A 144,179-nucleotide genomic window follows, 5' to 3' on the forward strand; every position below is an offset into this window, starting at 1 on the left:
CTTTCTGTTTTGTCTTTTATCCCATCACGTGAATTTAAAGGACTGACTCTTCAGTAGGAGAATTTGCAATGCTCACCTTTTCACTGGAATTCCCTAGCTTATATCCATCCCCAAGTCCAAGTTAATTCAGCCTTGTCAAGGTGTGAGAAAAGGAAAAGCATTCCATCCACGTGAAACCACACAATTATAACTTGGGCAGAAAACACATTTATTGGTCAAAACTTTACAAACCGAGAGCTTTTAAAAAGCACACAGCCACACACCCAATAATGAAAATATAAAAATTCACCATCCCCTATAAAGAGTTTAACAAGTAATAAACTGTTATGCCCTAGTTTTGAATGATATAAAGGAGGAAGCCTCATAGATAAATTTCTCTGATTTTTACTTAGATATTTAAATTATTTCTTAAAAACACCATGATGAAAGGTCACTGTGAAGAAATTTCAGTAGCAATCTGTGTTTTATAAATGACAAGAAAGTGAGACAATCGTTTGAACTCACTGCATGTCTTGGAGGAACACAATCAAATGAGGATGGTACAGGAAAAGGAAAATCATCACATAAATCTGCATCTCCAACTAGATGTCATCACAATGACAGAAAAAAGGCCAGGGAGAGACCACAGAGATAGAGCCAGAAGGAACCTCGGAGATCATTCACTCCTAACTCTATTTACATAGGAAGCCACTGAGCCCACTTCACACAGCCAATTAGTGGAAGGCCAGAGGCTAAAGGATGATTTGAACATAGAAGCCTGGAGAGCAGAAAAGAATGGGATAGTTACTTTCTCTGGTTGTCTCAACATGACTGCATCCCCATAAAAGAGGGATTGAAATCCAACCAACAAGACGTTAAGCTCCAAGTTGGTTTGGAAATGGAATAGGAGAGAATCACGCCAATTCTCAAAGCCTTTGAGAATACAAGGAAGGTTGGATTTATCTTTATTCTCAAGAGAGTCTAAGATAATTCATAACCAGAATCTAAGAGCTATTAAAAAAAAAATCAGCTGTGACAAGCCAGCTGGAGGAGGCTGAAGCCAAAATGGACTGGGGCCTGGAGCGGACTGCGAGGTGATAGAAGCTCTGCTTGCACCCCTGTCTGAGGAGTGGGATTGCTTTGGCTGCAGTAACAATCACAACACAGCTGAGAGGGAAGAAGTGTGCAGGCTCTGTCACCCGCCCTGGGCCTGAGGCAGCTTGCCCCATCCTGCTGCTCCAATACATCAGGTTCCAGTGGCTAAGCCTGTTGCTGGAAACTTGGGCTTTGCCCAGGACGCATCACCAAAATAGCTCTTGCAAAAAGGAAAAGTCAACAGTGTGGTGTACTGATCTCAAGAAAGAAAAATATTCTTAATACCAATAAGACAGAGCTTGCTGCAGAGTTGTTAAATTCCTTGCCTTAAGTGTATTTTTAATCGTACTCTACTTCTTTGATGCTTTTGCTTTATAGGAGGATTCCTGGGTTTATTAATCAACAGTCACAGAATAGCAGTACCTCCTGTTCAATCTAGAACATGGAGTCAGTTCCAATGCGTATTAAACCTCACTGGGGTTCAACTGCTTCATCTGCAGAAAGAATAACTGACAGACTATGAAGTCCCTTCTAGCTCTAAAACTGGGCTTCCAGGGCACCATCCATCCAACTTCCTGGTCAATGCCTCAAGCATTCACGGAGAGATGGCAGAAGTCTGCTCTCTTTGGGCCAGGATCAAAACACACGCAAGGCACAGTTTCTGCCACCGAGGAACTCATCACCCCATGGGTTATCTATGGATTGAGATAAAACTTCTTCTTCTCATATAAGATATCAAGGCCCTAAGCTGATGGTGCTTGGGAAGGATTAATTAAAATAACTAAAATATTGGGTTGGCCAAAAAGTTCATTCGGTTTTTCGTAACATTGAAATCTGGAACAAACTTTTTGGTCAACCCAATACAAGGCATTAGAGAAATCCCTTTGTTTTAAATATAAAGAACTGCTTCTGTGTTTACCATCCCAGAGAAACAGGAGCAACTATTTGGTTATTTCGACACTGCCTTGCTTTTCTCCTTTAAAAAGATATACAAATTCTACTAGAAGGAACTCTCCCAGCCCCACAAATAGACATTTTATCACCTAGCTTAGAAAAATATATATATATATGAGAACTAGCAAACTTGGGCTCTTGGAAAAAACCAACCAACCGACAGATCCCATCAACATTTTCTCCTGTTTCAGAGGAAGAGAAGACAAAAATAATGCACCACAAACATGTTTTCACATTTATCACAAATTTGGCAATCTGCACCAGTGAGGTAGTTTGGAAGTGACGCAAAGTTACAGAAGTAAGGGCAATGAATCTAGATTCCACCTCCTGTGCTTCCCTTGACAGAAATGTACCTTCTACTGGAAGTAGGGATTTTACTTTTAACCCTACACAAATAATAAAGGCTCACTCATCACCCCTGATTTATACAGACTTTGACTGTTTTCACAGTCATGGTGAAGGGTTTGCATAAATCACACAGCATCCCTTGCCCTGGTTCCCCTTGAGACAGAGAAAAACTGGCTGGCTTTCCTAAGCACCAAAGCTGCAAACTTCAATGTGAACGTCATAGACCTAGCTGGGTAGGGACCATTTCAATACTTCTCGTTGCAAGACAAAGGAAATGACTCAGCCTGCACCTGGTGTGCAAAGGAAACAGGAGAAAGAGATGTCCAAATCAAATAGCATAAATGCACATTTTCTTAAGGCAATATGCCCAGTTTCTCTTCCGGTGTTCTGGGGTTACTTTTGTTGTTGTTGTTGTTCTTGTTCTTGTTATTTTGTTTTGCTGTTTAAATTTTACATATAATTATATATTAGATGAGAAGCTTTAAAGTTGAGGAGATCTCCATCCAACCATACTAGTGAATACAATATATGGCTCACGTTTGTGTTGTAGTAAAAATTCCTATCAAAATATTCATTTGTGGGCTTCCCTGGTGGCGCAGTGGTTAAGAATCCGCCTGCCAATGCAGGGGACACGGGTTCGAGCACTGGCCCGGGAAGATCCCACATGCCGCGGAGCAACTAAGCCCGGGAGCCACAACTACTGAGCCCACATGCCTAGAGCCTGTGCTCCGCAACACGAGAAGCCACTGCAGTGAGAAGCCCGCGCACCGCAACGAAGAGTAGCCCCCGCTCACCGCAACTAGAGAACGCCCATGCAGCAACAAGGACCCAACACAGCCAAAAATAAATAAATAAATTAATTAATTAAAAAAAATATATATATATTCATTTGCAGTCTGTAGGACTGTATGGAACTTACAACTATGCTTTGAGTTTATGAAAGGACTTCTGGCTTTGCTGGATTAAGACCTCTGGAGATCAACTCCCTAATACGTACCTAAAAATAAGATTTTATGTATGCCAAAATTAAAGTTGCTGATGTCTAGATTTTTTAAATGGCATAATTCTAAATAAATTCATCAGAGCAGAACTTTTCCCATTTTTCAGGGCCTCTGCTTTCCACGCATGGGCTTTAACTGCTTCCTAGACAATCCAGTGGAGGTTGGTGGTCATCTTGGCTGCCTCACTACTGAGTGTGATATTAAAATTCACACCTTGTGAGATCACAAAAGACTGTGTCATGAGATTTTCATACACTTCTCCAAAGGAATGAAGTTCATGGATTTTATAATACTTTTTTTTTTTTTGCGGTACACGGGCCTCTCACTGTCGTGGCCTCTCCCGTTGCGGAGCACAGGCTCCGGACGCGCAGGCTCAGCGGCCATGGCTCACGGGCCCAGCCACTCCGCAGCATGTGGGATCTTCCCAGACCGGGGCACGAACCCGTGTCCCCTGCATCGGCAGGCGGACTCTCAATCACTGTGCCACCAGGGAAGCCCGGATTTTATAATACTTAAAGGCCTTTAGTTGTTGTGGTTACTTGGGACTCACAGCTCTGCTCAGAAAGACTTACCCCTGACCAGCTAGGGCATAGTTTTATGTAAATGGTGCTCCTTTTACATTTGTTTGGTATTGAGTAATACCAAAAAAGGATTTATCGTCAAATTACCCACATCTATTAAAATAGGATGTGTCCTGGGAATTCCCTGGAGGTCCAGTGGTTAGGACTTGGCGTTTTCACTGCCAGAGGCCAGGTTCAACCCCCTGGTCGGGGAGCTCCCGCAAGCCACAAGGAGAGGCCAGAAAAAAAAGAGAGAGAGAGAGAATAAAATAGGATGTGCCCTATTCCCTGCTTTGACAAAAAAACTGATCTAATTTTAAGGCCTTGGGTCAGTGGCCTCCTGGACTGCTCAACCATATGAAGCCAAAGGGATGCTGGCCTAAAAGTCTTCTATAGAACAATTGAGAAGGTTCCCTTTTTCGTGTGTGAAATGCTTTTCTACTCACGGCATTACCCAGCATGATTGTGTTTTGCTGTTGCTACACCCAATCCAGGCTCTAGCCCAGGGACCGATGTTTTAAAAATTAGGGATTTTAACACGTATTAACAGTAAGTTAGAACAACTCAATAAAGTTGTCCCCAAATACTGAGAGTGGAGGAGGTATAGAAAGACATGTGGCAGTGAAGATCACTTGGAAACTAGATATTCTTCTTACTTATTGGATAATTACTTAATGCTTAGTGACTAATTCTCAGAAACCCTCCTCAACTTGCTCTTTACAAACCAGCCTGCGATATTGTCAATTACCGGCACGGGACAATCACACATAAATTACCTCCTTCGGAAAGTACCTCTTTTCTTAGAATAGGTTTCATACTATGGTACAGCTTTAAAATATTCTTCACCTATGGCAAGGTTTGTGTGTTCACCTAGAAATACGCCCATTCAACAAGTACTTATTTCATGCCTACTATGTATCATGAGCTGACCCAGGCGCTAAGGAGACATCCATGAACAGGAAGGACAAGGATCCCGCCCTCTCGGACCTGACATTCTGGTTTAGGGAGAATGATATAACCCGAGTCAATGGTGAACTGGTCACATCTCACCAGAGAGGGCGCTGTCTCTCAGAGCTCATCTTACTCGAAGAGGCCATATTGGAAGACAATTAAAACCCCTCCTTTTACTGTGAAAACCTTTTGGAATTTCAATGTCTTAAAACTCGTCCAAAGCATGTCTTCCAAAAGACCTCCTTACCTGTAGCAAATGCACATATTTCTAAGCAAATGGCAACAATGAATATTTCTAAGCATAACTAGAAAAGAGAAGACATGCTGTCATCCACATGGGTTTCCATATGGTAGATTCATCCTGTTTCCAAAATGGCATTAAAATTCTGCAATATTGTATAAAAATGTGTTGGTTGATATGACCTAAAGGATCAAATTAGCTAAGTTTTAAAAGTAACATTATTCACTAATAAATGGTCTGTTCAAGCAGAAAAAAAAAAAATGATGTCCTCCAGTTCCACATGGCAAATTATTTTACACACTGTCTTGTAAATGTTCCAGCTGTGCTGAACAACAGCTGTCATATTCAGTGAAAACGCCACATTAAGTTATTGTAATATTTAGTAAAGGGGTCTAATTCTTTTTTTTGAAGCTGTCATTTTTTTTAAGCACATGAATAATTTTGGGGGCTTTTTTGGCTGCATTGGGTCTTCATTGCTGCGCACAGGCTTTCTCTAGTTGTGGCAAGCAGGGGCTACTCTTTCCTGTGGTGCATGGGCTTCTCATTGCAGTGGCTTCTCTTGTTGCGGAGCATGGGCTCTAGGCGCACAGGCTTTAGTAGTTGTGGCTCGCAGGCTCAGTAGCTGTGGCTCGTGGGCTCTAGAGCACAGGCTCAGTAGTTGTGGCGCACGGGTTTAGTTGCTCTGAGGCATGAGGGATCTTCCTGGACCAGGGCTGGAACTCAAGTACCCTGCATTGGCAGGTGGATCCCTAACCACTGCGCCACCAGGGAAGTCCCGCACGTGAATAATTCTAAACCTTTTCTTAACTTGTAAAATAATTTTTACCTTCCTAAATGAGGAAGACGATTAAAAGGCTGATAATCATCTTCAACCTTACCCTATAGTCACCCACTGGGTTTTTAGTTACCATAGATAAACATCAACATCTGTCACCATACATAATACTTCTCAGTTGCAAATATGATTACTTTATCAAAGAAAAAATTTAATTTATTTAAAATATTTGTTCTTTCAATGGGATAGTCTCTCGCCCTCTTGCATGCCTTCTAAGAGGACAGTTATCTAAAAATGAGAGTTTCATTTTCTGGAATACCATACTTCCCTTTGTGCTCCTCAAATAATTTCCTTAGCTCCTCCATATAGGTCTGATGCAACTCCTCAATCTGCTCTGGGGTTGGGTGCAGGGTCTGATGAACAGGGATTGGGCGGCCAACTGCAAAAACAGAGAATACATCATACGTAAGAAATCAAAACCACTCCACCACAAACTACCACCTCTAATGGACAGCCCTAGAAAGATCTCCTGCTCCTCTTCCTCCTCCTCCTCCCCACCACCACCATCTCCATCACCCACCAACAACACCACAATAATCCACAGCCAAGGAAACTTTAAAAAATATAGTTGTGGGTGAGCCAGAGTCCCCGAAGAGGCTGCTCCTTTAACCCTGTCCTGTCTGAGCGAAGAACAGACGCCCTCCGGCGACCTACACGCAGAGGCGGGGCCAAATCCAAAGCTGAGACCCAGGAGCTGTGAGAACAAAGAAGAGAAAAGGAAACCTCTCCCAGCAGCCTCAGAAGCAGCGGATTAAAGCTCCACAATCAACTTGATGTACCCTGCATCTGTGGAATACATGAATAGACAACAAATCATCCCAAATTGAGGAGCCAGGAGTCAGGGCTGTGCCTCTGAGGTGGGAGAGCCAACTTCAGGACACTGGTCCACAAGAGACCTCCCAGCTCCACATAATATCAAACGGCGAAAATCTTCCAGAGATCTCCATCTCAACACCAGCACCCAGCTTCACTCAACGACCAGCAAGCTACAGTGCTGGACACCCTATGCCAAACAACTAGCAAGACAGGAACACAACGCCACCCATTAGCAGAGAGGGGGCCTAAAATCATAAAAAGTCCGCACACACCCCAAAACACACCACCAGACGTGGACCTGCCCACCAGAAAGACAAGATCCAGCCTCATCCACCAGAACACAGGCACTAGTCCCCTCCACCAGGAAGCCTACACAACCCACTAAACCAACCTTAGCCACTGGGGACAGACACCAAAAACAACGGGAACTACGAACCTGCAGCCTGAAAAAAGGAGACCCCAAACACAGTAACATAAGCAAAATGAGAAGACAGAAAAACACACAGCAGGAGAAGGAGCAAGATAAAAACCCACCAGGCCTAACAAATGAAGAGGTAATAGGCAGTCTACCTGAAAAAGAATTCAGAATAATCATGGTAAAGATGATCCAAGATTCTATTTCCAAGATCCAAAATCTTGGAAATAGAATAGAGAAAATGCAAGAAACAGTTAACAAGGACCTAGAAGAACTAAAGATGAGTCAAGCATTGATTAAAAACACAATAAATGAAATGAAAAATACTCTAGATGGGATCAATAGCAGAATAACTGAGGCAGAAGAATGGATAAGTGAGGTGGAAGATAAAATAGTGGAAATAACTGCTGCAGAGCAAAATAAAGAAAAAAGAATGAAAAGAACAGAGGACAGTCTCAGAGACCTCTGGGACAACATTAAACGCACCAACATTCGAATTATAGGGGTTCCAGAAGAAGAAGAGAAAAAGAAAGGGACTGAGAAAATATTTGAAGAGATTATAGTTGAAAACTTCCCTAATATGGGAAAGGAAATAGTTAATCAAGTCCAGGAGGCACAGAGAGTCCCATACAGAATAAATCCAAGGAGAAATACGCCAAGACACATATTAATCAAACTGTCAAAAATTAAACACAAAGAAATCATATTAAAAGCAGCAAGGGAAAAACAACAAATAACACACAAGGGAATCCCCATCAGGTTAACAGCTGATCTCTCAGCAGAAACTCTACAAGCCAGAAGGGAGTGGCAGGAATTAATATAATTTAAATTAAAGTGATGAAGGAGAAAAACCTGCAACCAAGATTACTGTACCCAGCAAGGATCTCATTCAGATTTGATGGAGAAATTAAAACGTTTACAGACGAGCAAAAGCTGAGAGAGTTCAGCAGCACCAAACCAGCTTTACAACAAATGCTAAAGGAACTTCTCTAGGCAAGAAACACAACAGAAGGAAAAGACCTACAATAACGAACCCAAAACAATGAAGAAAATGGGAATAGGAACATACATATCGATAATTACCTTAAATGTAAATGGACTAAACGCTCCCACCGCAAGATCTCCCAATCAGAATCTGTCAGGCATGCCAGTTCCCATCCCTTTTTCATTTTACTGGCTGCCTGCCGTGGTCACACCATCTCTTTTGGTAGCAAATAAAGAGCTTTCCTTCTCAGCAGACGCTGGATTGTCAGGACGCTTGTGGTTTTGACTTTGAGTCAAATGAACTACTGTGCTGGCTGCAGCTGGGAGATAAGAGGACATCGCTGTGTGTGCACGTCAGCAGCTCGCTCCTCTGTTACAGCTGACAGCCAGACCACAGTGCTCTATTATCACTGCCTGGGAAATCTTAACTCATGAGGCAACAGCCCTCTATTCTGGCTCTGTTTAATGTCATCCTAAAAAAAATGAAAAGAAGATATATCTTCACTGCTAAGTATCTGTACTAGAAAACATACATAATCACAAGGATTCCACTGTTTGTAATGGTGGAAAACAAAACCAACCAAAAGTCTTAATAGAAAAAAACATTAAACAAACCACAGACCATTCATTCAGTGGAATCCTAGGCAGCAATTTTTTTAAAAACTAAATAATATTTTTGTAACTGTGTATGGTGACTTATTGTGGTGATCACTTTATAATATATACAAATATCAAATCAACACTTGAAGCTGGTATATGCAATTATATCTCAATTTAAAAAATGAAATATGGGGCCTCCCTGGTGGCGCAGTGGTTGAGAGTCCGCCTGCCGATGCAGGGGATACGGGTTCGTGCCCCGGTCTGGGAGGATCCCATATGCCGTGGAGCGGCTGTGCCCGTGAGCCATGGCCGCTGGGCCTGCGCATCCGGAGCCTGTGCTCCGCAACGGGGGAGGCCACAACAGTGAGAGGCCCGCATACCACAAAAAAAAAAAAAAATGAAATATGTATGTATGTACACACAGAGAGATGTTGAAAATGTTGTAGGTGGGGAAAAGTTGTAAAATAACATAGCATGATCCTATTTATTAAAAATTTCTATATCTAGGTGCATTATAAGCTTTTAGTGCACTGAGCAAATCTACAAGGTACACTGATAGCCCTTACCTGGAGGGATGAAGGTAAAGATGGGGGAATTTACATTTTATCTGTATTGTATGAATTTTCTACAATGAGAAGGCATTGGTGTTATCTGTATAATTAAAAATGAACTAATTAATTTTTTAAAACCTAGCAATTTCTACATGTATTTTAAGAAATTTATGTAATAAATAACTTTTATCTCACTTGTGTCAGATTTTGAGAGACTAGATATACGTGGCTCCACCTCCTGCTGTCCTCAGTCCTCTCTGCTACTCATTGCGCCCTCTGCTGGCCTGATGCTGCTACCTATGCCAAGAGTTGAAAATGTACAGGATGTTCAGTGAACGGCAAACTGCTTACTACATTTGATTAGCTTGGGCGTGAGGTCAAATGGGGCTGTAGGTAACAGAACGGCACTCGCAGGGCTTCCTTTGCCCACCCGGAGTCTCCCCATGCTACATCCAAGGTTCGATCCATGTTAGTAACAAAAGGTGATTAGTTAAGAAGATACCAGAGAAAGAAGGAAGTGATAAATATCAGTAGAAGGAAGTGTGACAATAGTATGGGAGGTAAGGGAGCACAGAGAAGGGAATGTATATACACAAACACACACACATATATTATAATATGTTATATATTAAGAAGATATCTATCTATATCTATCTATATTTATATACAATGTTACACATAATCTATATATCCTATGTATAGATATATAATCTCCTTATCACAACATTAGTATTCTCAAATTGCTAAGTTTTTAACCATATATAGCCTCAAGAAGCTCCTATACAGTTTTCCTTGAAAGCTTGGATGTCAAACATACATAGTAGACATCAATCCTTTGTAATTTAACATAACTATCTCGCTGTCAGTGTGGTTGACTTTTTTTTTTTTTTTTGCCACAGCTTGCAGGATCTCAGTTCCCTGACCAGGGATTGAACCCAGGCCAAGGCAGTGAAAGCACTGAGTTCTAACCACAGAATGGCCAGGGAACTCCCATGTCAGTTGTGGTTGAAATACAGACTAGGAGAGGCTGAAACGATGGGGTGGAATTGGGGGCTGGTGTTGCACAAGAAGCACCAGGCTAGACCAGATCCAGCGCTAGCTCACCAGCAGGTACACCGAGCTAGTAAGTAACTTCTTCTCTGGCCTTAATTTTCACATGTACGCAATAAAAGAGTAGGCGACCTTGAAGCTTCCATCCAGCTGTGATCTTTGTTGTTGTTTGAGGAAAGAAACTGAGAAATTTACGTGCTCATTGAGAAATCTACCTGCAAATCTACTAGCAAATTTGTGGTGTTATAGAAATAGCTTCTGTTTTCTTAGTGACATTATCCCAAGAAGAGAGGTTAAGTGCAGCTATTCTGGGTGGGAGGGGGGATTTATAAAGAGATACAGTGGTCTAAGAAGATGAAGAGTGTAGTTCCCAGCTTACTTCAATTAGGGCTTGTGAATTCTGAATTATTGAGTCTTATTTCCTGAGATATCCTACAGCTAATTCCAATCCTGTTCTTTTCCTATTAATGGTTTTATTCTATTTCAGATAGTTCTTCCAGAGAGCTCAAACACGCTCATATAAATTGAATTTGTCATCATTAGATTTTTCCCTTTAAACTGTGAGACAAACACCGTCATACTTGTCTTTCTCTTATTTACCCACAGAGAAACTGAGATGCTGAAAGTTTCTAAACTATATATACACATACACAAAAACAAACAAACAAAAACCAAAGGAAATGAAGATTTAAACCCAGCACTTCTGCCCCTCATTACTAAACTAACCCAAAATTGGATTAGAGAGTAAGAACCTTTCTCAATTATTTTTTAGGGATACATACAGAGGTAACAAAACAAAAACTTGCAAATCTGAGAAGGGTCCCCAGAGCCCTAGAAGACCAGAGTTCCCTCTCTCCACAAAAAGGAGATTTTTACTATCAAGGAGAAGAAAGCTGTTTTCCAGTAAGACTGGGTTAGTTGCAGACTGCTGCCTGACTCCCTTTTTATAACACAAAGGAAAAACCAGATGCATCAGGCTGCTCTGGAGGTAGAACTCCTTGCCCTGGAAAAATCAGCTAACATCTACTTGTGGCAGAGTCAGGAACCTTAGCTCTTGTTTATGTTTCGGTGCTTTTTATAGCTGGCATGCTCCTTTGTTCCCTTTTCAATTCCATCCAACAATTCAGGATTAGTTATGTCTTTATTGCCTTACACAGCAGTCTTGCTCTAATTTCTGTGATGCTGTGTTGTATTTACCTAGATGAAGAATAAGCAGCTTCACGAGCTATTGTATTTGCAGCTGGAGAAGAGCTTGGAGATGGGAGTTATTTTCTTCTCATTGAGGCAAAGAGTAGATATTTCACAATTTCTCTGTAATTGTGAAAATTTTACAGAGTTTTCTGTCTCTAATGGTCTCGCATAGGAATTACTCTTTCTTTAGATGCTACATAGCCATACACAAGAGAGAGACCAGGCAGAGAGCTGGGCAGAGTGGGGTTTGGGAAGAGTCGAAACCTGGGTTCAAGTAAACCTCTGGCTTATGATGGAGCCTCAGAAGACGCCCAATGTTAAGTATGTGTGTATATAAGTATGTATATGTATGCACACACACACACACACACACACTCGTGAACATTTACTGAGCACTTAATACATTGTACTGGGCACCATACTAATTCCTTTATTATTACCTCCTTTAATCCCTACTTTACAATTTAAATTAGGTTCCCTTTCCTTCCTTTCTATTTCAGAAAATCCATTAGCCTGCTTTTTTTCCCATTAGGATAGAATAATGACTTGAAACAAAATGGACTACTTTTGTCCTCCAGTGGTTCCAAACCAGTTTTATTTAAATAAGGTACATTCCCTTCCCTAACTTTTTTTATCAAAAAAAGAAAAAAAATTCAAACCTATAGAAAAAATAATACAATAAGCACTTGCATGCTCTTCCTCTAGACTCACCAGTTTTAAACATTTTGTGCACACACACACAGTATGTATATGGATATACACATGTATTATTATTTTTATTTTTGTAGAACCATTTGAGAGTAAGTTGTAGACATCATTGATTCGATCATGCTATCAGCCTTAAAACTGCTCATGCTATAAAGACGAAGAAAAGTTGAAAACCTATTCCAGCTTAAAGTAGGCTAAAGAAAGTGAAAATTAAATGTAGCGTATGATCCTGCTATGGGAAAAAAAACTGCCCCCCACCCAAACCCATAGCTAAAAAGAATGTTATTGTGGCAACTGATGAAATTTGAGTATGGCATGTACACTAGTTAATAGTATTTAATCGACGTTCAATTTCCTGAATTGCACTGACATTATAAAAGAGAATAATCTTGTTCTTAAGAGATAGACATAAAAGTAATTAGGAACAAATGGTCATGTTGTTTGCACTTAAACAGTTCAGCAATAATAACAGTAAAAGGTGTATTTATGATACCATTAGAGAGAGAGAAAAACCATAGCAAAAATGTTAACTGGTGAGTCTAGGAGAAAGGCACACAGGAGTTCGGTTTACTACTCATGAGACTTTTCTGAACATTTGAATTTTTTCAACATGACATTTTAAAACTTAAATCCAACACATACTAGGACACATGAAATTTCCTCTTTTAAATAGCAAGTTTCCCTTGTATTTTACTTTCTTACCCAAACAACTTTCTGTCATACCACCTGTACCGGCTCTACGACTTGAACCTAATAGTAACATCTTAAAAAATTTTAATATGTACTTGTTCTATTTCTGAAAACTTAAGAATTATAATCAGACAGGCCTAAGTAAAGACAATTTGTGAATCAACAAATTGGTCTTTAGTTATGCAACATTCTTGCGAGGAACTGCGACCCTTTACACACTGTTCTTAAAGTCTAAACTCATTTCCTTTTTCTCTCCCAGTTGTCATGATGGATGTGACATTGAAATCAGTTTCTCTCCATTATTATGTAATAAAATATAATCTATGTGAACGCTTTATTGTTCTTGGATAAACTGATAATAACCTGGATAAAATATATAAATGACATGCTATTTGTGACACATAAAGAAAATATATGGTAGCTTCTTTATAAATTATGTCCATTATGACCCTCAGGAAAGAGGAAAAAAGGTCTTGATGGAGGATGCAGAGAAACCTGATGGTTTAGCAAAGTCTGGTGTAAGAAATAAGCAGAGACTGATGATGGCACCTTAGAATTAGCCAGAGCACATTTTTAAAGGGATTTTAACTAATAGGACATTAACAGACAAAACCATTACAGTCCTAGTGAATCTTAGTGAATCTTGCTCACACTGCAATGAATGCTCTGGGGACTTCCCTGGTGGCGCAGTGGTTAAGAATCCGCCTGCCAATGCAGGGGACACGGGTTCGAGCCCTGGTCCAGGAAAATCCCACATGCCGCGGAGCAACTAAGCCCGTGCACCACAACTACTGAAGCCCGCGCTCTAGAGCCCATGCTCTGCAACAAGAGAAGCCACCGCAATGAGAACACTGCAATGAAGAGGGGCCCCCACTCACCTAAACTAAAGAAAGCCCAGGCACAGCAACAAAGACCCAACGCAGCCAAAAATAAATAAATAAAATAAATATATCTATTTTTAAAAAATGAATGCTCTGGTTGAAGTTGCTGATGAAGTGGGGTCTGAGAGATATGGGGGAAAACTATTTACAGGATGGAGAATCAGAGCATCTCTGGACACCTGGGAGTGAGAGGATTATAGATGCAGTAATGATTTAGGGTGAATTCAACTAATATCTAATGAGTTCTTGTGATACAAGGTAGAGTTAACTCTTTTTTTTTTTTTTTTTTTTTTTTTTTTTTGCGGTACGCGGGCCTCTCACTGTTGTGGCCTCTCCCGTTGCGGAGCACAGGCTCCGGACAGGCAGGCCCAGCGGCCATGGCTCACGGGCCCAGCTGCTCCATGGCATGTGGGATCCTCCCAGACCGGGGCATGAACCCGTGTCCCCTGCATCAGCAGGCGGACCCCCAACCACTGCGCCACCAGGGAAACCCCAACAAACTCTTAATTAAGTAGAGGGGGGAGCAGAAGGACCCCAAAATAACTTGCCACTCTGGACGCTGCCTGAATTCTGCTTGGGGTGTGTCAGGGAGTCAGCAGAGAAACAGCTCTGGGTTTGAAGCGCACTGATTTAAAGCAGAAATGAGCATAGTAACTTAGATCATGGTTTCAAAATCATGTTGTGTTTTATTCTCTGGCGCACGTGAATGATACATAGATTTGCTTTTGTTTATGGAACTGTAAATAACTTATCCCTAACTTGTGTTTCTCCAAGTAAATAAAAGTCTTTAAATACACATGGTCTGAGGGTCTGGTTCACACAAACCAGGCTGCTCTTAGCCGTCTGACTCCCACCTGACCACCATAAGAGCATGCAGCTGAGTCTTTATGAAACATGCATATTCTTAGCTTGGTTTTTAAAAGGCTTCACATAATAGCAGGATTCTGAGGATGCTAGAGACTAGAATTGGTGTTTCTGATGTAATTGTTCGGGGGTAAGGGGAAGGATGCACTGAAGCAATTTTCTTTTGTTCTGAGTCTTTAAAGAGATGCATGCTTGACAGGCATTAAGTAAAAAACAGAGCTATGGGGCTTCCCTGGTGGCGCAGTGGTTGAGAGTCCGCCTGCCAATGCAGGGGACGCGGGTTCGTGCCCCGGCCCGGGAAGATCCCACATGCCGCGGAGCGGTTAGGCCCGTGAGCCATGGCCACTGAGCCTGCGCATCCGGAGCCTGTGCTCTGCAACGGGAGAGGCTGCAACAGTGAGAGGCCTGCGTACCGCAAAAAAAACACAAAAAAAACAGCTATAAACACGGAAGGACCTAGAGAGGTGAGCCAGACAGAGACAGACAAATACCATACGGTATTGCTTATATGTGGAATCTAAAAAAAAAAAAAAGATACAAATGAACTTATTTACAAAAAAGAAATAGACCCACAGACTTATGGCTACCAAATGGCAAAGGACGGGGGGAGGGATAAATTAGGAGTTTGGGGTTAATGTGTTCCTCATCCTCCTCCCCCATTTTAATCCCCCCACACGTGCCATTTTTAAAGATAAAATCAGTCTATATTAGAATACATGTATCTAGTTGGGGAAAAAATGCTTTTGCCGTATGAGCTGATGCCTATGTGAACTGAACATGATGAAGACATCTATTACACAGAAATGTTCACATATTAATAGACTCTGATGTAACGTGTTCAAAGAACTGCTATGTTGTAATCTGCTAGTACAGAGAAATAGAGTCATCATAGAGTATTAGAAATTCTATTTCTAAAATTGAATTCTATTTGTAGTTCAATAGCAATATTTTTAAAATAATTGATTCCCATTCAAATGGAAATCATAGTCATTTCATAAATAAAAGACAGACTGTAAACGAAGCTCAAATAACACCTATAGGATTATTATTTTAGGAAGTTCTTACTCAAAGTTATTTCAGTAACAATAAACATAGCTCAAAGTAAGGTAATCCTTTTTACTCAGTTTAACAGGCCTCGAGTCTTTGATGTACATACCAACAGTGTGGATGGGTTTCCTATAGGGCATTAGGCCAAAATTGTATTGAAAAATTCCTCTGGCGTGGAACAGTGGCAAAGCAAATCCCATGATCTTCTGTAGTTTCTCCTGCACAGTTCGAAGCCATGAGCCTTCAGGGTTGCTAACTTGTTTAAATAGTTCATTTTCACCAAAAGAAAACACTGGCACCAAATAAGCACTGCAAATAACAAGGAGGAAGAATAAGCATTTTCAATGAAAAGGATTTAAATATTTCATTTAGCCCAGCTGACTTTTACAACAGATTCCAAATAATTCTTTAATGTTCCCAAGCCTCCCTACAGTGCCAAGTTCATGTTCCGTACGTTGAAACTGACTTATACTTGAGGTCCTTTGGGGAGGTACCTCAGCAGTCTTAGTGGTTTGTGGAATTTTATTCTATAGAAATTCAAGGTTCCAGGAAGCTTCTTTGTCATCTGTGGTTTTGGCCATGGTTCATTTGTTCATTTGGCTGGGAATTTATACTGTGCATATAAAATTTTGTGGTTTTTTGTTTTCCTCTTATAGACAAGTTGAATTGCTGGATGCCATGACATTGAGTTACCTTAGTGGGAAGGCTGTATTTCATTCTCCATAAACATTTACATCTGCTTTCATTGGGAAGCCGATTAGGAGCTCCGTCTTTAAGGGCCAGAAAAATTACTTTACTTCTTTGTGTTCATTTAATAATGTGTCCACTTCCCTGACCCAGTTGCCTGAAATGAAAAGCCACTTACCCATGGGTCAAAGCAATTTTCACAAATCCCTTCCGCTGGCGGATGAACAGAGTGAACTTTCCAGGATGGGCATCCAGTGATTCCTCTGCACCCCCAAGCACAATGACTGAGATGTTTCCACCTCCTTCCTTGCTTAGCACGTGAGACACACTTCTCCTGGAAACTGAGACTGACCCTTAGTGAATAAAACAAAAGGCGTTAACTAATTGCCCTTTTACACTCTTATCATAATAGTCTATGGCACCAGCAAATATTTCACAGAATTTCCTAGACTGCTTACATTTGGAGCAGTTTGCAGGTTTATAATTTTTTCATAGCCGAACCTTTGGTAATAGATTCCATTAATAAGATCTAACATTCTGGCAGGTGACAGGGTTAGGTCTTTAAAATGTCACTTGCTTATTACTAGGTCTATCACTTGTTCAGGTAGGTTGTGTACTGCTCATTTCTACAGATTCCATTCATATTGCATTATAAGTGAAAGGTGCCCCCAGAGTTGTTCAGTGTACAAATCTGCATAGGTGTATGTGGTAGTCTTGCTCCTTATTCTGGCAGATCCTTGCTCACAACCAAACAGTATAACCTCCAAGAGGTTGCCCTGGATCTTTTGAACACACAATGGTCTGTTTTCAGGTATTCTTTATGGATTCTTATTTCTCAGACATGGATTTATAATGTAAATGGTTTCAAAAATTCAGACATCTGACAAATAACCTACATCAATTGCTAAACCCGTGCGTGATTCCCAAATGTCTAGTTTGACTTTGGTAAATTGTTTATTTAAGATGTAAGTTACATAATTGTTCAGCCTTTATATCAGCCTTTCCCATGTAAAAATAACTTTAAAGACTCCTTTTCAGATTTTAAATGGACTATGTACTCTTGGAGGAAAATACTATGAACTCTTCGAGGAAAAGAATCACAATGAAAACAAAACAACTTGTGACCCATATTTCAGAGACAACCACTTTTTAATGTCTTATTGTTTCCTTCCATTCTTGATTTTATCCGTTTTCTTTTTTTTAGTCATAAAAGAATGTGGGGCTTCCCTGGTGGCGCAGTGGTTAAGAATCCGCCTGCCAATGCAGGGGACACGGGTTCGAGCCCTGGTCCAGGAAGATCCCCCATGCCATGGAGCAACTAAGCCTGTGCACCACAACTACTGAGCCTGTGCTTTAGAGCCCGCGGGCCACAACTACTGAAGCCCACGCACCTAGAGCCCATGCTCCATACTAGAGAAGCCACCGCAATGAGAAGCCCGCGCACCGCAATGAAGAGTAGCCACCGCTCACCACAGCTAGAGAAAGCCCGTGCACAGCAACAAAGACCCAATGCAGCCAAAAATAAATAAATATTTTATTAACTAAATAAATAAAGGTCAGAGCCTTGAGAATGGGCTATCCTGTATGTTAAAAAAAAAAAAAAGAACGTGTTAGTTTTATCAAGACACGACCCTTCGTCTCTTGAAGGAAATTACATGCTCATTTTACTGTGGGTTCCTATTATTGGGGGAATATAAAATTAGGACAGGATTCTGAATGATCAGCGACTCTCTGAAGAGAAGAGGCGGAGGAGGGTAGGTTAGAGGGTAGAGAACCTGAGCGCAAATAGGTGTGAGCTTTCCCTGAGTTCAAAGCCACGGCCATTCTACTCTGCGTGCCCTGAGTCAGAGCTGGAGGCATTGCTTCCACTGGAAAGAGGGCCTCGTGGATTTCCAGACACCTGGCAGTCCTCATTGGCCTCTGGACACTTCTCAGTTTCCTCCTGAGGCTTCCCTTCTTCAGGCCATGTTTAAATGCTGCTATTTCTCAGGGCTGTTAGGGACTAAATGTTTACGCTCCTCCAAAATTCATATGTTGAAACCTAACCCCCAATAGGATGGTATTGGGAGGTGGGGCCTTTGGGAGGTAATTAGGTCATGAGAGTGGAGCCCCCAGGAATGGGGTTAATGTTCTTATAGGAAGAGGAGCAGAGCTGGCATGTTCTCTCTTTCCACCATGTGAAGATACAATGAGAAGATGGCCATCTGCAAACCAGCAAGTGGGCCATCACCAGACACCAGATCTTCCCAGCTTTCAGACTGTGAGAAATAAATTCTATTGTTCAAGCTACCCAGTCTATGGTATTCTCTTACAGCAGCTGAACTAAGACAGGCTCCTTTTTCGTCCCTGTTGTTTTTAACCCTATCTCTACACGTGGCACATGGATTCAAACCCCACTTATGTGTGCTGAGTTCTCCCAAATCCATCTCCTTAGAGTTTTACTCTAAGAAACTGTAAACCCAGCTGGTTTGGGAGGGGACATTCTGTGTGGTCCTGCCCACCCAGAACCCTAGAGAAACAGTGATCTGCCTTCACTTACCACCACTCATCAGATATTCTCGGAAGAACGGACACCGGAACCAAAATGGAAGCACGTGAAGATACGCAGTAAGGCCAGGAAACAGCTCCTTGAAGTTTGAATAATTTGTACAAAAGTTTCCAAAGGCTCCAGCAACAAGCACTCCATGGGGGTGAAACCCAAATATGTAGTTGTGACTTGGATTCAAATCCCAAGTTTTGACGAGCTACAGTGCATTTATATTGACATAAAAGAATAAAATGTTCCCTGATTAGTTTCCAATAAGAAACAGAAGGACTCAGAATTAGTTCTACGTTCAAGAGGAAATGAAGAACATGACTCATTTTCGTTTCCTGGGGTAGAGCTGTTTCCAAATTTTTAAACTGTTTCCTGAACCCAGAGCCCCTCATACACAGCCTTCTAAATTTTGTCAATTTAGGTTAGACTCCATTTAGTAACTTGGGCTGAATTGCAGGCTCTCTCCCTCTAAAAAGGGAAAAGCTTGAAAAACATGTGATAAAAACACATTTGAATTCTTTTCCCAGCTTAAAACCATACTATATAAAACAAGTCTAGGGCTTCCCTGGTGGCGCATGGTTGAGAGTCCGCCTGCCAATGCAGGGGACGCAGGCTCGTGCCCCGGTCCGGGAAGATCCCACATGCCACGGAGCGGCTGGGCCTGTGAGCCATGGCTACTGGGCCTGCGCGTCCAGAGCCTGTGCTCTGCAACGGGAGAGGCCACCACAGTGAGAGGCCCGCCTACCACAAAAAAAAAAAAAAAAAAAAAATCTACTCACATGAATTGGAAAATAGTCCTTAAAGTACCTCCAAATGGTCCAGCTTCTGACCCAGTCAGATCTCCTGCCTCCTTGCTCTGGGGTTTGCCAGTCAAAGTAAAGCCATGTCAAATAAGGGATGTAGAGGAACCAGTAGTTGTATATGATCAGGAACACAATGACTCCAAGGCACACCTGTGCTGTAAGAAAGGGGAAGACCTCAGGAATCAGGGTCAGTTAGCATCTACTCACTGTACTGTACAATCATTCGCCCAAGGTAGGGGGAATCTAATATATACAAAGTGTGTTCAACTGAACCTTGGTTCAAGTGAGGTGATGTAACAAGACAGGAATGGTACAGTATGACCTAACATTTCTTGGATGTTTAGTATATACCAAGTACCATATTGTGGATTCCACCAAAATATTTTTAAATTTAATCCTCATATCGCCACAGCATCAATGAAGCCGCCCTAGCGCTCCTAACATTCTTTTTATAAGAGGGAAAAGAGCAGCTTAGGGAGGTTAAGTGAATTGCCCAAACGACACGGAGGTGTAAGTGGCTGACCTGTCTAAATTCAAGGTGCATTCTCAAAGCCCATGGCCCTACACCATCTCCCCGACATGATACATCGAGGAACTGTCGCTGACAGGACGAATTCCTACTACAAGTGGTCACCTTGACTGAGCAGCCATTATGCACGTGCCCATGAAGAGGGCACATTCCAATGACAACCTTCATGTCCCGGAAGTCTATTGCCAGAGGTAGACATGGCACGGTGGGACTCGACACCTTAGCTCACTTACCACTTCTCTTGACATTTCGTAATGACAGAGCAATCTTAATTGCTTGTGCACCTAAGGCTGTAGCTTCCAATAGATGAAGCAGGAATTGATCAAACTTGACCTGGGCAGTAGGGACAAGAATAGTTGCCTTAAAGTAATACGTTAAGCTAAGCTAGACATTTTCTTTTTATGCCTGTGCTATGTGTTGTACTAAAAACTATTTATGAAAAGAAAAATATATCAATGGGGCGGAGCACAAAGACTTAAAGCCTGGCACAGAGTAAGTGCTCAACCAATGCCAGCTACTACTATTGGGTTAAGGAGTGCCAGGACCTCTTTCTTCTTTATTATGTGCTACAGTCTCTAATCTAGTACTAACTTTGGTCCCCCAAGCTCCTATCCATTCTCACCTTTATGAAAAAGAGCTTTGTCCCCAAACAATCCATCATGGTATCTGACTTGAGCACCTTGATCTATTATTGTTTTATAGCTATAGATGTAGGTATAGATTTGGGTGTGTTTTTTTTGGCAAAAACAGAACACATGTTTATATTTCTAGAAATATATAAATCAATACATTTCCCAGTATAGATTTAACCCAAATACTGAATTGAACCCATTAAAGGACTGACTTGCTCTCTCCAGGGTGGGTTAAAGGTTAAAAGTGTGTGAAAGGTTAAGGAAGCATGTGCCCTCCACCGTTCAGTGGGGTGTTTTCTTGCATTCTGAAAGTTTCCACGAGTCTAGAAGTGAGGCCAAAAGAGTGTCCTCTGCCCTCATTCCTACCAAGATCACTCTATTTTGATTTACCTGCTTCCTTCTACCCAGGTCTGTGTGCTGACAATGTACCCCTGTTAATTAATTTTATTTTATTAAAATGTGCAAAACATTTACAAGAAACATAAATAGGTCTCATTATTCTCTACCCCAAGCTGAATCAGGTGAGCTATGATGGAGCAAGGGAGGGAGGGCATAGGTACTGAGTAGTAACTGTCTCGCATGGGCAACATTATTTACTCCTGCTTGCAACCCTCTGTCCCCATTTTGCAGTTGTGGAAACTGAGGCTCAGGGAGTTTGAGTGTCCAAAGGACTTGAACCTGGATCTGCCTAATCCTTAAACCCAGGCACTTTTTTTTTTTTCTTAGAAAACCAAACTATCCCCAGCTAATGGTCCTAACACCAAAAACATGTGTTTATTACAAGTACATAAGCAGGTTCATAAACATAAAGAATCAGGCACATGAAAGGTTTTATTTTCTTTACTATAAAGGTGGAGAAACTAAGACCAAAAGCAAATTGACTTAATTTCAACCACAGAGTGAGTCAAAAGTAGGTCCAGAAACAAAGTCCTCCGGCTACTAATTCAATGGTCAACTCACCCAACCACATTCCTCTAGGTGAATACACACTGCATGTCTCTAACATTTATTATGTGTTTTGCATGTACAGTGGTTAAGACATGGATGGGAAATTGGACTCCTTATGTTGGAATGTGCCACCAACCAGCTTCCTGACCTGGGGTGAGGTCTTTTACTTCTTGAGCCTCGATTCCTTTACCTGTGAAATGGGCTAATAACAGCACCACTCTCCAAGGACTGTTGGGGGAATAAACAGAGAGATGTTACACTGCCTGGCACAGAGCAAGCGCTTGACAAATGGGAGCCATTTTTATAATAACTGTGTTTACTAGGATACATTTGGAGAATGTAAAAAGTAGAAGCAGACAAGATAACACTCATATTCCTGTCACCCAACAAAAACTACTGTTAAATTTTCCTGTCTTTTTCCATCAAACAGGTTATGTTTTTTTAACACAGTTGATCACACATATTTTTTATTCTGTATTTGATCACTTACGATTATCTCATCTTAGCTGCTTGGTATTATAAATTTGGCATTAAAACCTCTCCATAAGTGGGTTTTTTTTTTTTTTTTTTTGGTACGCAGGCCTTTCACTGTTGTGGCCTCTCCCGTTGCGGAGCACAGGCTCCGGACACGCAGACTCAGCGGCCATGGCTCACGGGCCCAGCCGCTCCACGGCATGTGGGATCTTCCCGGATCAGGGCATGAACCCGTGTCCCCTGCATCGGCAGGCGCACTCTCAACCACTGCGCCACCAGGGAAGCCCCCATAAGTGTTATTTTTAATGACTGAGCAACATTCCATTGGTTGTCAGTACTAATTCAAATTCTTTTGTTTTTGAATATTTGGGCTTCTAACAACTTTTCTCTAATAACATAATCTTGCATAAAGATTCTATTTCATATCACAAACAGCACCAAAATAGTTTTTTAATCCCTTGATCCTAAATTGGATTGAAAGCAGAAAACACTATAAAAACCAGGTGACTAGATCACCTCTATTTTCTATTTTTATCCCACTAAGCAATCCAAGGTAACACGATTCTCCTAAACTGGAGGTCAAACAGAAGAGAAAGTTAAAAATATTTACTCCAAAACATTGTGCAGCTCGGAAAACTAATGTTGATACTTTAAAAAAAATTGTTTAGATTCACAAACCAAGTTGCACTGAAGGCCTAAATTTCAGCTGCCTTTTTTTTTTATTAGAAAAATTATTTATTTCTTCTCCTTTCATACATCTTATTGTTCAGGAAACAGTCTTACATACATATCTGAAATGATGTACTGTCACACACTCTGTTTAAAGGCAAGGCACCACAGGTAAAGCTGATCAGCTGTCCAGAGTTCTCAGCTTATGGGATCTCACTTCCTGATTTTACATTAATTTCTGAAGGTCAGAAATGTCATCTCCAAAAAATGTTAAGGGGTTTGTAAAAAATTAATCATTTTATTCAATATTATAGTTGTAAAAATGAAGTATATTTTCTTTAAGAAATAAAAAAAAGAAGAAAATGCCACTTAACATCGTTGGTATGCCAGTATGGGCCAGCAGGAAAAAATACCGATAAGCTTGTCTCTTTGATACCAAGAAGGCATTCTAGTCCAAGCTATAATACGCTTCCTATGTTTTCACTAGATGTTTCTTTTCTGCTGCTTTTCATCCTTTTCCATATTTCATATCAGAGGACTGGTACAACCTTTAAAACTTCATTAACAGGAGCAAATTCAGTATCCACCGATTTCTTCTCAGAAGGCACTCTAACCCATCAGATAGCCCGGCAGTTTCATTCTCATGAATACCGTAGCCATGGAAAAACTCGGTAGGACACAGGAGAATCCAATGAATAGAAGGAGAAATCTATTGAGTTTGGGAATGTTTGGTGCATTGGATCGGTCCAGGATTATGAAACCTAAACCTCCCATTGTAAACAAGAAGCTGGATGGGAGTCCTTCCATAATATATTGTCCATTTACTCCGTAGGCCAAGAAAGCTACTGGTCTCTGATGCCCATGTTCATCAGTCATGGAGCGGACACTTGGAGGTTCGACAGTAACATCATAAATGATTCCTCCGGCGATGAGGAAGTAAGACACCACCACCGCTCTGGTGGTACATTGTCATGGCCGACGGCATGTGCCCCCAGGGCAGCTTCTTCAGCTTCAGGTTGGGACATTCGAGCACTAAGAACGGGACTCGGTACAAACTCTCCATGTTGGTGGCGGCAGGGGCAGCTGTCGGCCGCCAGCCCCACGCACCACCCAGGAACAGCTCTTCTTTTTTTTTTTTTTTTTTCTTTGGCTGCATCACAGTGTGTGGGAATCTTAGTTCCCCGACCGGGGATGGAACCGTGCCCCCTGCAGTGGAAGTGCAGAGTCCTAGCCACTGGACCGCCAGGGAATTCCCCTAAATTTCAGCTTCCTTGACTTGGGTACATTCTGGATAGGAAACCACAAGTCAGCCCCCAATCACTTATACTCTATTTTTACTTAACTGCCATAGATTCTACTTTCTCTACATCATTGAGGAAGCTGCCTCCTGCTATTTTTGTTTTTTGAGGTGAAATTCACATAACATAAATTAGCCATTTTAAAGAAAGCGATCCAGGGCTTCCCTGGTGGCGCAGTGGTTGAGAGTCCGTTTGCCAATGCACGGGACACGGGTTCGTGCCCCGGTCCGGGCAGATCCCACATGCCGCGGAGCGGCTGGGCCCGTGAGCCATGGCCGCTGAGCCTGCGCGTCTGGAACCTGTGCTCCGCAACGGGAGAGGCCACAACAGTGAGAGGCCCGCGTACCGAAAAAAAAAAAAAAAATTTAACTTGTATGTGTATCCCTTCCACTTGTATCCAAAAATTTTCATTTTTCTCCCTGGGAAAACTGTTTCTATACTTATTTTAGCCATTTAACATAGTATGGAGAAAGAAAACAACTGAGAGGCAAGCAAAATCCTTTAGCACGTCACATTCTTTTCCTTTTTATTCCTGAGGCATTGTATTTCAAAACATCAATCGGTGTCATCTGCTGAGTATAAGAATGTAAGTACAACATTCCTCTAATTTTTAAAATTCCTGCTTTAAGAAAACTTGCCTCTCAGAATTTCTTAGGATGAGGATGGGGCTCAAAGACAAATCTCAGAACACTTTGCAGAATTTTTCAGCCTAGTATTCCTCATATGTGGGTTTGCTCCATACCGCCTTTTAAAAGTATTGCCGTACAAGGATCTGCATTTTCCTTGTTTAAAAGTAAATTCATTATTGGACCTATTTCTTTGCCTAATGAAGTCAAATAAATTATAACAAGGATCCAGTTGAAACCAGTCCCATTTTCATACTATTTCAGAAAGCTTTACAAGCTGAAGGACAAAAGAAGCACAAATACTTTGTATACCTACAAACTGAAAACCACATAAATAATCCATGATAAAAGAGGCACAATAGTGTTCATGCAAGTCCAGGAATCTAGTATGAATCACTAGAGTGAATGCTAAAATGTGCTCCCTCAAAATTTTCCAGATTAAGGGAGACTAAAAAGATGTAACTACATACAACATGTGGATTCCTTTGCTATAAAGGACATCAGCAGGACAATCGCTGAAATATGAATAGGGCCTCGGGATTAGGTCATAGTACAGCAACACTGTTATTTTTCTGATTTGGATAATTGTACTGTGGTTATGTAAGAGATATATATTAGGAAATATGTGCGGAAGTAGTTAAGGATAAAGGCAGACCATGTCTGCAACTTACTCTTAAAGAGTTCAGATGATGATGATGATGATATACATGTGTAAGAGAGAAAGATAAAGGAAGCATGGTAAAATGTTAACATTTGGGGAATTTGATGAAGAAATATAAAAAATTACAAAAAAACTTACAATTATTATTTTTGAAGTTACTTCAAAATAAAAAGTGAAAACAATTTTAAGGGCCCTCCCTGACACCTACAGAATCAAAATCTCTGGGGAATTTGCATTTTAACAAGTCCCCAGGTGATTCTTAGATATACTCTAAAGTTGAAAACTTCTGATATAAATAAAATCAACAGTGGAAGACTCAGCATTTTTTGACGTCAATTTTCTCCAAATTAAACTATAAACTAATCTCAATCAAAAAGCAATTCCAATGAAACCCCCAGCAGGCTTTTTAGTATAAACTGACAAACCAATTCTAAAATGCATATGAAAATGTAAAGAACCTATAATAGTCAAAACAACTCTGAAGAAAAGAACAAAGCTTGAGGGCTAACACTATCTGATTTCATGAATTATTATAAAGTCACAGTAATCAAAACAACATGGTAATGGCATCAAGATAGATAAACAGATTAATGATACAGAATAATCCAGAAATAAATGCACACATATATGGACAACTGATTTTTGACAAAAGCACAAGCCCAGTGCAGTAAAGAAAAAACAGCTTTTTTTTTCTTTTGAACAACAGAGCTGCAACAATTAAACATATGCCAAAAAAATGAACTTGGACCTTGTACTACATACAAAAATGAACCCAAAATGGATCATAGATCTATATGTAAAACCTAAAACTATAAAACTTGAAGAAAACATAGTAAATCTTTGTGAACTGGGATTAAGCAAAGATTTCTTAGATATAACACCAAAAACACAACCCATAGAGAAAATATGGATAAGTTAGACTTCACCAAAATTTAAAATTTCTGCTTTTCAGATACACAAAAGATAACCCATAGACTGGAAGAAAAAAATCTATGCAAAGTGTATGCCTGATAAAGGACATGTATCCAGAAGAACACAAACTCTCAAAACTCAATAATAGGAAAGCAAGCAACCCAATCAAAAATGGGCAAAAGATTTAAACAGGTACTTCAACCAAGAAAACATACAGGGACTTCCCTGGTGGCACAGTGGTTAGGAATCCGCCTGCCAGTGCAGGGGACACGGGTTTGAGCCCTGGTCTGGCAAGATCCCACATGCCGCGGAGCAACTAAGCCCGTGAGCAACAACTCCTGAGCCTGCATGCCACAACTACTGAAGCCTGCGTGCCTAGAGCCCACGCTCCGCAACAAGAGAAGCCACCGCAATGAGAAGCCTGCGCACCACAACAAAGAGTAGCCCCCGCTCACCACAACTAGAGAAATGCCGTGCGCAGCAACAAAGACCCAACACAGCCAAAAATAAATAAATAAAACAAATAAATTTATATTAAAAAAATGAAATAAGACTAAATTAAAAGAAAGATTATTTTAAAAAAAGAAAACATACAAATGGCAAACAAGCACATGAAAAGATGTTCAACATCATTAGACATCAGGGAAATGTGAACGAAAGCTACAATGAGAGACACCACTACACACCTGTTAAAGTTGCAAAGATTAGGGGCTTCCCTGGTGGCGCAGTGGTTGAGAGTCCGCCTGCCGATGCAGGGGATACGGGTTCGTGCCCCGGTCCAGGAGGATCCCGCGTACCGTGGAGCGGCTGGGCCCGTGAGCCATGGCCGCTGAGCCTGCGCGTCCGGAGCCTGTGCTCCTCAACGGGAGAGGCCACAGCAGTGAGAGGCCCACGTACCGCAAAAAAAAAAAAAAAAAAAAAAAAAAAGTTGCAAAGATTAAAAGGACTGCCTATATCAAATGATGGCAAGGATATGGAGCAACTGGAACTCTCATACGGTGCTGGTGGGAATGTAAACTGGTACAATAACTTGGGAAGAAAGTTTGGCAATTTCTTAAAAAGTTAAACCTGCTCCAACCTGATCAACCATTCCATTCCTAGGTTTACCCAAGAATAAAGAAAGTATACATTCATTAAGACTTGTAGGTAGAAGTTCACGGCAGTATTATTGATAATAGCTACAACCCAAATATTCATCAACAGATGAATGAACAAACAAATTGCAATATATTCACTCACTAGAATACCACTTTGAAACAAAAAAGCTATGAACTACTTAATACACATACAAAAAGAATGAATCTCAAAATAATTATATTCAGTGAAAGAAGCCAGACCCCCCCCCAAAAAAAGAGTACATATGCTGTGTCTCCATTTATATAAAACACTAGAAAATCCAAACTAGTATTATGAATGACAGCACCACATTAAGTGGATGCTTGTAGATGGGGGAAGGAGGGGTTACAGAAGGGATATGAGAAACCTTTGGGGATGATGGCTATATTCACTATCTTAATTGTGGCAATATTTTTTTCGGGTGTGCATATGTGACAACTTAAACTGTACACATTAAATATGTGCAGTGGGAATTCCCTGACAGTCCAGTGGTTAGGACTCTGAGATCTCACTGCCAAAGGCCCTTGTTCAATCCCTGGTCGGGGGACTAAGATCCCACAAGCCGCACGGCACAGCCAAAAAATAAAATAAAATAAATATGGGCAGTTAACTGTTTGACAGTGTCACAATAAGGCTGCTTAAAGAAATAAGTAAATAAATAGACCCATTCAGTAAAAGATCACAGTCTCACCACATGGTCTTAGGTAAGATACATACCTCTTGAGCTTCAGTTTTCTCACCTAAAAAAATAAATCTAGGGCTTCCCTGGTGGCGCAGTGGTTGAGAGTCCACCTGCCGATGCAGGGAACACGGGTGTGTGCCCCGGTCTGGGAAGATCCCACGTGCCGTGGAGCGGCTGGGCCCGTGAGCCATGGCCGCTGAGCCTGTGCGTCCGGAGCCTGTGCCCCGCAATGGGAGAGGCCACAACAGTGAGAGGCCCGCGTACCGCAATCAATCAATCAATCAATCAATCAATCAAATAATTCCTGCCACAAGGAGTTGTAGATAGAAGATGATCAATAAATGTTGTCTCTCTCCTTTTCAGTTTTCCACTTTTCAGTTAGCAGGTTGGTAGCACACAAGCTAGTAAAGTAATGTTTCCGTTTCTTGAATATTAAGATTGGAAGATAGGTGATCCAGCAATTCCACTTCCCAGCATTTACTGAAGGAAATGAAATCACTATCTGGAAAAGATATCTGCACCCTGCCATGTTCACGGCAGCATTATTTACAATAGTCAAGACGTGGAAACAACTAGTGTCCATCAACAGATGAATGGATACAGAAAATGTGATATATACTACACATATGAAATAGAATATTATTCAGCCATGGAAAGGAAATCCTGCCATTTGTGGCAACATGGATAGACCTTGAGAGCTTTATGCTAAGTGAAATCAGTGAGGCAGAGAAGGACAAATACATAATCTTACATGTGTGGACAAACAAAACAAAAGAACAAGCTCATAGATACAGAGAACAGATTGGTGGTTGCCAAAGGTGGAGGTATGCGGGGGGGCCGGGGGGAGGCAAAATGAGTAAAATTGATCAAAACGTAAAAACTTCCAGTTATAAGATAAATAAGTCCTGGGCATGTAATGTACATACAGCATGGTGACCATAGTTAACAATACTGTATTGCATATTTGAAAGTTGCTGAGAGTAAATCTTAAAGATCTCATCATAAGAGAAAAAAAAATGTGTAACTATGTGTGGTAATGGATTTTAACTAAACTTACTGTGGAAATCATTTTGCAATAGACATATATCAAATCATTATGTTGCACACCGAAAAATAATACAATGTTATACGATTGGAAGACAGGCACTTAACATTTATCTCGAGGAAACAGTATTTGATTTCATGACTAAATGAAACATTTTACTTTTTAAAAAATACATATATATATATCCCGGGCTTCCTTGGTGGCGCAGTGGTTGAGAGTCCGCCTGCCGATGCAGGGGATGCGGGTTCGTGCCCCGGTCCGGGAAGATCCCACATGCCACAGAGCGGCTGGGCCCGTGAGCCATGGCCGCTGAGCCTGCGCGTCCGGAGCCTGTGCTCCGCAACGGGAGAGGCCACAACAATGAGAGGGCCGCATACCGCAAAATAAAAAAATTAAAAAATAATAAAAAATTAAAATTAAAAAAATTAAAAAATATATCCCAAGTGCTAATAGCTTAAACTCATTTCCTGATGGTGGAAAGAAAAATGCATTCCAAGATTTTGATTTAGAGACTTTAAAATACATAGTTAATAAAACTTCTCTTATCACCATTGGAAGGAGATACTACATGAACTCCTTACTTTAAAATAATTAAAATGGAAAGAAATAGGTAAGCGTTTATATTGCCTTTACTGTAAGACTTGAATTGTAGGGTAATCAATGGCCCTAGATGATGAGGAAAAATTATTCCTGGCATAAATTCTAGTTAATATGTGAAGAATGAATGATAGAATATGAAAATTACCATTTTGTAGTCCCAAATAAAACAGGTAATTTGGTCAAGGATCATTAATGGAGACTAGGTGAAAGGTCAACGGTCAACAGGGAACTTTTATCTGCAGCATGTCAATTACCACCCCTCACCTTACTTCCTACCTGTACCCACTGACCACTCTCAGGCGCTAATAATGGGACGGCTAGACATCATGTGCATTCGGACATGATGCAACATGAGCACACACAGCACCTCGGAAAAGGACTTGCAAAAAGCTTTCACCTAAAGCTAATCAAACCTTTAGCTCCAACTTCCATTTTAGAAGAAAGACAGGGAATTGAGGAACATGTTAACCCTACAAAATAGCAATCAGAGAACTCCTGAAGGTGACACATCTTGCAGGACAGATAACCTGGCTTCTTCAATGCTTCACTGACAAGAAAACAAATGAGGGAAAAACTGTTCTCAATTAAAAACTAAATGCAACCCAGGGGGCTTTTTTGGATCCTGATTCAAGTAAGTCACACATAAAAGTGTATTGGGGGCTCAATTTTAGGAAATACGAATATTGACTTGGTTTAGATTATTTTAAGCAATTACTGTTAATTATGCTACATGGGAACAATGTTACTATAATTATGTAAAACGATTTTATAATAGGCATGCTAAAGTACTTGGGATTAAAATTCAATGTGATTTGCTTTAAAATATTTTTGCAAAATAGGTAAAACTAATATAGCAAATTGTTAAAATAATTATAAATCCAAGTGATGGGTATATGGCAGTTTATACCCTTCTCTACTTTTCTGTGTGTTTGGAATTTTTCATAATAAAATTTCCAAAATATATGATAATACAAAATAATATGCTCCTAGTAACACGAATGTCAAATGCATGCAATAAGAGCATTTAAATGAATTGTCTGTCAAGCCACTGTAGTTTGATTCAAATTAGGACTGGTGGGCCACGTCTAAGTCATTAGTCCATTCACATGTGACACGTAAGGCTCTACCACCCACCTTGTGACCCTGAGCAGTTACTACACCTCCAAGCTCTATCTTTGGAAAATGAGTACAGGGGTTAGCCCCTACCTCTAGGGTCGCTGTGGGGATTTACATACATGAGTTGATACAAATAGGGACATGTGGGGTGGACCACTTCCCTTTTGGGTGACAGAGTGAAGACATTCAACCAGTACTTATTGTGTGCCTTCCATGGGCCAGGCACGTGCTGGGTACTCCCTCACTGGGCCTGTAAACTAGGATGTATCAGGGAGGAAGAAATTTTCCTCGACCCTCCTACATTCCTCTGGCTGATCTAAGAATTAAATTGACATGAGACAGATTAATGGGAGAAAATCAAACAAAATTTTAATAATATGTATGCCTGGGGGATACCCAGGAAAACTGAGTAACTTGCCAAAATGGCCAAAACCCTCCCCTTAAATACCATCCTCAGCTAAAGACAAAAAAGGATACTGAACGTGGGTTAAGTCAGTTATGAGACGTTATCAGGAAAATCACAGTAAGGAAGGGTAAGGTTTTATGCAAATTTAAGTCCCTGCCTTCTTCATTGGTAGGTTTCTAGAGATTTGGTCATCATCCTCTTCCTGGTATACAGCAAGGGAGACACCCTTACAAATAGAGATTTCCCTTATAAGTGTAAATGTTTCTTACAAAAGGGTAACTCCCGCTAGGTTTTCAGAATTTTTCCTATGTCTGCTGCTTCTTAAAAAATAACCAGCTTAAAATAATTAATATACCAAAGAGACATATTTTGGGATGGCGAATTCTGCTCTCCTACAGATGTCAATAGAGACCTTTCTCAAGTAACCACAGACATAACACAAATACAAGCAATGATAAGGGCCATGGAAGGAAAGGACAGTGGGCTATCAGAGATGTGCTGGCTGATGGGCAAGAAAGTCAGTCTCCAGGTTCAAGGCATTAAATTGGACAGCGTAGTGGCTAAAGCAGGAACTCTGGGTACAATATTTAGGTTTGCACCCAGCCCCTCCACCTCCTACTAACTGTGTGACCTTGAAGAGTTCACTTCACCTCTTAGTTCCCTCCTCTGTACAATGAGCGCAGGAAGACACAGTCCTTACCTCATAGGGCTGTTGTGAAGATTACATGGTTACTAGTGTATGGTGCTTAGATTTGTAGAGGCAGATGGCAAGTGCCAAGCTGTAGCTGGCAGAACAGGACCTGACACACACGAGGCCCTCGATAAGTGTACCTGTTACCTCAGTGGTACTTTGGCCTAGAGCAAAACAAAGGGTAACGCTGTCTCAACAGTTTGGCCTAGGAGGACTTAATGAGTTAATTATTTGAATTTCCTTTTTAAGTAAACTCTAGCTGTACTTGGAGAATTTATTAAAAAAAAAAAAAAATCCCGATGTGCAGGTTCCTTTCTGAAACAAATGAATTCAAAATTCTAGGGATAGAGCCTGGGCATCTTATTTTTTAGAAATTCCTCCAGTGATCTTAATGTGCAGCCAGGGTTGAGAACCACTGATCCAGGCATTCAAAATGTAACATGGTTTCAAAATGGTAAACCTCTACAGTGTAATGAATTTATTATCACTGTGGCCTGGACAGTGTACAACCCATGATCTTATAAAACACAAATGACTTTAGCCTTCTGAAGAGTTTAAGTTCGCAGTAATTCCTGTCCTCTTATACCCCCTCCTCTTCCCTGACCCTCCCCATGCCCCCGCCCCCCTCAAGAGCAGAACAAACATCCAGAGAAAAAGCTCCCAGATAAGCCCCCTGCCCCATCTAGTGACTGGCTCCTGTGCATTTCTACATGGGCTTAACTTGGGAACTGGCTAGAACACACTCTCCTGGGTCGAATTATTTACAGACAGAGGCCATCCAACCCAACCTAACGTGTGGTGCAGTCTTCTTTGCACCAAGGTAGCTTTCTGCATCCGGAAAATCTTAAACACGGGAAAGCTAACCCAGATATTTGTTATGAGGGTGGGGATAAGGAAGGAATCAGGTTTCAAATCCTTGGGCATTGCTTTTCCATTTATGAATCAATAATTCAAGAAACGAGTTTATCTACTTTTGAGGGGCTTAAGTGCAATGTCCTATAGCTCGATTGGGTCGTGGTTACACTTGGATGTATATATTTGTAAAAACTCATCGAGTTAAAATCTGTGCCTTTTACTGTGGGTAAAGTACACCTCGAGTTTTAAAAACAGCACAGGGGAAAATGAAGTCGCCAATCAGTGGCTTGCTATAAGGTTCACGTGGAAAGATTTATCAAAGAGGGGAGTCCTAAATTAGCTACAAATGCCCTCTGTGACCTGCCTGCTCTGGCTTACAAGGGAAGTAGTGATGTCCGGGACGGGGGAGACGGAGCCCCAGGCACCGCGGTGTTTCGCTCGGATCTTGCGCGGCCGGGAGTCCTTACCGAGCAGAAGGAAGGACAGGACCCACTGCAGCACCGCCGCCGTCTGCAGCCGCCGCGCCAGCGGGATGTTGAGCGGCGCAAACTCGACCTTCATGGCCCGGCCGGAGCGAGGACTGCGCCGAGCGCTGCCGCCTGGGACCTCGCTGCTCCGCGGCGCCTGCCGGGTGTGTGCTGCCTGCCGGCCCAGCGCCCGGCACCCCGGCGCAGAGGAGGCGGCGACCGCCCCGGAGTGGGCGCGGACTGGACTTAGTCTCGGGTGGGAGGGCGCGCCGGAGCTGAAGCTGGAGGCTGCCAATCACGCGCCCGGGCTCGGGAGCAGCTGCGGCGCCCGGGGCGCATTGGCTGGCGCGCCCGGGCGCAGATGAGAGCGCGCCGCGTTGGGGCACAAGGGTGGACGAGAGGGGTCACCTGGCAGCCTGCCAGAGCTCGGCGACGCGGGCTCCTGCAACCTCGCCCAAGACCTGGGATCTCCACCGGGCTCTGACCATTGTTCAGCTGGTCGATTACCGTGCGCTAGGCTTCAGCATCTGCCTTTAAACCCACCTCTTCCTCCGAGGATGTCTGCAGCTGGGGAAGGGTTAGGATCTCCCACCAGCTGGAGGAAGGCGCAGGAGTTAGCTTCTCTGGAGCTTGGTACCCATCTGTTTGTTGGTCTGTGTTCCCCACACCACCCCCAAACTCTGGGGCCTCCTCATCTTTGTGTCTCAGATTCCTAGACGAATCCTGGAAAACTTTCGCTTATTCATTCAAAGGACATTTATTGAATACCTCCCACGTGCCGGGAACCATCCTGGGCGCTGGGGATACACTCAGTAACCAAATCATTCATCGATTCTCAGAAGGTACAAATTATGGGGGGGGGAGAAACATAAAGAAAATAACCACACAATTGGGTGTGTAATTGCAAAGTGAAATGCTACTATGAATAAGTGAGAAGGTTCTAGGACATAGACTGGAAGGTCAGTCTCAGAAGAAGTGACCTTGACTTTAATTATAGCGGTGAATGTAATTCAAGCAAAGGGAAGCACATGTGCAAAGGTCCTGTGGCTGAAACTCAAAGAAGACCAATATAGTGGGAGCTCAGGGAACAAGGAGGAGAATGGAGTGAAATGAGTCAAAAATGGTAGCCAAGGACCAGATAGATCCTTGCAGGCTGTGTTTAGGGTTCAAGTCTTTACCCTAAGATTTGCCAGTGAAGGGTTTCAATTATGATGTGTTAAATAAATGGATGGATTCTAAATTGTGCCTCATGCTGTGAGCACCCACTATATTTTCTTTGTAAATCTTCCTGTATAGATGACCAACACCAAGTGGCAGGTAGCTGTCAAGTCATTGCTAGAAGGGATCTGGAAGAGGGCAAAACAACAGAGTTGACTACCCATCCCCCCACCATGCCCCTTTCTCCTTCAACGTTTTAATAGAAAGTTGGATAAAAATAACAACCACTGGGTAGTTCAGGGGAGTTGTTTGTGACTTTTTGTATGCAAAACTTGTGGTTGTTTTTTTTGTTCCTAATTGAGAAATCACTTTTTTTGTGTGTGCCGCATTTTCTTTATTTCAAGCCACAGGTCTACTTGGAGGGTCATGCAGCAAGTGGCTTATAAATAAAATCAGAGTCTATGAATAGTGTCAGCCCATTAAGAGACAGAATCACTGAATTCTCTTGTTAGGTAAAGAGCTCGCATCTTTGGAATCCATGACTTGGAATTATTTATGGCACACCTGATAGGTACCTTACTCCGATTAACATTACCACACTACTCACTATAAAAAAGCCCAAGGGTAAACTACTGAAGATGCTAGGGTCACCATTTTACGAAGACTGAGTGCTAACCCAACCCATGGACTTCAGCTTTCTTCCATGTAGAATAACGAATTTCACTTTCCTTGGCGTTGATCTGAGGCTCAAACCGCTCCATGGTGACAGCTGACAAATCCTCAGGCTCGAGACTCCAAACGCCAACCCCTTCTGCAGCCCCGGCTGCCATGGCAGCTCCCAGGGCAGTTGTTTCAGGCATCGAGGGCTTCACTACTGGGATATACAGAATGTCTGCTTGTAGCTGCATAAGAATTTTGTTGTTGGTCATTCCTCTGTCTACCTGCAAATGGCTGAGTGGAATTCCACAGTTCCGGTTCATGGCATCCAAAATCTCTCGGGTTTGGAAACAAAGAGCTTCTAATGAAGCAAAAGCAATATGGCATTTATTGGTGAATTGGGTGAGCCCGCAGATGATCCCTCTTGCACTGGGCTCCCAATAAGGTGCATATAGCCCTGAAAAGGCTGGGACAAAATGGCAGCCATAAGAGGAACCTACTTCTTTAGCAAGTTTTTCAATTTCCTCTGAGGTCTTTATAATTCCAAGATTGTCTCTGAGCCAGCGGACAACAGCACCGGCTATAGCTACCGAACCTTCTAATGCATAATGTACTGGTTTGTCTCTGCCGAGTGTGTAAGCCACTGTGGTCAGAAGGCCATGTTCAGAAAATATACACTTATGGCCTGTATTACATAGTAAGAAACAGCCTGTTCCATACGTGTTTTTGGCTTGTCCATCCTGGAAGCATAGTTGTCCCACCAATGCAGCAGATTGGTCCCCCAAACACCCAGATATTGGCACACCTTCCAAGGCCCCAGCTTTCATTAGGCCATAGATCTCAGAAGAACTCCGGACATTTGGAAGAATTTTCATTGGAACTTCACAGAGCTCTTTATCCCATTCCAAAGAATGAATGTTGAAAAGCATCGTCCTGCTTGCATTTGTTACATCTGTACAATGGACGCCTCCACTGGCTCCTCCTGTCAAGCTCCAAATAGGCCATGAATCAATGGCCCCAAAAAGAGCTCTATCTTCTTCAACTGCCTTTTGAACTTTTCTCACGTTGGCAAGGAGCCAACGAAGTTTCACTGCACTGAAGTAAGTGCTAAGTGGAAGGCCTGTCTTGGTCTTGACAAAGTTATTATTTACTGGAATGCTTTTACGAAGATTCTCAACAGTAGATTCGGTTCTTAGATCAAGCCACACCACAGCATTGTAGAGAGGTTCTCCAGTTAACTTGTCCCAGACCACAGTGGTCTCCCTCTGGTTACCGATACCAATAGTTTTTATGTTGGAAATATTGAGCTGTCCAAGCTTCTCACACGTTTTCTCTATACACTCATAGACGGACTGCAGGATTTCCTTAGGGTCTTGTTCCACCCATCCTTCTTTTGGAAACTCTTGTTTTATTTCCACTTGATGATGACTAAGTAGTTCGGCTGTTTTTGGATTGAAAACCAAAAAGCGCGTCGAGCTTGTGCCCTGGTCCACTGCTCCCACCAACTGCCCCAAAACTGCTTTCTTCGTGGCTGCCATGAAACTCGCTTAGGTCGGCGGGCGGGCGATAGCGTCCCGTTTCCCGGGTGACGGCGGCGGGCGGGGGAGGGGCGGAAGGCGAGCCGGGAGGGCCAGCCGGCGGGCGGCCGTAGAACGCAGTATTGGCAAGGAGCTTCTCGCCCCGCCCCTCCCTCTTCTCTTCTAGATTCTTCTAGATTTCTTCCCTGCACCTTACCCCACTGGTAGTGGGGATGCGTTGAGTACACACCGTGTCAGACATTGTGCAGAGCCCTTCACCAGCCTGAGCTGGTGCGAAATAACTGTTAGCTCCTTTGGCAGTTACTGAAGGCCAGGCTCAAAGTCACACAGCTGGCAGAGTGAAGATTCAAATACGGTTTTGTTGTCTAAAACCTGGAAAGGAGTCATCCCTTCATCTGTTGACCCACACGTGGAAAAAATATGTAGGGAATGCCTGCTTTGTACCGGACATTGCCCTGTGTGCTGATAACACAAAGGTGAATTAAGACAGGGTCTCTGAGCCTTTGAGAATTCACACGCATTCATTCATTGATTATTTATGGAAAGGCTGGTATGTGCTAAGCACTAGGTGAGGAGTGGAGATGGGCTGAATAAGTTGGGATGAATAAGAAAGGTCTCTGTCCTCATGGGGTTCACGGTCCAGTGAGAGAAACAGAAAATAAACCAAATGTGTGCTAGTGCCCTGAAAGAAACATTCAAGTTCCAGTGATAGAGAATGAGCACCTAATTAGAAGAGATTGGAGGTAACAAGAGTGGAAGTAGGGAGACCCTAAGGAGGCTGTTGTAGGGTGAGAGTAGAGGATGGTGGCTTGGTCTACTGTGTTAGCAAAGGAGACTAGAGATGGATTTGACATAAGCCTGGGAGATGTGAATGGCAGGATGGATTGATTAATTGGGTTCACAGTCTATTAGGAGATAAGAAGAGCAGCACACCTGGAACTCCTGCTCCGAGTCACCTGGAGCTAACTCGTCTGATTCATGCTCTTGTCATCGTCCCCGCACCCTCAGCAGGTAGAAAAGAACTGTCATACCCCATCACAGCTCCTTTAAGCAAAGCAGGGACCCATGAGGGTCCATCACCATTTTAATGAGCAACTAAATCAATCATTCACTCATTTGTTTAACAGTCAACACATGTTTATTTGTGTACCAGGTTACTGGAGTTAAATGATTATTGGAGTGAAATGTTGAGAAACTTTTAATTCAACAAGCTATTCAAAACGTTTTAATTCAACAAGCTATTCAAAACAACTTTTCTGTAGAAGTTTTGTTGATCTCTAGAAATAAAACTAATAGGAAAACATGAACCTTACACGTTTTCTTTCCAAACTACACATTTTGTGGAATAGGGAGCTTACAGCAGAGAAGATGAGGGATTTGTCCAAGGTACCCCAGCCAGTTACTGGCAAGGAGTAGACCTAGATCTCTTTACAACTGTACTAAAACAGATGAGCAGGGCTTCCCTGGTGGCGCAGTGGTTGAGAGTTCGCCTGCCGATGCAGGGGACACGGGTTCATGCCCCGGTCCGGGAAGATCCCACATGCCGCGGAGCGGCTGGGCCCATGAGCCATGGCTGCTGAGCCTGCGCGTCCAGAGCCTGTGCTCCGCAACGGGAGAGGCCACAGCAGTGAGAGGCCCGCGTACCGCAAAAAAAAATAATAAAAAAAACAAACAAAAAACACATGAGCAGAAGCAATGTCATGTAGGATCATGGTTTCAAACTTTGACTTTAGCAGGGGGATTTTTTTTTAATCTTCAAATAACTCCAATTCATAAAAGAAATCAAAGTGAATCTGCTCTTGTTGGAAATGAAGGGGGATCCTGACTCCCACCTTCTCAGTATCTTCCTCCTTCCCAAGGTGTATCTTTAGCAAATTGAAACTGATATCAAACAGTTACAGAACCTCTGAGGGATCGGCAAAACCCAGGTTGAAAACCACATTTTTTTTTTTTTTTTTTGGTGGTGGTGGGTAGGCTAATATTTGGAGAAATACAAAGTTTAAACAGGGTTGCAGTTAAAAAACTATATGTGATATATACACTTTACTAAGTGCTTACCATCTACCAGGTACTGGGCTACATGCTTTCTGTGCTGTGTTTGATTTAAGCCTCACAGCAACTCTACAGGGTAGGTACTATTATTCCTTTTACCAGTAAAGATAGTGAGGCTAGAGGTCAAACTAATTGTTCACCTAGTAGGTAGTAAAACTAAGTTTCTGTTTTTTGAAAATAGGCTTGTCTGTTTCTAGAGCCTGAGCAAGTAACTGCTATATTAAGCTCTTCCTCAAATGATACCACGAGGGAGGAAGGGGATGTTGAAACAGAGGAACCGGTCACTGAACCTCTGGTAGAAGAATGCAGAGAACCAACTTTGTCATGGTTTGGGTTGGGGTTAGTTATTCATTCAGTCTACAAATATTGATATTTACCAGTCATATACTATGTGCTTGGCTTTGGGTACATATGAGTGAATAAAACATGCATAACTTTTCAATAATTCAACAAAAATTTATAAAGCACCTCTGCCGTGGTTAAGTCCTGAAGTGGCCATGGTGAAAGGAAATCAACACTGTCCGGCTTGAAGATCTGAGACTCCGGCAATCGAGTGTGGTTCCTCTTTCCACTTCTCAACTCTAATTAAGGAATGAGAAGGTGATCGTTTAGATTGCCTTATAGATTACAAAAGCCTATCCTTGGAAATGAATAACTACAAATCACTTCCTTTTTTTATTTTGTTTCCTGTGCATTTTACCATAGCTAACTTCTACTAACAAGAAGATGACATTTTTCTATTTTACTGTAGTTTAAGTTAAAATGTGCCTATTGTTCAGTTTGAAAGGAAACAGCATTCTCTCTAGATTGAGAGTCCTTAAAGGGGACAGTTTAGGACAAAGGTCACTGTTCTGGTTTTCATAAGATGCCTTAGTCATAAAGATAAATATTTCTCTCTCATTCACACACACACCACATAAACTGTGAACACAACCATGACAGTTACCATAATTCATTGAGAGTGACTGGCTCGGGTTAAAGTCAAATAGAGGACCATCACTATTGTAATTTCGATGGAATGTCCTTCATGAAATTCTATTCTCAAGGCTCTTCTGAACAAAGTTCAAGAAATTTGCCCAGGCCCCTCTGTTTTCTGATTTTCTTCTCAATGAACTATGTTATCAATCTGACAGGGCTGGAGTATGTTTGTTCTGGGCAAAGTTTCAGGAGTCTTTCCCAAGAGAGTGAGACTTTGTAGCCACCATGATAATGGTCCGAAGTTTACCTTTCCTCTGTGTTTTCTTGTTGCTATAGGCACATACAAGTTCTCAGACTCTATATACTGTGCTTTCTTTTCACATTCTCCTTTGAAAGCTCCATTGATATAGGTTCAATTTTTATCTTTCCATTAGTTAATGTTAATATTTGTTACTTGCTCTACAAAACAGGTGCTTCCATAGCTGCTCTTTTAAACTTTTATAATACTATGAACAATCACTCTGAGAAATTATTACGGTAATCACTAGTATTTATGAAATGTCCTTTCTTTTCCCATGAACCTCTCCCCCCTTTTGTTTGCACCCGGCCTGAGAACCTAACTGGGGCCCCAGCAACCCAAACAAGGGAAAAACTAGGGGAAAGTGACTGGGAATGCCTACTGCAACCAACTTGGGTCCAGGACAGGCTCTTGAATGAAGCAGTCAGCAACTCAAACAGCAGTGTCCTTGGAGGCGTGGCAAAGCAGGCTCCATCATTTACTTCCAGTTTCCAAGAAGGTCCAATCCAATGGACGGGCTTTCACTCATGTTTGTATCTTTCTGGTTGTTTATGGCTACTTGGTATAGGACCTGTTGATTCTTCGGATCTATTTTTATTACTTTTTTCCCCAACACATGCCATTTCCCCAGCCTGGCTGCTATCATTTCTCCTCTGGATTATTGCAACCTCCTAAGTGATTTCTGTGCCTTGAGTTTTGCCCCTTGAACTACCACACCTAATCCCTTCTCCACAATGCACCCAAAGTGACCTTTCCAAAATACCAAGTCAATCATGTCATTTCTCTGCTTAAAATATTTTTTAAGATAAAGTCCAAACTCTAATGTAGTCCTAAAAATTTTAGGGTAATCTACAAAGGGATTAGAATGCCCCAGGAGACTTACAGGAAACGCATAAAAGATTTCAGCCAGAACAGAACTCGTTTTGGATACATAGCAATTACAACAAACTCAGTTATTGTAAATTGTATCATCTATCACCTCAGTTTACAGCAGCAACCCCACTTTTACTCAGCTCAATACCAGAGAGAATTAATAGTCTCAGATCACTTGGATTGTTACCTGGAATATAAATGTCTAATATTCAAAAGTATTTAACATGTTTCAAATTGTTTCAACATACTTTATCCCCAAACCATCCAGAGAGGTCCTACCCTCACTTTATGGATAAGGAACTGGACAACGTTTGTTTTTGGAGAAGAAATTACAGACATAAAAGCTTACCACTTTATTATTTTTTCCCTAATCAGAATTTTTGCATATGGTTATTTTTTATTTTTATTTTTTTTGCAGTATGCGGACCTCTCACTGTTGTGGCCTCTCCTGTTGCGGAGCACAGGCTCCAGATGCAACGGCTCAGCGGCCATGGCTCACGGGCCCAGCCACTCGGCGGCATGTGGGATCTTCCCGGACCGGGGCACGAAACCGTGTCCCCTGCATTGGCAGGCGGACTCTCAACCACTGCGCCACTAGGGAAGCCCTCTAGGTATTTTTTTTTTAATTTCCTCTTTGATTTCTTCAGTGATCTCTTGGTTAAGTATTGTATTGTTTAGCCTCCATGTGTTTGAATTTTTTACACATTTTCCTGTAATTGATGTCTAGTCTCACAGCGTTGTGGTTGGAAAAGATACTTGATATGATTTCAATTTTCTTAAATTTACTAAGGGTTGATATGTGACCCAAGATATGATCTATCCTGGAGGATGTTCCATGAGCACTTGAGAAGAAAGTATATTCTGTTGTTTTTGGATGGAATGTCCTATAAATATAAATTAAGTCCATCTTGCTTAATGTATCATTTAAAACTTGTGTTTCCTTATTTATTTTCCTTTTGGATGATCTGTCCATTGGTGAAAGTGGGATGTTAAAGTCCCGTACTATGATTGTGTTACTGTCAATTTCCCCTTTTATGGCTGTTAGTATTTGCCTTATGTATTTAGGTGCTCCCATGTTGGGTGCATAAGTATTTACCATTGTTATATCTTCTTCTTGGATTGATCCCTTGATCATTATGTAGTGTCCTCTTTGTCTCTTGTAATAGTCTTTATTTTAAAGTCTATTTTATCTGATATGAGAATTGCTACTCCACCTTTCTTTTGATTTCCATTTGCATGCAATGTCTTTTTCCATCCTCTCACTTTCAGTCTGTATGTGTCCCTAGGTCTGAAGTGGGTCTCTTGTAGACAGCACGGTCTTGTTTTTGTATCCATTCAGTCAGTCTATGTCTTTTGGTGGGAGCATTTAATCCATTTACATTTAAGGTAATTATTGATATGTATGTTCCTCTTACCATTTTCTTAATTGTTTTGGGTTTGTTATTGTAGGTCTTTTCCTTCTCTTGTGTTCCCTGCCTAGAGAAGTTCCTTTAGCATTTGTTGTAAAGCTGATTTGGTGGTGCTGAATTCTCTTAGCTTTTGCGTGTCTGTAAAGGTTTTAATTTCTCCATCGAATCTGAATGAGATCCTTGCTGGGTAGAGTAATCTTGGTTGTAGGTTTTTCCCTTTCATCACTTTAAATATGTCCTGACACTCCCTTCTGGCTTGCAGAATTTCTGCTGAATGATCAGCTGTTAACCTTATGGGGATTCCCTTGTATGTTATTTGTTGCTTTTCCCTTGCTGCTTTTAATATTTTTTCTTTGTGTTTAATTTTTGATAGTTTGGTTAATATGTGTCTTGGCGTACTTCTCCTTGGATTTATCCTGTATGGGACTCTCTGTGCTTCCTGGACTTGATTGACTCTTTCCTTTCCCATATTAGGGAAGTTTTCAACTATAATCTCTTCAAATATTTTCGCAGTCCTTTTTTTTCTCTTCTTCTTCTGGGACCCCTATAATTCGAATGTTGGTGTGTTTAATGTTGTCCCAGAGGTCTCTGTGACTGTCCTCAATTCTTTTCATTCTTTTTTCTTTATTCTGCTCTGTGGCAGTTATTTCCACTATTTTATCTTCCAGGTCACTTATCCATTCTTCTGCCTCAGTTATTCTGCTATTGATTCCTTCTAGAGAATTTTTAATTTCATTTATTGTGTTGTTCATCATTGTTTGTTTGCTCTTTAGTTCTTCTAGGTCCTTGTTAAACAGTTCATGTATTTTCTGCATTCAATTTCCAAGATTTCGGATCATCTTTACTATCATTACTCTGAATTCTTTTTCAGGTAGACTGCCTATTTCCTCTTCATTTGTTTAGTCTGGTGGGTTTTTACCTTGCTCGTTCATCTGATGTGTGTTTCTGTGTCTTCTCATTTTGCTTATGTTACTGTGTTTGGGGTCTCCTTTTTGCAGGCTGCAGGTTCGTAGTTCCCATTGTTTTTGGTGTCTGCCCTCCGTGCCTAAGGTTGGTTCCGTGGGTTGTGTAGGCTTCCTGGTGGAGGGAACTAGTGCCTGTGTGCTGGTGGATGAGGCTGGATCTTGTGTTTCTGGTGGGTAGGACCGCGTCCGGTGGTGTGTTTTGGGGTGTCTATAACCTTATTATGATTTTAAGCAGGCTCTCTGCTAATGGGTGGGGTTGTGTTCCTGTCTTGCTAGTTGTTTGGCATGGGGTGTCCAGCCCTGTAGCTTGCTGGTCATTGAGTGGAGCTGGGTCTTAGTGTTGAGATCGCAATCTCTGCGAGAGCTTTTGCTGTTTGATGTTACGTGGAGCTGCGAGGTCTCTGGTGGACCAATGTCCTGAACTGGGTTCTCCCACCTCAGAGGCACAGGCCTGACACCCGATTGGAGCACCAAGACCCTGTCAGCCACACGGCTCAGAAGAAAAGGGAGAAAAAAATAAATAATAAAATAAAATAGTATGAAATAAAGTTATTAAAATAAAAAATAAGTAATAAAACTTTTAAAAATTGAAAAGTAATTTAAAAAGAAGAGAGCAAACAAACCAAGAAACAAACAAATCCGCCTATGATAACAAGTGCTAAAAACTATACAAAAAATACCCCACCAAAAACCAAAAAAAAAAAAACCAACAAAACAAAAAACGGACAGACAGGACCCTAGGACAAATGGTAAAAGCAAAGCTATACAGACAAAATCACACAAAGAAGCATACACATACACACTCACAAAAAGAGAAAAAGAAAAAAAATAATATACCTTTGCTCCCAAAGTCCACCTCCTCAATTCTGGGATGCTTTGTTGTCTATTCAGGTGTTCCAGAGATGCTGGTTACATGAAGTTGATTGTGGAGATTTAATCCGCTGCTCCTGAGGCCACTGGGAGAAATTTCCCTTTCTCTTCTTTGTTCGCACAGCTTTGGATTTGGCCCCGCCTCCGCGTGTAGGTTGCCTGAGGGCGTCTATTCTTTGCTCAGACAGGACAGGGTAAAGGAGCAGCTGCTTCGGGGCTCTGGCTCACTCAGGCCGGGGGGAGGGAGGGCATGGATGCGGGGCGAGCCTGTGGCGGCAAAGGCCGGCGGGACGTTGCACCAGCCCGAGGCGCGCCATGCGTTCTCCCGGGGAAGTTGTTCCTGGATCACGGGACCCTGGCAGTGGCGGGCTGCACAGGCTCCCCGAAAGAGGGGTGTGGAGAGTGACCTGTGCTTGCACACAGGCTTCTTGGTGGCGGCAGCAGCAGCCTTAGTGTCTCATGCCCATCTCTGGGGTCCACGTTGACAGCCGCGGCTCGCGCCTGTCTCTGGAGCTCGTTTAGGCGGTGCTCTGAATCCCCTCTCCTTGTACACCGCGAAACAATCGTTTCTTGCCTCTTCGGCAGCTCTAGACCTTTCCCGGACTCCCTCCAGGCTAGCCGTGGCGCACTAACCCCCTGCAGGCTGTGTTCGCGCCACCAACCCCAGTCCTCTTCCTGTGCTCACCGAAGCCCGAGCCTCAGCTCCAGCCCCGCCTGCCCCGGCGGGGGAGCAGACAAGCCTCTCGGGCTGGTGCGTGCCCGTTGACACCGATCCTCTGTGCGGGAATCTTCTGTAGGAGTTGTTCCACATGTAGATGTATTTCTGATGTATTCGTGGGGAGGAAGGTGATCTACACGTCTTACTCCTTCACCATTTTGAAGGTCTACCCACTTGTTTTAATTTTTAGATCCCACATATAAGTGATATACAGTCTTTGTCTGACAGCATAATACCTTCCAAGTTCATCTGTGTTGTTGAAAATGGCAAAATTTCATTGTTTTAATGGATGAGTAGTATTCCATTGTGTGTGTGTGTGTGTGTGTGTGTGTGTATCTCACATCTTCTTTATCCATTCATCTGTTGATGGACCAGGCTGCCACTCTCTGCTGCTCTAGTGTGAGATGTCATCAAACACAGCATTGTATTTTCAGGATCTATGTAGGAAGAATTTCAGATCTGACAACATCTCTTTCTCAACTGTTGCCTAACCCACAAGCATTACAGGAAAGTGGCCCAATCATTTCAGAAACTTTCTCTGTGTTACGTTACATGTTTTACAGACAAAAGCAAACATGATCCCACAGATCTACACAACCTATGTGGTGATGAAACAGTGAGGTTGTCTACCAATGTTTGATGAGGCAAGGAGAAGAACCAAACACGATTGGTTCTTCCTCACAATAGAAATAATCCTGCTAATTACAATTCTGTAAAATACAAAAGGTACAATGACAAAAATTATCTCAACACCCAAATATAACCACTTAACACTTTGGTGTATACCATCCTAGCCGTTTTACTTTTTTTCACACTCACATACATACATGCATTTAAAAAATCATTTTAAGTATATTGTTTAGTAACTCATTTTCATGTAATATGTTGTAGACGTTTTCATGTTAAAAAATTTAGTATCATTTTTAATGTTTGCATGGTAGTCTATTGTATGGAGGTATCAGAATTTATTTAATCAAGTCCCACATTGTTGTACATTTAGGTTGTTTCCAAATTTTCTGTATTACAAACAGAAGAATACTTCCTTGGTTACTTCCTTAAAATAATCCCAAGAGTGGAATTTTAGGATCAAAGAGTATACATATCTAAAAGTTTGATTCTTATTGTCAAGCTACTGTTTATATTCCTGACAGGTGTGCCTAAGAGTGGCAGCTTTCTAAATCTTTGCCAGCATGAGGGCGGATCATTTATTTCTTTAATCTTTGCCAGTCTCCTTGGAGAAAATATCCCTGCTTTCACTGTTGTTTTAATTTTCATTTCTCCTCCCCTCCTCACTTTTTGTTTTTTGTTTCTATTGGTTGAATTGTTTGTTACTATTCTTTGCCCATTTTTTTCTATTGAAGTATCTATTTTAAAAAAGAAAAGATGATACAATAGATATAATATATAATAATATATTATTAATTATATAAATATATGATATTCCTATCATTAAAAGAAAACTTCAAATATTTATCTAGGGTCTGCTCTGTGCCAATCACTGTTTAAGGCTCTTGGTGTATATTAGTACACAAAAGTCTCTGCTCTATGAAATTTATGTTTTATCAGGGAGAGACATTTATATCTAATAACCATAATGAATAGTATAGTCAGGGATAGGTCTTTCTGGGAAGACTTGTTGGAGCTGAGCAAGCTGGCCCTGCAGGAGTCTGGGGGCAAAAACACTGTAACAGAGGAAACTGCTGGATCTAAGGTGGACCACTGCCTGACATGTTCAAAAACTTGCATGGAGGCTGCGGATCTTGGATAGAAAAATTCCTAAATTAACGCATAAATTACATTTGATTCCTAGTAAAACATCAAAAGAATGTTTTTCAGAACTTGACAGAATTCAAAGCTCATGTAGAAAAAGTAACATGAGAGAATAGTCAGGAAATTTTTGAAAAAAAGCATTGAACACTTTCAAATATTAAAATGTATTATAAAGCTATAATAATTAAAATAGTTTAGTACTATCAATGGAATAGATAGTTCAGCAATATACCCAAATATATATGGGAATTTAATATGTGCTAAAGAAGGTATTTCAAATCTCTGGGGAAAAAGAAGTTTATTTTATAAATTTTGTTGGGCTCACTAGAGAGCTGTTTGAAAACAAAATAAAGCTGGTTAATTCACTGTCTCTCAAAACCAAAACAAATTTCAGAATGATCTGAGATTTAAATGGAGAGGAAAAAAAAAAGAATCCATTCAAGTTCTGTAAGAAGTATATGTGATTAAAAAAAAAAACTTGGCGTGGTGAAAGACCTATTAAAACATAACATAAAACCCAGAATCTATGAAGAAAAAGAATCATAAATTAGACTCTAATTTAAATAAAACTCTTAAAAATGCCCCTTCTGAAAAAAAAAACTTAAAACAAAATCTAACGTGAAGTATTCCGATTGTGTTTCTACTCAGCTATAGGCCACCAAGCGTTTGTCTCCTTCACCCCGCAAAAAGAGGGCCACATTCATCTCTTGTTTCTCAACTTCATCTTAACTTCCTTAAAGGTATACTAGATAAAGCAGAACACTACCAATATTTTTGAAACCCTTTGGGTATCTCAACTCCCTAGGCTTCGTCCCTTCCATCCCACTCAGAACTGACTCGTCTCAGATTTTGTGTTTCTCATTCCTTTTCCTTTAGTTTCACCATCTATTTATGTATGCCTAAATAATATACTCTTTAGGTAATCCTGTTTTTCATTTTTATATAAATCACACCATACTGTATATATGCTTTTGTGGTTTATTTATTTTTTTGTCCAAGTTTATACATGTAGCTGTAGTTCATGCATTGTCATAGCTGTATGGTGCTTCACTGTATGAATTTATAATTGTTTTCCTGTTTTAGTATTGATAGACATTGGGATGTTTCCACTTTTTTGTTATAATGAACAATGTAACAGAACATTCTTATTTGGTCTTCCAGTGCACAGGGGTAAGAGTTTCTCTGGGGAATATTCCTGGGTTCCTAATTGCTGGGTAGTACGGTACACACACGCTCTGCCTTTCTAGGTAGGTAAGGCCATAATTTTCCAAATTGGTTGTATCAGTTTATACTCCCACATTCTTGCCAACATCTGGTTTTGTCAGACTTGCACATTTTTACCAATCTGGTGGGTATAAAAATGTATTTCATTATAATTTTAATTGGCATCTTCCTAATTTCTAATGTATGGAGAGCTTTTTTCATGTTTATTGGCCAGCCCGTCTTTCAGTTCTAGGAAATTCTGCCATCTCATTCCTGCTCTCAGGCTGGCTCTAAAGTTAGACAAGAGAAGCACATATCTACATTTTGTGATATACTATTTCAACATTTTCCAAATATCTTCCTTGTCTGTCAGCCAATGCCATTTGTGATGAGTACCTGTGGCCTAGTTTTCCCTTTTCCATTAGATTATCCTAACAGTTTAGCTAGTCATAGAGAAGGCACAGGGTACCTGTGCGTGTGCAAGGATAAAAAGCAGGATGGGTGAGTTGTGGCATTTGGGAGATGGGAACAGAATGCCTCTGGGTAGTCTGAGAATAGCAAGAAACTGACTAGGAAGATAACAATAATGACAATGCCCAATTTCCAGGACTTAAGACACAAGAACTATGATTGTCATTTATGAGTATTATTTCTAATCCTTACAATAATTCTCTAAGATGTACATTATTATCATCTCTACTTTACAGGTAAGGAAACTGAGGTTAAAGCCCACAGAACATCTTGGGGTGCCCAAAGGAGAGAAGGTCAGCATGCAATAATTCAGGAAGTCCTTTATTCATTGATTCATTTTTCACTGAGTACCAGTTTGAGAGCAGAGAATTTTATTTGGCATTGGAGGTATTTGCCATTGATGTGGCCTCTGCCAATCTATTATATTGCTCACTGGGGAGGGATTGCCTGCAGCCATAGAGGGAAGTTAATGTAGTAAAAAACTGCTTGAATGGCAGTCAAGAGAGACCTAAATCCCTCCCAGTTTATGTCCCCTCACCTGAATGGCCTTGGGGCCCTTACTGTACAGTATAGAGAGGATAAGGGCAATGCTCCCTCGTGGAACTGTGTCAGCTCTGCCTTCTGAGTTGGGTGACTCAGAGTGGGCCTCAGTTTTACCATTTGTAAAATGAGAATAATGGTAGCACCTACCCTGGTGTATTAGTTCCCCATGGCTGCTGTAACATTTCCACAAACTTGGTGGCTTAAAACAAAGAAATTTATTCTCTCACAGCTCCGGGGGTCAGAAGTCCAAAATCAGTTTCACTGAGCTCAAGTCAATGTGTCCAGAGACATGACAGGGCTGCTCCAGAAGGCTAGGAGAGAATCCTTCCTTGCCTCTGCAGTTTCTGGTGGTTGCTGGCATTCCTTGGTTTGTGGCTGCATCACTCCAATCTCTGCTCCAGTGGTTACACTGCCTCCCCTCTTCTGTTTTTCTCAAATCTCCCTCTAACTTCCTCTTATAAAGATACATGTGATTGCATTTAGGGCCCCCCTTTTTTTAATTGGTGGTTTTATTTTTTTGCATTTTATTTATTTTATTTTTTTTGAATTTTATTAATTTTATACAGCAGGTTCTTATTAGTTATCCATTTTATACATATTAGTGGCCCATTTTGATAATCCAGAAGAGTCGTTTCATCTGGAAATCTTTAACTTAATCTGAAAAGACTGTTTCCATTTAAGGTAACATTTACAGGTTCTGGGGATTAGGGCTTGATATATTTGTGGGTTGTTATTCTGCCTGTTACACTGAGGGTTGTTAGAAGGAGATCTGCTAAGGCTGGCAGAGGATTGAGTCCAGCATCTGCCAGTACAGAACGACGAGTAAATGTCAGTCTCTTTGCTCTTTTAAAAAAGACGTTTCTAAGGAAGCCTCCCTAATAGGGCTGCTGTAAGGTTCAAAAAAGCACAGTTGTAACACGTAGCAGGGTGTAGGAGATCAAGGAATGAGATAAAAGCAGATCTACTAACAGTTTCTCTCGCTCCCACTACTTGGTTTTGCACATCCTTCTATCGGGGCCGCCTCAGACCCCGCCTACTCACACGCTCACCCCCTCCCAGGAGGATTGATTCTCCACCACGAGGTCCCGCCCCCTTACGCACTCGCCCCCTCACCCCGCCCCCCTAGCTTGGCGTCCTCCGTCCGTAGTGTGTTGGAGGCGTGAGGGCTTTCGCGGGCTGTTCATTTTATTGCCCATCAAATCCTAGCCCATTTTATCCAATTCTGTCTCCTTTTTCAGGCTATAGTTTATTCACCCAACGAAGCTAGATTTACTGAGGTTAGTGGTGGCAATTTACCTGCTTTCAGTTGAGAAAAGAGAGGCGGAGCTTCTGGAAGAAGACTGGCGATATTCAAGACAGCCCGACGAAAGGGGCCGGATCCTACACGCCTCGGTCGCCAAGCCCCGGCCAGCTCGCCGCGCCCAGGCCAGCACGCCGCGCAGGCGCAGTGGACCGGACTCGCCATGCCGACTGTCAGCCTGAAGCGCGATTTGCTCTTCCGAGCTCTGGGCCGGACCTACAGTGAGTGCCTGTCCCACAGCCTGGGCTCTGCGCCTCTCCTCAGAGGCTGGGACCCCTTGCAAAAAGGCATCGTGGCAACGTTCATGCTGCCGCGCGGTTTTGGCCTTGGGCGTTCGAGTTCTAGATAGAGACGGCATAAAGTCCCCGGCGGCCCTGCTGGGCCGATGTAGCCTTTGGGAACCGGTGTCTCCGCGGGTGCCATTGCATCACCCGCACGTGATGGGCTCACTGTGTCATTCATTCAGCGATATCGAGCGCCTGCTGCGTGTCTGATGCCAGGGAATAGAGTAGGAATGAAGCTCCGGGTTGCCTCCCGAGTGTAGTTCATTAAGTGCAATCAGAAGAGCGCTGTGGGAACTCCATTTGTGAGCAACAGGGTGTGTGTGTGGGGGGGGGGGGTAGGGCGGCCTTCTTTCCTAGTTTTACTTTTATTCACGTTTACTGAGCGCCTGTTATGTGCCAGGCACTGTTCTAAGTACTTTGGGAATACAGCGGTGCACAGGGCACATAAGGTCCACGTTCACATTCTGATGAAGCAGGCAGATAATAAAACCAGCATGTTAATAAGATGATTTCGGATAATGTTAAGTGCTAGCAGGGAAACAAAAAAGATATTGTGCTAAGAACAGCATTAGATAGGGTGGTAACGTGGGCTGAGCCCAGAGTGACAAGGAGTCTTTACTTGGTGGGTTTAGTCTTCAGGCTGTGCTTCATCTCTTCAGTTTTAAAAACACTATCATTAAAAAAAAGGGAGAAGTATTAAGTACGATTATCAGTTACCCTATACATGTAGCAGTTGAAGTGATATCTGCCATGTCCCATATCATCAGCTTGTGTGACAGCAGTGATAATTGGTTTGTGAGAGCTGTTTTTGGTTTTAGGGCTCAATATAACAAAGGCCTAGTCGGTTTAACAGATACTGCTTCCTGCAGTAAGATATTACTGTGAGAATAAAATTAGCTTTTTAAAACGTTTCCTAAGGTGCGTTTTTAGGTACTATGTGCAGTTGACCCTTGAACAATCCAGGTTTGAACTGGGTGGGTCCATTTATAGAAGGAATTATTTTCAACAGTAAATACTAACGTACTACATAATCCATGGTTGTTGAATCCTCCCATGTGGAACCCAGGAGGGCCAACTGTAAGTTACAGAGATTTTGGACTTGGTGGAGGGCTGGGAACCCCTCATCCCTGCCTTGTTCAAGGGTCAGTTGTATTCTTAAAGTGTTATTCTCTCTAGGGTTCTGCCCTAAGTCCCTGAAAATAGAGGTAATACTCTTGTCCTCTAAACAGGGCTCTAATTCCCTGTACTTTTTATTTCATACTATTTTATATTTTTCATCCATCCTTCTAAACCATATTCTCACTAATTGTGTATGATATACCTGAATTACACAAGATGGTGTGTAGCAAAAATTTGTTCAGTACATCTATGATCAGTTCCCACCTGTGTATCCATATCTGGGAAAGTAAGAAATAAGTCAGGTTTTAAAAAATGATGATTTGTAACCTGTTTACTGTCATCTGATGTTTTAATATATTCTCTAGACGCCTCCTCCCCTTTTCCATATTGAGAGAGATCAGGTAAGCTTGATTATCCATAAATATCTGTGGACTACGGACTCATTAAAATTTCAGTCAGGAAGATTGATGTTGAGGTGTACTTCAGATGGGTCAGAAATAATACCATTAGTTTATATTTCGCATGTTCTTTCTTGAAATCTTTTAAATGTAAATTAGGTTGAGGTCAAAGTTGGAAACATGTTTGGCAAAGCATCTCCTTTGCAAGCAGTGTGGATCGCCTTGTTTCTTGCCCCCTCCCCCCTTTTCTGTCTTCCTCTTTTTTTTCTTGTTTTCAGGTAGTGTCTCATTCACTCTTTTCTATCCCCATTCCCTCTTTTTTTTTCAGCCCCTGTAGGGCTTTCTTTTTGTCTGTCCTAAATTCCATTGTTTCATCAGTAATTGCCTTTCACCACTTATTTGCTTATCAAGGATAAGCAAAGGATATTTTTCAGGCTGCTTTTATTCTGTTCATTTTGCTCCTCTGAGGCAGTTTTGTCTCCTTAGTCTACCTTTTTTAATTGCCTTTCTGCTCAGGTGTTTTCCTCTTGCCACTCGTTTTTTTTGTTAACTGGTTTGTTTTCACTGCACTTCAATTCTGGCCCTCTTCTGCCTTGGTGTAATTGCTGGCTATGCGGCCAGAGCCACCTGTGTATATCATGAACCTTGAAGATGTAGTTACTCAGGTGTGTCATTTTGTTAGAGGGAATCATTAATCATGATTTCATTGTTGATTCGTCAGTCTAAGTGCATGAAATACAGCTGAAAGGAATAAAACAAATTGTATGATAATTAGGACTCAGTTGAGGATTCAGTGTATTTTAATGATTCTGCAGAGTTTGGTAAGTAACCATTTAGTTATCTATTACTGCATAATTAATTACCCCCAAATTTAGCAGCTTAAAACAACAGTCATTTGTTATATGTTTCTGAGGCTCAAGGATTGGGAAGTGGCTTAGCTGGGTGGTTCTGACTCACCTGGTTGTAGTAAAAGTGTCAGGACTCCAGTCATCTCAAGGCCTAACTGGGACTGGAGAGTCCAATTCCAAGTTCACTCAAGTGCTTATTGGCAGACTTAAGTTCCTTGCTGATTTTTGGTCAGAGATTTCAGTGCCTCCCACCTGGACCTCTCCATAGGACTGTTTGCAACATGGTGGCTTGTTTGTCCCAGAGTGGGAGGTCCAAGAGAGCAGGTAGTTGAGAGAGTGCTCAAGATAGAAGCCACAGTTTTTTACTAACATCTTGTAAGGGATACACCACCCCTTGTCATATTCTCTAGGTCACATGGACCAATTCTGGCACCGTGTGGGTGGAGACTACAAAGGGTGTGAATACCAGGAGGCAGGTGTTCTTGGAGGCCATCTTGGGGGCTGACTACTGCAGTCTGCCCTCTGGCCCCCAGTGATTCATGTTCCTCCCACGTGCCACATACACGCCCTCCCAAGGCCCCCGGAAGTGTCATCCCATTACAGAAGCAGCGCAGAATCCAGAGTCTCATCAGCTAAACCGGGTCCAGTTGTGGATGAGGCTCTTCGGGTGTAGTTCCTTAAGTACAGCTGCTTGAGTAGAATTACTCTTGGCCTGAGAGACTAAAGAGACAGTTTATCTGCCCCACCTGCACCTAACGTACAGTGGTAGGACAGGCATAGGACATTCTTCTTCAAATGGGGAAAACGGGAGACACAAAGGAGTTATTAGCCCATGGCAGTTCTGAAACTGAGCTGGCAAATGTTGCGTGTTCTTGATCAGATCTCAAGGCCTGGGATCAGTGTCCATGGTTCTGCCCTACTTTCTAGGCTCTTGGTTCCACACTCGGGGTGATCCTCGTTATTTTATTTTTTGGTGAAAGAAAGCACGTGCTTTACAGCTGATTAGTTTTCTTGGTCTACTTCCCACTAATCGAATTTTGGGGGCTCAAAGACTTCATTTTGTCCCATCTCTGTCCCTTTCAGCTCCAGCTTGCCATGTTTCTGCTTTTTTTGTTGTTGTTGTTAAACTTTGTGGGTCTTTGGTCAGTTTTGCTGGTTTCCACTTCAATAGTCAAAAGACACACCACCCACAGATGTCTGAAATAAGCTGTTTTGTACCTTGGGCTTTTGCTGATACAGTGCTCTTATTTAAGCTCAGTTGTGTGACTGAATAAATTTGTGAGACACACCTTTATTTTCTTTATGTGTAGTGCCTTTTGTCTGAATGAATAGTGCCTTTGATTTTTGCTGCGTCTTAAGATTTTACAATCATGTCCTTGATTCATCTTTCGACCACGTTTCCCTGGAAATACTCTGGACTTGCTCTTTGATCAGAAGTCATTTTTTTTAACATCTTTATTGGAGTATAATTGCTTTACAATGGTGTGTTAGTTTCTGCTGTATAATAAAGTGAATCAGCTATACATATACATATATCCCCATATCCCCTCCCTCTTGTGTCTCCCTCCCAGCCTCCCTATCCCACCCCTCTAGGTGGTCACAAAGAGCTGAGCTGATCTCCCTGTGCTATGCGGCTGCTTCCCACTAGCTATCTATTTTACATTTGTAGTGTATATATGTCCATGCCACTCTTTCAGTTCATCCCAGCTTACTCTTCCCCCTCCCCGTGTCCTCAAGTCCGTTCTCTGCGTCTGTGTCTTTATTCCTGTCTTGCCCCTAGGTTCTTCAGAACCATTTCTTAGCTTTTTTTTTTTTTTTTTTTTTTTTTTTTTTACATCTTGGGAGGCTGAGGATTTTTAAAACCATTAGGTCCTGGCTCCTTTTTGTTTAATAGTCCTTCCTTTAGTTCATCTCTTCTCTCACAGTCTAAACCAGGCGACACCTTCAGCACTGGTTGGAAAGGTTAGTTAAGTCACCCGGTCGAGCAGGTACCTTTTCTCCAGTCCGCGTAACTGTAGGCAACAGTGTCGCTAAACTTTGCCTCTACATAAAAAAGGATACCCCTTCTGTCAGTTTCCAATAACACTTCCTCACTTTCCTTCATATCCTCACCTGCATCCTTATCAGAGATTGAGGCTTCTGTTAACAGCTTTGTCAAGGCACTTTAGGTTTCCATTGACACTCTCAGGGCCCACCTCCTGATTCAAAGCCTTCCCCCATGTTTTCCCGTGTTTTGTTATGGCAGCGCTCTCTGTCCAGGGACTGAAGTCTGTGTTAGTTATCTGTTGCTACATAACAAATTACTCCAGTACTTAGGAGTGTAAAACAACAAGCCTTTATCATTTCACACAGTTTCTGAGAGGAATTGAGGGAGGAGTGGCATAGCTGGGTGATCTGGCTCTGGGTCTTCCGCCAGGTTGCAGTCAGGCTGTTATGTCAGCTGGGCCTGCAGTCATCTCAAGGCTTGGTTGGGCTGGAGTTTGCTTCCCAGCGCACTCATGTGGTTGTTTGAGACGTGAACGGTGTGAGTACCAGGAGGCAGGGGTCATGGGGGCCTCTGTTATTTCCTGCCCTAATGATACCCATTCACCCACACCAGGGACCTGGGAGCCATTGCACACGCCTCCTGCTCACTCACTGTTCCCACCTCCCAGTCAGTCCTTGAGCCTTACAGATTCTGCCCCTGACGTTTCGCACATTCTTCCTTCTCCCTCAGACTCACTGCTGGCTGCTTTAACCAAGTCCTCACTGTCTCGCTTGTCTGTGGCAGTAGATTCTCTGCTCCAGTTTGTCCACCACCATTCTTTAAAATGCAGGTCTAATCATGCTATTATCCAGCTGGAAATCCTTTATTGTAACTCCCCGTTGCCTCAGGCAGGACAGAGGGCAAATCCCTTGGCATCTTGAGCTGACTTCTTTCTTCTTTTTTCATCATATCTCTTCCTGACATGAACCTCACGCTTCATTCATATGGAACGTCCCAAATTTGCCATGCGGTTGTCTCATTCCCCACAGTCCCTGCCTAAGGAATTCATCCTTTCTGTGAAGCCTTCGCTGACTCTCAGTGGAGTTGATTGCTTCCTTTGTGCCAACTCGGTACCTTGCACTTACCATAACTGTATTTACACATCTGGTTTACTAGCGTAGGGCGTAGTTAAGGCAAGAATTGTATTTTATTTATCTCTGTAGCCCTGGCACCTAGTACAGTGCCGACACATAGTAGGTGCTCAATAAACGTTTGTTAAATTGAAGTTCAATGTCAGGAACAGGAATCTTAAGATCAGCTTCTTACTAGAATATACTAGTAATGATGGTTTGTGTTCAGTTTTTGGTAACAAGGAAACCCTGACAATACTGTATCAGGTGGCAAAGCAGAGTAGGGTATAACTTAAAAGTAAGGAAGAGAACTATTAATTATTGCAGACCTACTGTGTTTCAGGGCACTATGCCAGACCCATTATCTGCATGAACTCACTTAAGTCTTTCCAACAGTTGCATGCTACAAATAAGTGGCTGTAAAATGTTACTTTATGGATGAGGCATAGGAATCAGAAAGTTTACATGAAGTGCCAAGCTCTCAACTGGTAAGTGGAACAGTCAGAACTCGAACTTGGATTGATCTGGCTCCAAAGCCAACTGTCAGGCCACCTCAGAGAATTTTAAATGATAGGATTTATATGACATTATTCCTTTATGTTGGATCTGTGATTTGGAGCCTACTTTACATTGGATCCCTGCTTAGCAAGTTTTTTTCTTCCAAGTAAGTGTAAACTCCCTAGTGCAGGTAACCTAATTCTGTAGCTGATAGTACATGAATCAGCCCTTTTTAAAATAGTTTTGGTTTTCTTTTTTTTTTTTTTTTTTTTCTTTTTGCGGTATGCGGGCCTCTCACTGTTGTGGCCTCTCCCGTTGCGGAGCACAGGCTCCGGACGCGCAGGCCCAGCGGCCATGGCTCACGGGCCCAGCCGCTCCGCGGCATATGGGATCCTCCCAGACCGGGGCACGAACCCGTATCCCCTGCATCGGCAGGCGGACTCCTAACCACTGCGCCACCAGGGAGGCCCTAGTTTTGGTTTTCTTAAAAAATGTTTTTTGGTCAAGCTTTTTTTGTTTTTAAATGGAGATATCTGATGCCTGATATTTAGTATGCTTGGTATAAGATGATTAAAAAATGCAGTTTATGTGCTATTTTCATTTGTACTGAACAGATTAAAATTAGCAATCTCTTTTTTTTTCTAGCTGACGAAGAATTTGATGAACTATGTTTTGAATTTGGTCTGGAACTTGATGAAATTGTATGTATTGGATATTTATTTCTCTAATATTCTGTGTATAAGTTCATTATATTTTATCTTTGTTACCTTACGGTTAGATCAAGATGGAACATTTGTGGGCCGTGGTGCTTTCTGTGTTAAGGGGCTAAGCTCTGGTTCTAAGAGTGTTACTTTGTGTAAAATCTCAAAAGAGGTTCATGCCTTATTCTGATGCAGTACCCTCAAGTCATCAGGCTAGTGCTGTGGAGGTGGATAGACCCTCTCAGGTAACCCCAGAATGAAAGCAGTCTCCCAGGCAGTGAGGTGCCATTTGCAGATAACCAGATGGAAGGGCCACGAGCAGTGGGAACTTTGCTTCAGCCGGAATTGCTGTCTCCTTGGCCTCTGGCTCCCCCTCCTTCACTTGCTCTGCGTCCCACCCCACCTTCCCCCGTGCCTATTTAACCAACGTTAATTCATTCTTCATTTATTACTCTATACATTCATCTTGTACAATGATCTGCTACTTTTTGAAGAATTGCTTGTAAAAATGATTTTGAAACATTTTCCTGGTCTTTTGATTATATAATGATTAAAATGTTGAAAAAATAGCTTTATTTACCAAATATATTATTAATAATGATAATGTACTAGAGACACTGTACTTGTAACTAAAAAGATAATTTAATATGTCTCTGGTAATTAGTATTATTTTTTACCCCAAGCCTTCTTGATCTGTTCTGTGTTTTATAACACAATAAGGTTAAAAAAACCCTCAGACTGACAAAAACCTATATTGTTCTGCCTTGTTTTTCCTGTTGCTTCTTAACTAATGTTGCAGAAAGTTTTTTTATATTAATGAGCATCCATATGCTTAAGAAGTCAGCTGAGATCTCTGTAGTTTATATTAAATTGTTATTTTTATTAGAACTCAAAATTATGCTTGAGGCTCTGTGATATCTAAGAGCATTGGACTGGATATCAGAAAAATGGAGTAATAGTTCAAACTCCCACATTTACTAGCTGTGGAACCGTGGACAATTACATTGCCTCTCTGGGCCTCCTTTTCATCTGTGAAATAAGAGGTTTGCATTGTATGATCTCTGTAGATCCCTCTGGCTCTGAAATTTCTGTGGTCATCGATTGGCATAACATTTTTGTTAGCATTGACAAACCCGGTCTTCACATATGATCTTTTTTTTTTTTTTGCTGTACGCGGGCCTCTCACTGCTGTGGCCTCTCCCGTTGCGGAGCACAGGCTCTGGATGCACAGGCTCAGCGGCCATGGCTCACGGGCCCAGCCGCTCTGCGGCATGTGGGATCTTCCCGGACTGGGGCACGAACCCGTGTCCCCTGCATCGGCAGGCGGACTCTCAACCACTGCGCCGCCAGGGAAGCCCCACATATGATCTTTGTATGAACTGAGATACTGAAAGTGGAAGAAGGCTTAGGCAGCTGTGTCTTTTTTGCAAAGGAATTAGGCCATTTTTTTGTTTGGATGCCTTCTTTTCTCAAGTTAACCACATGTTCTTCCCTTCTTTATATGGGTCCCCCCCCCCGAAATCCAGCACCCGCATGAGGTGACTTATCTTTCTTCACTAAAATGTTAGCAATTTTATTGACCCCTTTAACTGAACTCTGTTTAAATTCTGATTTCTCCTCCTACCTCTTCCCCCATCCCCCCATTTCTTTTCTCCTCTCCTGCTCCCTCCTCTTCGTCCTCTTCTTTTTTTATTATTAATTTTTCCCTAATTTAAAAACTTTGCCTCCTGAGTTTGAGATGGCCAGTGGAGGTGTTCCTTGGAGCCCATAGTCAGTGAGCACTGTGATCCCTGTGCAGTCCAGCATCACATGGACTCTGTGATTCCTCAGGTGTGGCTCGGGCACGTAGTGCTGATTGACAGGAAGTGAATTCTTCTGCATGCTGTGCAAGTGTAGACTGTAATTCTTTGGGCAATAATTTGAACTCATATTTTGGCAGTGGGAGAGGGAGAGCATCATGTAAAACAAAAATCATCACATATTTTGATAGGAATTTGTCAGTTATTTTAGCAGGTTATTGGTGGTAAAAATAGGAGTTCCAGTTAAGTGGGGATTCCAGATAATTAGTGGGTAACATTAACTGTTGGAATATGGCTTTTAAGCATTTTGATTGAAAATTTCTTCAGTATACGTACAGTTCCCTGCTGTAGTAAACATGGAGAACAGAATTTAACTTCTTGGCAATGGTTGTTTTTAAGAAAATCTCTGTAGTGTGGTTATTGAGATAGTCTAAGCTTTTTGCTACTGCATTAAAAATCATTCTAGTGGTATTTTTCTCTCTTTTTCCTCTTGTTTGCTTTCATTCTTGCTGCTCTGTACCTTTTACTGTCATTAGATTGCTTCCCATCATACCTATAAGCCCTTCTAATTTACACCACAGCTTCTGATGATCTCTTCAAATGTTTCTTTTTTTTTAATTAGTCATTTATTTATTTGGCTGCGCTGATGGTCTTAGTTGTGGCATGTGGAATCTTTAGTTGTGACATGAGGGATCTAGTTCCCTGCACAGGGATCAAACCCGGGCCCCCTGCATTGGGAGCATGGAGTCTTAGCCACTGGACCACCAGGGAGGTCCCCTCTTCAAATGTTTTTGCTTGTTTTTATAGTATTACTCTCATTCTCCTGTTGCTTGTAGGCTTGGGTGCCCATAGGATTTAGCTTTTTAGAGTCATTATCTTATAAAAAGTTGCATATCTTTTAATTTTTTTTTCTTTTTTTTGTTTGGCCGCGAGCTGTGGCTTGTGGGATCTTAGTTTCCCCACCAGGGATCGAACCCAGGCCCTCGGCAGTGAAAGCGCAGAGTCCTAACCACTGGACCTCCAGGGAATTCCCACCATAGCTTTTATTTGGTGAATTCTCTTTACTTTGTCTCATTGACACTTTTGTTGTTGTTGCCCTATGTTCTTTTTGGTGTTTTCATTTTCTTTTAGATCAGGGATGGGCAAACTTTTTCTGCCAGATAGCAAGCTTTTGAAGGCTGTATAGTCTCTGTCACAATTCAGCTGTTGCAGTTTGTAAATAACAATAGGTAAAATGTAAATGAATAGGCTTGGCTATGTTTCAGTAACACTTTATTTACAAAAATAGGTGGCAGGCATGATTTGGCCCACTCCTTGCTTTAGATGGATTTCTGCTGCTCTGGAAAGAACATGAATAATGCAGTTACTACTTTATAGGGCTACTTTTTCAAAAGAATTTGGATTTATTTAGTTTTATTTTAATTTTTGCGTTTGTTTTAGACATCTGAGAAGGAAATTATAAGTAAGGAACAAGGTAATGAAAAGGCACAGGGGGCCTCTGATGTTGTTCTCTACAAAATTGATGTCCCTGCCAATAGATATGATCTCCTATGTCTGGAAGGATTGGTTCGAGGACTTCAGGTCTTCAAAGAAAGGTAAGGGAATATGTTCATTAAATACCTGGCTAAGTTGGGTTTCTTTTTTCTTTGCCTGTCATTATCAGCAACCCTGTTTAAGTTTCTAGAAAAAAACTTGTTGGACAGGTACACAGCTTTAGGTCTGCGAGGGATGATTGGAGCCTTTAGATTGTAGCCGTTTGAAAATTTGCCTGAATATTGAGTCATAGCCTTTCATTTTGGGAGCGTATTTTAAAGCTGGAGTGGTTAATGATTTTATGGCATCATACAAAGCTTTTTAATGGGTTCATGTGAGTTCTTTAGTAATCCAACTGGAGTAAATAGTTTGTTGGGTTTGTTAAAGGCTGGGAGAAAAGTAGAGGTGGCACAACTATATGCTCTTTTCTTAAGAATTCTGAGGAAGCTTGGGAATGGAGCCTCCTAACTGGAAAACGGAAGATCTTATGATGGCTGTGGGCAAGTTAATTGACTTTCCTAGTTTCAATCTCCTAATATATAATGAAGAATATTTTTAAGTCCTCTTCCAACTCTTCATGTAATACATATAGAAAATGGTGAACGTATGAAATGAAAAAGAGGTGAAACAGTAAAGCTATCAAAAATAATTATTTTTGGTTTTGATTACTTATTTATTATCTAGTCAGTCGCAAAAGAGTAAGAGCCTCAGGCTGATGGGCTAGACTCTGGAACTGTGAGGCCTTCAGATGAGTGATGGGTGTTGGTGAAAGGATGATAATTAGGCATTTGGTTAATGTGGTTAAAATTTGGGGGTTGACCCAGTTGTTCTCTGCATGACAATCAGATGTTTATATTTTAGGGTCAGGGATAAGCCCTTACAGTGTGTTTCCCAAACCTGTCTGATACGTATTTCTGTTTTTAATAGGCACCTCGTATGATTTTTATGATGAGACTGAATTAGGAAAGTGACTTAAAACCTTTGCTACTCAAAGTGTGGTCCATGGGCCAGCATCATGTGTAACACCTGGGAACTTGGTAGAACTGCAGAATTTCACCCTCTACCCAAGACCTATTGAATCAGAATATGTGGTTTAACAAATCCCCCAGTTGACTGTAGGCATGTTGAGGTTTGAAAAGCACTGACCTAGAACAGTAGTTCCCACCCTCTTCTGATGATAACAGTTACCTGGACTGTGCCTTCAGAATGTACTGTCTACCAGGCCTTTCCCTTGAATATCCTGGTTCATTAGGTCCAGATGGGACCAGGCCATCTGTATTTGTCATAAGCCCTATTTTTCTTAGAAGCTCAAACTCTCATGGTTGGAATAAAACTTCAAGGTGATTTAATCCAGCCCCTCAGCTGATGTTTAAATGCCCCCTATACAGTTGCTTAGTTAAAGGTTTTCTAGCCTCTGCCGAGACTCCAATGATAGGACACACATTACCACGAGGCATCCTAGCCCATTTTTATTTTATTTATTTTTTTAACCAGATTTATGTTATTTATTTATTTTTGGCTGCGCTGGGTCTTCGTTGCTGCGCGTGGGCTTTCTCTAGTTGTGGTGAGCGGGGGCTGCTCTTCTTTGTGGTGCGTGGGCTTCTCATCATGGTGGTTTCTCTTGTTGCAGAGCATGGGCTCTAGGCACGTGGGCTCAGTAGTTGTGGCTCACGGGCTCTAGAGCGCAGGCTCAGTAGTGGTGGCGCACGGGCTTAGGTGCTCCGCGGCACTTGGGATCCTCCTGGACCAGGGCATGAACCCATGTCCCCTGCACTGGCAGGCAGATTCTTAACCACTGCGCCACCAGGGAAGCCCCTAGCCCATTTTTAGACATCTAGAAATGTTAGAAAGTTTATTAGGTTTGGGTTTTTTTTTTTTAATACTCAGCCTAAATTTGATTTGCTGTAACTTTAACCCATTGTCTAGTTGTGTTCATTTTGTATACTTTCTATACACAGAATAAATTAGTTTACCGAATGTTTTGGTTAATAATGAGCAAATTTGTTTTAATATTTTAGGGTAAAGCCTCCAATGTATAAACGGGTAATGCCTAATGGAGAAATCCAGAAATTGATCATCACAGAAGAGGTAATAAGGATCCATTCTTATTTTTCTTTTAAAAACATCTCTTTTGTGTATATCTCTATAAGGTGGGACAAAGGTGACCCTTCTGCCAAATGTAGTTTTCTTTGATCACTTGCTAAAATGGATGTATATTTAGCCTCTGGCTCTTAAAAATTGTCATTTCGTTTTTTACCAAGAAGTGAAAGGGAACACAGCATTTGTTTTCCATGAATAATTTTGGAAAATAACATCCAAATGTTTGGTTAAAATACATTTGCGATATAATTGTTTTAATTGTGGTATATTAATAAAATTTAGAAAAAATCTTTTGGGGAAAGGCTATTTTGGTAGAAAGATTAACTACGAGCAAACTACTTAAGGGTTAATTTTTTTCTCAGTAATTCGGTAAATTTTCAGAGATCTTGCTGAAATGTAAATTGCATGAGGACAGTGACTTTGTCTCTTATCACCACTATATCTTACTGTTGATTGAATGAATGAATATACACTTGCTTGAATGAAAATTTGCGACAGCTAACTTTCTATTACAAGATGATATTACAAAGAAAAGCCTTAATATTTACCATCTCTAATGATATAACGAATTTCAGACTGCTAAAATACGCCCGTACGCTGTTGCAGCAGTTCTCCGAAACATAAAGTTTACCAAAGATCGATATGACAGCTTCATTGAACTTCAGGAGAAGTTACATCAGAACATTTGCAGGTTTGTGGTTGCATCTTTTCTTCCTTGCCTCCCGCTCTCCTTCCTGTCCCTCCTCCTTCCCTCCCCTTCCCTTTTCTCTTCCTCTTTCCCCCCCTCTTTTCTTTCTTCCTCCACTGTAGACTTTTTTCACAGCATTTCTAAATTAATCATATGTGGGAGTAACAAGAGTTTAAAGTTAACTAAATTTAAATTTAAATAAGTTTAAATTTCACCAAACAGCTCTTTGTTACTGCTTATAGACAGTGTATCCATGGAGAAATAAGAGATATATTTTGAGTACTATATAGAGAAGAAATACCTAGTCCTAGACATTTTCTTGGTTTTTGTTTCTTGGTTCAAGTCATTAACAGTGGATTATACTACTAAATATTAAACCATGGTAATTTGAAGTATGACTTATTTTAAAAATAGACAAAAATTTTTGGCTTGATCTCACTTTTTGAGTGAATATAATTATAAATTGACAGGTGAAACTTGAGACCTTTACATAACTGAATTTTCTTATTCTGTCTTGGGCATTGCTACACATCATTTCCCACACAGCCCCCTTTAGTGTGGTGATCTTCAAACCTAATAATTGCTAAACCCCTAAAGGTCGAGGAAGGTAACAATGAGAGTCCTTGAACTAATTTCAGTATTTCAAAAATCCTAATAGAAAATATATATTTACTGATGATAAGAAATGTCAGCCTTTAGCTAACATACCAAGTTTTTTTTGTGTTGGTACTAAAATATATAAACGTAAGTTATCTCATGCTAGTCAAAGATATGATTAACAGTTACATATATCTTGAGTAAAAATGGAAAAAAAATTTTTATATTTTAATAATTGCAGTAGTTGCAACTTGGTAAACTATGGAAACTAAAAGAGGCTTTTGTGTAAGGGGTGGTCTAGAGACAGGGTTGGGGGGACCTTGGGCGTTTTCTTCTGGTGTGAAAAATATTTAAAAAATTAAAATACTTGTGGTTAAGCTCACGAGGTTTCTTTTTCTTGAAACATTTTTGCATACATCATAGAAGAAACTTTTTCTCAGAAATAACATTTATTCCAAGTTCCTTTATAAAAATAATCTATTTGTCATCTTGCAGATATGTTATTCTTGAGCAAAACAATAAGAATTTAAATATAGTTTCAGAATATAGGACAAGATGGAGGATTTCTGACAAGCACTGATATAGCTAGGAAGTGCTTGAGCCCAGTTATCTATTCTGGTCATTTGAAGAATCTAATTTTTATCTATATTGGAAGGCATTTCCTTAATTCGACTTTAAGCTCTGTTTTATGCAGTATTCCTGGAAATCATGAGCTTTTTCTAAGGGGAGAATAAATCACATCCTAATACTCTGGTGTGCCAGAGTCAGTAAATCCTAATTTGCGTTTTTCCAGAGATATATTTATTTCATTTAAATTATAAAATTTACTGGCATAAAAGTTGTTTATGATCTTCCCTTATTATCCTTTAATATCTGTAGTATCTGTATCAGTATCACCTCTTTCATTCCTGTGTCTTCTCTCGTTTTTCCCCTTGATCAGTGTAGCTAGAGATCAGTGTACACATCAGTTACTTCAGTGTGTATCATTGTGTATCGGTTTTCAGAGAACCAGCTTTTGGTTTCATTGACTTTTCTCTGCTTTTTTCCCCTATTTTTCTGTTTTCATTGATCATGCAGTGTTCTCTCTAGGGCTAGTTAGTCCTTACTGCTGAGGCAAGACTTTGTTCCTCCTATTTATCCATTGCCATATGAAGAGTGAGGTTTTCAGTCTGTGTGAGCACTGTTGCCTTGGTTGGTTCTTTCCCTGGCCTTGGCTGGTTTCCTCACATGCACACACTGATTAATGCTCAGCTGAATTCTTGAGGGGGCCCCTCTGCAGATATCAGAGTTCTCTGTCTGAGTAGCTCTGTCCTCCCCAGTACTATGCAGTGAACTCTGGCCGTCTTGATCTCCCTAGACTCTCAGCTGTGTCTCTTCAACTTAGGGAGTCCACTGGGCTCTAGCCAGACCCCGTTTCCTGCCCTGTGGCTTGAAACCCTTCCACGCAGTCAGCTGGGCAGTCGTAGGGCTCGCCTTATCTGTTTCCTGTCTGTCATCTGCCCTTCATAGCCTGATCTCCAGTGCCAGCCATGGAAACTGTTGTCTTATATGTTTTGCCTTTTTTGTGATTGTATCAGGCAAGAGAGTAAATCTAGTCTTTGTTACTCCATCTTGGCTGGAAGGGTCCATTGAACTTTTTACTTCAGTTACTTTATTGTTCATCTCTATAGAATCTGTTTGGTTCCTTTTTAAAAAGTTTCTTTTTTTTTTGGCTGTTATTTCCCTGTCTGTTCATTATGTGTATATTTCCCACATAATTCTTGAACGCTTTTTGTAGTGGCTTTTTTGTAGTAGTAGTAGTAGTAGTAGTAGTAATGTTTTAAAAATCTGGTGATTTGAGGACCTCCCTGGTGGCGCAAGTGGTTGAGAGTCCGCCTGCCGATGCAGGGGATATGGGTTCGTGCCCCGGTCTGGGAGGATCCCATATGCCGCGGAGCGGCTGGGCCCGTGAGCCATGGCCGCTGAGCCTGCGCGTCCGGAGCCTGCGCGTCCGGAGCCTGTGCTCCGCAACGGGGGAGGCCACAACAGTGAGAGGCCCGCATACCGCAAAAATAAATAAATAAATAAATAAAAATAAAAAAAATAAATAAATAAAAATAAAAATCTGGTGATTTGAAAATCTGGGTCATCTTAGCATTGGTTTTTATGGGTTGGTTCGTGTGGAGTATGTCATGTTTCCCTGTTTTCATATGCACTGCTTTTTGATTGCATACAGAATATTTTGTTATGTAAGAGGCTCTTATTTTGCTCTTTTTCTCTGAGAAGTGGTTTCTGTTGCAGGCAAAGAGTCTTGAATACTTAGCCTGACTCAGTCTTGAAAGATTTGGCTAGATGAGACCTCTGCAATTGGCAGCAGCAGAATTTTCTGCCCAGTTCTTTGAGCTGCTGCTTTTTCACAGCAAGACTTTAATAAAATTTCTGCCAGTAGAATAGGTAAAATCTTGATTTTTGACTATTTTTTGTTTTCATATCTTTTTATATTTGGGATATTAATCCTTTTTCTGTACCTACGTTGCAGACCTTTGCTCTCAGTGTGTCTTTTGACTTTTGGGGTCTTTTGGTTGTATAAAGTTTACAGTTTGGATATAGTCAAGTTTGTCAGTCTTCCTATATGACTTTTATGTTTTGTGTCTTAAGAAGGGATGTTCTGCTCCACAGTTTTAAGCATTGTTCTCCTATATTTTCTTTGAATAATTTTTATGGTTGTGTGTGTGTGTGTGTGTGTGTGTATGTGTGTATGTGTATGTATGTATGTGTATGTTTGCCTTTTGTTTTTCAAAATGCATAGCTCTTTGATTAATCCGGAATTTGTTTTTTTGTGATTGGTTTGAAGTTGAAATTTAGTGACATTTTGAGGTGCTGTTTCAGGATTAAGAAACCAATATTAGTGTCCAAGAAAACATGGACTTTCTTACCTATGAATTTGTCAATTATTAATTTATCTAAACTTACTGAACCATGTATATTTCTACCTATGCTAGTATATAAACATGTAACTCATTGAGTAAAGTAACACTTCCTTTAGGCTTGTCAACAACTCTGTTCAATTTACCCGTATTTATTAAAGTTCTAGTCACCTGTCTTGGAGTTTGATGAAAAAAACTTTTTTTTTTAATTTGTTTTATTCAGTATAGTTGGTTTACAATGTTGTGTTAATTCGAGGTTGACCAAAATTTGTTTCTTACAAATTTTAAAAACTATGTCATGGTTCATGTAATATGGACTTTAACACATTCCTTGATTACTAATGATTTTATCCATTTGATATTTAATTGTGGTTATGCATACATATTCGAATATATGTACACATAGTCTAAAACACGTTTTAAGAATTTTTAGAACATCATTAATTCTGACCAGTTTTCTCTTTTTGAGTTGTCTTTTGGAAAGCTTAGAGCCAAATTTGTGACCCCTTGTGATAAGACAGTAAGCTTTGAAATTCTAATTTAGTATCAACATTGTTTCTGGCTTTGTTTTATATCCCTACTTCTGTTTCTTTCTCTCCTACTTTGTATCTTGCTTTAAGTTCCTAAAATTACCTGAAATCCTTTACAGATAAACTGTAGAACAAATGAAATTAATAGCTCTTGAAATTTCCTTACATATTAAATTTTAAATATAATTCACAGTTCTTAAAACTAAATAATTTTCATTAATAAAGCAATATAGCTATGTGACAGGAAATATAGGAAAATATGGAAAAGCCAAAAAACACAGGAGTTTTTTGGTAGTTTATTCTAATTTAATAAAAGATTTATGTTTACTTGAGGACACTAGAGGAAATAGATTAAAAGAAGGTAAAGGGTATGTTGACTTTGAAAACGTCCTAATATAGTACTAGGGAAAACATAGTGGAAGGGATTTACTTCAGCTGCTGAAATAATGTGTTTTAAGTAGCTTTATATTTATATTTCTCATAATTTTTAATGGTTGTAAAGGTGCTATATAGTAGTAACAGGCTATTTTAAAGAAGTGTCTAAAAATAAAAAACCTATACTCTATGTTATCTTTAGAATTTCTGCTTTGAGATATTCAAATCGTTTTCTGTTTCTCTTTCTCTCTGTCTCTCCACATTTAGGAAAAGAGCCTTGGTTGCTATTGGTACCCATGACTTGGACACTTTGTCAGGCCCATTTACTTATACTGCGAAGAAACCTTCCGATATCAAATTCAAGCCTCTAAATAAGACCAAGGAGTATACAGCCTGTGAACTGATGAACATATACAAGGTAAATGTTCTTTTATGTTAATGTAATAGCTCTGGATAAATCATGAAATTCCTCCCAAATCAAGTCTTAATTAGGGCAATAAAATGAGTGCTTGAAAAAATAGCAGCGTCTGGGCTCCAACCCAGAGATACTGATTCCTTTGATCTAGAGTGAGGTCTGAGCATAGTTTTGTTTATTATTACTTTTATGTATGTATGTATGTATGTATGTATGGCGGTGTTGGGTCTTCGTTGCTGTGCACAGGCTTTTCTAGTTGCGGTGAGCGGGGGCTACTCTTCGTTGCAGTGCGTGGGCTTCTCATTGTTGTGGCTTCCCTTGTTGTGGACCACGGGCTCTAGGCACGTGGGCTTCAGTAGTTGTGGCATGTAGGCTCAGTAGTTGTGGCTCGTGGGCTCTAGAGTCCAGGCTCAGTAGTTGTGGCGCACAGGCTTAGTTGATCCACGGCATGTGGGATCTTCCCGGGCCAGGGATCGAACCCATGTCCCCTGCATTGACAGGCGGACTCAACCACTGTGCCACCAGGGAAGCCCTGTTATTACTTTTTTATCCTCTCAGATGTTTTTAACGTACAGCCAGGATTGAGAACCACTGAAGCAGGTCATACCGCATTGTAATATTCATATTTAGGTATAACTAAAACTCATTCAAATATAAGGAACAATGAGATTTAGCTAGTTTTTTTGTAGCATGCACTATTAAAAAGCGTCTGCCTCCCGTGATTAGCACTTTAGAGTCCAGCAGTGAAAATGAATTCAGTAGTCACTTTAAATTGCATTTAACAAATAGTAAAAGAGGTGGGTATCATTTGGAAAAAGCAGCTATTATCATCGACCTGATTTGCAAGTGATTTCTTCCTATTTATCTAAATAGTTTTGTATGGTTTGTGTTTTGCTTAAGGTGATTCAGGCTTACTCTGCAAGTCTGTTTTCAGTCTTGAAAAACGATTGCGGTCTTATCTTTCCCCAGTAAGAAATGAGGCTGTATAAGGATTCTGAGATATTAATTTACATTAGAAAATATTATACATTTAAAACTTTGGGGGCTGTTTTATTGTTTTTCTGAGTTTTCCCCCCTCTTTTTATGCTAGGTAGATATGTAAACTAATTACAGTGACAAATAAAAAGCTAATTTTGTTTGACTTATTTTTTTTTCAGACTGACAACCACCTTAAACATTATTTACATATAATTGAAAATAAACCTCTGTATCCGGTTATCTATGATAGCAATGGTGTCGTCCTTTCAATGCCTCCAGTCATCAATGGTGAGTTATTTCTTAAGCACCATAGGTTTTTTGCTGTTTCCCTCTTATTCTTTATCATTTCTGTGGAATTCTCAGTAGACTTGACTGAATCAATCAGATGACTCAATCTGAGAATCTCAGGTCTTTTGTGGATTTTATTGTAATAGTTCTTTTCATTCATTTTTCAATATTTTACTGGTGATTTTTGTGTAATTTTTAAATGTATACGTATTGATAAGTTTATTATAAATATTTTCTGGTGCTAGTCTCTGGATTCTGTTATATTCCTCCAAAGGGTGTTGATATTGTGGTTTTAGCAGGTAATTCATTTAGTTAAACTTAGAGTCAAATTTTGTCTGGCCTGCTGTTTTATAGTTAAATTAAAATTTTAAAACTGAATTTTACCCTCTTAACTCCTTTCTGAAGCTTTTGTTGAAGAAGCAACTTGAACATATTTACAAAATTTAGTGATGTCAGAGCCATAGATGTTTGCCCTTCTGGAGGTGAGAAGGGGGTTCAGTTGTCTCATGATGGGAAGGAGAATCATTTCCTCCTCACGATCTTGGCCTCTAGTACTTATAGTGGGCTTCGGAGTGAGCCAGATCCAAACCCAAATCTTAGCCTTGCCGCTTAATAGCTGCAATCATGTTCAGTGAGCTTAATCTCTGAATCTTAGTTGTCCTGCCTGCAGCCCTGTCATAGATCGTGGTGAAAATGAGATGAGACAACTTCTGTTAAGCACCTTACATATGGAATGCACTCATTAAAGCCTTGTTTTTATTTTATTTTTATTCTCCAGCTTATAATGGGAGCTTAGAATAAAAGTTGTATATCTCCTTACCTTACCTCTGAGGTGTCAGCTTATATTATGTTCTAAATTAAAATGTAGTTTCTGTTTTGTAGAGCTTTTTCGTGCACTTTTATTTCTGAAACATTGTTTTGTCATTATTGTTTTGTGTTTGTTGTAGGAAATCATTCCAAAATAACAGTAAATACTAGAAATATATTTATTGAATGCACAGGGACTGACTTTACTAAGGTAAATACAACTTTTTTTCTATTTTTGTACTGTCAGGGTAGATTTTTACTTCTGGGCCAAGACCATGTGGCTAAACTTTAAAATATGTTTATTTTGTAGGCGGGGACATACTTTAGCCATTTAGAAAATTAGGAAGATGTAGCTATTCTGTACTTTGGTTAAGGTGCTTTCATTCAGTTGACAAATGTTTCGTGAGCACCTACTGTCTTTCCAGTGCCATGAATTTAATAATGAGTTACATGTTCTTGACTTCAAGGAACTTGTCATCTTGTGAGAATTAGCCAATTACATTACTGTAAAACAGAGAATGGGCTATACATTGTAATGCCATCTGTATAAAGTGTTCATCTTAGTTGGCTTAGTTTGAATGCTAACTAACTTCATACCTTTGTGTACTTGATAAAAAAAATTAAAACCAACTGGCAATCAAGTTTTATTTAGCAAATTGATAAAGGGTTTGTACACACAAAGGTGTCTAGAATATGTAGAATACTAATCGTTCAGTCACTTTTCGTCCCTATATATTAGATTGGATTGTTACGAAAGCTTTTTTTTATGTCATATTTTTTCTTTACAAATGTTAAGTAAGCCATAGAGTGAGGTGGCAGTTAAGCACATTAAGAAAGGTAAACTTGAATGGCAGAAGGCTGGAGTATAGAAGCAGGGCAGATAAATGGCATTCACATACGTCTTGCAGGATTGGAGATCCTTGTAAGATAGTTCATTTATAACTCTTATATACCATATGTGCCTGCAGAAATATTGTCAGGGTAATAATATAGCTTTTCTTGTTAAAAACTTTTTTTAAATTTGCATATTAGGAGACCTTGGATGTCTTTTCTGAAGCTTGTAAATGAATAAAGTATATATAAAAGCAAAGCATGTATCCCAATAAGGTTACTGTATTTTTTCTTTTAATTAAAAAAAAAAATTAACAAATCTATATGGCCTTCACTGTGTACCAGGCATCGCTCTATGTGTTTTATACACACACACATTCATACTCTTAATCCTTATATTAACCAAATGAGGTAGGAACTTTTATTATCTCTACTTAACAAACAAACAAAGGTACAAAGACAGTAATTAAGTAACATGCGCAAAATCAGACTGCTAGTAAGTGCTTGGGCCAGGAGTCTGGCATCTGGCTGCAGAAACTTATGAGCCTGAAAAGGTTTACTGCCATAGTTAGCCATCTGTCTTTCTTGAAATTTGCTCAGCCCAAGGGAGGGGGTGGGGAAATAGATGATTTGTCTCAGTCATGGATTGTAACTGTCAGAGAACCGCATAAATGCAGAACACCTGAAGATAAGGTCAGGGCCTCTCAAGCTCAAGAGTTTTTACTCCACTTCTTTCTTTAAAATTTATATATACAGATACAGTTTTAGATGTTTGGAGACTAAATTATATTAAATATTAATTCATTTCCAGCTGATGGAAGAAAGTATATTTATGGGTTACCATAATATTTGTTTTTTTCCTTTGCAGGCAAAAATAGTTCTTGATATCATTGTCACCACGTTCAGTGAATATTGTGAGAATCAATTTACGTAAGTTCATTCGACATCTTTATCGATGATGGCCTGTTGTTCTGAAGTCAGAGCACTAAGGCCTTGTGCTTAATATAAAGATGAAATATGTGGTTCCTGTAACTAGAAGATATAATCTCTTTGGGGAGCTAAGACATGAACAAATAATATATAAAGTAAAAAGTGATAAGTACCTTAAAAAGTTTCCGTGATGTTCTGGCCGTTTGTAAGGGCAAGTTACTGCTCGCTGGGGCAATCTGGGTAGACCTCATGGAGGCAATGAAATTTAAGCTGTATTTAAGGATTTGAGACTGAACATGGAGAAACAGCAGAAGGAACAGCTAAACAAAGATAGAGAATCATATATAAGAGTGAAGCATGTATCCTGTGTATACTTATAAGACTACTGTATTTGTTCCAAAGCTAATTTTTTATTTAAAAAATTGCTTATCAAAACTATATGGCCCTTACTGTGTACTAGCATCATAGTTTATTCTAGAGTATTATAATTCAAAATAAATGTATAACTGTAGAAAGCATGACTGACATTGTATGGGCAGTGTTGGTTATTTTTTTAAATTGATTTGCATTTTAGTGGTTGTGTCAGTCAGCTTTCATTGTGTAACAGCGTGACCGTGGTAAAGCCTGGAATGTGTGTGTCAGTATTGGCAAGGTGTTCATCAAGGATGCATGCTTTGCAGGACTGGGAGATAAACTTATCAAGTGGGTGCTGCCTGAAGAGACATGGGAGCCACAGGAAATGGAATAGTCATGTTGTGTATGGGAGGATTAATCCAGACAGCCGTGTTGGAATGTGAATAGATTGAGTGTGTTGAGGCTGCAGTTGTAGACCAAGTGAAAGTTTTGTTAACCACACACATTTTTAGAATTTATGGCCCTTTTTTCCCCTTAAGTTTTATTGTATTTATATTTAATTTTATTTCTGGCTTTATTTTTGTTTTCAGGGTTGAAGCAGCTGAGGTAGTTTTTCCTAATGGAAAATTACATACCTTTCCAGTGAGTATAGAAGAAGTGACTTGATGATGATGATGACTTTGACAGCAGCAGTAACATTAATAATAATAGCTATAGAGTGCTTTTGGTCTTTCTATCTGTGCATCCACCCACCTACATGCCAGGCACTATACTGTATGTATTACATGGATTTAATCCTCACATTAACCCTATGAGGGTGGTTGCTATCATTAGGCCCTTGACCTTGAGATGTTAAATAGCTTGCCTATTACTATTCAGTGGTGGAGCTAGGATTTAAGCCCAGACAGTCCCAACCTACTACATTAATACCACAGCATTATATGGCCATAATTCCTGTGGTTTATTTCCTTATTAACTAGGTACCTAGGTAATTTATAGTTTCACCCCTTTTAAGGTTAGTCAGCCCTCCAAACCACTGGACCGCCAGGGAAGTCCCAATAGCAGTTTTTTTTTTTAAATTGATTTTAGTTGCTGTTGTCAGTTAGCTTTTGTTATGTAACAAACCACCCCAAGGTTTACTAACTTCAAACAATGATCGTTTGTTTATATCATGATTCTGGGGGTCAGCTGGGTAGTTCTGGTCAGGACTGGCTGGGCTGATCTCTGCTAGGCTCCAGCTGGTTGGTAGGCTAGCAGCTGGATGACCTGGGATGGCCTCACTGACATGTCTGCGTCTTGGCAATGAGGTGAACAGGTCAAGTGCCTCTCATCCAGCAGGCTAGCTTGGGCTTCTTTACATGGTGGTGGCCGCACTCAGGTGATAATGATGCTTCTGCTCTGAGAATTGCATTTTGAATAGCAAGCCCATTGTCCTTACCTGAGTCCACACAGGTTTTTAAATTTATGGCCTTTTTGCTAGTGGCGGTTACAATTTTGAGAGTAATTTTGTGATAAGAAATACTCATAGGTATGTTTCCAACATTGCTGAAAAGCCTGGATTTTATGTGTGTTTGTTCCTATCTCACATGGTAGAGTTACGTACTGTTTGAAGGAGAGTGAGTACTAATTCATGAGATGCTCCCAGCCTGACTGTCTCCTGGAGCAGATTGATAGCTAGGACTGGGTCATAGTTGCTTTTCCCCAACTGAAAAAAATGGTAGGAAAGGAATGAGTTGATAACACTCTTAGATTTAGTATGATGGATAGTACAGTATGGCACATGAATTATTCTTCCTTGGTCATAAACACCTACTTGCATGAGGTGAAATTGAAAATCTTCAGCAGGGTTTGTAAGCATTTTAGAAATGATGTAATGCACTAGTGTTTTGCTGAAGAGAATGGTGATTGACCAAGTAAAAGAGAAAAATGTTTGGCATTTTATAATATTTCCAAGCAGTTCCAGTTGTCTAGCAAGTAGAATGTTCATATATGAATATAATGTAGCAAATAATGTCCTGAAGCGCCCTGAGTTTATTTTTGATATCTGGTTCTAATGACAACTTCTTGGGAGGGTAATGAAACCACAACAATAATGAATTGCATTAGAAAGAGGCTAATGCTGTGTCTGGCAGGACTGATTTCAGCTTCTCACACTCTTTTTCTCTCTAAGGAACTGGCTTATCGAAAGGAGATGGTGAGAGCTGATCTAATTAACAAAAAAGTTGGGATCAGGTATGCTCTGAAAACTTCATTTATTTCTTTACTGTTGAAGAGAATTCAAGAATGAAGTACACATATGACTACTTAATTTTCCCTGAGGAAATGCTTGGAGAGAATTTTGATATCCCTTCAGAGTAATAAGTGACAATAGAACATTAGTTAGGATGTCTGGTGTCTATTGGAATTCACAAAGACAGGTTTCAGGTAGTAGCATATTTTAAAACAAAATATAAACATGTTTTAAATAATCCAGTGAAGTTTATGGTTTGTATGTTCCTATTTCAGAGAAACTCCAGAAAATCTTGCCAAGCTTCTGACCAGGATGTGTTTAAAGTCAGAAGTCATAGGCGATGGGAATCAGATTGAAATTGAAATCCCTCCGACCAGAGCTGACATTATCCACGCCTGTGATATCATAGAAGATGCAGCTATTGCTTATGGATATAACAACATTCAGATGACTCTCCCGAAAACATACACCATAGCTAATCAAGTAAGGTTGCACCTTAAATAAACATTCCTTATTGTTAGAAACTGATTATTGAATGCCAGGAAGGCTTTGAGAAAAACAGAACATAGGAATTAAGCAGTACTGGCCATGCTCTGCTCTGAGAGGCATTTGCTGTGGAGAGGATGCAAAACAGATGCCCGATTGATTAGAGTACGTTGAAAACCTGTGATGACTAGTTCTTTGAAGAAAGACAGGTTTCGAGTTTGGAGCCCTTTTTGCATCTCTAAGTAGGAAATTCGTTTTCTGATCCTGGGCCTGAAGGCAGAAGTGGTGTGTGGGAGAGGTAGAAGCGGGGGGTTTGTATGTCTGGGTAGGAGTGTTGGGGTAGTGAGGTGATGGGGAGAGGTCTGTGTGGTGGGGAAATGGTGGGCCGAGCAGCATATTAGGATGGAAGGGTGGTTTCCTTTAAGTGACAAGTTTTCTATAAATCTCTCTTTTTTATTCTGATTTTAAAAAAGTGGGAAATGTTATTGAGGTGAAATAATTTCTTCCCCCCAGTTTCCCCTAAATAAACTGACAGAACTCCTGAGACACGACATGGCAGCTGCTGGATTCACTGAGGCACTTACCTTTGCTCTGGTATGTTGTACATGCTTTTTGTGCCCTGCTGATTGTTTTCTTTTAATCTCCGAATTACTTGTTCTGTGATTCCTTATATGAATTTATAAAAAGTGATAAAGAACACTTTGTTACCTGAGATTGTGTAATTTCTGGTAAAGAAATGAAGATTTCTTTTTTTTAGTCACAGAAAAGCACAAAGGACTAAATTTTAGAGTTTCATGTAATTGTTGAGGGTTCACAATGAAGTTCGTAACCAAATTTACTAAGTTAGAATTTTTAGTCTTAATTTGGTTGTGGCTGTACCCACTAGATGCCGCCCTGGTTAAGGGCTTGTGGACTGCTCCACGTTAAGCCTGTTTCTTTGTCTTTGAACATGTTCACAGACATTTGCTTTGAGTTGAAAAGCTGACATGAAAGGCCTAAGTCAGGAAATGAGTTTTATTACAAAATCAGACAGAAATCTCCCTCCCCCAGCAGATCGAGCATTTGAAGATATCGAAATGTGTCTGCAATTTGTAGTTTCTTTCTCTCTCTTGCTGAGCTGTGCTCTGGTGCCCACAGTGTACTTCTTGACTATTCAAGTCCGTTTCAGCTTAACGATGTAAGGCAAAACCCAAAACAGCTAGGAAAGCTCCCCCCAACGCAATTCCAGCTCTAAACGTCTCACTCTTTTAAGGTGTTTACAGAAGGCAGTGGTGGGAATCACGACCAGTGCACAGAGGGCTGGTGAGGAGATGTAGCCTCTCTCTACGTCACTTTATTGAGCCTTTGTAATTCACAGAATGTTCTTATTGGAAGGGACCTTCCAGATCTAGTTCAACACCTTCCTTTTGCTTTTTTTTCTTTAATATTTTTTTAATTAATTTTATTTTATTTATTTTTGGTTGCATTGGGTCTTCTTTGCTGCGAACGGGCTCTCTCTAGTTGTGGCGAGCGGGGGCTGCTCTTCGTTGCGGTGCGTGGACTTCTCATTGTGGTGGCTTCTCTTGTTGTGGAGCACGGGCTCTAGGCGTGCGGGCTTCAGTTGTTGTGGCACATGGGCTCAGTAGTGTGGCTCTCAGGCTCTAGAGCGCAGGCTTGGTAGTTGTGGTGCACGGGCTTAGTTGCTCCGCAGCATGTGGGATCTTCCTGGACCAGGGCTCGAACCCGTGTCCCATGCATTGGTAGGCGGATTCTTAACCACTGCACCACCAGGGAAGTCCCAACACCTTCCTTTTTCTGGTTTAGAAATCTTTTATTCAACAACATTTATGGAACATCTGTTATATGCCAGGCACTGTACCAGTGAGGAAGCCCCGGAGGCTGAGAGAGGATAAGTACCCAGCAAAGTTTACACAGACAGCAGGAGAACCATGACCAGAATCTGGCCTTTTGACTTCTTGAGGAGTGCTTTTCTGTTATGTCAGACTGAATGCTAGGTTTGAGGACCATGTCATTCATACATAGACCACATATGCATATGCAGTCAGGAGCAGCAGTGATTTCATGTGAACTGATGTACAAAAAATAGCACAAGGAAATGTATTCTGTTTTTCTAGAAATGTATTCTATTTTTTATAATTAAGTGGCAAAGGAATTGATTTTGTAACTGTGTAGCCCCACGCATCTAAGGGGGAGCACGTTCTCTGCCTCCTGACAAGTAGCTACTCTGCAGAGAGAGTTTGTCTTCCACAAAGGGCTTTACGTACATGATTCCATCTCTCAGTGCAGCCCTGTGAAGTAGGTGTTTCTGTCTTACACAGCAGTTAATTGAGGTAACTTGTCCCACTTCGCGCAGCCAGTTGGCTGTAGACCAGAGATTCCAGCACAGGTCTGTCTGTACCCCAGGCCTGTGACTGAACTGTCCCACCACGAGTGCCAGAAACAGTCTGTTCAGTTGCCCAAGGTCACTTCAACACTTTATCACAGTGGGGCGGGGCAGGGCGGGGGGTCAGAATTAGGTGCTAGAGAGTTTCAGATTTGTAGTAACAGTTTTCCTATAGGAATTTCAACATGAAAGGTATTTATAAAGTTACATACTTTCTAAGCAAACCTAAACATCACTGAGCCTTATATCTAGTTTTGCACAAGAGTAACGGCCCTTCTCTTCCTAAAACCCAGCCCTTGACTTCGCAGGTGTAAGTAATTCACATCATCATCATGATTTTTGCTGTATCTGCATACCAGTTGTAATATTTTCATTTAAATTAGCTCACTTTTAAAACTAAAAACCTACTTCAGCCTTATTTAAGAATAATATTTGTAAATATTATGGGCTTCGTTTACTTATTCTATTTTTTATAACAAGTAAATGTGTTTATTTAAAATAAACACATAAATGTTAACACTTATAAACATTTCATCCTGTATACCAGCTACTGCCACTTCAGGATACCTGATTTAAATTGCTTCTTACCTCTATCCCTTATGGTCCATCATCATGATAAAGTGCAAGGTCATTCAGATACCTAGCTGTGTAGCTATGTGTCTGTGGGCCCTTTTTCTTTGATACAGACAGTACTAGTTCTGTTTGAGAATAGATCGCATCATGTAAATTGCATTTCCTAATTGGTCACATTATGTCTAAATCTTGTTATTAAAACTCCTCCATGTTATGGAGGAAAAAATGGTTATTTCCAGCATGCCTGCTGCCATTCTCCACTGCTGCAGCTATGGCGATGCAGGGAGCTCTTTGCTGCTGTGCCTGGTTGTGTCTTCAGAATCCTTCCTGAAAGAGCAAGGCAGAAGTTGTTAGAACTGGCATTGGCATCTAAACCCATTCTTTTTTTCTAAGTGAAATACAGACCACTAGTCCTGAGGACAGTTTTCTATTTTCCAACCTAATGTTGGAAAATAGAAAAGAGTAACTGATGGTACATCAGTTTTCATGTTAAGTTTTAAACTCTTACAAACGTTAACATTAATATATGTGATAATTGTTTATTCTTAATAATGACATTAATTATCATCATTAATATTTTTTGATCACTTAGTTTGCGACAGGTATTGTATTTGCTTTATCTCATAGTCATTAAATAAAGACTTGCTGTATCTCATAGTCATTGAGTTTTATTTTCAGAATTCTGCCTACCATCCTGGTTTTTGAGGATGACAGGCATCTTTCTCTTTTTGGTGGGTGAGTGCTTAGGAGTTTGCTCATTACCCAGAGCTTTATCAAGCACATCTGCATGGAAGTTAAGGGACATAGTTGAGGCCACGTGAATTCTGCTCTTAGTTCCACCATCCTGTCACAAGTCAGTACAGATTTTGCAGAGGTTACAATAGTAGTCAAAACAGAAAGTCATATGAGCACCAAGGAGGGAGAGAGAATTTCTGACTGGAGTCATTAGGGTTATTATTATGGAAGTGGTGCAAGAGATGTCTTTTAAGTAGAATCTTTCAGGGGGCGGGGTGGCAGCAAGTCGGGCAGGCAGGGCATTTCAGGTGAAGGTAGGGAAAAGTGTACAGTTCAGGGAATGAGTAGGGGATTGTAGGAGACTCGACTGGTGAGGTCAGTGGGAGGCTAGCTTAGGGGGGCCCAAGTACAGGTTATACCAGCAGCTCCATGTGAAAAATGCACTTGAGCTCTGCATCATGGTTAGAACTCATTGTAAGAGAATTATTAATGTTAAATTGCATCTGCTGTGGACCTGAATTTAATTGATATATGTTTATTCTCAGCTTATTCTTAGCTTACTTTATATAATCTACATTGCCATGAGGCCATCAAAAGTTGTTACAGAATTAAATACTTTTTTATATTGGATTTAGTCATTGCTTTTCCATATTGATCTATTTTTGTGTATTTCTTAGTGCTCCCAAGAAGATATTGCTGATAAACTGGGTTTGGATATCTCTGCAACAAAGGCAGTCCTCATAAGTAATCCTAAAACAGCTGAATTTCAGGTAAGAGTTTTAAGTAGTTAAGAATCTGGGTAAAAACTGAGAGGCAGTACATGAGTTATGAAAAGTCTCTTCAGTTATTTTATCTCAAATGGCAAAATCATAGAGCTTCTTTAGAATTTCTTCTTGGATAGGTTTATATTTGGTTCTTACATACATTGCTGACAAAAATTCTTTAAATATTTTATAGTCTTTTCTTGATTAACCTTATAGGTGGTTCTTACTTGCTTTGTGCTACCTATACCTAGCCCAGCCTTTCTTGTCTGAACTTTCCATTTCACAATTGATTTTTTTTTAATACTATTTTCAGGTTTCATCTCTTTTCTATCCGTTTGTAATAAGTGAAACTACACCTGTTCCCAGTACCTCCATTAAGTCTTTTACTTTGAAATAAGTCGTTATGCCAGTTCTGGACTATGCTGACTGTGCCTTTCATTGTAATTGTCTAGTTTATTGGCAGTTTCATGTGGAGGTTAGGAATATTTAAATGAGAATGATACTCCCTTAATAGTAAACATTAAGTGATTTACATGATAGATTCGGACCTTAACTATAAAAAGAGAGCATTTCAAAGTTATAATATCTGCTTATTAATGACTGAATCGTCTTATCTCTTTCATATAATAAGCTCATTCTATTTTCCATGTATTTGCATTTCAGTGTTTTTTTAAACAGGCTTTAGAGAAGATCATGTCTTCTAGAATCAAGGGGAATCTTAGAATTGGAAGGAAATGCTTTTCAGAAAGTTAATTATAAAATAATACATGAACTTTGATTTGAGATAGTTTCTTTGGATCTTGGTTTTCACTTTTGTAAAAGTAGTGTCTGGATTAGTTATAAAAATTCTAAAAGTTCTAAAAATGTTCAGATTTAGATTTTTTAAAGTTAGATTTAATGTATAGAGCTACATACTAATGTGGCAGATTAGAGCTAGACTAAAGAACTAATTGCTAATAATATGCATCAAATACATAAATTCTTTCTCCATATTCAGTGTCAGAACTTTGAAGAATCTTTACGCTAGTTTAGAAGGATTGTGATAATTTTTATATTTTGATTTCTGATGCCCACTAGCTTTTCTAAGACGTCTGAGGTGTTCTCTTTAATAAGAGATGTTCAAATTCATTTGGATAGAGAAAATTTTCAGTAAGTCTTAATGGATTTTTTTTTCTTTTTTTTTGCGATACGTGGGCCTCTCACTGTTGTGGCCTCTCCCGTCGCGGAGCACAGGCTCCAGATGCGCAGGCTCAGCGGCCATGGCTCACGGGCCTAGCCGCTGTGCGGCATGTGGGATCCTCCTGGACCGGAGCACGAACCCGTGTCCCCTGCATCGGCAGGCGGACTCTCAACCACTGCACCACCAGGGAAGCCCTTAATGGATTTTTATTTGAGTTTTTTCCAAGTGTTTCTTTTTCTCCCAGTTTTATTTCTCAAGCTTGATAGATTTCTTACAATGTGGTAATGTTATGTCCTTTAGGGTTTACATTGTATCTATTTTATATAAGTGGAAGGAAAACAAATCAGAAACACATTAAATGTCACTCTAAATAGCTGTGGCTCAGCACACGTAAGACTCAATATTTCTGCATTAAATACTACCTAAGAGGTGAGAGTCTGTCTTTTAGATTTGACAGATTCTCTATTTTACTCCTCCTTTATGAACAGATACGTCCTACCATTACCAATGTGGCTAACAGGTTTATATTTATTTATGGTTAAAATAAGTGTAAGTTGTTCATGGTTTTGTATCTCAATTTGTTGTCTAAGCTTATTCTTTCTTTTGCATAATTCTTAACTTTGGGCTATTTTATGGTAGTAGTTATACTAGAGAATGGATGAAATAAGAGAAATGTTATTTACTGAAGTATGTAAAATATTACTATAATTATTATAAACATAATTACAGAAAATTACCATATCCCCCTAAATTAGCAATAGTATTCCTTAATATCCTCAAATATCCAATTAGTGTTCAAATTTTCTCAGGTGTCTTTTTTCAAATAGTTTATTTGATTTGGGGTTCAAATGAGGTTCATTCATTAAAGTTGATTGATGTGCTTCTTAAGTCTTTTAATCCACAGGTTGCTCCTCCAACCATTCATCTCTTTCCCTCTCTCCCCCTCCCCCTTTCACTTTGTGGAAGAAACTGGGTCACTTATCCTGTAGAGTTCTCACATTTAGGATTTTGCTGACTATATTCCTGTGGTCCCCTATATTTTCAGTAAATTGGAGCTAGATCTAGGAGCTTGATCTTATTCAGGTTTAATTTTTTGTGTTGCTGTGAGTTTTTAAGTAAATAAATCTTATCTATAACATAAAGTGAAAAAAAACCCTAAAAAAGTCATCTACAAAAGTGGCTTATTTCCATTCTAATAAGTTAAGCTTTCTTTAAACATTGTAGTTTTGTTTTGTGAATGGTTTGGACACTTTCTCTCTGGTTGGGAAAGTGACCCATATTTCAGAAAGCACTGAGTTGAAGGTTAATAGCAGCTTTCTGGTAGAGTGAATATAGTAGGAAAGGTGTTCTCTCTTTTTTTTAAAAAAAATATTTATTTATTTATTTGGCTGCTCTGGGTCTTAGTTGCTGCAGGTGGGCTCCTTAGTTGCAGCATATGGGCTCCTTAGTTGTGGCTCCTGGGCTCCTTAGTTGTGGCATGCGAACTCTTAGTTGTGGCATGCATGTGGGAGCTAGTTCCCTGACCAGGGATTGAACCCGGGCCCCCTGCATTGGGAGCATGGAGTCTTATCCACTGCGCCACCAGGGAGGTCCCTGTGTTCTCTTCTTTCCTCAACACAATCTAGCAAGTCCTTTTAAGGACTTACTGTTACATGTGCAGGATCTAAGAGGGGCTGTTGTTTTAGCCAGGGTGGGCAGGGCAGGCCCATGTAGGACCATGTAGACCTTTGAGCAGAGACCTGAAGGAAGTAAGATAGCTACATACAAATCTAGAGGAAGAATGTATGAGGCAGAGGAAAGAACACGTGGAGGCCTGGGATGGGATCCTGATGGCTGCGTGTGGCTGGAGCACACGCAGTATGCCAGGCGGAGTAGCGGGCGTCGGGGTTGGAGAGGGGGCTAGGGCCAGATTCACATAAAGCCCCATGTAGGGCATGGGTTTTATTCAAAATCTGATGCAAGTCCATTGGACGTTTTTGAGCAGGAGAGTTCCATGATCTGATTTAGGTGTTAAAGGGTCACTCTGTGGGGAGAATAATAGATCATAAGGTGGCAAAGTAGAAGCAGAGAAATCATCCTAGGAAGCTCATGCAGAGTCTGGGCAAAAGATAATGGTGTTGGAGTCTGACTGCAGATGTAATACCGTCGCTCATAAAACCCTTCTGGTAACATGATGTGTTGAAAGCTAACATATCTCATACAGCTTAGAATGAGAAATTTATTTCACAGACAAAAGCAGGGGAAGTTTTGCCCTTTTTTTTTTTTAAGAATTGGAATGTGTATTTGTATTTCTTACGAATATTAAGAATGAAATAACTATACGTTTTCCTATTTGTTTTGGCTACTAAGCTGAAAACTGCCCATAGCAGCTGTGTGGTTTTTTAGTGCCTACGTATTTGTGTTCTGTTTTTCTCATTGTCCTGGTATTTTAATTGCATTTACATTTTTTCCCTGGTCCTAGTTTTTTAAAATTTGGTTGATTCATGTTAAAACTGTTTAAATATTTGTATTTCTTGTAATTTACTTCAATTACTTTGTGAAATGAAACAGGATATGAAGTACTGGAATTAAAAATTAAAAATGACTTGGATGTTTAGGCATTGCATTTTCCAAAAGTGTCTTCCTGTGAGACCATGATTAACCAAGTATGTCTGGTTCCTATTTGGTCAGTGCAATTTCATGTCTTCTCCTGTAGGTGGCACGCACTACCCTGCTTCCTGGCCTCCTAAAGACCATAGCTGCGAATCGGAAGATGCCCCTTCCTCTGAAACTGTTTGAAATCTCTGACATTGTAATAAAAGATTCTAGCAGAGGTAAGAATGAGTCACCTTTGATTTGTATACTTAAAGCATTTTTTATTATGAAAACTTCAACGGTATATAAAAATAGAGGAAATAATGTAATTACTCCTGTGATTCCAGCACCCACCTTCAAGAGTTATCAACTCACACATGGCCAGACTTCTTTCATCTATACTCCAACCCACTTCCTCGTATTTGTTTAGTATAAGTCTTAGACATCACATCATTTTATCAACAAACACTTTAGTTTGTATTTATGAAAGGTACGGGCGACCACTATTTTTTTTAATAATCCAATGCCATTATTATATCTTATCATCAAATATCCAGCTAGTGTTTGAATTTTCCCAATTATTTCATAAGTTTAATTTTCATGACTGATTTATGTGAATCAATCCAAGCAAGGGCCAGATATTTGATTGCAATATCTCTTACTTTTAATGGAAAGCAAATTTTAACAGAGAATTTAATAATATTTATGAAGAACCCTATTAAAACCTCAACTTGAAAAGCACTATGGAGTATTTCTTTTTTTATTATGTCATGTGATTTATATGCATATCATTTTGACGTACTTGATACCTTACTATTCTAGTTTAACAGTGATTGTTCATACTACTGTTGTACCAGTGATTGTAAATGTGTTTTACCATTTTTTGCTTCTTTTGAGGATGGTCTGGACTTGTTAGTACAGCAAGTTGCTTTGTCTAATATTTGGAATGTAGCTGTTATTTAATACATTACGTATTTAGTAAGTCCTTAAACATGATTGCCAAGAAAGCCTGTCTCGTTCAAACTTTTCCATGTCTTCAACTTATGTAAGTCCGAATGACTGTTCGAGCTGCATATGTGGTATCTCTTGGTGAGCAGTGCCCTCAAATGACTAAATTACTGGCAGTATTTCTTTGATTCCCTGGATTTAACAGTTGAAGTCCTAGCAGTATTTATTCAGTCTTACTCCAGACTCTGCAGAATTCAGAATGTGTTCTTTTGAATCAGTTGACAAAAGAGGGGGCCTTTTCCTCAGTTTCTCCTGAAGAGGACAACATGGCGTCATTCTAACTACTAGAAAGTAGCCAAGAACTATTGACTGTAAATCGGCCTGTCTTAGGAAATAGATTCTATAAAGGTACCCTGTGGACTGTCCATTGCAAACCTTTCAGCCTAGGCTGGATTCCATGTGCTCCCAGTATGCAGCCTGTCTTCAGTTAACAGTGTCACCTTGCATTTCTATGCTGCTTTTTGCTTCCCCCCCCCAAATTTTTTAAGGTACTTTTTCTTTTTTGATTGTTAAAACATCTCTTGGAGGCAAATGGGACAAAATATTGTCCCCATTTAATATACTGGAAAATTAAGACAGAAAAGTGGTAATTTGCTCAAGGCTGCATAAAATAAGGGACTTAGAGCTAGGGCCAGAATTTTGGTCTCAGTGCTTATATCCTTAGAGAATAAAAGTTCTATGTAGAATTTTCCTTGGGTGATAAATCTGCTGTAATAGAAATCAGAAGACATTTTCAGTGCCAGCTGCAAATAGTTTTGAGGGTTCTTATACATCAAATCATCCACTGGTATAGATAACTGAGAATTCGTTGTAATTCCAATGTCAGGTTTTTCTATTAACTTTGACTTGTTACCTTTCATCCTAGTTCTTTGAGTTTTATGTTGTTTTGATCCTTGGTGATCCTTTCATATTTCTAAATATAGGATTAGGTTAATTACTCGAGATTTCCTCAAAAGTCCTGTAATACTGTTTCAGCAATAGGACTCTTCCCTAATTGCAAAGGCTCCCTGCAGGGCCGGGCATGCTCACAAGCAGGCAGCTCAGAGCCTGGACGGTGAGGGTGAGGCGCGAGCTGCGGTCCCCACAGTTGCCCCAGGGAAGGTTTCGCTGTAGGCATGGAACACCACTTTACTGTATTGCAGTCCTGGGTAGAGGTGCCTTTGCTGGTTTTCTTTTCCTCTGTGTTTCTTGGGAAGGCCCATGATTGAGGTTGAAAGAGAGCTATTCTTAAATACAAGTGCTATAGGCCATCATTTAACAAATCACCCTGGTGATAGTTCCAGAAACCCCATCCATATACTTTTTAATTCAAAGATTTGTTTTTCTGCTACACTTTGTTTCATCAGGAAGAGTAGTTCTTATCTCTGTAGCAAACCTCTTTTATACCTGATTTTAGTTGTGATTATTCTGCTCTGTTTTCCCCATCAATCCGTTTTTAACTGATAATACTTTTGCCTGTTGTCTTACACCATCATGGTTTATTGTTCTTCTTTGAAATTTTCTGTCATATCAACGGGATTTGAGGAGTAGAGGCGGTAGAGGCACTCAGTAAGTCTACCATCTTGAAAACATAGGTTTGCTTTAGTTTACGTGGAGTGTGTTTCCTGTTTAGGTAGGCCTGGATTTTATTTCATAACAGAAGAAGCTTTTCTGATGGATTATTCTAAGTATGGACCTGTGGTCTCCCTGCCTGTCATCTGGTGTACAGAGAGGACTCTGCAGGAGAGGCAGCCCAGCACCGCGGTTCCATGAGCGACTCTGCAGCCAGAGCGCCTGCGTTTGAGTCATGGTTCTGCCATTTACCAGCTGCTTAACTTTGGACAATTTATTTAATTCCTTGGTGCCTCAGTTTCTTCATCTGTACAGTGGGAATAATGATAGCACTTATTTCAGTAGGCTTGTAAAAATTAAATGTATTTTGAAAAGTTCCAGCCACGTAATAAGCACCGTTTGGTGTTTGCTCTGACTTTCAGCATATTAGCAATCCCTAAGGCCCAATACCTAGCTTCTTGGTCTCTGGAAATTTTCTTTGAGAATTAAATGAAAAACCTTTGCTGGCCATTAAAGGGTTAATATCACCTTGCTAAGGCACTTGGGGCTCATTTCTATCCTAACTTTGAACTTAATTGGTTTTTCTTCTGTTGTGCACTATTTTTTTTTTTTTTTTTTTTTTTTTTTTAGGAAAAGAAAACCAAAACATACTAATGTGGGAATTTACTTAAGAAAGTAGGAGTGTTGGGGTTTTTTTTATTTATTTATTTTTTATTTTGGCTGTGTTAGGTCTTCGTTGCTGTGCGTGGGCTTTCTCTGGTTGTGGCAAGTGGGGGCTACTCTTCGTTGTGCGCGGGCTTCTCATTGTGGTAGCTTCTCGTTGCGGAGCATGGGCTCTAGGCGCACGGGCTTCAGTAGTTGTGGCACGCGGGCTCAGTAGTTGTGGTGCATGGGCTTAGTTGCTCTGTGGCATGTGGGATCTTCCCGGACCAGGGCTCGAACCTGTGTCCCCTGCATTGGCAGGCGGATTCTTTTTTTTTTTTTTTAATATATTTTTTTTATTAGTTTCTGCTTTATAACAAAGTGAATCAGTCATACATATACATCTGTTCCCACATCCCTTCCCTCATGCATCTCCCTCCCTCCCACCCTCCCCATCCCACCCCTCCAGGCGGTCACAAAGCACCGAGCTGATCTCCCTGTGCTCTGCGGCTGCTTCCCACTATCTACCTTACGTTTGGTGGTGTATATATGTCCATGCCTCTCTTTCGCTTTGTCACAGCTTACCCTTCCCCCTCCCCATATCCTCAAGTCCATTCTCAAGTAGGTCTGTGTCTTTATTCCCGTTTTACCCCTAGGTTCTTCATGACATTTTTTTTAAAAAATTCCATATATATGTGTTAGCATACGGTATTTGTCTTTCTCTTTCTGACTTACTTCACTCTGTACGACAGACTCTAGGTCTATCCACCTCATTACAAATAGCTCAGTTTCGTTCCTTTTTATGGCTGAGTAATATTCCATTGTATATATGTGCCACATCTTCTTTACCCATTCATCCGATGATGGACACTTAGGTTGTTTCCATCTCCGGGCTATTGTGAATAGAGCTGCAATGAACATTTTGGTACATGTCTCTTTTTGAATTATGGTTTTCTCAGGGTATATGCCTAGTAGTGGGATTGCTGGGTCATATGGTAGTTCTATTTGTAGTTTTTTAAGGAACCTCCATACTGTTCTCCATAGTGGCTGTACCAATTCACATTCCCACCAGCAGTGCAAGAGTGTTCCCTTTTCTCCACACCCTCTCCAGCATTTATTGTTTCTAGATTTTTTGATGATGGCCATTCTGACTGGTGTGAGATGATATCTCATTGTAGTTTTGATTTGCATTTCTCTAATGATTAATGATGTTGAGCATTCTTTCATGTGTTTGTTGGCAGTCTGTATATCTTCTTTGGAGAAATGTGGCAGGTGGATTCTTAACCACTGCGCCACCAGGGAAGTCCAGGAATGTTTTTTGAGCAATTCATCACCCACTTCTTTTCAGTGAATTGAGCGTATATGTTTTTACCGTCTCTCAAACCAGGAACCATTTTTCTGTTGGATTTGCAGTAGCCATTTCCTCCTAAATAATGAAACAATTTTGAAGAAAAAAAAAATCTAGACCATCAAAAGTGAAATGACAGAGCAGTTTTTTAGGGACTATGAAAATGTCCCAAATTTTCACTAGTGAGGGCAGTACTCGAACTGCTGGTTTTAAAAGGGGTGGAGATGTATGGCAAGACAGTCTCATTTGTTGTACTGGGAGGAAGTATCTTTTAGTTCCTTTTCTTTGCCAGGGGCTGCTTGGAACATGAGAGAAAAAGTTGCCAAGGGAGTGTACAAGGTGCCCTGATAGCACAGAGAAGGGAGTGACAGCTGCCACTAACTTGTTTCGTAGCATTAAGGAAAACCCAACACTCTCAGCCTCATGGTTTTGTGTAGGCAAGTGTATCTTCCAAAATGGAAATGGAAGAGGAATCTGTATTGGATTTCAATATGCCTTCCACAAATTCTGTCTGACTTGCGTTCCTGTAAGAGTAGACAAAAAGTCTCCTAGCCCGTGTTTTTGTGCTTGACCTTATCGGACAGTTTCTTAAGCTAATGTGGACTTTCTATCTGGCCATCCATGTCATGAGGCTGTCAGGCTGCCCGGTGAGGGACTCAGGCACCCTCCTCAAGTATGAGGATTTCCACTCTGAGCCAGACACAGTCCTGTTCTTAGAGGCTGAGCCAGTCACTGCATTTATTGAATTGTAAGATCTGAAGTTGCTGCAACATTTTAAAAAATTAGTCATGACTCGAGGGACAAAGCTGATTTATCCCTTTTGTTGGGCAGAGTGGCAGTGTCTTTGGAACGAGAAGTTGAATGCAGACTCTGCTGTGGGGTAAATTTTCAGCTTTATTATAGCAGGGAAGTCCAGTAGAGGCTGTACGGAAGCTATCAGATCGGGCTGCTGTGTGAGTAACTGGTTGGTTTCAGTTGTTATGTTTGTCTTTTCACTGTGGAGGAGAAACTATCAACAAAATAGTAAAAAATTACTTCAGAGGAGCAGTTGTGAATTTCTAATCTTCATGCCCAGAAATGCAAGTATATTTTGCAAAGTCCAGCCTTCTGGCTTTTTATTAAACGCAGATTGAATTCTGCCATCACAGTTTATTCCACAGTGGTCACTGAAGCTGCCAGGATGCCTAAAAGCTCACAAAAATGGCGGGAGAAAGTGCATCATGGGGTTGAATCTGAGTTTAAAAGGAATGATAGCCTAAGAAGGAAGACTTACTTTGGCTTCATAAGGCAAGTATATAGGGTATTTTAAATTTAGCATGATACAGTCATCCAGTTGTCAGTTTGACATTTATCGGTGGAGAACCCCGATAATCATACTGCCCCTTAGTTTTAACTACTGCATTTTAATAATTTTAAAACTGCTGGTTTTCAATAATTATTGTATTGCTCAGGTTGTTCCTGCGTCTCCAGAGCGTTGCTGCAGCCCTGGAACAAGCCACCTTTCCTCTGTCCCCCAAATTGCTGCTTAAATAGTTGCTAAAATTTCTCATTCTCCCTGAAACTTTTCTAAATCTGAAAGATCTACTTCTTACCTTGCCTAGTTTGGATATGGAAATCTAGAATTTTTTTAAAACTTTTAAATTTAAAGTTAATTTTTTTTAACTTTAGTATATTTAAGATTCTTGTTCTTTTCTCCTCCTGGCACCGTGGCCACATAGAACAGCTAATTCACTGTTCTTTTATGATTTGGTTTGTTCCTCCGTTTGCTGTCGGTTTATACCTTTCATGTATCTCTCTTATTTTGTAACCTGCTAAACTCTAGGGGCCCAGTCTTCGTAGTTTTTTTGTATAATTTTTTGCTTGATAAAAAGCTCAATGAAAGCATTTTCATTATGAGCTTGTAAAATACTTCAGCTCTGAGAAATGGTCCATTAATTCTGCAGCCATTAAATAATGGAAGATTATCTCACATCCACATGTGGAATGTGGCTTTCTGAAGAGAGCTTATGTCATCAGTCTAGATTAGTTTAATTTTACTACTTCATATTTTTGGCATGTAGAATTTCCAATTAATAATCCAAAAAATATGGGTGTAAGGAACATTGACATTAACAGTATTTGAAGTAGCATCATTCACATATGTGATGGCATCGTAACTGTGTGAATACCATCATTTTGAATATAGAAAGTTATTTTAGTACGTTTGGTTCACATAGTTAAGATCTGCTAACGTGAGTATAATGTGCTCTGTCATGCATTGAATATCGTACTTTTTTAATAGATAAAAATCCATTCCAGGTTTATGTTAACGAAATAAAAGCCAACCCACAAGGATGTAACCTTTTCCTTCATGCATTGAGAAAGTCATAGATTTTTCCTCACATTTGTTTCTTGGCTTTCAGCATTATTTAAAAGAAGAAAAGTCTTTACCTCAGTGCCATAATATAGAAGTGTTTTAAGGAAAATTGTTCTTAGGTTTTATTATGTTTGTTTTTAAAATTGAAAATGTATTTGTAATATCTTTAAGAACTTTCACAAATATGTATTAAGAGTAATTCTGTTGTTTTCACATTAAAAAAAAAAAATACACATATCCAACTTCTCCCAAATCCTACTCTTAGAATTAGTTGCCAGACATTCTATGCATATGCAACCGTATGTTTTACATTTCTCTATATAGCCACAGATACAGGTAAATTCTTTTTAGTGTTTACACAAATAGGATTATGCTTTTTCTGTCTTCTGTACTTTTTCCCTATGAACACATTCTGTCCACCTCATTCTTTTTAATGGCTGCATAGTATCTCATTATATGGAGATACTGTAATTTATTGACTCAACTATTATGACGACTGTTTAGATTGTTACCAGGTTTTTGCTAAAATATGTCTATTGTAATGAATATCCTTGTACCCTTATACAAATATGTGTTTTTAGAAATTGAATTGGTCAGTCCATAGGTACGCATATTAAATGTTTGGCTACCTTGTCAAATTCTCTTCTAAAAAGGATTTTTTACAAATTTGCAGTCCTACCAAGAGTGTGTAAAGGTTCCTGTTCTCCCATATTAGATCTAATTTTTTAAAGTCTGTGTCTTGACAGGATTCTTATAGCTTTTGTGAATCATTAGGCCTACTCTGAATTTCTTCTGAAGATAAGTAAAATTTGTAATATAAGCTATACTAGTCTCATGGGTACCAATGTTAAAGAAATTTGTTAGATGGAATAGACTAAAAATCAAGGTGATTTTTTCATTTTCTGAACTTGGCCAGGCTATTATTCTCAAGCTCAGTATCAGCCACCAATTGCCCTGGGAGCTCTGTTGGTTTCCCAGTAGGCTTTCTCCTAGCATCTTTTTTTTCTTTTTTAAAATTTATTTACTTTATTTTTGGCTGCGTTGGGTCTTTTTTGCTGCATGCAGTCTTTTCTCTAGTTGCGGCGAGCGGGGGCTACTCTTCATTTCAGTGTGTGGGCTTCTCATTGCAGTGGCTTCTCTTGTTGTGGAGCACAGGCTCTAGGCACGTGGGCTTCAGTAGTTGCAGCACGCAGGCTCAGTAGTTGTGGCTCACGGGCTCTAGAGCGCTGGCTCAGTAGTTGTGGTGCACGGGCTTAGTTGCTCCGCGGCATGTGGGATCTTCCTGGACCAGGGCTCGAACCCGTGTCTCCTGCACTGGCAGGTGGATTCTTAACCACTGTGCCACCAGGGAAGTCCTCTCCTAGCATCTTCATTTGGGCTTCTCGGTGAATGTGAGAATAGAGATGGAAAGCTTCTCTTGAAGACTCTTATCCTTTTGCATTCTGTGCCACTTACGATAACATTGCCTAACACCCCTAATTTGCTTTTAATCATTGGTACTTTGGTGAGAGAGAATCTACACTAAGCAGAAGGCTGTTTGAAAAATTTGAGTTGTATGTGATAGTCATTTACTAAGGGACATCACATATCACTTTTTTTCCTTTTTTCTTCTTTTATAAAATCACTTGGCGTGTTCTTTCAGCTTCCAGAATCGTAGCCAGCCACCCCTTCTCTGGGTGGTTTACATCAGCCTCTCCGGGCAGTACTTTGAAGTCTGTGAAAGACACTGGTAATTTAGGCTGACATACTTGGCAGGCCTGTTTAAAAAGCAGAATTGTTTGATGGCATGACACAAGAGGTCTGTTAACTGAGTTATAAAGAACTGAGGCATTTCCAACAAACCCTAGTTTTGACATGAAATTTAAATAGTTCTTATTTTGCGGCATGCAGTCAGTGAACTTCCTGTGATGTAATATGGTCTCTCAGTGCAAAATACTAGGAAGTGGGAATTTTATTATGCCTAGCAGTTTCTCCAAGGAGAAATTCTGCGTGGAACTGAGTATGTGTTTATTTTCTCTTTTAATTCAATCCAGCTAATTCAGAGGGAATGTCTTAGCAAGATGTGAGGAAGCAAGTCTAGAGGGAATGGTAGCACTTGGAAGAGATGTGAAAAACCAGCCAATCAGTGGTGGGAGCTGGGAGGGGGCACCTAAATAACATATTTAATCTAATTCTTATGGTGGGTTTAGTATAAAGCCCTAAAAGTCAGTGGCCTTTCCTTAAAATACTGCAAAATTGAGTTTAAAAATATATAGCTCATTATTGTATATGCGTGTGCTGTAAACATCCTGAAACCTTTCTTGAATGGAGTATAATTTTTTTAAGTCCTGTATTTTTTATTGTAACTTTATTATTCTGATCATCAAAATCACTTAATTTTTTTTTTAATTCTAAGTCTTTAAACCAGATGTTGCTCCTCTTATCAGAACGGCAAGTTTTACATAATTTGGAGATCAGGACAGAAGTATTCCAAGGCAAAGGTTACCAAAACAGAGCTTCCAGTTTGTGTTGCTAAGCTCTCTGAATGATGGCATTACTGTTGGACTCTTCTCTCACAGCAAAAATGGGACTACAAAGTGGTTTCAATACGTGTCTGTGTGTTAAAGTGGAAGCATGTGACACCAACAAATGGGTACCACATGGCAGAGATACCCAGGAGCAAGTCTGTAATATGAAAGGGATAAATTAGTTTTGTTTCATTTCATTTTTTTCCCTTCAAGGGAAGGGGGGTGGGGAGAGGGGTTGAGCAGGGAGGGAGAGGGAGAGGAGGGGGAGAGGAGGGGAGTGTGTGTGTGTGTGTGTGTGTGTGTGTGTGTGTGTGTGTGTGTGTGTGTGTGTGTGTGTGTGTGTGTGTGTGTGTTCCTACAGAGCAATCAGGCCCCTCATTTTAGTTAATGCATGTGGTTGATTTAGTGACGTTTGATGCCTGCCTGGTTTTAATATTAATCTTTATTCTGACACCTCCGATTATAGCTTTTAGGTACCACATTACTTTATTCTTGCACATGGAAATGATGGAGAGTGACAGTGGCACAGTACTCACTTTCCGACACCAGCTGGCTCTTGTGCTGACTTAGAATGTGGCCACTGTCTTGTCCTGGCCTTGTTTAATGATTTTTTTGTGTATGCTTAGCTTCCTTTCCAGGCTTTATTCATTTATTCAGAAAATAATTGTTGAGGGTTTAGTCTGGGCAGGCTGTATGCTGGCTTTGACCTCTACCCTCTAGGGATACCTAGAGTGGAGTGCTTTGAACATAGTGGGTGCTAAGAAATGTTACATGGCAAGAACAGTTATTTCTCTATGTATGTTCACTCCAAAGTTTAATTCAGAATGTACTTCCCATGAGTTACAATACTGTTGATGGCTAGAAACTTTAGTTAACTGACTTCTTAAAATAATTTATTTCAGTTGCTTGACTACAATTCTTAAATATGAAAACTTTTGAAAATGAAAACATCTGTGTATCATATCAAAAACATTTCAAGAATGCACATCTTTGACTATACTAATATATTCATACATAAGCTTGCCCTTATATTGTTTATTTTCATCTAAATCCTTTAGAGATTTAGAGATCTCATCTAAATCCTATAGAGATTTAGAGATTTCTACTGTATAGTAGAGAGGGCATGGATTTTAGAGTTAGACAGGCCTGGTCAAATCCTGGTTTTGTAACTTATTAGCTGTGTAATTAATTACAGTTATCTCCAGGCAGTTAGCTTGACTTTGGGCAAAACCTTTCTGAACTTTTGTTTCCCCATCTTATTTTCCCTATCCACCTTATAGGTACAATAAAACCTAGCTTACATGAGTATCTTGAGAATTAAGATGACAGATAGGTTGATAGAAAGATACTAAGTTCTGGATACTAAGTTTCCCTTTCCTTTTACCCCATTTATTGGCTAACTTTTATATTACTAGCAGTAAAATACAGTGTTTTAAAATACTCATTTGTTTATTTGGATATCTGGAAGGCAAAAGACATTCTATATTTTGTGCAAATTATAGTATGGGAATAAGTCTGTGGAAGAACTTTTGCTCAGTACATGCTAATATGAAGCAGCTTTTTACTTTCAGTTTGTTCTCCCAGATAGACATTAGTTTGTTCTTTCTCTTTTCCTGATTTGAATGGCAAAACGAAGCCAACATTCATTTATTGTTTGTGTAGAGCAGTGGTCTCCTCCAGAATTTATTAAGAGGCCACAAGTGTATCTACCTGTTAAAAAGTTAAATGATCTCCACTGAATTTGAGTCTGTCTTTATATGCTATGCATTTCTTTCTTTTAAAAATGAGTTTTACTAAAAATAGAACTACCGTACGACCCAGCAATCGCACTACTGGGCATATACCCTGAGAAAACCATAATTCAAAAAAGAGTCATGTACCACAATGTTCATTGCAGCACTATTTACAATAACCAGGACATGGAAGCAACCTAAATGTCCATCGATAGATGAATGGATAAAGAAGATGTGGTACATATATACAATGGAATATTATTCAGCCATAAAAAGAAACGAAATTAAGTTATTTGTAGTGAGGTGGATGGATTTAGAGTCTGTCATACAGAGTGAAGTAAGTCAGAAAGAGAAAAACAAATACCGTATGCTAACACATATATATGGAATCTCAAAAAAAAAATGGTTCTGACTAACCTAGGGGCAGGACAGGAATAAAGATGCAGATGTAGAGAATGGTCTTGAGGACCCAGGGAGGGGGAAGGGTAAGCTGGGACGAAGTGAGAGAGTGGCATGGACATATATACACTACCAAATGTAAAATAGATAGCTAGTGGGAAGTAGCCGCATAGCACAGGGAGATCAGTTCGGTGCTTTGTGACCACCTAGAGGGGTGGGATAGGGAGGGTGGGAGGGAGATGCAAGAGGGAGGAGATATGGGGATATATGTATGCATATGGCTGATTCACTTTGTTATACAGCAGAAACTAACAACATTGTAAAGCAATTATACTCCAATAAAGCTGTTTAAAAAAAAAGTGAGTTTTAAATTTTTGTAACCATCACTGCGGATACAGAACAGTTCTGTCACCCCCAAAACCCACATGTCCCATGTTGTCACATTTTATCCCCCACATCTAACCCCGGGCGACCACTATCTTGTTCTCTGTTGGTATACTTTTGCTTTTTCCAGAATGTCATATAAATGGACTTACATTGTCCACTTATATTGCCTTTTAAGACTGGCTTCTTTCATTCAGCTTCATGTCCTTGAGGTTCATCTAAGTTATCAAGTCTCCCTTATTGCTGAGTAGTATTCCATTGTATGGGTGAACCAGTTTATCTGGTCACCCATTAGAGTTCACTTGGATTATTGCAATTTTTTTTAAAAAATATTACATTGTATAAGTTTGTCCTGATTTTCAAAGTAGAAAAAATATACTAATCAAGGAAAAATGGGAAAAAAAATATTCCTGCCCAAACAGAACCTCTATTAACATTCAGGTATATTTCTTTACATTCTTTTTCCTGTGCATGGAGTTTTTTGGCTTGTGATTATATTTACATAGCTGTGATTCTTCATAAATTGCTTTTTTTTTCATGTTTTAATTGTGGTATGTATATATGACAAACAATTTAAAAAGATGATAAAACAAACACTAGTGTAACCATCCAAGTTAAGACCCTTCCCCATCAAAACTACCTTCCCTTTACCTAGAGCAATCACTATCCTAGCTTTTGTGATAGTCATTCCCTTCTTTGCTTCATAGTTGTCCAACCTGTGTATATTCTTTAGATAATATAATTTAGTTTTGACTCTTTTTGAACTTTGTGGCCTCCTTTTTTTTTTTTTTTTTTTTTTTTTTTGCGGTATGAGGGCCTCTCCCTGTTGTGGCCTCTCCCGTTGCGGAGCGCAGGCTCAGCGGCCATGGCTCACGGGCCCAGCCGCTCCGTGGCATGTGGGATCTTCCCGGACTGGGGCACGAACCCACATCCCCTGCGTCGGCAGGCGGACTCTCAACCACTGCGCCACCAGGGAAGCCCTGTGGCCTCCTTTTTTTGTTTTGTTTACTATTGTAAGTATTCTAGCTCTATTATGATAAATCTTTATAAAGATGCCTTTTAGCTGCATAGTATTCTGCTGAGTGAGTGTGCTGTACTTCATGTAGCCATTTCCCAATTTGGGTTGTTTCTAATTTTCACTATTGGAAATAATGCTTTATGTAGAAGTAATATCTTTCTTCATGAATCCATTTTTGTATTTAGAATTATTTCTTTTGGATAGTATTGTAAATAAAAGAGTATGAAATTTTAAGGCTCTGAAAAATGTTGCTAAATTCTTTACCAATTCGTACCACGATGAAGCCTTATTGTTCCTGGGCCAGCATTGAGGGTTTTCCGCATCTCCCCCAAGTAAATCACTTCAGGGAATTAAATGGTTGAAAAACCATCTTATCTCGTCTTTCTGAGGTTGATTGGTTCTACGTTTTCTAATTGGTTTCCTTTTTTGTTGATTTTGCTTGAGTTTATGTTTTGGGGTAAATCATCATCTTAAGTGATGGTCAGTGTAGCCTTGTGACCAATTCTTTTATTTTTTTTCAGATGTAGGTGCAAGAAACTACAGGCATCTCTGTGCTGTTTATTACAACAAGAATCCTGGGTTTGAGATAATCCATGGGCTTCTGGACAGAATCATGCAGCTACTTGATGTGCCTCCTGGTGAAAAGAAGGGAGGATATGTGATCAAAGCATCAGAAGGTGAGACAGATCAGCTGAGTCTAGAGTCAGTGATCCCATAATGAAGAGGCAAAGCCCTATTTGTGATAAAGTTTTTTTGGTTTTGATTTAGTGGGGAGGTGAGAGATAGAGCTTCATATCAATGAATTGTCAGTATTTTCTAGAAATATCCTTTTTCCCTCCAGCATTTTGAGAAGATGCTTTTCAGAGCCCTTGTAGTGCCACACAGTATACTTTTGTTCCAGCTGAGTGCTGGTAACCCCTAGTTACTGGCACCATCAAGTCATGGCCAACCCACAATCCAAACTGGAAGCTGAGAGAACCAAAACTCATGACTTGTGCTCAGAGCCTCCTGCCTGAAGCCTTTAAGGCAAAAGAAAAAAGAGAGACATTGGAAGTTAGGCTAACTAAATTGTATATATGCTCCTAAAATGCTAAATATAGGAGTAATGCTAAACTCCTAAAATGCTAAATTGTATTTATACTCCTAAAATGTTTCTTGTTGTCTGAGGAATTCTGAAATTTTTGCTTTTCATATCCCTATAGCTTGAATCAGTATTAGACAAGAGATCCAGAGACAACTTGAAAGAAACATTTTACCACTTTATTTCCACTGTTTACCTGACAATTTTATAACTTTTTTTGGCATCTTAAATTTCTATTGGAACGTTCACTTTTTTAAAAGTGTTATTTAGTAGTACTTATGGTGGTGTGAGGTTTGGGGGGACATATTTTTGTTTTCCCCTAGTTTTATTTTTCTTAGTCCTCAGGGATGGTTTTTTATTGTTGTTTGTTTCAATTTTTTTTTTTAATTTGGAAACTTCTTTGAAAATGCAATAACCCTAAATATATGGCCTTTTTAGGTTGAAGATTTGTGGAGTTATCTTTTTTTTTAATAAAATTGAAAGATTAAATATTGCAGGGAGTTACCGTTTTCTACCACATCTCTCATTAGTAATCATTCAGTAAAGATATGTGTGATGCTTATAGAATTTTAGAGTGTTGGAACTGGGTCTTAGAGTTCATCAAGTCCAGTTCTTTGATTTGACAAGTGAAGGAGCCAAGGATAGGCAAGCTAAGTGGGTTGGCCTGAGTCACACATGGGGACCCCAGGGCGCCTGCCTCCCAGTGTTCTTTCCACAAGACCAAGTTGCCTATCTTTATAGTGGCTTTACATTTTACTCATTCACCAGTTGACTCTTCTGGAATTTCTGCTTTAAGATCTGGTCATCCAAGTTAATGGCAACCTGAAAGCTGATGTGACACATTTTTTTTTAACCTTCTTTACAGAGTCTTTTCTCAGAAATTTTACTTCATATAGAGATTAGCTGAATAAAAATCTGTTTCCTGAAACAGATTGTGCCATATATATGAGATATAATTTTTTTTCTTATTTGAAATGTTGCAGAGAGCTGAAATGGTAAATTGGAACATAATTTGTTGTGGATATGATACTTTTATATGTAACTTTTATATTAATGATGTTTCTATAAGCCATAAACCAGTGTCTTAATATTATGACTCTCCTGCCTCAGTAAGTTCCTTAGACATGTTTCTCAGAAGCCTCTAAGTTCCCCTGTCATGAGACAGGCTTCAAGAAGACAGAATAAGTAGGACACAGATCCTGCTGTCAAGGAACCTACAGGGGGAATGACCACTGCATCCAGCTTTCACACTAAGCTGCTAAGGCAAGTGCCTTGAAGTTTCCAAAGAGGGAGATGGTGCGGTTTCTTAAGAGCATATGGGAAAGCGTTAGTGAGTTTCTGGAAAGTGACATAGGCCTTCGAAGGAATAGGTGGGAGACAGGGGAAGCAAGGCAAACCACCAGAGCAAAGGCAAAAAATGATGGGAAACATAGCCTAGTGCAGTTTGGTTTGACTACAGGGTGAGGAAGAAGCTTGGGACTACATTTAGAGTCCTGAGTGCTAAAATAAGGAGTTGTAGCTAATTAGCTGGAAAATATTGAAGCTGCTGCTGCTTTTTTTTTTTTTTCCTTAAGTGAGTGATGTAATTAGATCTGTACTTTGAAGGAATTAATCTGGCAGCAGTATGTAGGTTGGGCGGCATGGAGAGTAGAGGGGAAGAGAATGGTTGAAAGGTGTTATAGTGAGAATAAGGACTTGACTTTGAATGTCGGCCAAGGCTATTCCAAGGAGAAGACTGATGTAAGAAACCTTATGAAGGTAGAAGCTACAGCATTCAGCATTTGGAAAAGTTCCACCTGGAACCTTTTGTGCCACTCGGAACCTTTTAGGATACAGCTCATATGTGTTGATCTTTTTTTCAAGTTCTATTTTCATCATTCTAAACCTATGATATTATAATTTTAATCCTTTTATATTTTAGCACCAAAACAATATAATACTTAGTACTTAATTTCCCTATTATGTAGATGTCTATCATTTTGGCTTGGAGTGTGTGTGTGTGGGGGGGTGTTTTGAAATTAGAAAATACATTCATAAACTGTAACCACTTACGATGTGGTTGTAGGTCTTTATGTTCAGTTTTTTAGGCCAAATTGTTACTGGTGTTTGATTTTGTATGAGGACAGAGGCCATTTTGTGTTTCCTTTTGAATTTACTTTGGCTCTCATAGTAGAATATTGTAATGTTATATTATATTTTAATTATCTATTTTGATTACGTAATGACAAATATGATTACCTTTTTTAAAATGGTTAAAGAAACCAAGACCTAAAGAAGTGGCTTGTCAAAATAAGTCAGCAGTAAGGTTGGTATAAGTTCTTCATCTAAAATTTAATTCATATATAATATGTATATATATATATATATCTCCTAAGTAAATCCCTACACAGGAATTTGGTTGCTGGGGCGTGTTTAGCTACATCATTTTCTCAGATTTATTGTTATTTTGCATAAAGCTTTTTCTGCTTCAAGAAAAGGTCTTCAGAGTATCAAAAAAGTCAAGAAGAAACAGATTAAGAGCTACCGTTTCCTGCCATTCTTGATTACTGAGTTGTCTTCTATTACGCTGGCATATGGTTTACCTTTTAATAATTAAAAGTCTGTGGTGGCTTTGCCATTATAACTGAGCTAAGTCTGTTCACCAGAGAGTCTTGCTAATGTCAGTTCATTGGCAGATATACCTAATCTCTCTCTGTCCTTTCTAATGAACACCACTGACTTCCTTTTGTGCTGCTTTGTTTGGTGGTAGAGAGTGGAGCAGAACTTGATTCCCTTTGGAGAAACTTGGCCCTGTCCACTGTGAGAGAAATCTGGTAACTCATTTCATTGATCATCACATTGATCTCAGGGAGTTCTGTTGACATTGGCGTGTAACCTGGCTTCTCATGCAGACAGCAGCCCTCTGCAGCCTGTGGATCTCTGAGAAGCACTCCCAAGTCCTGTGACTGCAGCCACAATTAGAAGCCATGGTCACTTAGTCTCACAGAGTTTTTATTTGCTGAGCGCCCTTGCAATTAAGAACACAAGGTGAGGGCCTCCCTGGTGGCGCAAGTGGTTGAGAGTCCGCCTGCCGATGCAGGGGATACGGGTTCGTGCCCCGGTCTGGGAGGATCCCATGTGCCGCGGAGCGGCTGGGCCCGTGAGCCATGGCCGCTGAGCCTGCGCGTCCGGAGCCTGCGCGTCCGGAGCCTGTGCTCCGCAACGGGGGAGGCCACAACAGTGAGAGGCCCGCATACCGCAAAAAAAAAAAAAAAAAAAAAAGAACACAAGGTGAGCTAGAATGACACACTGCTTATAGAATAAGGGCAGTCGTTGAGTAGAAAAAAGAAAGAAGAACCTTTAACTTTTTAACAGACTGTAGGGCATTTTGAGCACTTGGAACAACTCATCATGTTTTAGTGGCATTTGATCGGATCATTACAGCATATGTATACGCTTTTTTTCAGACTTCTTCTTTGTTTTTGTGGTTTGTTGCAAACTAAATTATGTATGTTAAAATGCATTTATCCTTTTCAAAACCACTTCTGGGCAAGGAAAATTCACAACATTTTTGTGTTTAGAACGGTTATGTGGTTCCTGGGCAAATCAGTGGCGAAAATAATTTCTTAGGGAAGGTAGTAGGCTTTGTGTGGGATTGGCTGCATTGACTTGAGTGTGTATTTTTTCCCCTTGAATTTGTTACTATTTCAGTTTTGTTTATTCACAAATCTATGGAAAATGTCAGTTTAACCTGAGACAAGATTCCTGATGGAAAAACAGAAGTTTTAGTACTTTTAGTTTTGACAGTTCTAATTTTCATGCTGCTCAGAATTCATTTTGTGAAATGAAAAATAACCTTGTAGGTAATAGGCACATTTAATCCTGCACCATATGTACCCACAGAGGTTATTTAGATACCTTCTGTTACAGCATCACCTAATGATCATTGACTTGACCTGTAGGTCATGACCTTTTTCCTCTTTTAGGACACCTGTGAAAGATTTCAGATGCTAAAAAGTACGGGTGAAATTGTGATGTCTCCCCAGCCTTCACACTGGTTTTTAGTGTAACATGAGCTTGGAAATATATGAGAATATGTATTGAACAGCTTGCTGGAGTAAAGGGTTCCGTTTATGGTCTGATTTACACAAAAGTCTAGGCTGGAAAAAAGGGGGGATCTGTATAGTGTCTCCACATTTTTAGTTACCATCAGCAAAGACATTACTCTGTTAAGGCACCACATTGAAATGAAAAAAGGTTTGGAAGTTTTTAAGCTTCTGACCTTATTACTCTGTGTAAAAAATGTCCTTAATCCTCTGATTCTCTGGTTCTTTTCGGTGTTTGAGGCAAGCTTTCAAATACTACAATTTTTGTTACCTTCTTTGAAGGCTTTATTAAGAGCAATATTAAACACATCTGCAGTGATCACCACAGCGGGATGACATGGGGCCACAGTGCCCATTAAAGCCTCAGCAGTTATCATGATTCGCGTAGCCCTGTATTGTTCTTTAGTGTGTTTTATTTCCTTGCCTCACTCTCATATGTGTGAGGCAAAGTTCTCTCCACTCATGCTCACCACCTCGTGCTTTTAGTGTGCCTTGGTACCCACTTGACATTTCAGTACCCAGGGTCGGAGTGCGTGCTCCACAGCAGGTCCCACTTGAATGACTTGGTCAGCTCACTTTCCCATCTGATAGGTCTTGTAACACAGTGTTTCTGAACTTCTTTTTTTTTTTTTTTTTTTTTTTTTTTTTGCGGTACGTGGGCCTCTCACCGTTGTGGTCTCTCCCGTTGCGGAGCACAGGCTCCAGACGCACAGGCTCAGCGGCCATGGCTCACGGGCCCAGCCGCTCCGCGGCATGTGGGATCTTCCCGGACTGGGGCAGGAACCCGTGTCCCTTGCATCGGCAGGTGGACTCTCAACCACTGCGCCACCAGGGAAGCCCAGCATGCATCTCTTAATCCCATACTCCCAATTTATCCTCACCCCCTTCCCCTTTGGTAACCATAAGTTTGTTTTCTATGTCTGTGAGTCTGTTGCTGTTTTGTAAATAGGTTCATTTGTACTATTTTATTTATTTATTTATTTATTTTTAAATTTTTTAAATTTTTTTTTATTTTTTGCGGTATGCGGGCCTCTCACTGTTGTGGGCTCTCCCATTGCGGAGCACAGGCTCCGGACGCGCAGGCTCAGCGGCCATGGCTCACGGGCCCAGCCGCTCCACGGCATGTGGGATCTTCCTGAACCGGGGCACGAACCCATGTCCCCTGCATCGGCAGGCGGACTCTTAACCACTGGGCCACCAGGGAAGCCCTGTACTATTTTTTAGATTCCACATGTAAGTGATATATAATATTTGTCTTTTTCTGTCTGACTTACTTAGTGTGATATTCTTTTGTCCATCCATGTTGCTGCAAATGGCATTATTTCATTCTTTTTATGGCTGAGTAGTATTCCACTGAATTTATATGTCACATCTTCTTTATCCATTCATCTGTTGATGGACATGTAGGTTGCTTCCATGTCTTGGCTATTGTAAATAGTGCTGCTGTGAACATTGGGGCGCATGTATCTTTTCGAATTAGAGCTTTCATCTTTTCTGGATATATGCCTAGGAGGGATTGCTGGATTATGTGGTAATTCTATTTTTAGCTTTTTAAGAAACCTCCATACTGTTTTCCATAGTGGCTGCACCAATTTATATTCCCACAATATGACAGTAGGAGGGTTCCCTTTTCTCTACACTCTCCAACATTTATTATTTGTAGACTTTTTGATGATGGCCATTCTGACCTGTGTGAGGTGATACCTCATTGTAGTTTTGATTTGCATTTCTCTGCTAATTAGCAATGTTGAGCATCTTTTCATGTGCCTTTTGGCCATCTGTATGTCTTCTTTGGAGAAGTGTCTATTTAGGTCTTCTGCCCATTTTTTGTTTGGGTTATTCTTTTTTGTTGTTGTTGTTGTTGTTATTGAGTTGCATGAGCTTTTTGTATATATTGGAAATTAATCCCTTGTCAGTCGCATTGTTTGCAAATATTTTCTCCCAGTCTGTAGGTTGTCTTTTCATTTTGTCTATGGTTTCCTTTGCTGTGCAAAGGCTTCTAAGTTTGATTAGGTCCCATTTGTTTATTTTTGCTTTTGTTTCCATTACTCTAGGAGATGGATCCAAAAAATACTGCTGGAATTTATGTCAGAGTGTTCTGCCTATGTTTTCCTCTAGGAGTTTTATAGTATCCAGTTTTACATTTCGGTCTTTAATCCATTTTGAGTTTATTTTTGTATATGGTGTTAGAGAATGTTCTAATTTAATTGTTTTAACGTAGCTGTCCAGTTTTCTCAGTGTCACTTACTGAAGAGACTGTCTTTTCTCCATTGTGTGTTTTTGCCTCCTTTATTAAATATTAATTGACTGTAGGTGTGTGAGTTTATTTCTGGGGTCTCTGTGCTGTTCCATTGATCCATATATCTGTTTTTGTGGCAGCACCACGCTGTTTTGTTTACTGTAGCTTTGTGTTATTGTCTGAATGCACTACTCAGTTCTGATCTTACATATGTAGGTTTGGTTTGCCTCAGGGAGGAGCAGCTTTACACGCTGGCAGCACCCTGGTTTTGGCACACTGGTGCGCTGCAGCGACCGCTCTCCTCTGAATTCCTAGAGAATGATGTGTTCTGGTACACTAAATATTAACCCCCTAAACAGTCAATTCAGCTTTAATCCAGAAGGATTATAAGGATGGATGGGTGGAGAGAAAAAGAGGTACACATATTGAATACATCTCTAGGTAGGGTTGATAAATAAGTGCTCCTATCTGAAAAATGTGCTTTTCCCCTTGAGGTATTCACATTTAGTATTTCCTTTTCTTTCAAGGTGTAGGACGAGGGCAATAATTTTTACCCCCCCCCTTTTTGAGAATTGATGGAAGAAACTCCTATAATGTAAACGCCATTTTATTAACTTTTTAAAATCTTGAAACAGTTACGAGCTTATTAAAACAGGTGCAGGACAAAAAACTTTCCTGAACTGTTTGAGAATAAATTGCCAGCCTGTACCCCTTAATACATTAGTGTGTATTTCTTACAAACAAGGACATTGTCCTACATAACCAAAATATAATCGTCAAAACCAGGAAAATATTATTCACGTTAATGTTAACCCCATCTAATCCTTTTACCCTGGGCAAGTTTTATCAGTTATCCTTTATATCAAAGAATCACTTATTGCCTTTAGCTGTCATGTCTCATTAGCCTCCTTCTGGAGAGTTATAGAATAGTCTCTCCTTGACTTTCATGACCCTGACACTTTTGGAGATTATAGGCCAGTTATTTTGTAGTGTGTTCCTCAATTTGGGGTTGTCTAGATTCAACTTAGGCAACTTTGCAGGAATGTTGCAGAAGTAATGCTCTCTTCTCAGTGCATCCTGTCAGTGGCACCCGATTTCCACTTATAGCTGATAATGTTCACTTAATCACCTGATCAAACTAGTGTCTGCTAGGCTTCTTTACTGTCAAGTTACTCATTTCTCCATTATCATCAATAAACATTTTGTGGGCAGGAACTTTGAAATCATGCAAATGTTCCATTCCTAATCAGTCCTCCTATTTATCTTAGTATGGATTCATTATTTTCTGTTTTATTCAGTGTATCTTAATCCATTATTCTGATGCTCACGTTGTCCTCACTTTGGCCAGTGGGAGTCCCTTCAAGCTGGCTTCTGTATCCTTTTAACATGTTCCTATTATTCTTTATTATTGTTAGCACTCTCTTGCTTTGGGCACAAGAAGATATTCAAGGCGTATCTTGATCTTTCCATTGTCCCATTTCTCCATCCTGGTTCCTTTTAGTGGGGAATGGTGTCTACAAGTCAAGATGTAGGGTTCTAGTTGCACACAGACACATACATATACTAACTTACTCCTATATCTATACATATTTTAAAGACCATAAGCCCCCAGCAATACCTCCTTTCCAGTCCAACACCTTAGGGTTCATACCAGTTTTCTCCCCTTCTGTATTTGTACCTCACTTCTCCAACAGAGAGGAACCTGGTTCCCGTGATTCATAATTTATCCACTTACTTGCTCATTGCTCCTGTTGGTAACTAAACTCCATCTTGTCCCCTGCATGTCTGCCCTGCCCATCACTCACTCTCAGTCTCTGACTGCCCCCTCGGGGCTGTTCCCCTCTCACCTGTGCATGCCCTCCCTGCCCGCTTTAGCTCTGACACCCAGTGCCCACACTTGAGTGAGAGGATTTCTTCCTTCCTCAGCCCCTTTAGGGCTGGATTGTTCTGGAAGGGAAGGAGAAGACTTTTTAAGTCTTGAGAAGCTTTTATTGGTAGGGAGGTTCTTACTAAAATGAAAGGGAGAAAATAGTTGTATATGGTGATGCTTTTTTGGATGTGGGTGATAATATAGGAAATATATTTCTGGGCTCATCTTATATAGTTTCTGCCTCAGACCTGGAATCAGCTATATTGCCAAGTGGCCCTGGTTCCTTTTAGTGAGAAATCAAATTTAGATCACAGTCTAGGTGCTAAGGTTGCTCATTGCTACTGAGTGAGTCATTGTTTCTAGGACTTTTTGGTACGCGGAGGAAAACCTTTTTAAAAAAATTTTTTTTTATTTTTAAAGAAAAGCCTTGAGTTCATATGGGTAGTTCCAATTTATATTCAGGATTAGAGGATTTTTACTTAATATGTTTGTCTTTATAGTTAGCTCTTTTTCTTTACATTGAAAATCTTGGTTCCTAATGAATTTACATTATTACCTATTTATCCATCTTTGTTTCAAAATATCAATATTATTGCTAATAACATGATTGTTAGAAACAGTTTAGGCTTTACCTTCAGTTCTTTTTGTACTTAGAAAATATTCTACAAAATAAAGTACATTTTGACCAACATATTCCCAGTATTTCTTTTTATCAGGCAAGACTGTAGAAGCCTTAAATAACTAATGCTTGCACTGATGTTTTAAAATATTATATTAATTCACAGTCTGCTTTGTTTAAAAATTAGAAATGCATATTTTACTGTGGACTTTGGGGCAGTGGGGAGGCAGAACCTAAATCGAACATCCATTAGGTATCTGTCTTCTCTGGAGTTTCTTTCATCTGCCAGCACATTTCTTCCCTCCCCGTTATGCTGCCTTTAGAGAGACAGTCTTCAGTATATTACAACATTGCAGGAATCCCACAGATTGACATTCATTTAAAGCATTCCTGCTACTTTTATATAAATGATAGGCAGACCATCTGACTTCACTGAGGTCCCAGTTGTGGTTTTGATCTTGATGGATTATTTTACTTTACATTAGTGTTCAGTAGCTGTGGCCTAATCTCCGCCTGCTTGAGAAATAAATGCCAGTAGTCACTTGGGTGACGTGGGCAACCCATCCCCCTCCTGGAAATACCTCTGAGCACCTGCTGGCCCTGGCGGGTCGTGGGTCAGGAACGTTGTCTTCCTGCCGAGGGTTCTTCTAGGCCAAATAGGCCACATACAAGGCCGGCAGCTCGCCTTCAGACCCCAGCCCTCCACACTTGCAGCCTTTGCGTCTTAGTTGTTCCTTCTTCCGCTCCTCCCCCTTCAGGACCCTGTACTCTCATTGTTCCCATTTTACCCTTTAAAAAAAAAATTTCTTTTCAGGGAAGCATCTGACTTGAAGTTCAGTTGATACATATCAGTGTGAACTTAAGAGATGCTTTAATTTTTGGCATTCTTTCTCATTGTGAAAGGAGAAAAATTTGGTCCCTTTATGAAAATGTCAGGTTATTAGCTTTAAAAAGGGTGGGGCAAATTTAGTGGAATAGAAAATCCTCTCCATCTTCTGAAACCACACCCAGTTGACAGGCGCGCACACACACACAGACACACACACTTCCTTATGTGAAAAGAGCATGTTTGGAAGAGGTGAAAGAAGAAACGTGGGAAACAGCAACATGGCCCAGTATATTAGCAAATAGGTAGACATTAATTACCTGCCTTTCTTTAAACAATAAACCGTGTGACTGTAGTTACAATAATTTTATTTCTTTTGAATGATGTTGAAGCCAGCCCATAAAGAGTAAACAGTTGAGCAGAAATATCAGATAAAATGCCTTGCTCTAAATGTCTCCAGAACTTCCTGTTGTCTGTTCTGTGAGACCTGTTTTGATGTGTCCAATATTCATCAGTAGCTGTTAAATATTTTATCAATGTTGTTTTCGCAGCCACTACACTTTGACACTCTTCTTCCAGAAGGGAAGGGTTTCTGCTTATTCTCTTAATCCCTAAAGGCCCCTAGCTTGTTTGTGAATTGCATTCTCTGAACAAAGATCTCCTTTTGGAATTATTTTCCTGGGCTGCATTGATGCTTTTTTTTTTCCCCCCCACCAGTGGAACTGAAAAAAAAGGTAGTAAGTAGTTGGTACTATGCAAGGGCAAATTTTTAAAAAATCAGTGTTGTACAAAATAAGATCAGTATAATCTTACATTAAGTTTGTGGTTGGTTGGTACTACCATTGCTAGAAGTCCACTGTTTAACATTTTGATACGTAATTGAACTATACAATAATTGGCATTGTTTTACTTGTGTGGTACTATCTTTGGCAAAAGGAAGAAACCAAAAAAGAGCAACAAGTAACATACATGTTTCAGGAGCCCTATTTATAACAGTGGATAATTGGAAACAACTCCAACATAAAATACTTAAAGAACAATTTGGCAAACTACTACATATAAATATAATGGCATATAATAAACGTGAATTATAAACTAAGTTGAAAAAGCAGATGTTAAGATGGTAGAGACTCTAATTAAAATGATAGGGAAGAATACATTTTGTTGAGCCCTAGGAGGCATGATCAACTGTGATGTAGTAACCGTAACTCTTGTGTGTTGGGTCAGGTCCTTCTGTTGTGTTAGCCCATGTGATTTAGGACTTAATCCCTTTATGCCAGTTTCTTCATCTGTAAAATGGGGATGATAATGTCTGTCCTGTCTGTACCACAGGGTTGTTGGGAGAGGCAGATATAAGAAGTTGGGACAGCATTTTGGAACGGGTGATCACTCTCCAGAGTACCCTCTGGGTAGATACTAGGTCTGCCCTTCAGAAAATCAGCATTGGATAAAAGAGTCACAGACTGGGGTTCAAGAAGGAACTGGGTTCTCAGCTCTGCTGTTACCTGGCTGTATGGTTTTCTTAACCTCTTTGGTATCCATTTTCTCATATTAGAAATAAAGGCATGGACAAAATCACTGCTAGGGTCATTTCTAGTTTGAAGATTCTGCAGGAGTTTAAATGGTTCAGAAGCAGTCTCTGCCTGAGGGTCTAATGTAGCGGCTCTTTTTCTTCGCCCTTTTAGGTGGTGTCACTGTGGTGCTTATTTATCTGTTTAAATTATTCCAGTGTTGTTTCAGGAATCTGGAACTTATTCTTTAAGGATGCCTGTGTTATATGGGATTTTTTAAAATGTAGTTCTGTCTTCCCTGGAAAGCTCTAGGTTTTGTCTATATCATGTTGTGTTAATAATATTGTAGAGCATACTTGGTTATGTCCGAAGGCTAGAGGTTGTCAGTCTTTTTTTTTAAAGGTTTTGTTTATTTAATTTTAAACCAGAGGAGGTTTGCAAACATGAAGTGGACAGCTTGGCCAAAAGTTTGAAAACACCATTCCCTAGGCCTTCTGTGCCTCGGGGCCACACACAGAGGTGGTCACTCTCTGGCCTATGCTATTGCTTGCCTCGGGCAAGTCCCCTAATCTCCTTGTGCTTCACTTTTTCCATCTGTAACTTGCCTGTCCTTGGGGCTTGGCCAGGGCTGCACTGGGACCAAGTCACTCCCTTTACTGGGGGTGGAAGGAGATGAGTAGAAAGCAACATACTTTGTTTTCACAATCTCATTATTCTCTTCTTTGTCTTCTACACTCCCTACTTGTCTGCTGAAGTTTAATTCTGAAACTACAGCACATCTATGATAATGACATGTTTGAGGTTATGTTTATTCCATGCTGGCCAAAGGTCTCAGTTGAGTAAGTTAACTAATTGTGAAATTACAGATGCAATCTCAAACACTCAACATTTCCATTCTTTCCTTTACTTAGCCCTAGAATAGTCTCTTTATTATTGTTGTTTTATTATTTTACTATAACTGTGGAGAAAGTATTGATAATAAATTGCTTATATTTGGTTGGAGAAATTGTCCTTTAAAGGTTTTTATCAGATGAAAGACTGGGAAAGACCCATTTTATTGACCCAGGAAGGCAGAATGATGATCCATACCTTTTATTTTTGAGTTGTTATTCTATATCTGTCCTGTGAACATTTAAGAAATGTGAAAATTTGGGAGGAAATGATTCAAGTGCCAGACAAATGTAGGATGGTGGCATTATTTTGGAATAGGAATTTTCAAAACAAGCCAATAGACAGGGCACTTGTTAACCTAGAGTTAAAAATCCTTTGGTTTTATACAAATTAATTTGAGACAGATTTAAAATTGCAACTAGATGTATCGTGTTTAAGTTCTCCTAATTTTTTTTTAAATATAAACTTTCAGGGCATGTATTGCTTTTTTTAAATAAATTTATTTGTTTGTTTGTTTTTATTTTTGGCCGTGTTGCGTCTTTGTTGCTGCGTGGGCTTTCTCTAACGGCGGCGAGTGGGGGCTACTCTTCGTTGTGGTGCGCGGGCTTCTCATTGCGGTGGCTTCTCTTGTTGCGGAGCACCGGCTCCAGGCGTGCGGGCTCAGTAGTTGTGGCTCTTGGGCTCTAGAGCACAGGCTCAGTAGTTGTGGCGCACGGGCTTAGTTGCTCCGCGGCATGTGGGATCTCCCTGGACCAGGGCTCGAACCCGTGTCCCCTGCATTGGCAGGCAGATTCTTAGCCACTGTGCCACCAGGGAAGTCCCTCTCCTAACATTCTTGACCCTCTTCAGGTTATGAAATATGAGTATGCCTGTATGAGAGACAGATAGTTAAGATCAGACTTTAAACTAGATCCTAAGGGCTTCCTCCCGTGAGCGCAGGCTCCCTCTGAGTCCCGTGCAGTGGGTGTAGGGGGGCCCGGTGCTCCTCTCCCGTCCAGTTGCCTCCATGTGAAGGGTTAACAAAGTCTGCAGGTGTGTTGGGATTAGCACTGTAAAGTTGTGTAAGGGGTTTTTCTTTCTTTTGATCTTCAGAAAGGGATGAAAGAGAGCCATTAAACTCAAGGGATTAGGTCCCCTCTCTTTAAAGACTTTAGGTACCATAAATATTTCACTTCAGATATAAGGTGAAGACTTGTATATATCTGGGGGAAAATGGGTGTTTTGTATTACCAGTTGGAAATTATTCAGTCTCCATTTACAAATTAAATGGTCTTTGCAGAGAACTTCTCTTCCAACCCGGAGTGTACTAAGATCTGGAAACAATGTGTGTGTTTATATCGTGGTAGTTGTGCCAGTTTTTCCTCCCTCATATTCCTAAACCTTTTCTTTTTATAAGTTCTTGTCTTATCTACATTGTGCCTTTTCCACCCTGGGTGCTCCCTCATTCCACTGAGGCACTCCAAAACTCCTGGTTCTAAAACTTAGAGAACAACCACCCTTAAGAATGATACCCCGCTCACATGTTATAAGTGTGTGGTCGGAGTTTTTTGGGCTTTTTTAAAGCCCTATATATTTTTTTCCCTTTAAGTTAACATTATTTAGAAAAGGAAAGTGAGGTTGATGTGCTGATGGCACAGTTAGTTATGGTTACTACAATTTCAGAAAGTGGTAGGAGACCAGAAGAAAGTCCTGCGTGGGAAATTATCATTGCAGCCCCATTCTACTCTTGGCCGGTCACCTACTCTGTCAGTTTCACTCCAGAATGGAACAGTGGGTTTTTTTTTTTTTTTTTTTTTCCCTTTGTGTGATTTCCTAGGATGGGTTACTGGACGGAGGAATGGATAATTTTATATGTATCTAATTGTATTAGAATTAGGGCCTCGGGGGGAGGAAAGGATAGGGTTTGGGTAGAGGCCAGCCCTAGAGTCAGCCTATTAAGTGATTATTCCTTCCTCCCACCCCATAATACATCATCAGTCATTTAGAACAGATTTAAAACACATTCTGTTGGCCCAGTGGCTTACTATATTTACATAACTCTGCATTTTGTGTTTCGTCCCTGAATTTGGGGACTTATGTGTGGTTAGTTTTATTAAAGCTCATGATGATAGCTTCTATTATTGGCCATGATGTATGGGATACACTGACATTCCTTTTCCAGTGTTCCCCACCCTCCTTTTAATTTTGTTCTTTTTATTATGGAAAATTTGATAAAGTACCAGACTGAAGGCAGTTACAGTATGTGGATTTGAACCCCAAAGTATGTATTAGTAATGTGAAGAAAGGGAAAAGTGAAATTGTATGAGTGGGTGATTTTTAGAGATGGATTAAATAAAATACCAAATGAATTAGTTGAAAACAGTCAGTGGCAGGGGTTTTAAAGATTAAGGAATTAAGCCTTACGCTTGATAACACCATGGAGCTTTCAGATTAAGGGTCTGCTCAGTTACCGCCTTAAGCTTCTACTTCCGATGCTTCACAAAATTATAGGAATAACTCTATGTGTAAAGCTTATCCAAACTTTGGGCCTATAATATTACTCCAAAAGAAAGACGGGGGCAAAAAGAAACTGTGAAAGGTGTTTGGCAACGAGCAAGAGAGGGAGCTCACAAACTCTTTGAAGGTCAATTAGCCAGAAAATGTGCTAAAGACTGGGTGCTGTGCTGGATTACGGGCCCAAGAATTGCCCCCAAGGTCCTCAAAGTGGTCCTGCCGTTTGAGCACAGAGAGACAATTATAGACCTTGAGGAGATGCTACAAAAGCTTTAATTAAGGGACTTACTTACACCCCACTAAGTTCTGGAAATTAAATTCTTGTTTGTGCTTAACTGATGTTTCTTTTGTCTGGGTTTCCACATGTACTTCAACAGAGGACACTATTTTTCCCAAGTCTGTTTTCCGTTCGAAGCCATTTTGCTGTGACGGATACCAGCAAAGCTGAGGGTTTAAACGGTATAAGGAGCTAGGTAGAAAAGTGGGCTGAGAGGCTTTTTTGCTGGAGAGTGTTTTGGGCACAGGTTGAAAATTGTAGTCTTTATGTACCTTGGTACAACAGTAAACCAGAACTCTGTTTGGGCCTAAATGCGTGATTAAAAGAAAAAGAAGGTACTTTGTAGAATTTGAATTTTAGAAATCCCATCCACAACGCACCATGATTTCCCTTGAATTGGCAGCTTTATGACTCTGGACACAGCAGGATGCTCTTCTCCAGAAATACTTCTGTTTGCTAATGAGAGAAAAGCAGCCTCTGGCTACCATCCAGGTCTGATTTTTTGTAAGCCTAGACCCATATTTAGGTTCCATTCAGATGGGACTTCTTTTACTTCTGGAAAGACTCTGATTTAAGTTGCCTTGGTCCTAACTAGAGCATTGTGATCGCATGGATGTGCTGAGCTCCCCTCCTGCTGATGGGGGAGATGCTCTCATCTTTGAACTCGGGCCTAATTGCTGCCTTAGTGGGGTGTGTTCCCTTTTTTTTTGTTAGTGAAGCGATTATCTTTCTCTTATCTGCCCTTCTTTGAAGCCATTCACTTCTGTCTGCAAAGTTTGGCTTGAACCATAAAGATTTTTAAAAAGCACTGAGAAATGCTTACGTTCTAGTAACTTAAAATTGTCTTTCCGTATTTCTAGTTCACATACAACATCCGTCAAGTGGTACGGTTGCTCTCTGTACCCGTTACAAACTTGAAGGCACTTCTGTGTGCCTCTCAATTTATGTCTGAAGAAGAGACCTTTAGCCTTGCTCTAACTCAACAGAGGCATCCATCAAAAAATCTTAAGACCTTGTAGAAATGAAAAATGGCAAGAAACTTAAAATCGTCATCACAGGCTAAAATGTGCAGTTTTCGGCAAAGTGGAGTTTCTACGGAAGTCGCATTATTGGGCTTCATTTTCACATGTGGATGGGAAGGGGAGCGTTAGCATCGGATGAGAGGACGGAGGACCCCTTTGGTGCCTGCTTCACTGGGAAGCAGCTCCTCTGTGGGGAGGGCCTCTGACCCCGGGCAGTTGAGGATGCTGTAGTGACTGGGACGGGTCTGTGCTGGGCTGAGAGCTTTTGATATTTGTGTCATTTAGAATGTTCCCACACCTGGATATGTTTTAAATAATGCATAATACGAATTTCAGTTCTTTTTGCTTTTCTTTGGAAAGGGAGAAAATTCTATTTAATGGTATGAATATTTTTGTTTGTGACCAAGTATTTAGCTGGTTAGTGAGCTTCAGCAAAGTTTGGTGCCAGCTTCTGGAGAGAGGTCCAGCTGGCATTATCGTGCCTGCTAGCTGAAGAAGAACGTGACTGAATTTTGCTAAAAAAGCTCTGATTTAAAAAGTTGCTTTATGACTTTTTAAAAAAATTCTATAAAATAGAATATAGAATTTATAAAAATTCTAAGTTCTTATCTCTTGGGCTTTATTTTGCTAACACCGTCAGAGCTAGGACATGTGGCTTAGATTCTAACATAGTTTGGTTTTATGCTTCAGTTAAAATGAATCCAATCAAATTGGAATTTGAAGACAGATAAAAAGGAAGGGTTTGTGTACAGTGAGGATTCTTAAACAGAGCAAGGTTGTCAGGGAGGTTCTTGCAAACTTCCGCTCTGAATGGCCTTTAAAAATAATCTGGGTCTTTTTCAGACAGTGTAGTTTATTCAGATGTAATTCTGTACAAGGGATGCCAGGGGTGATGGAATAAATGACTTTGGGGCAGCCCTTTCAGCTCTGATTCTTGGTTATACCACTTACCACCAACACTTTTACAGACTTGTCATGTGAATATTTATTTGGTGGGAGAGGGGGGTGGTCTTTTTTTGGGGGGGGGCACACTGTACGGTATGCAGGATCTTAGTTCCCTGACCAGGCATTGAACCCATGCCGCCTGCATTGGGAGCACGGAGTCTTAACCACTGGACCGCCAGGGAGTACAACTTACGTATTTTTTTTTTTGGTCTGGTTTTATCTTTTAAGTTAGGTTTTTTATTTTGACAGACTTAAAACATGCCATCTTTGTCAGATTTAGCAATATTTGTCTCTCTCTTAGGCTATACATTATCGATGCAGTATGGTTTCTGTATTATTTTATTTGATCCCTCTCTCCAAGTGTGGATTAATGCACATAGCCAAACAATTATGAACTTCAAATGCAGTTCACTGAAATTTTTGCTTTAATAGTGAAGCAGAATTATTTAGTTTGGGGGCATGTGAGAAACAGGCCACGTTATAATTCAACCAGGTTGCTTTGGGGTTATTTAAGAATGACAGTTAAAAATATTTTTCAGGAAAACATCCTCTGTAGAGTCATCCTGTGTCTCTGTGGTGTGGCTGGTGCTGACTTAATGGTAGCGTGCGCGCGCACACACACACACACACCCACCCACCCACCACCAGTTCTGTGTTTCTTCCTTATGCTGACCTTGGAGCCATTAGTAGAGACTCAGAAGTTTACTCTTTCATAAATAATGCACTCACTCTGAAATGGCGGGCTGGAGGCTTGTGGCTCAGCATTTTATAGTTCACGCCAGTAGATGTTTTGGTTGAATCAGTCAGGAGCTGTGGACCTAATCCCTTTACAAGTTGGTGATGAGAGAAATGAGTCAGCATTGGTTTTAACCTCAGTAGAGTATGGAGCATTGATGCATCCCTGTGGCACTGGTAACTTAGTGACTATGCAGTGGGCCTGTACGTTTGTCTGCTTGCTTGTTTTTAGCTGTTTAAACCTCAAGAACTGTTACTGGGTTAGTAAGCCATATCCATGCCTTGGCACCCAGATGGCGAGGGAACCTTCTGCCTCTCTTGAGTAAATCAGAGGTCAACCCAGCCTTGTTCTGGGGCTAGCCTTTGCTGTGGGTTTACAGTAGATGTGCCAAAACTGCTTAGGAAGTTCTCTTTCCCACAGGAATGTGGGTCACGTTCTGGTACAAGGCCTACGCCTGCCGATGACGGTGCAGCTCGTGTTTCTCTATGGAATGAGGTAGAAAAGAGTGATGTTTTGAATAGTAGATGAATTCGGTGTATGCTTTTAATCCAGCAAGTATTACTATGGAAAAACCTGTTTCAAAACAGGTTCTTCCCAGGCAAGGTCGTTGGTTTTACATTTCATTTTTCCCTTTGTCCTCTTTAGAGCAGTTCCGCGTCGGCACACTTCCCAAGTCTTCTCCCACCTCTGGTCCTTCAGCCTCCTTTTCTTCATCCTGCCTGGACTGCTGTGACAAAAAACACAGGGCCCTGATTTTCATATTTGCCGTTAAACTTTTCTTTCCTTATAAGAGTGTCTTCGTGTAATAGCAAATGCTTCTTTTTAACATCTTTATTGCAGTATAATTGCTTTACAATGGTGTGTTAGTTTCTTGCTTTATAACAAAGTGAATCAGCTATATGTACACATATAGCCCCATATCTCTTCCCTCTTGCATCTTCCTCCCCCCCTCCCACCCTCCTTATCTCACCCCTCTAGGTGGTCACGAAGCAGAGAGCTGATCTCCCTGTGCTATGCGGCTGCTTCCCACTAGCTGTCTCAAATCCTTCTCTTTAAGACCAGAAAGTGTGAGGGAGCAGTCTTATTTCATGGCCAGTAGTTTAAAGAAGAATAGTTATTTTTAAAGTAGGCTAGTGAGCTTTCAATGTTAAATGTCTATTGACATTTTTTTCCAGGAGAAACGTTGATTTTTCTTTCCCTGTTTTTCAGGCCCTGCATTCTTCCCCGGGCGATGTGCTGAGATCTTTGCCCGGGGTCAGAGCATCGGGAAGCTGGGGGTCCTTCATCCTGATGTTATCACCAGATTCGAGCTGACCATGCCCTGCTCCTGCGTGGAAATCAACATTGAGCCGTTTTTGTGAAGATGGGTCTCGTGTGGTTCTCGCCCCGAGGGTCCCTCTCTCCTCCTAGGTGCCCTTTAGTTGTCCCCACAGTAAGTAAGTCCACTTGTGCTTGTGCATTAATGTTGAATAAAGTAGAAAGCAGTGTCTGGCTCCGTGGGTGGTACTGCCATCCCTGCATCGGGCCAGCTTGTACTGCACAAATGCGGCATCTGCTTGTCCACGAGAGCCCAGTGTGGGGCCAGGAGCTGTTCTGAGAAACAGAGAAGCTCTCCACACATCAGAGCCTCTCACCGTCACCATCACATCTTCAGGACAGAGTCCTGTTCTTTTCCCTGATGAAACGAGATAGCTGATTAGAGCACACGTACGAGATTAACTAAGAACTTTTTGTTCTTATTTTCTACATTTGATGCATGTTCATCACTGGGAAACAGTAACAGCATTTTTAGAAAACTTTTAAGAATTAGTGATGGTCTAATAGTTGCAGCCTTTGAAGTCATCTTAAACTGAAAGAAAAATGCACACGTATTCAAAATATTTGAGGGTGCATCGGTATTGGCTACTCTGTCTGTGATACTCAGAGATGGGGTTTGTGGACACACAGCACAGATTCATTCTGCTAGAAGAGTTAAAAGGGATACACTGGTACCAGTGCACTATGAACGTTAGGAAACAATGAAAACTTATTTTTGCCCTAGGCCATACATTTTATTGTTGTCAGTGTTATAAGATCATGGTTTTAAGTAATTAATAGAGCTACTAGTCTCTTATTTTATAGGGAGGTATTAGGTCTCTCCTTCTCTGAAGCTAAGCTTCTGCCAGTCGGCCTTGTCTTAACCTCCTAATTTACTTTAATACTTCGATCTAGAATCCTCCAGTAGGTACCATGTATTGAAAAAAGCTGGGTGTAATGTTTGAGAAAAGTTCTCGGTTACTGTTGAGATGATATGAAACACAGTAAATTGTAAAACAACTTCAAAGTAAGTCCCCGTAGAAATAGCTAGTAAGGATAGACAAGAATTATGTTTATGGAGCTTTTGCTGCACCTAATACTAAGACTATATTACTACCTTGAATCAGGGCAGCAGTGTCCAGCTTAGCAAGATTTGTGAACGTACAGACTGCCATCTCTTCCTTCCCAATCCCATTGTAAGCTGATCCTTACATTTCAGTAACGAAGTGAGATACGCCCATTAAAAATAATGCTTGTCAAAAGGTTTGTGTCCAGCATTCATAAAGATTTCTTATAACTTAAGACAACCCAGTTTTTAAAAAACGGACAAAAGATGTGAACAGACATTTCCCAAAAGAAGATAAATGAAATAAGCACATGAAAAGATGCTCAACATCATTAGTCATCAGGGAAATGCAAATAAAAAAATATGAATTAAAATGGCTAAAATTAAAAAGACTGACTATATACCAAGTGTTGGTGAGACTGGAACTTTCATGTGTGGCTGGTGGGAATGTAAAGTGATATGGCCACTTTGGAAAATAGTTTTGCAATATGTTAAATCATGAAACATACATCTGCCATCTAGACATTCTACTCCTAGGTTTACTCTACTCATATGGCCATACAAAGATTTTTATGCAAATGTTCACAGCAGTGTTATTCAAACAGATGAATGGATAAACAAATTATAGTATATCTATACTATGGAATGCTTCTCAGCCAAAAAAAAAAAACAAAACTACTGATACTCAGAACAACATGAGTGAATCTCAAAACACTACACTAAGTAAAAGAAGCCAGACACAAGACTGGTGTCACACAAGTGATTCCATTTATATGAAGTTCTAGAAAAGTCAAAGGCAGATTGATTGGCTAGCTAGAGCCTGTGGAAGGGAAATTGACTGCAGAGAGTTAAGAGGAAACTCTTTGGGGTGATGGAAATATCTATACCTTAATTAAGGAGGTAGTTAAGATGTAGGTTACACCTCAGTAATGCTGGGAGAGAAAAATTAATGCAACATGTTGTATTTTAATACGAACACCAGCAGATGCACACATAGGGTAAAAGAGCATGAATTTTAGAATTGGCATGTCTGTGCATGATGGCTTACTGGTCCACTACCATTAGTGAGACATCCTCCGCTAGTTTCAAGTTCGCTATGATTGAAATCAGGGTTTGTGAGTCATGTGATAGCCATTGTTGAAGTGGGTGGAGCCATTAGTTCTGTTAGCAGCCAGCCACCTGGATAATTTTTGGATGGTCAGAAACAACTTGTAATGAAAAACCCAGGGATACCTAACTGTATATCCCAGCATGAAAGGGGAAAGATCAACTCCATCCATCATGTGGAGGTTTCTGCCCTCTGAAGCAGGAAACAGCAGGAAGAATAACAATATCGGGTACATGAGAAGAAGAAGAAACGAACCTTCGGCTTATGAGTGGAGGCTCCACAGCCAGATCGTCTTACACTCGTCCCCGTGAGGCATTTGAACTGGAGCCAGAGCAGTCTGTGGGCACTGCCTGCCAGAAAGCTTTTACTGGAGAAGACACACCTATGTAGTAAAAACTGGGAGCCCTCGTATTAAAAGAGACATTAGATATAATTGATTCCTGTTCTAGCTTACAGATAACTTCTACAGCCTGACAGTCCTGCATTACTCTTCAGTTTATAAAGTATTTTCACATGTGATTTTGTCTCAACATTTTAATTTCTTGGTTTAACAATTGTAGGAGGGAGTTAGAATAGGGATTCTCCCTGACTTATAGGATGAGAACAATTGACAGAGAGATTCATAATGTGCCCAGAAGTCACATGGCTAAAAAGTGGGTTTGTGACACCTAGTAAGAGTGACATAGAGCCCATGGATCACTCAAATGTTTTGCGTCATTTACCTACTTACCCAAATGTTGAGGTTTTCTTTCTTTTTTTTTTTTTACCAGTTTTGTTTTTTATATATAAAATACTAAAAAACACAAAAAATTAAAACTTCACTACTTTAAAAAATTGTACAAAGTAAGACCATCCCAACCTAACTTACCCTTCCTCCCACAATCCTCTAAAGTAACTAACCATTGTTAACAGTTCATGTGGTTTCTGACATTTTCCTTAGTTTAGACAGTCAGACCCATACACATGCTCACAGTTTTTGGGTCATGCTTTACTTACTGGTTTGCAGTAACTTTGGGTTTCTATTTTCTATAGTGTATATCATGACATTTCACTTAATATGTCCCATTTTTCCAGGCCTGTACCTTTAGACCTACCTACCTTTTAAATGATACAAAATCCTATTGCATGGATGTCCATAATTTGTTCAGCTGTTCCTCTGTTGATGAACCTTCTGTTGTTGCCAACTCTGCAATTACAAAGAGTGCTCCAGTGGACTTCCATATGCCTCCCCCTAAAATAGGACTGGCTTAGGGACCATGAAAAACCATCCCTAAAGATGCAAGACTATAACTATCCACATGTGGTATTGTCTTAGATATTTGAATACCACATTGGAATATCTTATATATTTCTTAGATGTGACTTTTGTTCTTGAGCAGTATATAATCTCAGTACGTTAGATTTCTCAATGCAGGGCATATGAAATTCTGCTATTACCTTTTACATAGGAATAGCCTAACTAGGAACCAGCTCTCCTAGCCACTGCTTCTGCCCTCAGTAGTGATGGGCTCATCACACACAATCTTTTGTCTCAGTGTTAGCCTCTGTGCTTGGTGTTTCCTGTAAATGTCACTGACCCCAGTGCTTGGTATTGACTTGGCTCTTTTGTCTGTTTCATCCAAAAGCAAACAGGTGGCCTTAAAGCAATACAACTGCCTTCAGCAAAATATTTCCTCTAAATAAGAAAAGCATTTGACATCTGATCTTCTGAGTTGTGATTTATTATAAGAAGCTTGAATAATTTTATGTATATACTTTTTTTAAAAAGTAGAGGATGGGGCTTCCCTGGTGGTGCAGTGGTTAAGAATCAGCCTGCTAATGCAGCAGACACAGGTTCGAGCCCTGGTCCGGCAAGATCCCACATGCAACAGAGCAACTAAGCCCGTGCACCCCAACTACTGAAGCCCACGCACCTAGAGTCCATGCTCCGCAACAAGAGAAGTCACCATGACGAGAAGCCCACACACCACAACGAAGAGCAGCCCCCACTCGCTGCAACTAGAGGGAGCCCGTGTACAGCAACAAAGACCCAATGCAGCGAAAAATAAATAGATAAAATAAAACAAGCAAAAAAACAAAACTTTAAAAAAAAAGTAGAGGATGGCATACGTAATCAGATTCAAGGCAGAGCTCACCTCTGGGACAATCTGTGAGCAGCTCCCTAAGGCCCCTGACCAGAGTCCACGTGGGGTGATCGGCCTCCTTGGACAAAGGCAGAGGAGCCACGTGGCAAGTACCTGACAACAATCCTCCGGGTGATTTTCATTTCCACTACCGCCTGCTTTGTTTTCGGGTTTCCTGCCCACCTTCAACTTTCTAGTAAACAGAAAGGATGACTGTAAACATGTAGACTGTGGGTTGAACAAACACCTCCAGCAGAGGGTTTAATTGGATTATGAATGGCTAAAGCCCTGTTTCTCCCCCGTCACGTGACCCGTGCAGTGCAGTAAAAATATACTTGAGGCCTGCACTCAAGTTCTTTACTCCTCATCCATAGGTTTGGGCTTGATTGTCTCTGTTTAAGGAAATCAGGAACATGACATGTTCTGCATTAGAACACATTTTGAAAAAGCCCTCCCCCACCCCTTCCAGGTGTTAGGAGGCACTGGCATGAGAGAACTGCTCCAGCATTTGAATTATAGGACTTGTCAGACATGCAAAGCAAATCTGCTGTTTCTTTAAGACAGAAAAGTGAGGATGTTGAGGAAATGTGCCTGCTTGGTTGCAAACCTGGTAGAAAAAAATTTTTCTTACATTCCGCCCACCCCTAAAATGAGTACCTCCTTAGAGCCAGCAAGAAACCAGTTGTAATGGAGGCAAACCCGTGTGGACATCCACACTGGTGCTGGATACATGTGGGGTGAAAGGCTACTCAGAAACGGATGGGACTCACTGGAGATCTCTTAGCTGTGATTGCCAGGCACAACATTTAAACATGGAGCACTGGCGGTGAGCCTGCGGCAGAGGAAGCAAAATAAGCCAGACAGAAAGGTGCCCCAAGAGCAAACCATGCTGTAGGGAGAAGAGAGAGTGTGTAGGTGAGACAACCTGTGGGAAACACGGCACCACACCTGTCACGGGGAGGCCCTGGACAGGGTTTGTTCTGGAGCATAATAAAAACAAGCACGGGTCAGCTGGACCTGACCTCCTCTCGTCTTCAAGTTAGTTCAGCGTCTTGCATCCTAGTTGATCCATACATGTAGTCTTTACTTCCTTCTTCCCAAGGAACATTTTCCTCCTCTGCTTACCCATCTACAAATCCAAATGAAAGACGTAAAGCAGTGGTTTTCAACACACTAGACATCAGGCAACGAAGGCCAGTGATTCCCCGAGAGATAGAAGAGAAACAAGGTGAGGCCTGTGATTCTCCAGCTTACGGCCTGGAGAGAGTCCAGGCTGTGGTGCAGCGCTGGGGTCCCAGGTGGAGTTCGGAGGTCTCCAGAAGTTGAGGAGACGGAGCTGGGAGTCCACAGAGGCCGAAGCGGCTAGAGTTGGCAGGGAAGTGGGAAGAGCTGAGGAGAGAGAGGCAGAGGCCCCCGCCCTTGAGTCTTCCGTTGAACACTGCCAGTGCATGCATGTGAGGGAACTGCTCAGTTAGAGGAGACTGCCTGTAACATCCACAGACGTGAGGGAACCGCCCTGGGAGCCCACACGAGGTGGGCCGGAGCTAGCAAACCTCGGAAACCATGGGGAGAGTACCCAGAAGGGCTTTGCCTCAGAAGTGGGGAGACCAACTCGAGACTAAGCGTTACTCTGGTTCAACCAATAAAGCTTAAAAATAAGGTGCAGAAGAATCCAAACTATTTCCAAGGAATGAACTGCATCCTAGAACAAAGAATATGTATAGTGATAAAAAAAAAAAAATCCAGCACCCAACACTGTAAACTTCACAGTATCTGGCATCCAATAAAAAAAAATTATCAGACAAGCAAAGAAAGTGGCAAATACAACCAATAGGAGGGGAAAAATGAATAAAAAACAGACTGAAAAATTACATAGCTGATAAAATTAATAGACAAGGATATTATAACTCTACCCCATATCTTTAAGAAGCTAGAGCGAAGATTGAACAAGTACAGATGTGGAAGATGGATATTTTGAATTTCTATCAATGAAAAATCTATGATGTTGGACATAAAGTAGAAAGGGATACCCTGATGAAAATACTATTACCTATTTAATAGCAGCAGAATTGATTGACTCACATCATGAAGAATTTACGTTAAGCTGTGGTTTTATTCCCCCACAGCAAAAATAGTTTTCCAGCCAAATATTTTTATCAGTACCTAATTAAGATGGCTAAAATGGTCTGTGTTTAGTGTGCCCTGTGCACAGTTTCCCCTGTCACAGGGCCATCCACCTGGTTCCCATGAGACACTGCAGACTGGAAGCCCAGGAGATCCTGGCTGCTATTTAGGCTCACGGATGCAGGTAGATGGCATGATGGCAGTACCAACTGTCACCCTGCCCCACCCGCAGTGCTCTAAGGCTGGCTTTGTGTGCATTGAAGAGGCATTGACATTCTTTGAACCTCTCCATTGAGAAAGAATCTGGCTTGTGCTCCAACCAAGGGGACCCTGATGTCATAGCAAGAGAGCACCAGCTACAGGTGCCAGCAGGTGTGTTGAGTGTATGCAGCAAAGAAGCATCCCAGCCGGAACTCCAGCTACATCCCTGCGTGTCTTGGTGGCTTTTGCTTGCTATACAGACAGGCGTGGAAGAGGAAAAAGGATTTTGGCTTCTTATAGATTACCCTTGTCTCATGAGGCTACAGTTTTAAGAATTTAACCTTCTATTCATGGTCCATATTCAGCTCTCATTCTTCTTAATATGCATCCTGTAAATAGTCGAGTCTGCACTACAGGTGTGCCCCATTTGAAGAAAACAATACGTGCGTGGTGTATCCCAAATAATCCATTAAGGAACCTTATGTCTACAGAAATGAAGAACTGCCATATGATTTTTAAACAGCAAATCCCTCGATGCGCTTAAAATTCACATTTAAACAATCAAAACACAGGCAGCTTTTAGGAAAACATCTATCCCATAAAACGAGATACGTCTATGCTCACATTCCACTTGGTTCTGGTTAATCTCTCTCACTAGAGAAACAGGGCTTGGTTCTTGATCATCAAAGAGCAACATGGAATATTTACAGGTCCTGGAAAGAGCCAGGATCATGAAGAGGGAAGAGGCACGGGTACCAAGGGTACAGACTGAGTCCCTCGCTGTCGTCCCGTCTGCTGAGAGACGTCCCGTCTGCTGAGAGACGTCCCGTCATCCCCTGCCCAGGAGGGGAAGGCACCCACGGGTAAATATTCGAATGAGGAACAGTGAAAGGAGACGAATCACCTGTAGATGTCAACTCCCCTGGATGGTCCCATGTGGAGGCAAGGAAATGGACTGAAGAGCTTCTTCGGCTTCCTTCTCGTCTCGTGATTGGGTTCTGCAACATCAAAGCCCCTTGCTCACCGTCTATCCCACCCCTGCCACCACTGTTGTTCCCACACACACTCACCAGCACGGGTGTGGTCTGTCTTCTCTTTGTTAGAGCTGGAGGCTTTTGGAGAAGTGTCTCTGGCAAGCTGTGCCCTCACCATGGAGTACCATCTCATACCTGCTGTGCATCACATCCCTGTGCAAACCCCATCTGTTCTTTAAGCCTGGCTCACACACTACTTTTCCCACGAGCCTCCCTTGAGTCACAGACCTCAAAGCTGGAATTCCTCTCTCCCTCTTCTCAATTCACACTACAAAGTTATCTCTTCCCTACAGCCTTAACACTTTGGGTCTTGGATTGTAATTTTCTGAGCCTGAGTTTCCTCTCTCTGGAGAGAACTCCACAGGGCAGATGAGGTCTCATCCGGCCTCAAGTATGCAGCATATTAGGTATCATGAAATACACAGCATTCAAGGCACAAATAGGTCCTAGCCTCAGCCTTGCAAATAAGAGCGTCATCAGCTTTTGGCACCATTTCAAATAGCAAGGGACGCTTAAAGGCAGAGCATATCGTTGCAATGATGTGACTATGAAATGCGGTCATGTCCGTTTTGTTCAGCAGACAACATACTCATCTGTAAAGCATACTCATCTGTTTTACTTACCTTTACCAGCCTCACCTTTAACATTTACCTGTCAATACATAGTGACATTTATCTCTAAGTATGGTAAGAGGATGCTCTTTAGTATCAAGGAGTTGAAGGAGGGTAATTAAGCATGCAATCTTACCCCTTACTTCCTGTTCACCTGTGGCTGCTATGATGCTCACCAACATTTGCACGTGACTGAATCATGACAGCGATAGAGAATTGTACAGCCTCCTGTTTATTTTTGTCGCCTCTTTTCAACTCAGGTCGCATGAACCCTGAGGATCCGGGGGAAAAAGATCTAGGAAAAAAAATTCCAAGGTAGCAGAACACTGGCTTTTAAAGCATTTAATAAATCTTAATCAAAGAAAAATGATTTTATTTTAAAAAGAATAAATTTACATATGGTACATAAGCAAGACAGCTGAAAGTTTCCAAAATAGAAACCCAGAGCCTATGGCCCCGAAACACCACATGCTTTGGTTACACTCGGGAAGCATGAGTCGCCTATTTGGGCAAGAAAATCCTGTGCTACACTGTGATCTGCAGGCACGTGGAGGGACGATTTCAGCTGTTTAGGGTTTTTAGTTCATGGTCTGATCTGCGTTTTTCTTTTGCATATTCTGTTATGGTGCAAGTCCGAGCAAAGCTGGCCTGAGATGATGGCTGTTTAAAATGACAGTCACAGGATGATGTCCTGGTCCAGAGAGGTGGTGGGCTGGGGGCAGGATGAGGACCGCCAGGAACAGGGCGTGTGTTCTTCGTGGAGGGGCCAACGACCCCCGAGGGCTCTGCTGTCACCATTTCCAAGTTCAGGACTGGCCAGACCGCAGGTCCTAAGCTTAGATTGGATACATCACGGTGAGCTGGATTCTGAAACTCTTCATCTCCAGGACTCCGGCTCAAGAGAGAGGCTCTGGACCAAGCCTGACGCAAGCCAGCAGGGGGCAGTCTTTCCCCAGAGAGAAAATCCAAAGGTCAGAGACAGAAGGCATAGTCTTTGAAGGGGCAAGTGTGTGTGTGTGTGTGTGTGTGTGTGTGTGAGAGAGAGAGAGAGAGGGGGGGGGGAGAGAGAGGGAGAGGGAGAGAGAGGGGGGGGGGAGAGAGAGAGAGAGAGAGAGACTCAGAGAGACTGAGAGGGTGTGAGGGTCTAACAGTGAAGCGCTGTGTGAAGTGAATGAAAAGGGCTGGCCAAGCTGCGGTTTGAATCAGGTAAGGACTTTTCCAACCAGTTTCTAAGCCACGGAAACTGGCTGAAAAACTAAGCTTGTCCTCACCAATATGCACATTTTATTCTTCAGATGCTATAGCAAGAGACTTTGAAAAGCGACCAACCATGACAAATCCATGGGTCTTTCCTTAACGAGCTGTGGCTAACATATTCATCCTCAATCCAAATTGTGTAAATACAGCCTTAACTATATAATACAGCTGATCGCAATCCTATTGTTGGGACTTAAAACGAAAGGACAGCAGTAAAATGTACACACACACAAATGAATCACCCACACCCATTGCTGTGACAATAATTATGGCCCTTCTCAAAAGATACAAGTGGAAAAGGTGGATCCTTTTGCTGGTTGGCTTCAGAGACATCAACTAAAATCATTTCGCGTAAATATTAGCACTGTGACCTTGGGTTTGGCAGCCTGTGGGGTCGGAGGTACAGGGGAGTGCCCCATGCACTGCATTGTGGGGCGGCCTAGGGCAGGGGTGCCCGTGAGCTGGGGCATCTCCCCATCACGGTGCCACAAATACTGGTCAGAGTAGGATCTAAAAACAGGCAAACGGCAGGTCATTTTGATCCCTGCCTTCTAACTATGAAAAATGTCAGAAGAGGGGCTTCCCTGGTGGCACAGTGGTTGAGAACCTGCCTGCCAATGCAGGGGACACGGGTTCGAGCCCTGGTCTGGGAGGATCCCACATGCCGCGGAGCAACTAGGCCCGTGAGCCACAACTACTGAGCCTGTGCGTCTGGAGCTTGTGCTCCGCAACAAGAGAGGCCGCGATAGTGAGAGGCCCGTGCTTGCCACAACTAAAGAAAGCCCTCGCACAGAAACGAAGACCCAACACAGCCAAAAATAAATTAAAAAAAAAAAAAAGAATTTGAAGGAAAAACAGGATGTCTTACAATTATTATTTTCAACAAACTGGAGCATTAAGTCAAATACTAAAGATCATCACAACCAAAAGGCCAGGGTGCGTATTCAAAATCAGGAGAAACGGGTGTTCAGTTTTCACACTGGATGCAGAGGTAAGGGCTTAACTCTCCAGGCAGGCTAATTTTCCCCCAAAGTGTGTGCATGGTGAGGATGCATGAGGGTTATAAATCGTTGGCTTCAGCAGCTCAGGCACGACCCGCAGAAGACACTGTGTTAATTACATGTTGATACTCACTTTTAAGAACATTGTTGATACCTGTTCATCCTCATTCTTAAGAACTGAAGAGGAGCCCCTGCAGGGGGTTGTCTGCATAATGACCACCTTCCTAAGTCTAAGGACTCTCCCGAGATTTAAAGGGTGTTGTATTTGGTTGGCTTGTTTTCCTAAGAGAGGCTGATGTTCTTGCATTAATTACCCTTAAAATTGCTAAGAGGTAAGAAAGAGGTGGGAAGATGGAAAGGGAGCAGCTGATTCTATTCAGATGAGAAAACAGATTTAGGAAAAGTAACTAAGTGGAGCAACAGTGTCAGGGAGGGAGGCCTATTCCCTCTGTGTCAGGCCCCAGGAAGGATTGTGTTCATCTGTTCTTCTACTGATCCACTTTCACAGACAGACGACACTGTCTTCCCAGTTTGTAAGGAAGCAAAAAAGCTGAAGAAGGGCAGAGGGCTTGTCCCAAGTCACTCTGATGCAGGAGAGAGCAGGACAGTCAGAGGGACCCAGATGAGGTGAAGGGAGCAGCCAGTTGGGTTCATGGGTCAGAAGAAGATAGAAATGGTGCCTGGAATCCTGCAAAGTGTACAAACGAGGGGGAGAGGATCCCTATTCAGTATGCACCCGACAGAGACCAGGATGCATAAGGAAAGCAGGCTCGTGCCTGTGGCCTCGCCAGCTTTGCCCCTGCCTTTCATGCTTCCCAGCGAGGTTCACAGAGCTCTTTCCCCACAAGCAGGCACTGTCTGATGTGATCATCATGACAAGAAAGTCGTCCTGTCCAGGGAATGCAGTTTCACGTGGTGCCACCCTTTCTCTTGGACCAACATTCCAGTTTCGGAAATGAGACTCAGCGCTGGGCAAGGTCACAGCTGAAAAGGAACGCCCGACGTCCAGCCTCCTGGATCATGCCCGTCTCTGTAGGCTCTCCAGAACCCGGGGACGCTTGTGGCCGTTCCTAAGCCAGGCCACAACTCCTGCCAGCCCAGGACTGGTCCAAAGTCCAAGTAATGGACAGGGTGGGGCGCCTTAAAGAACTCAGCTGTGGGTTTGCCTGGCTTCATCTGCAACATGACGCTTACAGGCTAGTGGTCACTGTGAGACCATTTTTCCTTCCATAAAGCAGCAACATTTATCTCAGGTATCAGCAAAACAGACATGTGACTTAGGGAATTTTTTTTAAAGAAAAATGTGTTGTCAAAACGTCCCCACTCAACAACTTTTTGACGTCTTGCTCTCATGTCCAGTGAGCTAATTTCCGACCACTTGAGGCTCACAGTAATCCCAGAAACCTGTGTAGCATTGGCACGAAGGTGGTAGCACAGATGCCAACTGACGTGTAGGTGACAAACTTGTAAGGCACTTCAATCTCCAGCCTCCGCCTGGCCTCCTTGTTTCTGGTGACCACCTTGAACCAGGAGTACAACACTTGGAGCGAGAGATTTTGTACAAGTTGACGAACCAGGAGAATCAGCACGATTCCCACAGTAAACTTGGTCAGACCCAAAACTAACAGGTTGCTGGTGAGCGGTGGGATGTTCCGAAGAACAGGGGGAGATCCCGTGGGCTTGGACACGAGCTGGAAAAAATGGTTGATCCAAAATCCTATGGTCACCCCGGCCCCGGCAGCCATGATGGTAGTGGTGTCCGCTCTGGTTGGGCTGTAGTAATCAGACACGGGGTAATTGTAACACAGGAAGAATGGCACCACCAGGACACACACAGGGAAGAGGGGGCTGGCCGAGTCCAGGCGATCGATAAGGGTCCAGGCGGGGTAGGTGAGGACGATGAGGATGGCGGTGATCAGGATGCCACCCAGCACATCCTGAGGGAGAGAAAAGGGTGATGTAAGTCAAATGAGTGCTCCCCTGTATACAGGTATAATTTTGATGCAAATATAATTGATTTGACATTTAAAATACAATTTTTATATTGTTTTATTTTATAATACATATTTTTAAAAGGTACAGTTGTAGACATTTGAAAATAGGAAAAATACCACAGTCACACTATTCGTGCTATGTCTTTTCTTCCAGTTTTTCTGTCTTTTGGAATAAATTATTTTCTTAATGCATAGCTATAATCACACTGTTCCTTCAATCTATTATTTTTTTTTTGAATTCTGTACTTTAAAAAAACTTGTTTTGGCTGCGCCACACAGCTTGCAGGATCTTAGTTCCCCGACGAGGGACCAAACTCAGGCGATGGGAGTGAAAGCGCTGAGTCCTAACCACCGGACCGCCAGGGAATTCTCTTTAATGTATTTTTATTTTTTGTGTGTATGTGTGGTATGCGGGCCTCTCACTGTTGTGGCCTCTCCCGTTGCGGAGCACAGGCTCCGGACGCGCAGGCTCAGCGGCCATGGCTCACGGGCCCAGCCGCTCTGCGGCATGTGGGATTTTCCCGGACCGGGGCACGAACCCGTGTCCCCTGCATTGGCAGGCAGACTCTTAACCACTGTGCCACCAGGGAAGCCCTCTATTATTTTTGATTTCATCTTATATCACAAGGGTTGTCATGATCTTCACAGAGGTGGCGTCATCCTTTCTTGGCAGGCAGGGGTCGGGGCTGCAGCTGGCTGGAGCAGGAAGCTGGCTGCTTCGGGAGCCACTTCCTCGCAAGCACACCGTCATTACTTATGGAGCGCGTTTATTTGGGGTGGTTTGAGAAGATGCTGTAGATGTGGTGGTGCCGAAGCTCCGCCATGCCCGTCTGGGTACTACCACTCTGTCTTCAGAGACAGAATTTCAAATAGTGTACAGATTTCACTGGGTGCGTGCACCATGCTTGATTTAATCAATCCTTCTTTACATTTTAGAGTCTGGTTTTCTTCCTTGCTTCCTCTGACCCTCCCGCCTTCCCTATTTTTTCCTCTTTCTCTCCCTCCCTGCTTGCTTCTTTTCTTAAACTCCTGTTTAAAATATTTTTAACTCCTTAATGTCATCCACTTTCTTCTTCCTTTAGCGTTCTCGCAGCAAAATTCATTAGGTGAATTTTTTTTTTCTCACACACTGTATTTTACTTTTACAAGAGATAAATGAACTGACACCAAGCATTGTAAATGGATGGCCACAACAAAAGCAACAATGATTGCAATTACCAAACATGAAACACAATCATACTATGTCATAATATTGACATTCAGTCCAGTAATCCTCCACTGTAACAGCTCCTTTACTTTGCAGTGAAAATTGATTTGTATATTTTTTGCCTCTGAGTCCCTGTGGGATTTTTATTATTATTATTCAAACAAAGTCACAAAAACTATAATCATCCTCATCAGTTCACTCAGTCCCGTGTAATTATTTTTTTTAATCTTGATCTTTTATGAATTCATCAGTTTTCCATTAGAGTTCTGAAAATGCTTATTCATTCAGTTCAGCAGTATAGTCAGTTACCAGAAACCTGTACTTGTCAGAGTCTTTTGCATGAATTCCTTTAAGATGAAACCCTTTTATAGGAACATTTTCACAAAAGCATTAGAGTACACCCAGAACTGTCTGTAAGTGACAAAAGACTTAAAAATGACCACGGTTAAAGATTTGATGAAAGTTCATAATAATGCAATTGACAAGGAAATTTAGTTATTTCTGAGCTATACATTTTAAAGTAATAACTAGAATTATGACTTATAACATTATACCAGAACATAAGATTTTTAGAAATTTCATGTAATGTCTGAAACGTTTATATTAACATATTTCCATACAAATAAGGTGAATTCTTAATGTAACCAAGAGATGAATACATCTAAGTCAGAGAATGAGGAGCTTACTGTGGTTTTGTTACAAAGTTTCACATAGATTACTTTGAAAGTTTACCATTGGAAAATTGAAACACTTTCCTCAGTGTATTGGAAAATCTGGGAAACACCAAAAAGTAAAACACGTGCATTGTGGAAAAACTGGAAAGCACTGAAAAGTATAAGAAAAAAAAAAAAAATCCTTATTTCCACCACCTACAGTTAACGCTGTCTATATTTCAGCATGTTGCCTTCCACTCTTTTTTTTTTTTCATATAAACATAAAATAGAATTCTAAAGGCTTAGGTTTTTTTTTTTTTCCTAATAGCTTCATTCATTATTTCTCTTGTTTAGTTTCTAATAAAATGACATCTGATTTGAGTGAACAATGGGTGAGAATCAGACCTTAGAAATAGACACTGAGGCTACAGCTAATTTCACAGAGGGCATCCATTCTTCCTTCCAGTGCCCATGTGTGAGTGCCTGCTATGTGCCAGACACAGTGCTAGAGGAGCCAGTCTGAGCCAAACAATCACAGCCACACCTAGGCAGAGCTTACAGCTTAGTGGAGAGACAGAGGATTACTGTTGTTTAAGAGGGAAAGGGATAAGCCTGTGGATCTTGATGGTCCCTTGGGGCTGGAGAGTAAACACAGGTAGGAGACACTTCCCACAGGGCCCTAGAGTCCAGTCCGCTTCCTAAAGCCTGCATCCAGGGAGCAACATGAAGCCACTGATGTTGCTCATTGGGTACCAACATGACAAGAGTTTCTGACTGCAGTGAGGAGAACACATAGGAGAGGGGCAAGAGTGGGGGAAAGCCTTGTGTCGCTGCATGTCCTTCACGTGGCACCTGGGCTTTACCTGTTCTTACTTCCGCCATCATCCTCTTCAAATATCCCTCAGGCTTCACAGTCTCCATGATCTTTCTCCCCATGACCTTCTCCTGTGCTATGATTATGCAAGAATATTACTTTATTTTTGGAAAATAAAAGGAACAATCCTTCATTTAAGTTTCCTGGTTACCAAAACTTGAGCCAAACTCTTGAATTGAATTTTCTACACCTGTCATCTCCACTTCTGCACCTTGAAACACAAGTGCTGTCAACCTAGACTTAGATGATACACCATTCTCAAAGGCCACTTACTAGACATTTGCTAGTTGTTTCTTCAGCATCTGTCTTTGAACCAATAGCCTCATACCTCCCCCTGGGGATCCATGAAGTTCTGGAAAATTATGGAGTTGGAGCACATGACCTAGGTAGGCCAATCAGTGCACTGTATCTCCTGGTCACTGTGATTGGTGCAGGGGTGGTCATGTGACCTACACCAGTCCAATCAGACAAAATTGTGCGAGTTTTGCTTGGAACTCTTGGAAAGAGATGTTCTTTCTCCTGAACACTGGGCCCTGTGGACTGACACCCTTCACTTAGCAGACCTTTAATATTCAGCATTTATTAATATTACCCTACACCATCTTGGCTCTTCTCTGACCTCTAAGAAGTCTCTTTCTTGGTTTCCTCCTATAGATCCTAATAGATCCTAGACAGGCATTTTCACAGATTCTGTCTTCAGGCTCTGCGTGCTTTTCTCTGTTGAATAGTTTGTGTAGTTTCTATGTTGTGTTAGTTTCTGCTGCACAACACTGGAGACACAGATTTGAGTGTCACGCTGGTAAAGAATGGAAAGATGAGGCCACGGACCTACACAAACTTTTCAACAGAGAAAAGCATGCAGAGCCTGAAGACACAGTCTGTGGAAATGCCCATGTTTAGATGCTCCAATAAAAATTAATTTTAAAAAACTGTTCAAATAAGCTATTGTATAGTCATTGAGTGGAATACTATGCAACAATAAAAAAAGTTAAAAAGTGAAGTACAAAAGAAAAAAAACAACTATGTCTCCAGGCGTTTCTCTCAAACTTTAGTCCTGCCTCTTTAAACTGAAAGCTAGACATTTTCATTCAGACGTCCTGTCAGCCCCCCCAAACCAACTTGTCTAAGATAAAAGTCACCAAAATGAAAAATGAGTAAAGGAAATGAGCACTTTATAGGAAAAGAAATATGAATGCTTCTTAAACTTATAAAATATACCTAAATTTACTCATAATAAGAAGTGGAAATTAAGCTATGCTGAAGAGAAATTAAAATTTACATTCACACAAAAATCAGTACACAAATGTTTACAGCAGTTCTATTAATAATCACCCAGAACTGGAAAAAAAAAAACCTAATGTCATTCAAGGGGTAAACAAACTGTGCTACTTTCATACAATGGAATACTTCTCAGCAATAAAAAACAACAAACTACTGATGCAGGCAACAGCTTTGATGAAATATCCAGGAAATTATGCTGAATGGAAAAAGCCAGTCTCCAAGGGTTACATGCTGTGTGGTTCTATTTATATGACATTCTCTAAAAGACAGAACTACAGGGATGGGGAACAGATCAGTGGTTGCCAGGGTGTAGGGGCAGGGAGAGGGTGTGACTACAAAGGGAGAACATGGGGGACTTTTTTGGGGTGATGGAGCCATTCTGTGTTGCGGTGGTGGTTACTCAGATCTATCCCAGCATTAAAATCCAGAGAACTATACACCCAAAGCAAAATCAATTTCACTGTTTGTTCATTTAAAAAAATAAAAAATGACATTTTAAACAAAAATAAAAAAGCTGGTGGCCTCTTTTGTTTTCTCTAAATAACAGTGTTGTGCGTGCTGTGTGTGAACCAGTGCTCTGGAAACCCAGAGGTTCCAGCGTGACCCCGCCCTCCCTCCCCTGCCCCACAAACCACTGAGAATGTACCCCTCACCTATCAGCATTAACAAACTCTAAAAGTTTGACGGTATTCTGTTGATGAAATAGTAGTTGGGGCAAAGGGACTCTTGTCTCTCGATCATATGAATGCAAAACAGCACAATCCTTATGGGGAGGAACCTGGCAATATTTTTAAAAATTACACATTCATATAACCTCTAACCAACAATCTCACTCTAGGTCTTGACCATAGAGATACACCTGCCTGTGTCTGTATTTACAAGCTGTCCATTGTAGTATTGTTTGTAATAGCAGGACCCTGGAAAAATGCCAAGCTCTACGTAGAGGGGCCAGTTAAATCTAAGCATGGTATATTCATACAATGGAATACTCTGCAGCTGTAAAAAGGATGAGGAAGCTCTGATGTGGAAGTTTAAAACGCATGGTACTGAACAATACATATAGTATGCTACCATTTTCCATTGTTACAACGGTGGTAGAATACATGGATACATTTTTACATGATACACAAACAGGTTCACTTGAATGGCAGGGGATGCAGCTGGCAAGGAGGCTTTTCACAGGATACCCTTGTGTACCTTTTGAATTTTTTTTTTGGCCACGCCACGCGGCTTGCAGGATCTTAGTTCCCTGACAGGGGATCAAACCCGGGCCCCCTACAGTGGAAGCGTGGAGTCCTAACCACCGGACCACCAGGGGATTCCCCTTTTTGAATTTTATATCACATAAAGGTACTGCCTACTCTAAAAAATTAAGTGAAAATAATTCGGTCTCTCCTCTTCCAAACAGGATCTGCCTTTCAATTCCCCATACGAAGTGGGGATCTGAGATGAGTCTAGTGCTATCCTCCCCAGGGGATTGGGCATATATGGTGATGGGGGCATGCGACTGTCCTGCCGAAACATCACCTGCTGAGGACTGAGGGCATCTTTCTGTGAGTGTTAAAGGAACACACAGTTTGAGGAGAGGAGCAGGGCCGGGCACAATGAACTCGATACCCCACACAAGCCTCTACTTTCTCAGTGGGGAGACGAGGTTCTGCCACTCCGAGTGTCTCCTGGCAGCCCCACTGAACTCGAGTCTGAGCCCTGAGGAAGTCAGAGAGGATGGAAGAGTCATTTTGCCTCCATCTGCAAAACAGAGCTAAAGAATGCTGCCTGGGGCTTCCCTGGTGGTGCAGTGGTTGAGAGTCCGCCTGCCGATGCAGGGGACACGGGTTCGTGCCCCGGTCCAGGAAGATCCCACATGCCGCGGAGCAGCTGGGCCCGTGAGCCATGGCCGCTGAGCCTGCACGTCCAGAGCCTGTGCTCCGCAGCGGGAGAGGCCACAGGGGTGAGAGGCCCGCGTACCGCAAAAAAAAAGAATGCTGCCTGGAGACCCTTCTGGCAGAGGGCTCTCCAAAGGGAGGAACCCATTCTGCCTCATACCTCCAGGCCACAGTGCCCCACGTGGGCACTTTATGACACCATGACAAAGGTAGAGCATCTGTATCATCCACTGTGGCCCTTGAATTAGAGTCATGGGCACAGATCTGCTTTGCCTGGTGAAGCAGCCAAAGAGTCACTGGTGACACGCAGATCAGCAGGGAAGGATGCTGATGGGGCAGGGACTGCGGAACTCAGAGCAACAACAGCATATCCTAGACCTGCTGGTGGGACAACATCAGAAAGCTGCTGGGCCTGGAGGGCAGCAGGCAAGACCAAGATGCTCAAGGTCACAGCCTGGGCAGAGAGCAAGGGACCCAGCAATGTTATCTTCACATCATGGCGTCCGACAGGCCAACCGTGGTGCTAGGGGCTTGGACTGGTTCCTGAGCAGATGTGAGACTCCTTTTGCAAAGTCAAGACAGTTTTCATGTGGGCATTTCTGTTAGGGTTGAACTGTGTTTAACGCCCCCAGTTCTGTAGGGGTTAAACACAATTTGGCAGAGGACTATTGGTTCAGAGTGACCCTGTAGGGCTCAGAGAAATTCATTACTTATACATATTTCTGTTGATGGACAACCCCCCACCCCCAGGCTCCCTGGCTGCAGAAGCTCAGAGTCCGAATGACTTCCTCTCACCACCTCTGACCAGCAGTCACAGACACCCCCCCTCCTTCATTCACAAGCTCCTGCCGTCACCTCTGAATGCCCACTCCCCAACCCAGACCTTCAGTTCCCTGCCTGCCAGCCAGTCTCCTATCCACAGCATTCACTGACCGCCTTCCTGGTTGCTGTTTCAATAACCAATGTTTGCCAATTTTAGTGTGCATTGGAATCACTTAGGACAATTTTTAAGATGTAGAGTTCAGAGGACTGCCCTCTGATTCTGATCTGCCGTGTGGCCCAGGAGCCTGCATCTTAACACCTCAACATAATGCTGATGTAGTGAGTCTAAACAGAAACGCCTCTGAGAAATACCAACCTCTCGAGGGACTGAGTCCTGCTTCATATGGGTTTAATTAACCTACCATTCCAGGGTTTTCTCTCACTCCTTTCCCATTTGAACATTCCACGCCAGTCAGATAGGTCTACTTGCTTTTCCCAAACATGCCTTGCACAATTTTATCATAGTTTTACGTTCCTTTTATGTATGGCACATTTTAACCATCTCTATCTATCAAGATCTTATCAGCTCATCTAAGGCTCAGCTCAAAAGCTACTTCCTTTCCAGAATATCTTCCTGTACCTCCACAGTTGGAAATAACCTGTGCCTGAACTGAATGTAAAGGCACTTGTTTAACAGCACTCAAAAAGCCCCTCTCTTTTTTTTCTTTTAATTTTATTTATTTTTTTATACAGCAGGTTCTTATTAGTTATCCATTTTATACACATTAGTGTATATATGTCAATCCCAGTCTCCCAATTTATCATACACACACCCCCTCCCGCTGCTTGCTCCCCTTGTTGTCCATACGTTTGTTCTCTACATCTGTGTCTCTATATCTGCCCCGCAAACCAGTTCATCTGTACCATTTTTCTAGGTTCCACATATATGCGTTAATATACGATATTTGTTTTTCTCTTTCTGACTTAACTTCACTCTGTATGACAGTCTCTAGGTCCATCCAAAAAGCCCCTCTCTTAAATTGCCTTTGCTGTAGTTATGTGTCCACATGCTTTTCTCCTGAGTTGATTATGACAGTCTGATCAGCAAGGAGGAAGTTCTCTTGCAACTTGACATTATTCCTCAAAGCTCCTAGCACAGTGCCTAACAGGTAGCAGATATTCAGTTGCACAGATTAGGAGAATTTAATGCCTTTCTCTTTCCGGAATATCCATAATATTTAAAACCCACTGTTACCATACATAAAAGAAAATGGGCCTTCCTTCCTTCCCTCTGTCTTCCTTTGTTACCAAATTCCTGGACATCTGGTTGGAATATTAATCATAAACTAATTCTGTTCCTCTTCAGTGCATCAAGAGATGAGACAATTTTGGTCCACAGCCCTAGCATTTGAGGCGAAAGTAATTTTGGCCAACATGGCTGCTGCTGTACAGATTTTTCCTTCTAGCCACACAGTTGGATTTTTAGCCATAAAAGGTGGCATTGTAATAAAGACAATTTAGGTTTTTTTTTTTTTTTTTTTTTTTTTTGCGGTACGCGGGCCTCTCACTGTTGTGGCCTCACCCGTTGCGGAGCACAGGCTCCAGACGCGCAGGCTCAGCAGCCATGGCTCACGGGCCCAGCCGCTCCGCGGTGTGTGGGATCTTCCCGGACCGGGGCACGAACCCGTGTCCCCTGCATCCGCAGGTGGACTCTCAACCACTGCGCCACCAGGGAAGCCCAATTTAGGTATTTTTGTAATAAAAATACTTGAACCATTTCTAATGAACCTTCTCATTTGGGGCTCTATGTTTCTAATAATAAACTTATTCTAAACAGCTCCTAAAAAATAAGGATGAGGGTTTCCCTGGTGGCGCAGTGGTTAAGAATCCGCCTGCCAATGCAGGGGACATGGGTTTGGGTCCTGGTTCTGGAAGACCCCACATGCCGCGGAGCAACTAAGCCCGGGCGCCACAACTACTGAGCCTGTGCTCTAGAGCCCACGAGCCACGACTACTGAAGCCCGCGCGCCTAGAGCCTGTGCTCTGCAACAAGAGAAGCCACAGCAAAGAGAAGCCTGTGCACCGCAACAGAGAGTAGCCCCCACTCACGTGCAGCAATTTAGACCCAACGCAGCCAAAAATAAAATAAATAATAAAAATAAAAAATAAGGACCAGAGTGCTTGAAAATTCAAGGACAACTTCCTTACACTAATTTTTTCAAGCTACTAAATTCACAGAAATGAAAAACTCACAAAATCTTCATCTCAGGATTGGATCTGCTGTTTTGATTTTAGCAAGTTCTAAATGAGGAGGTGATTTCTTTGGAACTGCACAGACATGTGTTTGGCACAGTGCATGGGTCCAGAGGGAAAAGAGTTCACAGTTCTCTGGAATGGCCAAGGTGAGCTCAGGGGCAGAGGACAGTGTACAGAGCACAGTACAGACGTGTGGAGCCACTAGCCAGCCCTGGGATAATTCTGTCCAGAAAAGGTGGATTTGTGTGGGGGGGGGGTGTGGAGAGAGAAGAGTGTGTGTGGTTTATAAGGAGGTAGGAACGCTATGGAAGATGGGTAAAAGATAATGATGCAAAAAACATGATAAAAAAAAGAAGTGAGGGCAAAAATGGTGGAATAAGTGTGCTTTACTTTGCAAAAAACACATTTAAAACTCCTTTCCAAGAAGAACATAATTAGACTACAACACACACAAAATATTCAGCACTTAGACCCAGTTATTCCACTCCTAGGAATTTATTCTAAGACAATAATCAGAGAGGGACTTCCTGGTGGCGCAGTGGTTAAGAATCCGCCTGCCAATGCAGGGGACACGGGTTTGAGCCCTGGTCCGGGAAGATCCCACATGCCGCAGAGCAACTAAGCCCATGCACCACAACTACTGAGCTTGCACTCTAGAGCCCACAAGCCACAACTACTGAGCCAATGTGCCACAACTACTGAAGCCTGAGCGCTCTAGGGCCCGTGCTCTGCAATAAGAGAAGCCACTGCAATGAGAAGCCCACGCACCGCAATGAAGAGCAGCCCCGGCTCACCACAACTAGAGAAAGCCCGCATGCGGCAACGAAGACCCAACACAGCACCCCCCCAAGACAAAGAAAGAAAGAAAGAAAATAATCAGAGAAGAAGCTACTCACAAAGGTTTTTGGATAGGGATGATTCTTGTTGAGTTATTTCAACCTATACTGATGAAGTCCAAAAAGTAACTAACACATGCTCCACCACAGAACAATCAGAAAACACAAATAAGCAAAAAGAGCATAAAGAATGGAGCATACATCGTAATAAGGAAAAATCTGGAAAGACATAAATCAGGCATGGTATAACGTTGTTTTCACCAAAAATGAGTTAAAAATACATATTGCTTTCTTATTTAATAACATAGCAGGAACATTTTCCATTTGAAAAGAAACATTTCTGCAACCTTTTTTTGTGGTTTCAAAGTATCCATAAGTGAGATAATATCAAGCAGAATACAAACTCTACATAAAGGATGATCCTAATTCTATATAAATATACACTTGCATGCATGGATAAAATATTGGAAGCAAAGAGACTAAAATATTAATAGTAGTTTTTCTGTTTGGATATCACAGATGATGATTATCTTCCCCATGCTTTGCAAATATTTTCTAAATTTTCTAGTCAACACCTTTTTTATAATAAAATATAATCAAGGCAATAAATCAGGATGTTAAAATCAGAATGTTTCAAAATAGACGAGCATGGAAATAATAAATTGATGCTTGTAAGTTTTCACATCATGCAAAAAAAAAAAAAAATGCAACGCCCCCAAGAATCTACATGATAATCAAGATACCATTCTTGCGTGATGTAAGTAACATTTAAAATAAAAGCATATAAGGTGCGTTGCCAGTGTTACCCTACAAATCACATTGAAACATAATAAACCTTTAATTCAAGTTACCATCAAGGTTTAAATGAAGCCTTTTAAATTATTTGGGGAAAAAAATCATTACATGAACCTAACCTTTTCTAAAGTTAAAATGCAGAAAGATCTAAATGCCTTTCATTTTTGTACCTATTCTCATTTTCAGTTATAAAAGTTAGTATACAGATAAAATCTTGAGCTTTATTATACCTCTTTACCGAAAATAATAATAAAGACAGGCAATCTAAAGTGTTTAGGAAAGAATCCTAATGGCGTTATCCCAAACGTCAGAACAAATTTTAGTGAATGTTATATTAACACATAAAATAGTGTTTTTATTCTGAGCCAAACAGAAACACTCCTCCTTTTGGGAAACACCTCTAGATATTTCAACAGCAGCCCTAACCCTGAGAACTCCCAGCTGTTGTGAACTCTGACCCTATATCACATTCCCATATGCGGTTTACAGGGGAAAATTTACATTCTATCTCCAAACATCTTCACTGAAGAATGCTATTTAACAGACCAAAACAACACAGGGTTAGCTCACCAGAAAGAAGGGGGGAACAAACCCATTCATTCAATTGTTCGGAAAGAATGCATTCAGATCTTGGAACTATTTATGCCGAGAACTCGATGATTCTGGCATCTTCCACTCTGCCAGGTCCCCTGCTGAGAATGTGAAGGGCCCTCTCTGCCCTTGGCTGCCTTCAGAGAGCAAGCTGAAGCCAGGAGCGGAGTAAAAGCCAAGACCGACTTCTTTGTAGATGCAGTGAATGCTCTGATGCAAGCAGACTCTGACATTAAAACAAACTTTAAAAAAAACCCAAAACCCTCAAACCCTCCCTACAATTATTTTAGAAAATAACTTTTAGTTATAGATCAATGTTTCCTCGTTAATACACTCAGAATACTGATTCTTTTCCATGCTAGCTCACAATTCATTCAATTTCTCAGAATAATGCAGATGAGTTCAATAGAAGCCAAATGGTAAGAGGGAGGCAACATTGTTCATGAATATGAATATAAATGACTACAGAGAGAAACCTACATCTTATGTAATTAACATATGTATAGGGGAGAAAGAGTGAATGCCCAAGTTCAAAAATATTAATTTCCTATTGAAACACACCAACGTCCACAGGGATCAATCAAAAGCAGGAAGCAGATTTACCTTGCCACGTGGTGTAAGTGTAAGCAGCAGAATCTCCCGATATTCACAGCTCTTTGAGTGGGCACTCTGTCATGCCTGTTCTCTGAGCCACCTCAGATATCCAAGCACAAATCAGGGGCTAAGGATCACTAGGCATGGAAATATACAGCTATTCTGAAAACCCGCTGGAGATCAGGAGTAAAGATAGGAGGTAGAAAAAGGTATGCCAGCTTTCACCTTCTGCTGTGTTAGAATAAATACCCACTTGGAAAATGAGCCTATTTAAACCTTCATTAGAAATCATGTTGACATCTTTAACAGAAAATGGTATTCTATAAGTGTAAGAAAAATTATATAGAACTTGGACATAAGGTAGAAAATCTCTTCTGGGGGCAAAGCACTGGAGGATAATAGAAGGAATAATACTTTGTTCACCTCACTGCTTGCTATTTTTCTTTTAACACCTTTATTGGAATATAGTTGCTTTACAACGGTATGTTAGTTTCTGCTTTATAACAAAGTGACTCAGCTATACATATACATATATCCCCATATCTCCTCCCTCTTGCATCTCCCTCCCACCCTCCCTATCCCACCCCTCTAGGTGGTCAAAAAGCACTGAGCTGATCTGCCTGTGCTATACAGCTGCTTCCCACTAGCTATCTATTTTACATTTGGTAGTGTACATATGTCCATGGCACTCTCCCACTTCGTCCCAGCTTACCCTTCCCCCTCCCCATATCCTCAAGTCCATTCTCTACATCTGCGTCTTTATTCCTGTCCTGCCCCTAGGTTCTTCAGAAACATTCTTTTTTTCTTTTAGAGTCCATATATATGTGTTAGCATATGGTATTTGATTTTCTCTTTCTGACTTACTTCACTCTGTATGACAGACTCTAGGTCCATCCACCTCACTACAAATAACTCAATTTTGATTCTTTTCATGGCTGAATAATATTCCATTGTATATATGTGCCACATCTTCTTTATCCATTCATCTGTTGATGGACACTTAGGGTGCTTCCATGTCCTGACTATTGTAGATAGTGCTGCAATGAACATTGTGGTACATGACTCTTTCCGAATTAAGGTTTTCTCAGGGTATATGCCCAGTAGTGGGATTGCTGGGTCATATGGTAGTTCTATTTTTAGTTTTTTAAGGAACCTCCATACTGTTCTCCATAGTGGCTGTATCAGTATACATTCCCACCAACAGTGCAAGAGAGTTCCCTATTCTCCACACCCTCTCCAGCAATGACTGGAGATTTTTTGAAGATGGCCATTCTGACTGGTGTAAGATGATACCTCATTGTAGTTTTGATTTGCATTTCTCTAATGATTAGTGATGTTGAGCATCCTTTCATGTGTTTGTTGGCAATCTGTATATCTTCTTTGGAGAAATGTCTACTTAGGTGTTCTGCCCATTTTGGGATTGGGTTGTTTGTTTTTTTGATATTGAGCTACATGAGCTGCTTGTAGATTTTGGAGATTAATCCTTTGTCAGTTGCTTCACTTGCAAATATTTTCTCCCATTCTGAGGGCTGTCTTTTCATCTTATTTATGGTTTCCTTTGCTGTGCAAAAGCTTTTAAGTTTCATTAGGTTCCATTTGTTTATTTCTGTTTTTATTTCCATTTCTCTAGGAGGTGGGTCAAAAAGGATCTTGCTGTGATTTATGTCACAGAGTGTTCTGCCTATGTTTTCCTCTAAGAGTTTTATAGTGTCTGGCCTTACATTTAGGTCTTTAATCCATTTGGAGTTTATTTTTGTTTATGGTGTTAGGGAATGTTCTAATTTCATTCTTTTACATGTAGCTGTCCAGTTTTCCCAGCACCACTTATTGAAGAGGCTGTCCTTTCTCCACTTTACATTCCTGTCTCCTTTATCAAAGATAAGGTAACCATATGTGCGTGGGTTTATCTCTGGGCTTTCTATCCTGTTCCATTGATCTATATTTCTGTTTTCGTGCCTGTCACTGTTTGCAGATGACATGATACTATACATAGAGAATCCTAAAGATGCTACCAGAAAACTACTAGAGCTGATCAATGAATTTGGTAAAGTAGCAGGATACAAAATTAACGCACAGAAGTCTCTTGCATTCCTATACACTAATGATGAAAAATCTGAAAAAGAAATTAAGGAAATACTCCCATTTACCACTGTAACAAAAAGAATAAAATACCTAAGGACAAACCTACCTAAGGAGACAAAAGATCTACATGCAGAAAACTATAAGACACTGATGAAAGAAATTAAAGATGAAACAAACAGATGGAGAGATATACCATGTTCTTGGATTGGAAGAATCAACATTGTGAAAATGACTATACTACCCAAAGCTATCTACAGATTTAATGCAATCCCTATCAAACTACCAATGGCATTTTTCACAGAACTAGAACAAAAAATTTCACAAGTTGTATGGAAACACAAAAGAGCCTGAATAGCCAAAGCAATCTTGAGAAAGAAAAATGGAGCTGGAGGAATCAGGATCCCTGACTTCAGACTATACTACAAAGCTACAGTAATCAAGACAGTATGGTACTGTCACTGTTTGCTATTGATTGAAGGTCTCAGACCTTGTGAAGTGACAAGCTAGCTGACAGATTTTTTTGTTGTTGTTAGAAATGCAAATAATTCCCGTTCAGTGGAAATGATGACCCCCAAAGGTAACAGCTTGTTGCCCTGTAACTCAGTAACTAGTTTTATATAACCTAGCAATCTAAGTAATATTCCTTTATTAAGTTGTCTGTAAATATTTAGTTCTTTACATCTGACTAGTTCCTTCATTAATAAATCAGTTGAACAAAATCTTTGACATTTATGTTTGGACAAGAGTTATGATTTTACCATTTAAAAATCATACTCTAGGGACTTCCCTGGTGGCGCAGTGGTTACGAATCTGCCTGCTAATGCAGGGGACACGGGTTCAAGCCCTGGTCAGGGAAGATCCCACATGCTAAGGAACAACTAAGCCCATGCACCACAACTACTGAGCCTGTGCTCTAGAGCCTGTGAGCCACAACTACTGAGCTCACATGCCACAACTACTGAAGCCTGCTCATCTAGAGCCCATGCTCTGCAACAAGAGAAGCCACCGCAATGAGGATCCTGTGCACCGCAACAAAGAGTAGCCCCCGCTTGCCGCAACTAGAGAAAAGCCTGCGTGCAGCAACAAAGGCCCATCACAGCCATAAATAAATAAATAAATAAATAAATATATTAAAAAATAAAGTAAAAAAATAAAAATTATACTCTAGCGAGTAGATATTTCAATGTTTATTCATATGACTAATTATTTTGAATGACTGAATATGCATATCCCGTGTAACAATTGCATTTTTTATGTTGCTTTCCTTTGTCTACTGTCTTTATTTCTATTTTTTATTTTTTTTAAATTTTATTTATTTATTTTTGGCTGTGTTGGGTCTTTGTTGCTGCACGCGGGCCTTCTCTAGTTGTGGCGAGCAGGGGCTACTCTTTGTTGCGGTGCGCAGGTCTCTCACTGTGGTGGCTTCTCTTGTTGCGGAGCACGGGCTCTAAGTGCTTGGGCTTCAGTAGTTGTGGCGCACAGGCTTAGTTGGTCTGCAGCATGTGGGATCTTCCCAGGCCAGGGCTCAAACCTGTGTCCCCTGCATTGGCAGGCAGATTCTTAACCACTGCGCCACCAGTGAAGTCCCTGTATAGTCTCTTTAAATGGCACTGGTTTGCTCAAAAAGTAAATAAGGTAGGTGTTATGTTTCTTAATGTGATGATATAATAAGATATTATTGCATGCTTTTTACAATATCAATATTAACTAGAAAGGATTTAAGTATACTATATATTTCTAAACTCTAGT

At 40.8% G+C, this 144,179-nt stretch overlaps 4 protein-coding genes and 1 pseudogene across 4 annotated transcripts in view; 1 reads left to right on the forward strand and 4 right to left on the reverse strand.

The window, feature by feature from the left end:
* Nucleotides 1-6,188: 6,188 nt before the first annotated feature.
* Nucleotides 6,189-33,608, reverse strand: MOGAT1 (monoacylglycerol O-acyltransferase 1). The gene is made up of 6 exons (XM_060106982.1): nucleotides 33,515-33,608; nucleotides 19,764-19,942; nucleotides 18,988-19,192; nucleotides 16,627-16,801; nucleotides 15,871-16,070; nucleotides 6,189-6,343 (listed from the first exon to the last, which is right to left on the reverse strand). Exons 1-6 carry the CDS (start codon nucleotides 33,606-33,608, stop codon nucleotides 6,189-6,191), a joined length of 1,008 nt encoding a protein of 335 aa, XP_059962965.1.
* LOC132495175 (oligosaccharyltransferase complex subunit OSTC-like) lies at nucleotides 23,472-24,136 on the reverse strand (annotated as a pseudogene).
* Nucleotides 33,609-35,343: 1,735 nt separating the features above from the next.
* Nucleotides 35,344-36,867, reverse strand: LOC132495112 (glycerol kinase-like). The gene has a single exon (XM_060106732.1). It carries the CDS (start codon nucleotides 36,865-36,867, stop codon nucleotides 35,344-35,346), a length of 1,524 nt encoding a protein of 507 aa, XP_059962715.1.
* Nucleotides 36,868-50,368: 13,501 nt separating this feature from the next.
* On the forward strand, nucleotides 50,369-117,356 carry FARSB (phenylalanyl-tRNA synthetase subunit beta). The gene is made up of 17 exons (XM_060106569.1): nucleotides 50,369-50,478; nucleotides 57,146-57,201; nucleotides 60,441-60,595; nucleotides 62,552-62,621; nucleotides 63,209-63,324; nucleotides 67,997-68,147; nucleotides 69,302-69,410; nucleotides 70,358-70,428; nucleotides 71,917-71,978; nucleotides 72,923-72,974; nucleotides 74,503-74,564; nucleotides 74,838-75,045; nucleotides 75,562-75,642; nucleotides 79,417-79,509; nucleotides 83,379-83,496; nucleotides 96,725-96,880; nucleotides 116,008-117,356. The coding sequence occupies exons 1-17, from the start codon at nucleotides 50,421-50,423 to the stop codon at nucleotides 116,157-116,159; spliced, it is 1,770 nt and encodes a 589-aa protein (XP_059962552.1). The 5' UTR covers nucleotides 50,369-50,420; the 3' UTR covers nucleotides 116,160-117,356.
* A 10,648-nt stretch (nucleotides 117,357-128,004) lies between these two features.
* The window catches only part of SGPP2 (sphingosine-1-phosphate phosphatase 2), a 131,631-nt gene continuing 115,456 nt past the window's right edge, over nucleotides 128,005-144,179 (reverse strand). Inside the window, exon 5 of the mRNA XM_060107348.1 lies at nucleotides 128,005-128,556. Coding sequence (XP_059963331.1) covers nucleotides 128,005-128,556 — 552 coding nt within the window. The remainder of the gene's footprint in view (nucleotides 128,557-144,179) is intronic.

The sequence above is a fragment of the Mesoplodon densirostris genome, chromosome 8 (assembly GCF_025265405.1).
Source record: "Mesoplodon densirostris isolate mMesDen1 chromosome 8, mMesDen1 primary haplotype, whole genome shotgun sequence".
NCBI classification, from domain to species: Eukaryota; Metazoa; Chordata; class Mammalia; order Artiodactyla; family Ziphiidae; genus Mesoplodon; species Mesoplodon densirostris.

Bases quoted from the DNA above. Each gene is read 5' to 3' on its own strand.
- MOGAT1 (XM_060106982.1), bottom strand. From the start codon at position 33,608: ATGAAGGTCGAGTTTGCGCCGCTCAACATCCCGCTGGCGCGGCGGCTG. The intron at 19,193-19,763 runs GTGAGTAGATTT...AATGCACTGTAG, and splicing joins AGGACTATTTTCCAATTCAT to CTCGTCAAAACTTGGGATTT. The intron at 6,344-15,870 runs GTATGTACATCA...CTGTTTTTGCAG, and splicing joins GAAACCCATCCACACTGTTG to TTGGCCGCCCAATCCCTGTT.
- LOC132495112 (XM_060106732.1), bottom strand. From the start codon at position 36,867: ATGGCAGCCACGAAGAAAGCAGTTTTGGGGCAGTTGGTGGGAGCAGTG.
- FARSB (XM_060106569.1), top strand. From the start codon at position 50,421: ATGCCGACTGTCAGCCTGAAGCGCGATTTGCTCTTCCGAGCTCTGGGC. The intron at 57,202-60,440 runs GTATGTATTGGA...CGTTTGTTTTAG, and splicing joins GTCTGGAACTTGATGAAATT to ACATCTGAGAAGGAAATTAT. The intron at 69,411-70,357 runs GTGAGTTATTTC...TGTTTGTTGTAG, and splicing joins AATGCCTCCAGTCATCAATG to GAAATCATTCCAAAATAACA.